The sequence below is a fragment of the Leishmania major genome, chromosome 17 (assembly GCF_000002725.2).
Source record: "Leishmania major strain Friedlin complete genome, chromosome 17".
NCBI classification, from domain to species: Eukaryota; Euglenozoa; class Kinetoplastea; order Trypanosomatida; family Trypanosomatidae; genus Leishmania; species Leishmania major.
Genome location: NC_007258.2, coordinates 198270 through 334024, shown reverse-complemented (window position 1 = coordinate 334024; position 135755 = coordinate 198270). Strand labels below are relative to the sequence as shown.

The following is a 135755-nucleotide window of genomic DNA, read 5'->3' as shown; positions in this document are numbered from 1 at the left end:
GCTTTTCTGTTTCGCTTTTTTTCTGCCTTACCATGAGTTTCTTCCCCATAGGGACCTTCACCCAGGGAGGCGTGCTGCAGTCTCTCACGTCACCAATAACTGCCGTGGTTACTGCGGTGGTGTGCTTTGTGAGCTTTCAGATCGGCATCACCGCGTTTGTATTCCTTTGACCCGCACGCCGAGGAGCGAAGACCGAGCGGGCCTTCTGTTGCTGGGATCAGTGGGACTCTCAGCTACTTAGTGCCTGTCTCGTAGCAAAAAGGGCGGCGCCGTTTTGGAAACAGAGTGCCAATGTTTCACCTACGAGCGGTTTGCGCGAAGGGGTGTCTCTATGGCGCTGGTGGTTGATACAGACCGTGAGCTCTATAATGCGCTGAGGTGGGGTGGTGGTGGTGGGGGCTTTTTTTTCGGACTCTTTTGCTCCACGGCCCCTCAACCCTCATTTACTGCTTCCATTGTTGCTTGCGTACATTATTGAACTCAAGGGACGCGGTATAGTTTTTAGGTACGTGTGACGCTGAGTCACCAGAGGTGCCGTCTGCAGCGCGGCTTTACGGCACGCGGGCGTAGCGAGTGCGGGAAGAAGGCGCTGTGGATGGGCGTCGCAAGGATGCCATCCTTGTGTCGTCTTTCTCTTCTTGCCACTAAATGCCGTTTCTCCCTTGATGCCAATTATCGTCGTTAAAGTCTACTCCGCTATCCTCTTGCTGCTGTTTGATGTCCTCGTCGTGTTTTGCAAATGGGGTACTGTGCACATCCCAGTGTTGAGGGCAAACGCATTTTCAAATCGATTGCCCTCCCTCCGCCTGTCTTGATGATGTCGGCGACACAGCCCACATTGATTCCTGCATACACCTGCCTCTAGAATTGAGAATGGCGTTCAAAACAACGACGAGCGAAAACGATGAAGGCAAGATGCCCGCTGTGGCGTCGATGGACGCGTTCTCGCAGGTGGAGACGGATTATGGCAGCGCGCTTAGCGACTTCTCATGCTTCGTGAAGGAGCTGATCACACCCGTGAAGCTATGCACGGGGAAGGGGGTCCTCGACGTGTTCGGCGTGTGCTTCGACGACGGCACTGCTGTGCTGGAAGACTACCACACAGAGCGGAAGGACACGGACCAGAAGTGGGAGCCGTGGCGGCCAACGAAGGATGGAGGTGCGTTCCGGGGCCAGCGCCAGTTCACGTGCACGACGCTGGTGAAGGCGATGATGGGGAAGCCGTACACGTACATCGAGTACCAGCGCTACGCTCTCTTCAAGCTGAGCGGTGTGCCGACGCTCGCGGTGCAGTTCTCAAGCCAGGTGCCCGGTGTGATGTTTGGTGACGCATTCCGCGTGGAGGCGCTTGTGACCTTCACGCAGGCCGGCAGCGGTGCGTCGGCCGAGGTGACGATGCGTGCGTTCGGGTACGTGCAGTTCCTGAAGAGCGTGTGGGTGAAGGGCCGCATCCTGGCGACCGCGATGAACACGGAGCTGCCCGATGGGTGCAAAAAGCTGGCTGCGATGGTTGCTGCCAAAGTGGCTGGGCGATCAGGTGGGGCTCCCGGATCTGCCGACGTGCCCGCGTCTGATGAGACAGAGATCGAATCAGATAAATGCTCACCACACCTACCTCCTCTGAGGCCGCAGACGACTCTTCAGCGCAGGGTTATGGCTCACGGTACCACAGCTCTGGCTGGCTTAGTTGTCGTGGTGTGTTTGAAGAGCGTCTGGCAGACATTAGTTCTCACAAGGGTGTCGGCATCGGAGCTTTGCGCCGCTGCCCGCGGACGTGAGGCAGACCATCTCGACGTTGTGTGCCAAACGATAGTAGCCGAGTGGAACGGTGTGCTATCTGCAGCGCGGCCGGCGCTGGTAGCTGCCTATCTCCTCCTTATCTCCATCTTCTGCGGAGTCACGTTCAAAGCTGTTGCACTCTCAGAGGCATAGGGAGAGGGGGAGGAAGGCGCCCTCCAGGTGATCGCTTAGGAGCGCTCTCCTGTTTCACACCCCTTGACCCCGACTCATCGCCCCCCGTCAGCAACGGGCGCACCTCGCTTATCTCGGTTTGTGCCTTTCTCTTTACCGCACTTCGCCAGAGGGGAAAAATATATACGAACTCTCTCCCATGTCCGCACGGTATCGAATCCCTGTCCGGACTCTCTGCGCACCGACACATCCACACACCCACAAGCTGCTGCTTCGTTTGACATGTTGTTTCCACCTATTGCGTCTGCCCCTCATTCGATTCGACTGTCATTGCGCGCTTCTCTCTCTGTATCTTGGTGTTGCTCGCTGCTAGCATTAATGCTGCATAGAGATCAACGGGGCTTGACACTCAACAGCATGCTACCAACAGCAGGACATACAAGAAGAAAAAAGAGAAAACAGCAATGTAAACGAAAGCTCAGCTTTTTTTTTTTGCGTGCGTCTAGGGCGGGATGCAGAAGCTGCGACCTTGTTGAGGGCTTGGCGATCGAGTGCCCTAGCTCACGCCGACGTTCCACCTGGAATACGGCAAAAAGGCAACTATGCCTAGCGCGAGGGCTGTACTGAGCTCAGCCAACTCCCTTTGCGCACGTGACTGCAAGCCACATGCAGCCACGACAAAGGAGACGCCTATGTCTGTGGTCTTTTCGAACGAAATCTTTTATTATTGTGTTTACTTGCTGCCTCCTGCCTTTCGCTCCTCACTCTTTTGACACCTCCCCTTTCCTCCACAACGGCGCAGAATACACTCGGGCAACACCCCGGCCTTCCCTGTCTCCTGCTTTTCCTTATACAGCAAACTTGAGCGAGACGAGTGTTGCTACCGACGGAGTTCTTCCTCTGTCCTCTCTTCCCTGGCTCTTCTCCTCCCCATTTCCTGCACATCTTTTGGTGTCACGAACCATAGACCTTGTTCGTCTAACTTTGGCATCGGACTTCACGCGCCGAGCAAGGGGTCTGTACATCTCTGTGTGCGCGTGCAGAGTGTACTTCCTTTCTTGCTATCCTCTTTCACACGCGCAAAGTTAACAAGAAGGAAGGGCTCTTCTTACCCCTCTTTCCGCCCACCTCTCCCTCTTCTTCAGCCACTCTTGTCTTTTGGTTTCGTTCCTTCAACTCTAACTCGATGTGAGCAGAGCTGTATCACGCTGCGATTCCTTGTTCCACACGCACATTCACCTTCATTATTGTATGCTTGTGCGAGCGTGCTCAACGCGTGGGTCTGTGTGTCGCTACTCTTACTCGATTCTTTTGCTTACTTCCGTATTTAGAGCATACCAATCTGTCTGCCGCTGCGACACCGCGCTGTCATCAGGTCAGCCTTTGCCCTGCTTGCCTCTCCTCTCCCTCTGCTGCGTGAAAAGGAGGTAGGGAGCCCGAGCTGCAAACGAAAAACAGGGCGACATCGACTTCATCCTCCTTTTTCGAACTGGCACATCCCTGCCACATCGTTGTCCGCTCTCTCTCCTTTTTTGTTTATGCCACGTAGTGTAAATGCGTCAAGATGGCCGGATGAACAGTCAACTAGAGTGCGCATGGGACGGGGTGAATGAAAAACCCTTGGCGCGCGTGTCACCGCGCGCGCATTGGTCGCGGTCCGGAGAGGAGGAGCAAGCGCGGCGAAGCGGGAGTAGCAGTTATGTCGGCTCGACTTCTCCGCCCACAGCGAGCAGCAGTAGCACTTCCAACAACCGCAGCAGAGAGTCTGCGTTGGCGAAGCACCAAGGATCTGCATCTGGTTCTCAGCCGACCGTCTTTGTACCCCCCTCCACACCCTCGCCGCACTACGGCTTCCGCAGGAACACTGCAAACATAATGGCAGCTGGTCGCCGTGTGTCTCATCGGAGCTTGTCTGTACCGTCTGTCGCTGCTGGTGATTGGGGTACCGCACAGGCAACGTCGTCTGAGAGTGTAGAAGCAGTGCTACCTAGCCCTCACAGCACCAGGCACATAGGCAGCGCCACGGCGAATGGATCGGCGGGCAGGGAGGACAACTGTAGCGGCTACTACGACGGTCTTAATCGCTCGTCTCACATTGTGCGGCGCCGCGCCAACGAGGTTGTGAGTGGTGCAGGGATGAACTCCACAGTTCCTGGAACTCTCCCAGGTAGCCACGGACACTTTAATCAGTACACCGGGGCGTCTGGAGTAGTGTCGGGGAGAAGCGCAGCAGGTGACCGCTACGCGATGCTGCGTGGCTACAATGGCGACCACTTTTTTGAAATGGACGACGCCAAAGGCTCGCCAGCCTTGATGGGCGAAAAAGACCGCCCTGCCACGGAGTTTGATCGACAGACTCGGTATCGCTATCCCGTGCTTTGGCGGGGAGCTAGCAGCCCTTCCGTTCCATCCATTGCCAATGAAAGCAGCTCATTGCGTCACCAGCACCAGCAGCTTTCGCCGCGTTTGCATCTTCACTCCTCACCGCCGGTGCCGTCTTCTGCTGAGGAAATCGCGCGCACCGCTTCGCCGGAGCTGGGAACCCACCGAGATGGGAAAGACAATGGCGAGGAGGCAAAGGGGCGCCGACACTACTCTCGCCATGCCGGAGTCGAGACCTCTCTAGCTGTCGAGTCACCACCTCAAGACTCCGCGGCGTCCTCGCCAGAAACGTTGTCGGCCCAGTTTGCGGGGTTTACAGCGGCACAGCAGCAGCGTTTTGAAAGTCTTCAAGAACGCGGCCCACCAGGACACGAAATCGCGCGGTGGAAAATGTTGGAGCTGATGCGGCACTGGATGAGCATGCCAAGCACTCGAGCCGGCCTCGATGCAGTCATTCGAGACGTGCTCGTGGACGCTGGAATTGCTAAGGCAAAGGAGGCATGGGGTGGCAGCGATGCCTGCACTGCAGCGTCACGCGACAGTGCGTCCTCTCTGCAGCTACAGCAACGTGGTAGCACCAGCCAGCCCGTCGCCACATGCGCCAACCCACCTTCGACGAAGGCGCCGCCGAAGAAAGTGTCCCCCAAGAACAAACTGATTGCCACGAGCGTAGCACTCGAGTCGGACGGTGAGCCTCCCTCATCCACTACTCACGGCGAAGAGGACAAGGGAAAGCAGGAGTTCACCAAGGAAGGTCCGCGGCCTTTGGGTGACGAAGCCCCAGCTCCATCCATTGATCAGGCCACTCCTGCCTCCACTCCGACTCCGCACGCGGTTTCGATTGCATTCTCCTCTCCTGCACTCCCAGTGCGAGGGACTACGTTGCCGCCAGATGAGGCGACCCCTTCGGCGACTGCTGCTAGGGTGCGCTCGACTAGTGCCCGTCGGCGCCGACGCAAAAGCGGAAAGGGCGCCGTTTCTGCACAAGAGAGGCGGGTGCCGCCTGCGGATGGATCGCATTCGCCGACCCCGCAGGATGTCAAAGGGGACACTGACGAATCTGCTGCGTTGCCCGTGGCATCACTGACACCAGAGAAGCATGTAGCACCCCTGACGCCGAGAAGTGGTGTCTCGCTTGGTGCGGCGGCGTCGAGCGAGCGGGCAGATGCCGCGAGCGACGCAAGAGTCTCGCCGCAGCGATACACGGAATCGCCGTCCTTTCATCATTCGTCATCGGAGGAGGCTCTTCCCAACTCTTCCCACAACTCCCCCTCTCCGCGCCAGCGGAGCCGCAGCAACAACAACCCAAGAGCAGCGCCGTCGCGGCGGGTGGCCACATACGAGGAGATACCCCGCTTCTACTTCCCCCTCGGGCGCCCGACTACGCGAGAGATGATGATCAGCGGACCTCTCTCCAGCAAGCACGAGAACCCTCATTTGAAGATTGCCGACGGCGTCTCCATGTCGGCTCCCATGTACGACGGAGGGGAGAGCAGCCGCGTCGGCGCGAACGCGGGGGCGCTCGTTGGAACCAGCAAAGACAGTGTGCTCTTCCCCGAATCGCGACGGGCGCAGAAGGTGGCGCCGATGTCACAGTTGCACGCGCTCGATGATCGGCAGGTGGCGCATTACATTCAGCGCGAGTTTGGTCGTCTTCCTCCCCTTCCTAGACATTCTCAGCGGGTTTGGCTGCTGGGTGGACGTCTGCGCAGCGGTAGCCACAACCACAACAGCTTACCCTTCGCTAAGCAGGAGCTCCTGTACAGGCAGCAGTTTATTCAGTGCGTGCAACGCCTGTGCTCCCAGTGCTTTGGCGTCCCGCGATATTTCGCCTTTCTCGTATTGCGCCTTATACAGTGGGAGATGCACCATGGGAATGCTGACGCGGCAGAGCATCGTAGTCCGCCTCAGACCCGCCACGGCAACGGTCGCCTGGGGTCCTCATCGTCGCTAATGAGTCACACAGCCAACGGCGGCGGCAGTGGTGCGACTGGGCTGCCATCCGTTTTCCTCATCACAGCGCAGCACATGACGTATTTCTACGAGGCCTACCTGAAGAACAAGGACATGGTGAGGCGCATTTTCGACCTGCTGATTCTCTCTTCCCACCTGCCTACCTCGCCAGTAGCAGCGGCGTCGCTGGCGGCTATGAGCGCAGCGGCAGAGGCAAACGACCAGGCTGTGTCGACCCCGGGACCCTCCTTTAGCGTGTTACCCCTGCGGTCCTTCTTGCTACCCAAGGACTTTGTCGCCTACATTAATGTTCTCCTCGCCTATCACCCGGGGCTTGCGTTTCTGCGGCAAACACCTGACTTCCAGACCAAGTACCTCGACACCGTCATCTACCGCATCTTCTACGAGCTCGACCGCTTTGACCGGGGCTGCATTAGTTTTTCGGAGCTGGCTGCGTCGCGGCTGATCGACGCCTTTCGTCAGGTCGATTCTGCTGAGGACATCAACATGGTACTCCTCTTTTTCTCCTACGAGCACTTTTACGTGCTGTACTGCCGCTTCTGGGAGCTAGATGAGGACCGCGACATGCTACTGGCGCCAGAGGACCTCATGCGGTACGCCCCGGAGGATGTTATGAACCCGTGCATTGTGCAGCGCGTCTTTGCTGGAGTCGGGCGGCGGCGCCGCTGCAATGTGCCGCATCGCATCGGCTACGAAGATTTTGTTTGGTTCTGCCTCTCGGAGGAGGATAAGTCCACTCCGCAAGCTATCCGCTACTGGTTTCGCGTTCTTGACCTGGACGGGGATGGGGTGCTTTCTGTCTATGAGCTACGCCAGTTTTACAACGCCACGCGTGACAAGATTGCCCAGTACGTGCAGGAAGGGCTGGTCACTTTCGAGGACGTTGTGTGCCAGGTGTTCGACATGATGCGGTGCTCTGAGTATCGCGGGCTCTTTCTCTCAGACCTCATGCGTGAGCCTGAGGCGGCTGCGGTGGCGCTGAACCTGCTGACGAACGTGGTGAAGTTCTTGCAGTTTGAGCAACGCGACCCGTTCGTAGCGCACGAGGAGCGCTTGCTCGGTGGTTCAGAGCAGTCAGCATGGGACCGCTTTGCCCGTCTAGAGTACGACCGCATGGCGTTGGAGGCAGATGGAGAGGATTGACCACCGTCTCTCCCTTTCTGCATACGACAGAGGTCACCTGTCTGTGAGGCTGTTGGGGATGATGCCGACCCTTGCGTTTTACTGCCACTCCATCGTTTGCTACGGTGTGTCCCCTATCTCACGTTGTTCCGTGGCAGCCTAGTAGGATGCTACACACGCCTCTGCTTCCCCTCCCCCTTTGTTCTCTCTCGTTGTGTCCTCGTTCTCGCCCTCCACTGCGAGCGGGTGCGGACTAGCAGAGTATGCTCGTCTGGCGCTTGTCTAAAACCCACCACCGCATTCCCCTCCCTTTTCTCCGGCTCTTTGTGTGTATGTGTGTGTCTTTGTGTGCGTGTACATGTATTCCCCCTCCCCCAACCCCCCTTCTCTCCACCTCCTCTTGTCATTGCCTTTTCGTGTTGGCGTCGTTGCTGCCACCTCCTCTTCCCCTTCTTCTTTCCCGTTTGAAGCCTGTTCTCCCTTCCTTTCTCTGGTTCGTCTTCTTCCGATCATCCGCTTCTGCACTCATCGACGCACGCATCACACGGTGTTTGGCGCCTTCCATAGAGTTCTGTGGCAATCTGGCACAAGCGCAAAGAGGACCTCCAGATGCGTGCAAACACACACACACACACACATACATACATACATACATACACACATGTACATATATATATATATATATGTATATATGTATGTATATCGGGTGAGGACTGACGCGGAAGCTACTGTACTCCTCTCCATTTCCGCAGCTCAGGAAAAAACACCACAAACCAACAAAAATCGTTGTGTTCTCCTTCTGCACGTTTGTGTGACTTCCTCGAACAACAACAAAAAAAGGGGTTGGGGTTGGGGGGGGGGCGCGGGGGAACGCCAGCAGCGTTACCATTGGTACTCGCGCATACATCAGGGCTTGTTTGCTGCTCTTCTCCTCCTCCTCTCCTTCCTCTGTTTTGCTGTCAGTGCTGTGGCTGCGTCACTCTTGGCCTTTTCCACACCTTTGTTTTTTTTTCGTTCCTGTTCGACGTTCCTTCCCTGATAGCTGGGGTGACCTCCGTGCGCTGCATCGCAGGGTCCAGCACCCCCACTGTGTGAGGAGGCCAGGCAGTCCCTCTATCCCTGCGGAATGCCGGAGCCACTTGCGGCGGTCACAGGGTCGCGCGCCTGCGCTGCAGCGAAGTCGGGGCGTCTCATCGCCACCGATGCCGACGGCCGCACCCTCGACGGCGTGGCGTCGGAGCAACCCGAGGCAGCGAGCACGCCTGCACCACCCATACGACTGACGAGGCGCCAGCGCGACTCGAACACATCCCACCCCGCCATCGCTGCCCACTCGTGGAGGGAGCCTGCGCCGCCGCGGGAGACGCACCACGCGGCCGCCGGCACGATGGGGGAGCGGGTGTGGGGCGGCACGGCGAGGCGGCTGGGTGGGGAGGGCTCGAGGCAGATGCCGTGCTGCGATGCCTGAGCTGGCGCAGTGCTGCGCCGGCGTGTGTCTACGGCTGCCTCGCGCCACGCGATGGGTGGCCTGTGGCGGGGTCGGAGGCTCGAGAGTGGGGTGGGACCTCATGCTCTACGGCCGAATGGACTCGTCGATAGAAAAGGTCAAATGTGCACGTGATGCGAGGGGGTACCAGTGTCTTCGTTTGCGCGTGGTGTCTGCATCTCTCGGAGTCTCTCTCCCTCTCTCCCCTACTTTCAGAGAGTGCGTGTGCGCGCTCGAAGGGGGTACATGAGATTCATAAGGAGGGAGGCAGGGGGAGAGAGGGAGGGCGTTGCAAGCAACAAAAAAGGGGTGAGGAGCTTCAACGACTTACCGGCGAGCAGCTTGCGAAGGCGGAGCATGGAACAAGGCGAAGCAGACAAACAAACAAACAAAAACGATATCACCAAAGCATGCCGCAAGAGCAATCATCCTATGGCTTTTGTGTGCTCTTCCGAGGTCCGTGAGGAGCGTCATCAGTGGCTAGCGTGCGAGAGAGCACGAGCAACAAAGGGCTGGGCTTCTGTACCACAATCAGTTCTTGAAACACGCGCACAGGCCCCTGTCACGCAAATTCTTGTGTGCGCACGTGTGTAAGGATGAGGGCTTAAGGCCACGGATTCCGTGTGCAAGTCCGCCCTCCCCAAGTTCTCGAATGCCTGGAAAATACGCCACAGCCGTGTCTTCACAGTTTAACGCGATCACTTACGTTCTCCCTCGTTCTCACTGTCTCCGTGCCCTTCTTTTTTTCTTCCTTTCTGGTTCTAGAGGCGCACTACCTCAGCACCTCGCGTCGGCTGCTACGATTTTTTTTTTGACGTCAGTCAACGCAGCCACGAGAAGAGCCGGACACGTGTGCATTTCTGTGGCTCCTCTGCTGCGCGACGCGTATCCACGGTGTCGGCCGTTTTGCAAGACTAAAGGAAGCGCTCGTCCGCGCGGCCACACGAATTTTCGGCAGCAACAAAAGAACGAGAGCTCGTGATGCGCTCGGCAAGGTGGATGAGACGCGCGGCCGCGGGCACCGCTTCCGGCGATGCGGCGACGGCGCCGTCCGCCGGCTCTTCCAAGCCAGCGGCAACTACTGCATCCGCATCGGGCATTGATTCGAGTAGGAAAGAAGGCATGGGCGGAGCACCACCGCCGCCGGCCCCACCTGTCAACAGTGCAGGGCGGACGACAGGTTCAACAAAGGCATGGCGCACGCTGACCTTCAGGCTTTGGCAGCTGCACACTGTGAAAGACGGTGAGGCTCGATCGAGCATGCCGACAACGGTGCTCTACCACGGCGATCAACTCGGCCCCCGCCCCCTCGTTATTCTCGACCATAGTGTCGCTCGGTTGGAGCAGTCCGCGACGGCCGTGCTAGATGCGTGTCAGGAGGCCGCGAAGAGATACGAAGCAATGCTCTCTTCGCTTGCATGGGACCACGGCGCCGTCTTCGTTCCACTGCAGGTGTCCATTGGCGAGATCAACGTGATGGAGCAGTCCTGCCGCCACGTCTGTGCCGTGCTGGATGCGATGGACGTGCAGTGGAGTCACGTGCTGGCGCACTCTTACGGTGCTTTGGTGGCAGCTCGCATGGCTGCGTCGACTGCGTATCCGCATCGCATTGGGTCCCTGCTGCTTCTGGACACCCCACTGGTGACGGAACAACTCGTGCGCAACACGAAGCAGCGAGAGGAGATCGCAAAGGCGAAGAAGGACGTCAACGTGCCTCCCGCCGAGCTCTCGTTCGCCATCGAGTCGCTGAGAAGTGCCCTGGAGACAACTCTGCCGTACCCGGCAGCGGTGGATAAGTCTCTCTACGAGGATCACCTCTTCTCCTCAGCCTCTGTCTTTCGGGAAAAGGGCCTGGTGCGAGATGAGCACCGCTACGTGCCCGTGCGGCACCTCGCTCAGGTGCACCACCCTCTTCAGCTGCTTGTGCCGGTAAAACAGCCCATTACAGATGTTGCAATTCATAGGGAGTTCTTTGGCCTGCGAAGGCCGGCCGTCATTAAGACAGCGGATAATCACGAGGATTTGTTCTCCGCGAAGTGCGCAGACGAGGTGGCGGATGTGGTGCGGGCATGGATGCAGCGGTTCGAGCCGGACGTTGTCATGAAGCGGCGCTTCGAGAAGGCCGCGAAGGAGATGGTGCAGCTCATGGGCAGCAGCGCGTCGTTTGGCGAGAAGGGCGGTGGAAACATCGAGAAGTCGGAGAAGAAGGAAAAGAGGAAGGGCAGGCAGTAGGCATACTGTCGTGTATGCGCCTTGGCGAGTTCCGAAGCGTGCCTCTCATTCGAGCAGACACACGTACACACAGAAGCCGATGTGGATACATCTGGGGCGATGATCTACTGACAGGGAATGTTCTCTCGCCCTCCCCCCTCTTCCTCCCTCCCCCTCTCCCTCCCCCTTCCCTCTCTTAACTGGCGCCGCTTCTTGCTGTTTTTGTTGTGTTTTTGTTCTCCCTCTTGTCCGTTTTAGCCATGGCGATGTGGTGGCTGCCGTGTGACCTCGTCGCCAGTGCCCCACGCTGTTGGCGTTGTTCGTGTTTGTTGTGATGGAAGTGATGAACTGCATCGGTGGTTTCGTCACACCCCGTGACGAAGACCCGACAAATAGACGAAAACAAGAAAAGGGTATGGGTGAAGTGGGGCGTCAGAAAGGTAAAGAAGGGGAGATGGCAAGGCGAATACTGTCACGGCTCCAGTCTCCAGCACGGCCATCCGAGGAGCCAGACGGAGATCCGCTGTAGTGGCACCGCTGCCGCTTTATTCGTTTCTTTTTCCGTGTTTCTTTCTCTCCTTCTCTTCTGTCCCCTTGTCCCCTTTTCCTGTTTCGTCTCTCTCGTTGGTCGCTGAAATTGAGCATCGACGTGGTGCGACACCACGCACACACGCACACACACACGCACGCAAAAGTCGGAGTCCCTCTCGAGAAGACGGTGAGGAGTGTGCACAGGGTCATGCCCACCATTGTGATCTCGACAGTGTAGAGGGAGAGAGTGCACAGTCGCACACGTGTTGGATCGGAGATCGGGTGCCGCCAATTCACTGAGCTGCATGAGTCTCCATCGCGCGTGGTGCGCACTTCTGAGGTTTCATGAAGGTAGGTGTATCTTGTATGGGCGCAGGTGCCAATGTCTTTGGACTGTGCAGCAGACTCTTCCTCCGTCTCCATCTCTTCGTCGATACGGAGTGCCACGCTCCTTGACTTGACTTTGCGTCTTCCACAAGAGCATCGCACGCGACTCTCTCTCACTCTCTCTGCCCCTCTCCGCGTTTTGGCGTCTGAGCATCTTTCATCTCTCGTGGCTTTGCAGCACAAGCGCCACAGCTCAATCGAAAAGCTCACGCACCGACCCCTAGACATCCGATGTGGATGCTCGCAGCACCGACACGAGTGGAGATTTCTGTTTTCCGAAATCGTTACCGATGCCTAGCTCTTCCGCCCGCGCTCCCGTTGACTACACGTCCCCCAGCTCGTCTGTCATGACGGTTGCAGATCCTAGTCCGGTTGCCCCAGAACCAACAGCAAACACCCCCGCGGCCGCCTTGGTGACGGCGCCGAGCACAAAGGCAACCGCACGGAGGCACCAGCAAAGCGACGGCGCACCTATTTCGGCCACCGCAAAGCGGGGTGTCGTGCGTCGCACTCCCGGTGGACGGACTATCATGCAGGTACGGCGCGCCGATGCGGCTCGGTCTAGCGAGTTCGCCGAGTACTCCGCCGCCGGTGGCGAGCAGCAGCCGTATTCGATTGCCACCACCGCACGCGCCGCGCGGACAGTGCGCGAATTCGTGGGGAACTCGGTGATGTTAAGCGTAGTGCGCGATCGTGCAGCGGTTATGAAGAGTTACATTAAGAACTCTAACCTTCGACCAGCGTCTGCCGCCACCCCACAACGAGAGCGTGACTGGGCCGATCCAACTGCCCAGTCCTTGGTACGTCGGCGTTGCGAGTTGAGTCTCGGCCCCACCGTCACTTGCTGTGCATCCAAAGAGCATCGTGGCCGTGGCCTCACGCAGATGGAGTTGGCGGCGCGCTCGGCTCGCAACATGCATACTTCTCGCGCAGTAAGCAAGCCTGTGGTGCCGCCTCCGTTCGAGCTGCTCTCAGCCAGTCGTCCCGTGCCGGAGCTGCCCGCAGAGCTAAAGGGGGCGATCACTTCCTACTACTTATCTCGTCTGCGTCAGCTCTCTGTCGCGCATCAGGAGCGCATTGTGCATGCGATTGCCCTCGAGAAGGACCGCAGAACAGTTATCACGTGCCTCAAGCAGCAGGAGCGTGCCTTTGCGCAGCCGGCAGCGCGTTCGCCGTCATCGATTACGCGGGGCTTGGGGAAGGGCAGACCTCAGACAGGGGCAGCGCACCCTGTGCCCAAGAATGTGCCGCGCTCCACCGTGAACGCGAAGAGCCATCGTCGTGTGATGGGGGAGGACCGCGCGTCTCCCTGGAAACGACAGGGCGCGAACGCTGAGGAGCGTCAAGCCATGGATCGCTTCTGCCAGCGCTTTGCGGTGGAGGCGCGCGCTGCCTTCCTTGACAATGCCATGGACGTGTGCATGGCCCGTCGCACTCGCTTCTATCTGGAGCAGCCACCCATTGCAAGCCAGCTCGGCGTCGTGCTACCAGAGGAGCAGCTCACACCGCTCTACATCATGGCGGTTGGCGACCTACTCTACAACATGACGGGGTGGACACACCGCGACTCAGGGAAGTTCTCGCGTGCGGTGGTGGCGATCGTGTGCCGCGGGATCCCGACGGTGATATCGTCGGCTGCAGCGGAGAAAGCGGCGGCGGGGCGGGAGCGACAGCACACGACGCTTGCTGGGATACCTTCTGCTCTGCAGTCCTTCCCCTCTCTTGGCACCGATAGCCTCTTGGCCGACAGCCATCCCACAACAGCAGCAACGGCAACAGCAGGCCTGAAGGACATGAATAAACAACGTGCAGGACGATTGTTGGGCGTGCCTCTGTCGATGCCCGCGGAGGGTACTCGCTGAGGTGTGCAACACGTGCACCGACACCAATGCCCCACCATCCAGTCGGCCTTCTTGCTTTGGCTCCGCTTTTACGTTCCCTGACGACGAGGCACACCTCTCCGTGCGCGGCATCGCAGGGTCCAGCACCCCCACTGTGTGAGGAGGCCAGGCAGTCCCTCTATCCCTGCGGGATGCCGGAGCCACTTGCGGCGGTCACAGGGTCGCGCGCCTGCGCTGCAGCGAAGTCGGGGCGTCTCATCGCCACCGATGCCGACGGCCGCACCCTCGACGGCGTGGCGTCGGAGCAGCCCGAGACAGCGAGCACGCCTGCACCACCCATACGACTGACGACGAGGCGCCAGCGCGACTCGAACACATCCCACCCCGCCATCGCTGCCCACTCGTGGAGGGAGCCTGCGCCGCCGCGGGAGACGCACCACGCGGCCGCCGGCACGATGGGGGAGCGGGTGTGGGGCGGCACGGCGAGGCGGCTGGGTGGGGAGGGCTCGAGGCAGATGCCGTGCTGCGATGCCTGAGCTGGCGCAGTGCTGCGCCGGCGTGTGTCTACGGCTGCCTCGCGCCACGCGATGGGTAGCCTGTGGCAGGGTCGGAGGCTCGAGAGTGGAGTAGGACCTCGTGCTAAGTGGCAAAGACGTGGACTCACGTTTGAAAGCCCCTCGTTGTCGTATATGGTCTGTCTTTGTTTTATGTTCGCTTCTTTTTTTTTTGCTTTGGTGATACTCCAAGGTGACGAGAGAGAGGGAGGGAGGACGGGGTGAGGTGGGACGAAGCCGAAGGGAGAGGAGAGGGGATGCGTTGCCGTGATTGCAGATGCTTTTTTACGTGGCGGTTGCTTTCATGTCTCTCCAGCTTCCTGGAGAGACGCTTTGGGGGTGGGTGGATGCTAGAGCTGCTGCGGGGGGGATGCGGGCTGCCCTTTTGGCGTACTCGCTCCTCTTGTCTGCGCTTCCAGCCCTGCTTGCGGTTCCGCCCGTCTCATCAAGATGTTCCCTCTCCATCGATTTCGCGTCGCGCATCCCTGGTCCTCTTTTCCGCTTCAGGTAGCATTGCTTTATCTGGGTCTTGTGTTCGGCTCCCCTTCTCCGAAACGCTGTTTGCTTTATGTAAACACGTGGTAGGTGGAAACGGTGCTGATATTTGTGCATGCGTACTCGTTGTGTGTGTGTGTGGGGGGAGGGGGAAATGGAAATGATAGCGTGTTCCGGATATACTCACGGAGGAAGCCCAGGCGCATGTGCATAGAATGCACACGTGAGTTTTCCGCGCTCCCTCGCTCCACCTTTGTGTGCGTGCCTTTGCGGTACAGTTGTGGCCGGTGATTTGTTTACGCCGCCCCTCTTTCTTGTTCCATTCTTCTTTTGTGTTTGTGGTCGCGCAGTTCTTCCGCCTCCCTCGCCCTCTCCCTCCCCCTGCTTCCAAGCCCTCATGAACCCTTCTCTACACGGCGTCTCTCTGTCTCTTAGGTTCTTCTCTCTTCTTTTTTCCCGCTCCACTTTACTCCCATTCGCTACCGCCCCTTCTATTGACACGCAAGCGCACACGGTGCACATTTTCTAGTTTTATCTCGGGCGTCTTTCGCTTGTCCTCATACCTGCACCATTTCCGTCTTATTCCTTTTGTTTTGACCGTTCACCTACCCGTCTTAAGCTGCCCCTCCTTTCGCCGGCACACCACTCCCTTGTTGCTCCCTTTTTTCTTGCGTGAAGGGCTATGACAGCCTATCCGTGAGAAGGGCCGCTGTCACAGCAGACGATGACGACACGAGCGCAAGGCGGAAAAGGGGGTGGTGTAAGGCGAGTGTGTAGGAAGCAGAAAATGTGTGTCTACCAAGCGTTCACGACAGCGACAATGCAAGGTAAAGTGATGAAGGAGCATCTATGCAGGCGTAGGATGGAGATCGCCAGCAGCAGCCGGAGTCATCGTCGCTTGTGTGTCTATACGAGTCTCTGACGTACTCACACACACACACACACACACACTAGCGGGGGAGTACTTTGTCTCCTTACCTTTTCTGTTGTACCTCACTTCACTCGTCCGACCTCATTTTTTTAGTTTTGCTGCCCTTCTGCCGTGCTGCCTCTTCCTCGATTCACCATTCTTCTAGGCCCTTTATTATTATTTTTTTTCGTTTTTTTTTTGCTGTTACTCATGTGTGCCGTACGGACGACAACGCCCGTGTTTTGATGTTAATTGTATTCGTATGCAGGTTTCCTTTTCTTGGTGGCTCACGGGGGAGGGTGTAGGGCAGCGGCAGTGCCGTGAGCGGCTAGGTGTCGCTTATCACTGCACAGTCTGACCACTGCCCATCTCTCGATGTTGCCACGGGCATGTGCGCGTGTTTATTTCGTTGTTCTCTACTTGCCTCCACTTCTTCTGGCTTGACGATCTTTGACGGCGACAGCCTTCTCTGTGTTGATATCTCCTGCCACTCTCGGGTCAGTTTCGTTGATCTTCCCGGCACCGACGATGCGGGTGTGCTTTACGGATGGCTCTCTCTCTCTCTCTGTGCTCCTCCGTTCCCTGTCTTCTCTTCCCGTTTTTTTTGCTTTGCTTTTGTTGTGTCCGTCTTCGGTGTCTGCGCCTCAGCGCGGACTTTTCGGAGCGTGTCTTGCGCACCGCTGGCCAAATGCCGTTGTTCTCGTGCGCGTGTGCGTCTGGTGCAAGGCAGTATATGACGAACGGAACGAAGTGCGTTGCACGGACAAGCGTGAAGCAAGCGGAGGTATCGATGGCCAAGGACCCACGTTGCAGATGCCACGAATACAAGAGACGGGGTCCAAAGAACGTGCAGCTTTTTATGATAGTGGTGCGAAGAGGGACTGAGCTGTGGCGTGACTGCCTCAACTCGCTCTTTGCATTTCCTTCTACTTTCGTGCCCTCGAGACTTCTCGCCCTCCACCGGACAAGAGTACGGAGACAGGGGAGCAAGTGCTCGCGGGAGAGGGAGCAGGACACCTGAGGAATACACAAGAACAAATCCACGATGGTGAGAAGGCAGACGACTTTGGAGGGCGAGAGTGCGTGGGAGCGTATCCCCTCGAGCTTATCTTTGCGTGACGGTGCCGTTGTCCTCTTTTTTTCCAAATGTGTCTACTCTCCTTCTCTATGACCATTCTGCAAGACCTTATCTCTCTCTCTGTTTTTGTTTCGTTTCTAGTCGATTGATGCACACACGTACACAGACGCACGTGGAGTGTGCTTGTGCTGACAATGCTGTGCACAGCAACGAACAATCAGAGGGAGGGAAAAAATATGCAACATGCAATATGAAGAGGAAGGGCTTATACAGTACTTCTGCTGCGATGGTGGTGAAGGTGCACGTGACACACACACACACACACAGCGGTAGGTAGTATGCAAAACGCAGTACGCATGCGCTTCTCGCCGTTGCACTCCTTCTTCTCTGCCTCTTTGTTTTATACGTACCGGCCGCACGTGAACCTGGTGTTTACGTCGTCACTTTCTCCCTCCCTCTCTCCCCCTCTCTCTCTCTCGATGTTTGTGCATGGTCATCCTGCTGCTCTCTCCCTTTCTCCTAACCATGTCTTTTTTTCTCGTCTCCATCATTACACCCTCCCTCTTGTACGCGCATCTGCCGCTCCTACATCTATCTCTATACGCGCACACCAATGTATGTATGTATGTGTGTGTGTGTGTGAGCGTATTTGCCGAGGCACGCGTGTTCGCATGTGCGTTATACCCCTGCACGACAGACTCACCACCTTTTCAAGCCTCCACCCTTTCATTCGTCTATCAATTTTGTCAAACTTTCTAGCAAGGTACTTGAAAATAGTACGGTAACTCCCCTACCCTCCCCCTACACACGTACACGCACCACACTTGAGCTATGTCTGCCGCTGACTTCGAGGCCGCCGTGGCGTACGTGCGCTCCCTGCCCAAGGACGGTCCGGTGCAGCTGGACAACGCCGCCAAGCTTCAGTTTTACTCCCTGTACAAGCAGGCGACGGAGGGTGACGTGACGGGCAGCCAGCCGTGGGCCGTGCAGGTCGAGGCTCGCGCCAAGTGGGATGCGTGGAACTCTTGCAAGGGCATGAAGTCGGAGGACGCCAAGGCGGCGTACGTGCAGCGCCTGATCGAGGTCACATCCCAGAAGGGCCACCCGTGGAATCCCGCGTAGGCATTCGAGGGAAGTAAGCAGGGTGGGCGTACACGTGCGCGGCACGCACCAGCCACAGACTGAGGCAGCGCTAAACCGGCACACGTCTCTCTCTTTTGTGTGTGCGCGGTGTCTCTCTATGCATACAGTGTCGCGCATCGAAGTGCGCGTGTGTGCTTTTCGGTGGCGTTAGACGGCGCGGCAGCTCATTCACGACATTAAGGTAGGAGAGAAGCATGAACTGTGCCGAAGAGCAGGAGGAGAGAAAAGGATACAAGGGGTTGGGTGGAGCGGGTGTGTAGAAGTGCCACCGCCGCCTAGGGAAGCTGGAATCGCAGAACGAAGTTAGCGGTTCCTCTGTTGGGGCCTGCACGCGGGTGCGTGAGTCAGAGGCGAGAGAAGGAGGGGAGGGGCACCCGACGACGCACGGACCTGCTTCCGGCGTGTCTATCGGCCACTCCCTGTGCTTGTCTCTTTCTCGTCCAGTACTACGGTGCTTTTCCGTCCTCCTCACCCACACCTACACCCACCATCTCTCTCTTTGCTTACCCAACCGTGTGGACATCTCGCGCGCATTTTGCACCTCGTTCTGCTTCACACCGTGTTGGTGCGCTTGTTGTCGCCTCACCCCCCTCCTCCGCTTCCTTTCTTTCCTCCCTCCTTCCTCTTTTTTTCCTTGTCTGTGGTTTGTACCGTCTATAAGTGATTGGTTGTCTGACCACCTTTTCGCCCATTTTCTTCGGTCTTGTGCCGCTGTTGTGATGGATGTGTTCGCCAACACACATTGAGCGTGCACATCATTGTTGCTCTCTCTTGACGTCACACACACGCTCACACACCGAAAAGCATTGGACTTTTATTAGCTGTGTTTTGCTTCGCCTTTCCCTCAATCCGAGTCCACGTCTTTGCCACGCAGCATGAGGTCCCACCCCACTCTCGAGCCTCCGACCCCGCCACAGGCCACCCATCGCGTGGCGCGAGGCAGCCGTAGACACACGCCGGCGCAGCACTGCGCCAGCTCAGGCATCGCAGCACGGCATCTGCCTCGAGCCCTCCCCACCCAGCCGCCTCGCCGTGCCGCCCCACACCCGCTCCCCCATCGTGCCGGCGGCCGCGTGGTGCGTCTCCCGCGGCAGCGCAGGCTCCCTCCACGAGTGGGCAGCGATGGCGGGGTGGGATGTGTTCGAGTTGCGCTGGCGCCTCGTCAGTCGTATGGGTGGTGCAGGCGTGCTCGCTGCCTCGGGTTGCTCCGACGCCACGCCGTCGAGGGTGCGGCCGTCGGCATCGGTGGCGATGAGACGCCCCGACTTCGCTGCAGCGCAGGCGCGCGACCCTGTGACCGCCGCAAGTGGCTCCGGCATCCCGCAGGGATAGAGGGACTGCCTGGCCTCCTCACACAGTGGGGGTGCTGGACCCTGCGATGCCGCGCACGGAGGTCACCCCAGCTATCAGGGTATGGGGGTGGTTGGGGATAAAAACAACAACAGCGCGTCCACTCCTCTTTCGCCGCTGCGGTCTCCCCCCTGCCGCTGCTCTTCGCAGAGCTGCCAGCCACTTGTGCCAGCTACAAGATAGTAGGCGCGATCCTTCGGGAGGGGTTTTCCTAGTCTTCTACGGACTGCCGTTGACATCGCACATGTGTTCCTCATATTTCCCTTCCTCCTCGCGGTATTCTGCGCGTCTCTTCTTCCCTTTTTCGACCTGTGTTTCGTGTGCGTGAGGGCATACATATCGTAACTACGCTCTACAGCTTGGACGAAGGTGTCTAACATCCTATTACACCGGAGCTCGCTGGAATAGGCGAGCAAGAAGATTCAAGGCATCACACGCAAGTCGGTTGCTCTGCCTCCTCTCATTCGATTTCTTTCTACCACTTTCTTCCGGGTTCCGCTGACGTTCACTTGTCGCACACCGACGTGTGGACATCCCTCCCCCCCACATATATATACACACACGCTCTCACGCCTAAAACCGAAACATGGCCAGCGAAGACATCATTATCTTCCTCGACGCTCTCGAGAACACCGTCAACTTGATCCGCGGTGACGGGTCGGCGAAAAAGACGCTCTTCACCACCGGCTGCGTGTGCCCGGACGGTATCGGACTTGATCTCAGCGCCTACAAGGATTCGAGGAACCCCGATGACATTGTTGCGTGGTGGGGCAACATGGGGGCTATGAAACCGTGCCCGGGGCAGAGCGACGGCGCAGACTGGCACGATGCCGACGGCTTCCTTGTGCGTGCCCCGCTCTTTGGCGGCGATGCGGCGGTGAAGTGGGTGGAGACGACAGCGCCACAGAGCCTCATGCGTGGCACGGCGGCGTTCCAGGCCCCAGGCCACCCTCCACTCATCACCACCATGAAGCAGGTGGCGCTCTCCGGAAACGGACGCGCCGTCTTCTTCTGCGACCGGGAAGGGCACGGTGTGAAGAAGTATAACGTGGACACGAAGGAGGTGGTCCCGCTTTTGTCCTCAGACGTGCTGGCGGCCCTCGCCGACGGGCTCACGGAGGAGGAAGCTCATGCCTCCCTTGTGGAGCCGAACAGCGACGAGGACAAGTGCCGCTTCTGCGTCGGTATTACGCTGGACGAGAAGCACGACCAGATCTTCTTCACTCTGAAGGGGCCGTCCAAGGGTGGCAAGGGCCGCATTCTCGCGGCCCCGTACTACTTCCAGCGCCGTAACTTAACATCCATCACAGCCGCGAACACGTCCACTTCTGAAGGCGTGATCGACCCGAAGACGGTTGTGACGCTGCTCGACGACCTGCCGGAGCCCATCGACCTGCTTCTGGACTCTGAGGAAAACTATCTGTACTGGACAGACCGAGGTGATGACGCGGCGGGCGGCAACTCACTGAACCGTGCTCCCGTCACCTATGACCCCTGTTCTGGGCGACCGCAGCTTGGGGAGAGGGAGCTGCTGATCGGCGGCTTCAACGAGGCGATTGGACTGGGGTGGGCGGCAAACCTTGCGGACTGCATGCGGCTGCCCGACAACAAGGAAATCCTGCGCCAGTACATGTACGTCACGGACATGAGACACCTCTGGCGCTGCGATTTGAAGGCGAGAACGAAGGAGGTGGTCTACAAATGCGGCCCCCGCAACGTGCTGACCGGGGTTGAGGTGCTGCGTTTCCTTTAAGAGGCGACGAGGAGGAGGGACTCTGAGCGAGGGCGTGCAGAGCGGGAGGTGCAGAGAGAATGCTACTCTCCGCGTTTCAGCGTCAGCACGATGTCTCTTTAGTGTCTCGGCAGTTTGCAGGGTCTCTTAGTCCTCTACGTGGGATTAATCTGCCTGTGTCAAGCCTATTGGCAGCTTCTTGATCAATAAAGGGCTCCTCTTCTCTCCGTTTTCCTACGGACGCCTCCCTCCCACCCCTTTCCTCTGTCCATGCCGACCGTTGCGCTGTCCCCGATGCCACTGTCAGAGCCCAACTGCATCATGCAGCAGGTGATGCACCTCCCCCTCATTGCCGTGACGCAACAGTCTTCATGTATCGCACTGCATGCTTATCCTATGAGTACCGTGTGCATGTGTGTATGTGTGTATGTGTGTGTTGGTTGGTTGCAGCGGAGCCAGGTAATGGGGTCGTGCATAGAGGGGCGGAGCTTCTGTCGCAACTGGCCAGCACATATTCCATCAGGAGCGCCTGCTCTTCCTCTAGCCTCTTTCTTCCTCAGCGTGTCCGGTCTCGGTCACGCAGCATGAGGTCCCACCCCACTCTCGAGCCTCCGACCCTGCCACAGGCCACCCATCGCGTGGCGCGAGGCAGCCGTAGACACACGCCGGCGCAGCACTGCGCCAGCTCAGGCATCGCAGCACGGCATCTGCCTCGAGCCCTCCCCACCCAGCCGCCTCGCCGTGCCGCCCCACACCCGCTCCCCCATCGTGCCGGCGGCCGCGTGGTGCGTCTCCCGCGGCGGCGCAGGCTCCCTCCACGAGTGGGCAGCGATGGCGGGGTGGGATGTGTTCGAGTCGCGCTGGCGCCTCGTCGTCAGTCGTATGGGTGGTGCAGGCGTGCTCGCTGTCTCGGGCTGCTCCGACGCCACGCCGTCGAGGGTGCGGCCGTCGGCATCGGTGGCGATGAGACGCCCCGACTTCGCTGCAGCGCAGGCGCGCGACCCTGTGACCGCCGCAAGTGGCTCCGGCATTCCGCAGGGATAGAGGGACTGCCTGGCCTCCTCACACAGTGGGGGTGCTGGACCCTGCGATGCCGCGCACGGAGAGGTGTGCCTCGTCTTCAGGGTTTCTGTGTCCTCGGAAGATAGGGAGCGCAAGCTCTCCAGTTTGAACAGCATGCCAACGCATCCGCTCATACGGAGTGCAAGCGCAGGTGCACAGACAGGCGCCCTCACCGTCACCCAACACCTTGAGAGAAAACGCCGCCCGTGTCGGTTTCAAGTGAATGCCTTCGCACATAAAGTTACGCCCTGCGTGCGCTGCTTTGTCAGCGCTCGCACGATCTCGTTACCTTCATGGACTGGAGCCCTCCGCTGCATACCCTTCCCTCTCTCTATGTGCGGGTCTTTGCGCTCTGACGTAGGGGCTCGCTGAGCCGGGAAGACGCCATTACACCTTGCCCATGCCACAAGCAGGTCCACTCACTCACACACATACACACACACACATGCTGAAGGGACGTATCGCTCGTGGGATCTGTCGCACTCCTCAAGTTGCCCCCTTTTTTCCATTTGCTTTTGAAGTGCACCCCCTTGTCTCTTGTGGTAAACTTATACGGTGTGGCAATGTGACAGAACAAGGAGCCGTACACAGGCATCCACGCATACAGGATCGTGCCTATACACGCACAACGTGTATGTATGTGTGGGCGTGTATGTGAGCTCTCATACTACCCGGTGCACGTCCCCGCCTCACCACCCCCTCATCGCTGTCTGACGTGGTTTAGTTCTTCTCTTTTATTCTCTCATCCTTTTGTTTCTCTATTCCCGTTCACACCCTTCCCCTTCTTCTTCCCCTTCCCCTTTCCCCTCCCCCTCCCTGCTCCCCTTTCTCTTGCCTTATCTTCTTCCTCCTCCTGCACACCCCCGACTCTCTCTTCCCTCTCCCTCTTCTTTCTCTCTCCATGTTTTGGTCGACACAGGGCGCCCCCAGTGCCCCCTCATGCTCTCCGGAACGTATTTGATTGTCATGTATATGTCTGTTGTGTGGGTGCGTCTTCCTCCGTGAACGAGGGGGGGGTCTTCGCCTTCGTTTTTTTTTTTTGTGCGTAAAGCCCTTCCCTTTTTTTCGTTCTCTCGCACTGTTTTCAGCTCTTCTCCCCCCCCCCCCCCCCGCCTTGCTTTTGGCGTGTACTCCCGCGGGTTCGTGTCTGTCTGCATATGAACGTGTGTGTGTGTGTGTGTCTGTGTGTATATTTCCTCTCCTGTATGCTGGTGGTACTCCTGTGACGTCTATGCAGCGTGCACGCTGGAGTAGGTGAGAAGAAATTGATGGGGACGAGGTGGGCTTGGGTGCTTTCGAAGCATCCATGAGGGGGTTGTCGGAGCCTCTCGCGCGTGTCTGCGCCGCACAGTCTCTCACTTCCCTACTTCACAGCGTTGTGAGAGGTGCTGGCACCTCTTCCCTCTTCCCCAAATAACTGTTATACACGCCTACATCGATGCGAGCGCTTCGCTGCGGATAGTTCGGCCATTTAGCTTTATGTGGACAGTAGAACAACACCAGAACGAAGCACGAGCGCCCGATTTGGAGGTGTCTTGCCTACGCGTGTGTGTGTGTGTGTGTGTGTGTGTGTGCGTGTGAGGACCTTCTATGCGTCCCCCCTCCCCCTCCCCGTAGTGGGCCATGTCGCGAGGATAGGCAAGAGACAGCGCGTGCCACGCATTCATGGAAAACGCAAGAACAAACACGGAGGGCAGGCACACCGCACACGTGGCGTTCACGCGAGAAGGGGATGCCGCATGCTCGGGAGAGCCGACAGAGGGGCCTCTTGTGTGGCCCTTTTCGCCTCCAGGGAAAACGCACCACACAGCAGCAGCAAGCAAGCAAAAAAAAAATACGAAGGACGTGGTGCGGGAGAGAGACCGCCGTTGTGAGAGAGCGAAAGGAAGAGGGGCGCAGGGAGAGCCACGAGGCCAACGAAACAAGGCGCAGCGCACGTGTACTGCTGCTTTCCCTCCCTCTCTTGGTGCCTGTTTTCTGTCGGACGCATTAACGGCTGCTGTCGTACGTTCGTCCAAGAGGGCGCACTCACGGATCGCGCCAGCTCGCATGGTGCGCCCGCTTGTGTTGCGTATCAGAAAAGAGAACGGAAGCATGTGCCGCTGCAATCAACAGCCGCCCTGACTCGTTTATGCCGCACATCTTCTGCTTTCACACCTCCTACCTCCTCTCTCACTCCGCTGGGCCCGTGTTCACGACTAAGCGTAGTGTTCATGCGCTGCAGCCTCGCCTACCAACCACCACTGCACCGAAAGTCATCGTTTTTCTTCAGCATCACATATCCCTCTCTCGCTAACGAGCTTCTTCGTAACGCAGTCCCTTCTGCGACGTGTGTGGGTATCTTCATCTGGCCTTCAGAATACCAGAAGAAAATAAAACCGGGGCTGTGCAGTAGGCATGTCTGCCGCTGACTTCGAGGCCGCCGTGGCGTACGTGCGCTCCCTGCCCAAGGACGGTCCGGTGCAGCTGGACAACGCCGCCAAGCTTCAGTTTTACTCCCTGTACAAGCAGGCGACGGAGGGTGACGTGACGGGCAGCCAGCCGTGGGCCGTGCAGGTCGAGGCTCGCGCCAAGTGGGATGCGTGGAACTCTTGCAAGGGCATGAAGTCGGAGGACGCCAAGGCGGCGTACGTGCGGCGTCTCCTGACGCTGCTCAGGTCGCAGGGAATCCAGTGGAAGCCTGGCGCAAGGGTGCAGAGCAGGCTCTGAGTGCCGACATGGCGGAACGGCGAAGGCGACGAGGAACCCCCCAACGAGAGAGAGATGGCGCCAGAGTCGACCCTTGCTGTTCCTTTTCTACGTCTTACTATTTATCGGCCGTTTCCGTTTTTTTTTGGTGGTGTGTGCTCCCTCCTCTCCCGCTCCGCACTCCTGATTTGCTGGCGAGTGAAGGACGGCGCCGTTCTCTCTTCGTTTCGCTGCTCGCCATCATACCTCGAATGGATGGTGGTATTGTTGCTTGCGCATCCCCTCTCTATGTGTGCGGCAGCGCTTGCTGGAGTCACAAGGAGGTGAGTGCGCTCATGTGGCTGAGTGCGCGTGCCTGAGCTTGGGATGACCGTCTCGTCGTGCGCGCTTGCGCTTGTGCGTGTGCTCGTCTCGGAGCTCGTGGCGATTGTGCCTCTCACAGCAAACTTCCACATGTCACAGCAAGCAAGAAGAAAACGCGCGAGGGAGGGCTGAGGCAGTCTTCCGTGTACTCTCTTCCCGGTAGTTTGCCATCCCCACCTGTGTTGACGCTGTGTATGCCCGGTGCTAGACTAGCGCCAGTGCGTTCATCTGTCTGTGTGTACACGGCATCCCATTTTGTGTTACGCACTTGCAGGCACAGGACACGCTTTTATGGACCCACACGGTCTTCCAACGCCTTCCCATCTCTCGCTGTTTCCCTCTAATTCAGTTTTTGCCTGACGTATCTATACCCCCACCCCCACTTGACCCGCCGACGCACACGGCTGCATTCCTTCCTGCACATCGGCTCTCCTCTCGTCTTTTTCTCCATCCGCACTTCGTAACAGCACGTTGCTACTCTTGCGTGCGCGCGCGCCTTCATACTCCCTCGCACATTGCGCTTCACCGTTGCGCGGCGCCCGTTTCCGCACCACGGGAAAACCTCAACGACGAAAAAGGAAGGACATCGACGAGAGCAGGGCGAGCAGTGAGGGCTCCCACACGTGCAGCGTAACCGAGCAGTGCGAATTGCGGGGGCGAGTGGAACAGCGCCGCGCAGGCCGCACACAGAGCACGCGCTGCTGCCGTCTGCGCAGAACGAAATAAGAGCGAGGAAAACACGCACCCTCCACGCCACAGCCAGCGGCGACTATCCACTGGCTGTACTCAACATGCTCGCGACATTCTTTGGGCGGCGGGCAGAGCCGGAGTTTAAGGTGGTGTGCGACCCCGAATCTATCGTGTTCCCAGTCGACTTCGATGCCCCAGACTATCCTTACGAGCAAGCCTTCGAGGAGGCAGACGCGTACGTGCGAAAGCTGCCCACGCGGGGCGTTGTCCCTGTCTCTGACGTGCTGAGGCTGCAGTTCTACTCTCTCTTCAAGCAAGCAACGGAGGGTGACATCAACGAGGACGTGAAGCAGCCGAGCATGCTGCGGGACTGGGAGGGGTACTGGAAGGTGTACGGCTGGCGCAAGTGTCGCGGGATGACCCGTGAGAGGGCGCGTGACTTATACACCGATCTGCTGGACTTACAGATTCGCAAGCACTGCTCCTTTGTGTGGGGGGCCCCATCCGGTGAGGATCGGTGGGCCGCCTTCTACGACGGTGTGAGGATTATCCGGAACCTTCCAAAGGGTGGCTACTACCTCCCCGATTCGCTGCGCGCGCACTTCTACGCTCTCTACAAGCAGGCGCTTGTGGGAAACCTCAGTGACTTCCAGAAGACCCCTGCTGCGTTCTCAGAGAAGTACAAGTGGCTGCGCTCCCGCCCATCGAAGGCCGGTTTTGACCAGATGCGGTACGACGAGTGGGCGGCTCTGAAGGGGATGAGCTGCGAGAAGGCGAAGCGCATGTACTGCAAGGATATTTTCAAGAGCGCCGCCATGTGCGGCTACGTGTGGGCACCGCCGGGGACAGCGGACCACCTCAAGGTGATCGGCGATCAGACTAGCGCCAAAACGCTCAAGAAGCGCACTGATGCTGACGAGCATGCCGAGAGGATTGCAGGGGCAACGCATCTCACGATGGAGGAAGCTATGGACGCCGTCGGCGTGCATCTGTCGATGGTGGAGCGGCTGACGATGCACTCCTTCACGAAGAAGGAGCAGACCGCCGCTGCCAGGACGGCCGAGGAGGCGGCAGGACGGAAGAAGCGGGAGGAAAAGGCGGAGGTGAAGCGCCGAGGCGTCGCGGGCTCTCACGTGGATCTGAACAAGGGCATGGCCTTCGCGAGACCAAAGGCGGAGGAATCGACGGAGGCAACCGTCACGGAGAAAACGGAAGAGACAGAGGCCAAGGAGGATGCTGAGCGGCGTCTGGAGGCGCAGGGCACGGACAAAGACCCTCAGAGCGTGTGCAACCTCTGCGGGAGCTTCGCGAAAGATATCGCCTCCGACGCGGAGGCGCCGGAGAAGGTGAAGGAGAGCGGCGCTGCCGCTGCCGCAGCGAAGGACTGCACAGCTGCCTCGACGTCTCCGGCACCAGTGCCGAAGCTGCAAGCATCCGCAAAGGTGGCAGAAGCATCGAAGATCCTTCCCTCGAAGAGCGAGCCTGTGCTGAAGAAGGAGCCGGCGGTGAAGGGCACCTCTAAGGGCGCCAAATCAAGCCACCAGGCGAAGAACGGCGCTAAGAAGGGCCCTGCTGGAAAAAGAACGAAGGCTAACTAATATCTGAAGCGCAAGTGTTTTAGGGCGTGGTAGGCACGTGACTACCTCTCGCCTCTCGCCCACATGCGAGAAGGGCCAACTACACGCACAGAAGTGGCGCACCCTCCTCCGGATCATCTGTGTTTTTTTTTTCTTCGCTCCCTCCTTTCTCTATTTATGTGTCGCTCTGCGTCCGCATGTTGCTGGCCGGCCCGTCACCCCCCCCCCCCCCCACCTTTTCCCTCCCTCCCTCAGCTGTGTCTGCTACTCATGAGCGCGTGTTCGTTGGTTAGGGTGTCGCCGTGGGGGGGGGGTATTTCATCGGATGTGTGCGTGTGTATATGTGTATATATATATATATATCGATAAATATAGATACGTGTGTGAGTGTGTACCTGTGGCCATCGCTGTCCCCTCGCTCACTCGTCTTGTTAGTGTCGTTGGTGTTTCGCTTGATTAGGTGTCTTTCATTGCGCATGCGTGTCTCCCTCTCTTTTTCCTTCGCGTGTTCCCTGTAACGCGATAATGCCCAGGCGAGAGCGCGCGCGCGCGGTGCGAGGGAGTGAGGGAGGGAGTATGTATATATGTATATGTATATATATATATATGTATATATGTATATATATATATGTGTGTGTGTGTGTGTGTGTGCATGTGTGATATGGTTGCTCGCTCTGTTTTCCCTCTCATGTGCACAGTGGCGGCCGTCGAAGCCGCCTGATCTTCTCAGCTTCTTTACCATGCTCTCTTTCGTTTTTCTGTTTTTTTTTTTTTTATGGTTTGTTGTGTTGCTGTCCAACGCCATTTCATCATTGCCACCGTTATCGCCGACTGGCCACGCCTGCCCGTCGCGCGCGTCCTTCGCTTTTCTCGCTATTCCTCCCTCCCCCTTCTTCCTCTCGATCCCATCATCATGTTCGCACCCTAGCTACTGCTCCCTGTCGCCTCCCCTCCTTCCATAGGCGCATCACTTTTCGCGTGTGTCCATGCGCGCGCGTGCGGGGTGTGGGCATCTGGTGCGCGGCCTGCGCGTTTCTCTTTTCGTTTTTTTTTTCTTTTTCGGTCACCCTCCTTCCCTTTCCTTCCACGCCGACCGTTTCGTGGGTGTTGTGCTCCCCTCCACACAAGGCGTGTGCACATGCGTTGTCTTTGTGCGCCGTGCAAGAACGGAAACAGGAGCGCGGAGAGGGAGGGAAGGAGCTCTAGTGAAGATGAGTGAGTGCATGTGTACCCTCTCCACCACTCTTCGTCGCCCTCTTCTCTGCTCCACGAGTGCGGAGGCTTGAAGTCTCAACCACCGAGGCGCTCATGTTGTCATGCGGGCTTTCCAGCTACATCGTCATGACCCCTCCCCCACGACCTCCCCCCCTCCTCCTCTCTTTCGCCTGCTCTATTCCTTCCGTCTCTAACGTTGGCATTTCGCTTGTTCGTCATCACGTCTCTTAAATTTTGTTTTAGCTGCATTTCTGATTTTGGTGCCGTGTGTCTTCAGAGGACGCATGCGCATCATCGGCACCCGTGTGTGTGTATGCGGGTGGCTCTTTCTTTGCGCCTCACCCCCCCTCGCCTCCCACCGTTCTTCTCGCAGCCGCTTCCTGAGAGGAGGGACGTGGCTTCCACGGCGGTGCGTGTGAGAAGTGGAGGAGGCAGAGAGGGCGAAGAGGGGCGAAGCAGGGGACAAGCTACCCCGACAGCGACTTAGAGGCTCAGCGATACAGCCCACGTGCAGGGCAGCGGGTGCCAAGGAGATGGGAAACACAGGTGTGCAGGCGCGTGCCAGTGCGTTGCGTTGCTGTGGCGGTTCGGCGAAAGAGTCCTGTTTGCTGTGGTGGCGACAGGGAAGTGGCGAGAGACCGTTGTGGGCCAGAGCGCACTCTTGCTCCTCCTCTTCTGCGGAGTGTCCTCTCGCTCGTTATAACTTTTCACCGTTGCCGCACAAGGACGCACACATCTGTGTGTATGTGTGTGTGTGTGGAGAGCGTGAGAGAGGTCGTCACGCACTGTTGGTATGTGTGTCTCACTTCGCCTCTCTCTTCTGTTAGCGCTGTTGTGCGTTCCACTGCTACCTTTGCCTCCTCCGTATCTCTCCCAGCCTTTGGAAGTTGTGCACACACCCTCACCCATATTCATTCTATATATATATATATATATATATATACGTATATATTCATACCTATATATCTATATCTACATGCATGCATGCATTGCCCTCACTCTTGATTTGAGTTCTTCCTCTCGTCGGTGCTGCTTTGCTCTCGTCCGTCAATCATCATCTTGTTTTTTTCCTTTTCGTACCCGAGCGCAACCCCTCTCCCCGCCCGACAGACACCCCTGACCTGGGGGGGTAGCGACAGCCGCATGAGCAGTGCAGCGAAGCTGTCCGTAGGGGAGAGAGGTGCTCGCCAGCCCGCGCCCTCTTCTTTAAGGAGCTCGAGCAAGGCAGGGTCGGAGAGCGCATTCGCCATCAGCCCCGAAACACTGCATGAGCTCATCAGCGATGGAGGACATGGCGCATCAAAACGGCTCGCCGGCATCGGCGGGCTCAAGGGACTCGCCTCGCAGCTCAAGACTGACCTTGCGCATGGCATCGACAACACCGACAAGAAGGCAATGGCGCAGCGTCGCGCGTGGTTCTCCGCTAATGAACTGCCAGAGGCGGAGGAGACGTCGTTCATGGACATGATCTGGGAGTCGCTCGAGGACCGCATGGTTCAGATCCTAATCGTCAGTGCTGTGGTCTCGCTCGTGCTGGGGCTAACAGTGCCGGATCAGGACACGGGGCTTGTGGACTATGCCCATGGCTGGATCGAGGGCACCGCCATCCTGCTCTCCGTCACCATCGTTACTCTCGTCAGCAGCATCAACAACTACCAAAAGGAGCAGAAGTTCAAGGAGCTGAGCAAGGCCACACCGCCGGTGAAGGTGCAGGTGGTCCGCTCCGGCACCACACTGGACATCACGGACAAGGAGCTACTCTCCGGCGACCTGCTCAATGTCGCTGCGGGTGACGTGCTGACAGTAGACGGCCTCGTCCTGCGGAGCACCTCGCTGAAGGTGGACGAGTCTGCTGCGACCGGCGAGAACGACGACGTGGCTAAGTCGGCGCACGGCGACTTTGTGCTCCGCTCAGGCTCGAACGTTACGGAGGGAGAGGGCACGATCCTCGTTATGGGGGTTGGCGTGCACTCGTTTGCGGGACACATCGCAATGCATGTGCGGGAGGCGAAGGAGGAGACACCGCTGCAGCACAAGCTGGAAGAGCTTGCGAACCTCATCGGCTACATGGGCATGGTCGCCGCCGGGCTCATGTTTGTGCTGCTCAGTGGCAAAGAGCTTCTGGACACGGTTGTCTACCGCAAGCACCCGTTCGGCTACAAGAAGTACCTCGACAACTTGATGACGGCGGTGACAATCGTGGTCGTGGCGGTGCCGGAGGGGCTGCCGCTCTCCGTCACCATTGCACTCGCCTACAGCATGAAGCAGATGTTTAAGGAGAACAACCTTGTCCGGCACCTGGCGGCCTGTGAGACCATGGGTGGCGCAACCACAATCTGCACCGACAAGACCGGCACCATAACCCAGAACAACATGTCCGTGACTGACGGCGTGACGGCGTACGGTGTTGCGTATGTGGTGCCCCGCAGGCCGTCCACCTTTGCCGGAGAGGATGAGAAGGGGAGCAGCGGGACACTGGCCCCACTTTCACCGCTGCTGCAGGCGTCCACGTCCATGAACGTGTCTGAGGCTCTCGGCGGCGCGCAGGCCGCTGGTGTGCGCCGGCTTCTCATGGAGTGCATCGTCATGAACACCAAGGCTACCTGGGTCCGGGTGGAGTCGCTCGACGCTAAGCAGGCGACGGTGAGGCTCACTGGCAGCAAAACAGAGCAGGCGCTGCTGAACTTTGTGGATGCGCTGGGCGAAGACCCGATGCAGCTGCGCAGCGAGCGGCTGTCGAGGCTCAATGAGGAGGCAATGCGTACACCGTCGTCTCCGTTCTCGCTGGTGCCGTGGCCTACGGGGCTGGAGGGGACGAGCAGCAACGTCGTAGCCGCCGCAGCGACTTTCACTAAGGATCTCCGTATCTACCCCTTCACCTCGGCGCGCAAGCGGATGGCGACGGCGCTGGTGCTTCGACCGGAGAAGCTGGTACGATACTACGTAAAGGGGGCGAGCGAGCTGATCCTGGCCGCGTGCACACACACGTACGATGCGCAGGGCGAGCGCGTTGGTCTCTCCCACGAAGTGCGCATGCGGCTGGAGGAGGCGATCATGGCCATGGCGCGCCGCCAGCTACGCACGCTCGCCATCGCCTACACAGACTATTCGCTGTCGGCCGACTGCAGCGCCACACCGCAGGGCTCCAGCGACAGCGATGAGGGCGGCGCCGCGCCGTCGTCGCCTTTTCTGGAGGACGATACACAGTTGACGGGGCTGACGTTGGTGGGCATCGTAGGAATTCGCGATCCGGTGCGCCTCGAGGTGCCTGGGGCTGTGGCGCAGTGCCGTCGGGCCGGCGTGGTTGTGCGCATGATCACTGGCGACAACAAAGCCACAGCTGTGAGCATTGCCAAGGAGGTGGGCATCTACGGCAAGGTCTGGTCCGGGCCTGCGGAAGGGGAGCAAGGGCTGGCGCTGGAGGGGCCGCAGTTCCGCGAGCTGGCAAAGAGCGCGCGAAAGCTGAATGCCATTCTGCCCCGTCTGCAGGTCATCTCCCGCGCATCCCCGATGGACAAACACATCCTCGTCTCAGCCTTGATGACGCGCGGCGAGGTGGTGGCGGTCACCGGCGATGGCACCAACGACGCGCCGGCGCTGAAAGGTGCCAACGTTGGGTTCTCCATGAACTCCGGCACGGAGGTTGCAAAGCTCGCTTCCGACGTCGTCATCCTGGACGACAACTTCAGCACCATCGTGACCGCGATGAAGTGGGGTCGCAACGTGCACGACAACATCTGCAAGTTTCTTCAGTTCCAAATGACCGTGAACGTGGCCGCCGTCGTGGTGTCGTTTACTGGCGCGCTGCTGGACCGCAACGGCGATTCCCCGCTGAAGCCGGTGCAGCTCCTGTGGGTGAATCTAATCATGGACACGCTGGCCGCCTTGGCGTTGGCGACGGAGACGCCGTCGGACGAGGTGCTCCTGCGGCCGCCGAAGCCGAAGGCGGCCCCGCTCATCACCCGCCGTATGTGGCTGAATATTGCCGGCCAGTCCCTCTACCAGATTCTCATCCAGCAGTACCTGCTCTTGGGCGGCGCCAACACTTTGGGGCTCGCTGTGCGAGACTCGGAGGAGTTGCACACTCTCATCTTCAACGTCTTTGTTCTGATGCAGCTGAGCAACGAGTTCAACGCCCGCATCCTCGACAACTCCGTGGGCTTCTGGCACAACCTGGGCAATGCTCCGATGTTCATCACTGTTGTCGGGACAATGTTTCTCATTCAAATCGTCAGCGTGCAGTACGGCGGCACCCTCATGCAGTGCGTGCCTCTTCCGCTAGCCTCGTGGGTGACGTCCCTCGCCCTCGGCGTTGTGCCGCTTCTCCTCGGCTTTGTGCTGCGCAGGATCGGCGTTGTCGAGAGGGAGATTCCGCCGCCGCCGCCAGTGGTGGACACGGAGGAGGAGGCGGCACTGCAGCTGGCGTTGAAGCAGCACGTCTGCCCCACGCTTCAGGACACCGCGAGGAAAGTGCGGATGCAACTGCGGGTGCTGAGGGCCTTTCGTACGAATGCTCAGGAACAGAAGGCATCACGGACTCAAAGCAGCTAAGCAGGCGGCGGGGTACCGGCAGTTGCGCGCAAGCACGCACCTCTGTGAGGAGCCGAGTTTTCATGCCCTGCGGCTTCCTTCTGTTGATGAGGAGGGCCTGCCGTGCATGACACGGCGGTCACTCCTTCCACCGCTTCATGCGCCACAGACCTTTGATCTCTCACTGTCTAACGCGGCCTTATATATGTGGCACCGTGTCGTGGCCCCGCAAAACAGAGGCAGGCACGGAGGGCTGCACCAACAGCTCACGCGCTGAAGTGGAGGTGGGGGAGGTGCAGCGTCACGGACCAGGTTGGGCTTTCATTTCTGTGCGGCGCCTCTCCTTACCGCCTTTGTTTCCGTTCGCTATTACTTGCCCGGTGGACCGCTGCTGTGTCCGCAGCGCCTGCGCTGCGGGGCTTTATATGCATTGACTTACCCTCTTGGCGTCGTGTCCTACACACGTAGCAGGTGACATCTGGCAGCGCATTGTGTGTGTGTGTGTGTGTGTGTGTGTGTGTGGCGGGAGGTGCCAGTGCCGGCGCTGCTGGCTCGCCGCGTGCGCCTTTCCTTTTACCTTTTGTTTTTTTTTGGTCGTTGGGGGGGGGGGAGGAGGAGGAGGAGGAGGAGCTGAAGCACAAGGATGAAGTTGATATGCTTGCAGAAATCGGCTACGCCAGAGGTGCCGACGCCGACTGCATGGATGACAGACCCGGCCATCGGTCTCAGACGCCAGGCCAACATCCCTCGAAATAGCGCTACACGCCGCGGCACGCAGCCACCAAAGCTCCTTGGCGGCGGCTGTCCCACACCAGAAAAGCAAGAATGTTGAGCTGGCGAGGCGACAGGGGCACCCTCCTCGCCCCGTTCCGCACCGGCACCTGTCCGCACTTTGGATCCCTGCAGGAGGCGGGGGACTGGCAGCGACTAGGCGGGGTGCAGATGTTGTGCTGCCTGCTGCTCCGCTGGTCTTCGGGGGGGGTGTACTCCCCCCCTCCCGCCAGAGCCTCCGCCCCCGCCTGTGCCTTGTGATGAGGGCGTCTGACCAGGCTTTGTGCCCGGTACGCTACGCGCGGTTGGCGAACTACCCGACGCTCAAAACACACCTGGCTGCACGCGACGGTCGTGCACGCCATGGCCTGATGAAGCGCGTCTCACCCGCGCTGCACGGGCTTCCACCCTCGCGTGTGTATGGCTACCCCTGGCCACCCTTCAGGACGACAGGCTATGAGCTCTTCGTGCGCTGGCACACACTTACGCGCGGGCCCCCTTCGCTGGACGCACCCCGCTTCCGTCAGAGGCCTGCAGATTCAGGAGAGGGTGGAATGCCCTCGTTCCGCCACAGGCTCATAGCAGCGTCCCAACTGTCGGGGCACATGCGTGCAAGCCGTCCAGCCCCCCTCCCCTCCCCCAGGCAACAACATCGTTCTGGAGCAGGGCCCAGGGTCCAATGGTGCGAGCACTGTGCGCACGCACTGTCAAGCACCGCTGTCATGGCGTATCGAATACGAGCAAGGTATCCAGAGGCCAGAAGGAGCACGAATGATAGACAAGAGCGGCACTAGGAGATCCATAACAATGAACCCCACAATGCACGTGTGCAAAAACATGCGGCGTCTCCTACATCCCGACCGGGGTGGGCTGATGGGGCATGGATGCTGGAAGCATGACGAGAACAGCATCGAGTCCTTCAGATTTCCATATGAAGAGCATTCACGCCGTATTATGGGACGCTGCGGCTTGAAGCGGCTCAAGAAGAACAGAGGGTCTCAGCGAACCCTGACCTGAGGCTGGCCAGCTTCCCCCTTGAGCTCATCCAGCATGCGCATAGATCACCCCCTAATACCCGAATAACAGACGTCACCACCACCGTCCCCGAGCAGGCCCCTGGACGCGGTCCGCTTGGATCAAGGCATGCAGCCCACCCGAGTGTCCGTCTGGTGCCGATCGCGCAGCGTGTGTGCCAAGAAGAGGGCGAGCAAGGACAATAATCGCTCGTTAGACACATGGCCGGATTCAGCGGCAGCGAGAGAGAGAAGCCGATGAGCTGCGGTTGTGTGCGTGCGCATATTCGCTTGACCTGATCGTAGTAGAATGGCCGAAAGAAAAAAAAAGTTCATGTAGTCCGCCTTTCCCTCTCTCGCTGTGCGGTTTCCGTGTGCGTGCGCGGTGGCTTGCCTGCGCATCACAGGCTGTGCGTGCCTCTGAACAGTCGCCTCGCCATCACCATCGGAGTCTTACGAACAGACACGTGTATGTGTGTGTCAGAAAAGAGAGCGAGGGAGAGGGGTGGGGTTGGGGGTGGTGTGTGTGTGTGTGTGTGTGTGTGTGTGTGGCTGCCTTGTGCGTTGTGCGGGACCTCTCCCCTCCCTCCTTCTCCTCCGTTGCCTCTCTTATACGTCTTCTTCCTCTCCCCGCGTGGTGCTGTCCATCTTACTCCGTCTCTCTTCTTTTTTGCCCATGCCTCTCGTGCTCTTCGGACGCGGCGCCACGCGACTGCAGTGTGCGCTGCTTCTCTTCTCCTCTCCTCCACCGAATAACGAACGAGAAGAATTGAGTGACAGCCATCCGCATCCGCACAAGGAGAGCGGGAAGCGAGGGCACAGAGGCCGGAGAGGCGGAAGAGAGACACACACACACGTCTCCGGGCGGTGGCCGTTGTCCTCGCCCCGCACTTCTTTTTGCTCCTTGTCTTGTTCCGCATCGCTGGCCGCAGAAACAGCGGCCCCTTCCGGAGTCGCCTCGCCTTTTCCTGCATGGGGTCTCGGGTGTCTTGACTCTCCACCGCATCATTAAGGGAAGGGGGAGTGTGCTTGTGTGCATGCGTGGGAACAGCTGCTCCCAGTACGGGCGACCGCGCGTTGTCAAGCAGGGTGCACTACATTGCACCGTCGTTCCAACAGCAGCGGCAGCAGCACACACGCTCACATCTGCTCTTTTCTCTCGCTGTACTGACTGACCTTCATCGTTTTCCTTCTCCGTTTTCAGAAAGCAGGGGAGGGGGACAGCGCGAGAGAGGCGTCCGCCGTACGTTTCAGACACACGCGCACACGCACGTTGAGGCGATGCATGCTGATTGATCTGATAGAAACAAACAACGATACACTGCCGCGCCGCGACACATTCACTCACCTCCTGTACACAACCCCACTTTGATGGAGCGAAACGGATGCAACCGCGTCCCCACGGTCCCCCTGCCGCGTGTGTGCGTGGCCCTGCGCTGGCGAGAGGCTCGGTCATGGCGGATGGAGGATAAGCAGAGAAGGGACGCGTCTGCAGACGAAACTGGACTGGCGGCGGCCAATTCGGGTGTCATCACAACTGGTCCGGCCACCGGTGGCGCACACACGCATATCGATCCGTCTGCGAATGCTCCTGGCTTGACTTCGAGTGAGGTGCCATCACGACTGTGCGTGCTGCGCCGGCGCTACCTGCCATCGGCTTCATCACTGTCGGAATCGAACGTGCTGCGCCGGAGTCGACACCAGCACTCTCGCGGAGGTGAAGTAGCGCTCGCTGGGGAGGCTGGGAAGGTCGTCGGCTTGGGCATGCGCGATGGCGAGCGTTCTGCCGCCTCCCCCTCTTTGCCATCCGCGTCGGCGTTACCAGCCACGATGGAGGTGGTTGTGCAGACGCCGTTCATTTCTGTCGAAGGGCTTGGTGCTGACGCAGTCGCTGCCGCCAGCGACGATGCGCAGCAACGTCCGATACGGCTGCAACATCATGCCCACGGGCCTGACTCAGCTTGTCTCACCTACACAGACTCATGCCTCACAGCGAGGCTGGCTGACGTGATCGCCGAGGAGCTCTTGCAGGGGCACGCTCTGCAGCAGCACGGAGGCGTGGGCAGCCACAGAATTCGCAGTGCCTCGGCAACAACCGCAGCAGCCACAGCAGAAAATCGTGAAGTGCTGACTTTCACCATGGGGCCGCAGGGCGCGGCCAACTCCTCTTTTCTCTTTGGCGGCACGCTGGGGTGGCCATCGAGGCAGCGACCGCTGTCACCGACGGTATCGCCGTCATCCCAGGCTTGGAGTGGATTGTTCGCCGCCGTGTTGAACCGTCTTTTCGCGCCGGCCAACGCGCCTGCCGACACCCGCGTTGTAGCAGCCATGAGTGTGACGGAGGTGCGCGACGCGGCCCCGCTCCGCCATCCTTCTGTGCTGCAGCGACCGCGATCGACGGTGGACCTGCTCTCTGACACCGTGCTGCGCACCGAGATCGACGAGACGGAGGGGCTGGACGACTCTGTCGATTACCCGTCTGACATACCAGCAGCCTGCTATGTGCGTGTGGAGTCTATTCACGACGCCATGGCGGTGCTCTACGCGGCTCTTTCGTGCTCGGCCGGCTGGCGGCACACTCAACCTCTGGCAGGCGAGGCAGGGCATCCAGAGGCGGATGCGTCATCCTCTTCGCCGACCGCCTTCGCGTTCTTGCAGCCGGCATGCGAGCCGCTGGAGGAGAGGATGTGTCACGTGTGTGTGACCCTCATCGTTTCCTGCGAGCCCCTCAGACCGCTGCAGCACCAGGAGGTGCAACAGCCGCCGCCGTGGACGACGCGGCGTGCGATGGATAATTTCCGTGACGAGGCCGGTCACAAGCGTGGCTCATCCGGTCCTGCCGCACTGCTCTCAGCGGCGTCAGGAGTGCCGGCACCAGTTGGTATCTGGAAGCTGTGGGACGTTGCCGGCCCCAGCGTGTCCTGCGGCTACCGTCCACTGAAGGCCTCTTCTCCAAAGAGCGCAGAGGGTCAAGGAGGCAGATCGGCAGTGGGCTGCACAACGGCGGTCCTGGCAGCAAAAAGACGCGCCGCTCCCGCGCCGTTGCCCACACCGCTTCTGCCGTGGAGCAGCCGATACAGCCTCGCTGCCCTCACGCACACCTGTCTCGCCGAGGTCGGCGCTACCCTGAGCACCTCCGCTTTCTCCGTGTCGAGAGGGTCCGTTGACAGCTTGATTCCTGCTCTGCGCCATGACACTAGCACTTCCCTCCAGATCGCGTCTAGTGCGGTATCGTCGTGCTCCCTGGTCGTGCCCATCTGTGCCGTGGTAGCGGAGGCGACTGCAGATGACGTCAACAGCAAGGTGCTGGCTGCTGCGGCTGGCTGGGCTGCACTTGGGCGAGAGCATCAGCAGGAAAGGCAACAACACCACGAGGGGCGGCCCCGTGTGCGGGGTCTTGATAACGCAGATGCAGCGAGGCGAGTGCTGCACGAGTACGCGGTGCTGTTGAAGGATTTTGTGGCAGAGCGCTATGGCGCAGTCGATGGCGGTGGCACTGCTTCACCGCCCTTTGCTGCAGCGCGATCGCCATCGGCGTCGTTGATGGCTTCGCGGTTGCCGGTCAACAACGATGAAGAGGGGGGCAGTGCGAGGCCGGAAGCGGCGCCCGCTCCACGAGTTTCTCCGATGCAAGCATCACTGTCCACCCGTGTGGCGGTCGACACCTCCCGTGCTGCGACGCCCAGCGAGTGCGGCGTCGCGCTGTGCGTCGGTGCCGCTCCGATGAGGAGTATGTCTATGAACACTGTGGCAGTCGGCACCGACGTGGCGGTGACAGTGCCGCTCAGCATCAATGTGACGAGGGACGCGGAGGACTCTACCGGCTTTAGCCCTCGACCACGAGTGGAGGCGGATGTGCGGTCTAAAAAGCTGGCGGACAACCCACAAGGCGTTCTCCATCAGGCTCGCGCTGATACACGCGCCGTGGGAGCAGTGAGGAACACACCCGAGGCAGCGCTTTCTGCAGCCCCTCCTGCGACTTCGCCAGCCAGCGTGGCTGCCACGTGCGCCACGGCTGCGACACACGCCGAGGAGGCACGGCTGCAGCGCTTCCACTCTCTCTTTGAGTCCGAGTCTTTCGATGTGAGCGAGGAAGCGGAGGCGACTGCGGCCATGGAGGCTGCGAGGCAGGACGAAGCGCCCTCAGGCCTTGACACAAGCAGCGTCATGGCACATAATGGGCATCACAAGGAGCAGACGCCTCTACCGCAGCACACACCACAAGTGAGGGATTCCGGCTCTCCACCTTCTGTGCTTCGAACCGGTCGACACCCAGGTTCCAGGGCACGTATTCGTGAGCCAAGCTCGCTCGAAGGACAGCGAGCGCCCCTGCCGTCAGCGCCGTCACACATCGGCGTCGACTCTGCGGAACATGACTCGATGGCAGACAACGACACCACCGCCGCGTCTCTGTGCCCTCCCCAAGCACTCCTCTACGACACAACTATGACCTCTCAAGGGGAAGGGCCGTGTGCGGCGGAGGTCGTAGCTTCCGCGGCCTGTGACGCTGCATCTCACGCCTGTGAGGACCCCACGCAGACACCAGCGCCTTCCTTGCCGCCTCCCGACGTGGCCCTCGCCACCTTTCTAGGGCCTTACTGTGACGCGTTTGTGCGGCTGTGCGGCGTCATGCGCGCCGACGTGCGGGCGTGGCGCGCGCATGAGGCCGCGACGCTTGACCAGCTGTCTGCCCTAGCCGAGCGTCACACTCGCGATATACAGGAGATCGCGACGCTTCAGCGGCGTCTAGCCACCCATTTTGGCACCGCGGACGCTCTGCCGGGCTCCAGCGGAGCTTCGACACCGGCTGCTGCACGAGGCCGCAGGGCCGACGTTGGTGCTCTTCTTTGTGGTGCGCTCACTGGCGGCGACCCTGACCTTGCCGCGTCCCGCAGCGCGGCCTTCGCGTCCACCAGCACCCTCATCTTCGAGCAGCTCGTGAGATCGGAGGAGAAGGTGGCATGGCTGGAGCGGCAACTCGTGGATTGGCGCCGTCGCGCGCGCGAGGCGTCCGTACTTGACACGAGCAGCACAAACGCGGACGCCGCGCCGCTGATTGCAGGCGAGGGGGATGGCGAGTCGGCGCTGGAACTGTCTTCCTCTCCTCCTGTAGTGGCGTCAAGGGGCTCCGAGACAGTGGGGAGTGTCTTGTCTGGGCCGAGAGAGGACCCGGCGGCCCCGCACATGCGCGAGGCCGAGGCGCTTCTGCGGCGCCTTCTTCAGCGCTGCACTCGCGCCTACGCAGCAGCGCAGCAGTGGGGAGATCGCTGGCACGCGCAGCTGGTGCAGGAGCAGGCGGCCAAGTCCGTGTTACAGGACCGCGTGATGGAGCTGGAGGCAGAGCTGGCTGGGTTGCGCCGCCAGCGCAGCGATACGGCCGCTTCGTCGTATCTTCACCGCCCTCCTGCCACGACGATAGATCAGGCTTCGAGTGGGGCACACGCAAGTGCTGCATCTCGGCCGCCCACAGACTCGCCACCTAGCTGCTTTACTGCATCGCCGTCTCCTCCAGTGGCTGCGCTGGGTTCCCACTCTCCGTATTGTACGCTGGATGGCGTGAATGCGGAGAGCTCCTTGCTGACTGCCGCGCCGGTGAGTCCCATCGGCAGCGACGTCGCCTCGTCGCTTCCGTCATCGTCGGTATCTCGTGGCTTGCAACGTGGGCGTGAAGACATAGTGGACCCTGCAACACTGTGGGATCGCATGAACGCACAGCGGCTAGCCACGCATGGAAGAAACAGTGCAGGTGATCGTGCAGGCACTGACTCCTTCGGCGCTGTCTCAACTCAGCTAGCGGTGCTCCTCTCGCGCGCCGTGCAGGGCGGGGACGCCTGTGCCCCGTCTGCCAGAGCTGATCTCCATGCTGGTACTGCGGCGGCATCATCGACGTCAGTGGCGGCTCCAGCGTCTTTGTTCGAAATTCATGTTGGCGCGTCAAGCACCGTCTCGAGCAGAGGCCCCGACTCGCTCTTCCGCCGTGCCACCGCACGCCCTTCCGCTTCAGCGCCTTTCGTCTTTGCCGGTGATGCTCCAGAGGTGGCGGCGCGCGCCAGCGACCGAGCCAGCGACGTAGAAAGCTGCGAGCTACGGCAACGTCGACCGACGCCATCGCGACCGCAGCACGAGCGGCGTGTAGAGGCGGCAGCGACACCGCCTTCGACAACGCACCGCAGTGCACGCGGAAACGACGAAGGCACGTTCGGTGGTGAAGCGCTGCACCATCATGTCAGCGCTGGAACGGTGAAAATTGGCGGCGGTGCACTGGTGTGTGCAGCATCACACCCGCCACCATCGCAGTGCCACACCACCAGCGCTGGCGAGCTTGAGGTGTACCCCAGCGCTGCACTAGAGGCTTTGGGGAGGGCTGCCACGCAGCTTGAGGCGGAGGCCGTGCGCCTGTGCGGCGCTGCTCACAACGCATCGGGTACCGCACCAGGTAGCCAATGCCACGTAGCGGCGATCGAGCGTAGACAACTCTACGGAGGCGACGAGGTGGCCGTTCGCAGGGACGAAGACATGAGAGCTGTGCATCCCTCCTCGCCCTCTCCTCTCTTTCAGTCTATGGGGCAGCTTCGATCTGCGACGCAGGCCGTGCAGCGCGAGGCTCGCGACGCTGCCGAGCGCGAGAGGGCTTACCTCTCTGCGATACTCTTCTCTTCTACCGCCGCCGGATCGGAATGACATCTAAACACACGCGGAGGTGTGTGCGTGTGTGTGTCTGACTAGAGCGATGGTGGTGCCAAGGCGGAGCGATCACGACCGACCATGACGGAGGCGATGCATGTCAGCAGTGATGAACGACTCTTGTATCTGTGCGTGTGCCCTTCGCCTTGCCAGCGCACGCACTGAGACATGTGCAGGAGCGCCACCACTGCTGCAAACCGGCCATGCGCTATAGCAGGGCCGTTAGGGTGGGTGGGATGCCGCATGGCCAAGGCAAGAGAATGGAAAGCGAGCCGACCCCGACTCTATCGCTGACAAGCGGAGCGGACGCGGGTCGAAGTGGGAGGTAGGAAGGCGGTCAGACTGCATGCGCGGGCATCCCAGCTTTAGGCCAAGGCACTCTCTGTGGTGTCGGGTTGTTCACGCACAGCGCCAAGAATGAAAGCCACAAGCACCTGTGTGCCCTCTTTTGTTTTACTGTCGCATTTGTGCATGCGCCTCACCCGGGACACGCACGCACGCGCACACGCCGCGATATTCGCTGCCGCAGAGCGTTCGCACCTCCCGTGCGCCGGCTACCTTGGCAACCGTCGTGGCTTCTCCTGTCCTTCCCTGCTCCTCATTGTGCTCCACGCCCATGCACAGGGTCTCTTGCCTCCCCTCCCCTCCTTTTCACGAGGCGCAGGTGCGCGAAGGCACACGGCATCATCCCTCCCCTCTCGCCTTTCGCTCTTCCCCCGAAAGTCTCTATGTCTCTCCGCGTCGTGGATGTGTGTGGTCGGGCCACAGGGCGCCTGATCCTTGTCGGCGACATCCACGGCTGTCTCGACCAACTGCGGGAGCTTCTTGTAAAGGTTCACTTCGCCAATGCAGTTGTTCGGCGCTGCCCCACCCTGCTGACGACGTCGTCGTCGTCGGCATCGTCGCTCTCCAGAGCTGGCCCTCTGCCTTCTCGCGGTGGTGCCCCGAGCATGTGCATCCCGGCTGTTCTGAAGCCAGGCCCGTTGGGAGAATCGGCTTCGCCATCAGCCGAGGACGGTGCTGTGGAGGATGTCTGCGTCTTCGTCGGTGACCTTGTGAACAAAGGCCCGGATTCGTACGGCGTCGTGCGGTTCCTGCGCGACATCGGTGCTATTGGTGTACTGGGGAATCACGACGCGGCGCTGCTGCAACTCTCCGAGAAGCTGCGGGCGGATGTTCCGCTGACGGACAAGGAGGCGAGCAGCAGCCTCTACCCACTGGCATTGCACTGCCCCGACGACGTCTTTGCCTTCATGATGTCTGTCCCCCACATTCTGTGTTTCCATGCCTATCGGCTCATCGTTGTCCATGCGGGCATCGATCCGTCAATCCCGCTTGCCGCCCAGAGCGTCGAGGCTGTAACGCGCATGCGTAACCTGGTAAAGGCCAAAAAGTACTGGAGGCAGCCGACCAATGAGGCCACGGGACAGCCAGCGCACGTGGCCCTCTCTGTTTCTGCCGCCTTTGCGACACTGGAGCGGCCTAAACTCGGTGCAAACTGGGGCGTGAAGTGGTCGGAGCTGGCCCGCAAGCTGCACGGCTCTGTGGCCGGCGAGGAGGCGAGCGATAGAAGCAGTGACCGAAGCCGCGGCCGCAGCCGTAGCGGCGGAAGTGGCACCGGCGATGGTGCAGACGACAGCGGAAAGAAGAAGCCAAAGAAGGCAGATGAGGATGTGTCGAAGTGGCGAAGGCGCATTCATCGAGACTACACTGATTTCACGGTCGTGTACGGTCACGACGCCAAGCGACGGCTGCAGGTGTATCCGTACGCCTACGGGCTCGATTCTGGTTGCGTCTACGGTGGCGAGCTGACGGGGTTGGTGTGGCCGAGCACGCTGGTGTCCGTGCCAGGGTGGACGGACCCCTCGCCACCGCGCAAGTCGAAGGTGTGAGGTACACAGGTGAATAAAAGCAATCAGGCAAGAAGACGCCCCCGCCCCCCCCACCCAAGAGAAGGCGCGACACGGGACGGAGGAAGGGGGTGGGGTGGGGCGGGGGCGCGTGAGCGAGAGAGAGGAGAGCAGGCGAAGGCAAGTTTGCATGATGGCGCACGTCTTTCTGTCTGCTCGTCTCTGTGCGCCTTCCTTCCTCTCTCTCTCTCTCTCCCCTTGCGCGTTCGCGTGTCTGTCTTGGGTTTCTGCTCTGTGTGCATGCGTTGGCGCCCGCCCATGTGCGGCAACATTGTAGCCCACACGCCTGCGGGTGTGCGCACCTTCTTTCCCTTTCCACCGCATCAGCGGAAGGGGGGGGGAAGGTGTTCGTAGTGATGGGGCAGAAGGGGCTGATGGATGGCGTATTGTCCCATTCGTTTCTCTCTCTCTCTCTCTGTGTGTGTGTGTGTGTGTGTCTGCTGGTGTTCTCGCTGCATGCGCCGATCCACTGATGCACCGGAGTGACGACGAACGCACGAGATATGGGGGAGGAGGGCGAGAGAGAGAAGAGCATGATTGTGCGCATGCATGTGGGGTTGCTGTTTCTTGCGGTATTCGAGGACCACCACTGCGCAACACTCCTCCCCTTCCAGGCGATGAAGATGTCAGCGGGTGGGAAGGCTGAGCTTTTCCTACGTAGAGAAGAGGAGGACTCGCGCACTGGGGTGCATGTCTGTACAGGAGTCACGCATACATTCTTGCTTGTGCTGCACCATCCTCCTCACGTGTCTTCCTGCTGCTGGTGCTGCCTCTGCCTCGCCATCGGAACTCTTCTCTCTTGCATTCCTTTCCGCCTTCACTCACATTCTTTGCTCTCTTCATTCTCTGACACGCGTAGACACGCTCTCGCCGGTACGTAGCGCGTGGCACACAATCCCATCGTTTCCGCAGTAGGATGGCCTCGTACTGCGAGGTGTGCCAAGGCCTGTACGACATTCCTCACCCGCACTTGCGACTGCAGCGCTCGCCATTGTCGCCGCCGCCGTGGAAGCGCGGTAACCGGAACCCAGTTTGTCCGTCATCATTGCCACCCGAGCGGAGAGGCAGCGGGGGAATCCGCGGTAGCCGCGGCCTGTCGTGGCCTCGCGTCGCAAGCCGCCAGCGCGAAACCCCACACGCGTTGCGGTCGCCTTTCCTGGAGGCCCGGGGCAGCGGTCGCGACTGCGTTGGCCCTTACGTGTGCCCTCGCCAGCAGCGGCGAAGCGCCTCCATGCCAGCAGTGCCTGACTCCTACACCGCCTCGGCCTCACACGCGGCTTCACATTCCTCCCCTTCTCTCGGAAGGCGCGTGTCACCCGGCGCGGATGGCGGCGTGGGGTGCGGCGACGAACAGGACGTCCGCCATCGCTGCTCGACATCCCTTCGACCTCCGATGCCTGCCTTCGCAGCCGCCGGGCGAAGAGGCTCTCCCTTCATAGAGCGGTACTGCGAAGACACCTACTGTAGCCAGCGCCGCGCAGACGGCAACCCGCCCCAGCTGGATTACCTGCGCCGTGGGGCCGGGCATGTCTGCACGTATATGTCTCCTTACGATGACGGCGAAGGCGATGGAGAACGGATCAGTCTGACGCCCGACGGCGGCGACACGGCTTTTACGTCTTCCTCGTTCTCGCCCTGCGCGCCGGCGGATGCGCGTCACCATCGCTGCGCCAGCGCGGGGAGACCGCTGCACGTGTGCCGCGCGTCATCTCTTTTCCCCTGCGACGACCTGGGGCGCGGTGGCGAGCTCGGTAGCCGCATACCACACCACTCTTCCTCGTCGCGTAGCCTTGAGAATGCGACTCGCTATGCCTCTGAACGCGACGCACGGCCGCGATCGCGTCGTGACACCAGTGCTGATCACCCTTCCCGGCGAATATCCCCGGCCGTCGATGGAGGTGATCGTCGCGGTACGCACATGCCGTCGGTGCACAACGACACAGGTTCTGGCGAACCGTCTTCCTCGAAGCGACTGCCGCTGCTGCCGACGGCGGCATCGATGACGCCGGCATCTTCTTTTGCGGGCCTCACCCTCGACGCTGAACAACGTGCTCAGGCATCGGCCAGTTTTGAGGCACCCCTGCACTTCAGCAGACACGGTGATGCGGCGTGGCAGCCTGCGGCCTCGGCTGGTCCACTGCCGTCTCGCGCTCGTGACTCTCTGGCGAACCTCGTCGCCAAGATACGAGCGGAAGTCAGCAAAGACGTGACTTCACGGGCCACAAGAGCGCCCAGCAACGATCCACTTCTCAGCCCCGCGGATGCGAAGCCTTGGGCAACGGCAGAGGATAAGAGACAAAGACACCGCTGTGCAGCGAAGCCGCAGGAGCAGGGCTACGCTCCAGGTGCGACGTCGTACGCGGAGCAGACCTCCGCCGCTCAGGCTACAGCGTCGTCGCTCCTGTCTTCGTCCGCCGTGTCGACGGGAGCAGAGGGGACCGCCGCCTTTCATGTGCTGGCCGCTCGACGGTCATTCAGTGCTGGCGACAACCGCGGCTCGCATGCTTACCGGCCTTCCGCTGCTCCTCCAGCGGCCAGTGGTCAGGCTCGCAGCGCACGGTCGCATCGACGGCGCAGCAGCACTGCAGAATACTGTCACCCGTCCCGGCCGCGGCACTCTGCGTCATTGTCCCTGTCAGCGTGTTCGACCCGGTCATCGTCCTCTTCGGTGCATCTCCGCCACACTGTGAGGAGGGCCGAGGCGGTCCTAGGCCGACTGAGGGGCAGATCACACAGCAATGGCGGCAGTCGTGCGCCATCGCCCGCTGCAAAGACGACGACGAGGGGATTCGTGGGCAACTCGCTCGCTGATGACGCCGCTGCTGCTGGTGCAACAACCGTCCATGGTCGACGGAATACCTCGGCGCACTCTTCTGCACACGGAAAGGACTGCGCAAGGTTGCAGAGTGGCAGGGGACGTCGCCGCCACTCTGCCCCTCCTCTGCCCTCTCGACCTCATACGACACGTGTGCCATCCCGCCGATCTTCTCTTTCAGCTCCCACCGATGCGTTCTCGACGGAGAGTCCAGGCGCGCCCCAGCGAGTGCATCCACCTGATCGGGCTGCAAGGAAGGCGACAAGGGACGTGGGGCAGGCGAGAGATGATGCGTCGGCGGCTATGGAAACGGTGGCTGAGTCACGCCGGGAGCAGGAGATGTGGCGCGCCACGCAGGAGCACCGGATCGAGCGGCTACGCGAAGGTCTGTCGGCGCTATGCACGGCCGTCCGCAAAGACCTTCAGAAGGTGCGTGACGAGGTGGGCCGGGTGCGTGACGAGGTGGGCCGGGTGCGTGCCGCGGGCAATGGTACGGCGGACGACACTCAAAAACGAATGCGTGGGGCATTGGCGACCGCATTGCGGTCCAACTCGCCCGATGAGCGTGCGACGCACGCAAGAAGACGGGAGGTGGACTTTCATCCGAGCTCCGTCGTGGCAGCCGTGACACAGTGCACGCCGGCGGAGCAGCGCCGTCTTGCCATGCTGCTTTTGCCTCACTTTCGACCGCTGCTGGCGGACCTGGTCCAGAGTGAGGTGCAGTGCCAGCTCCGCCAGCACCGCGACGAGCAGCAAGAGGCGCAGCACGAACTTGAGCAGCGCTTGCACACATACGTTGGGGAAGCGGTGGTGTCTCATCAGGGCCGTACACGCGCCAACGAGACCTTAGGCAGTGAAGGCATCGCCACCGCCCCCTTCTGGGCAACCTTCTCTTCGGCGGACGCCTTCGACGCACACCTCCGCTCTGCCACTCGCGCGGTGCTGCTCGAAGAGGACGACCGAAGGTATAGTCTGGCGAACGAGAACGAGCGCCGGCATGAGCGGCGCGTTCAGAAGCTGAAGCAGGGCTGGCAAGAGACGCTGAAAACCGCACAAGCGGAGTGGAAGGCTGAGTGGAAGGCCATTTTGGAGAAGGAGGCGAATGCGTGGACATGCCGTGCCCAGGCATCGCTGCAGCAGCAGGCCGACATGCTTCAGGACATTGTAAAGGCCCTCACACGCGACGTGACACACCTGCAGGAGCAGCAGGAGGCGCTCTCCGCGCGCCTCTCGACCAGTTTGCGACATGAGCGGGAAGTGCGAGTGCAGGAGCAGACGCAGCTCACCGAGCGTGTTGAGCAGCGTGTGCGGCAACTGCTACCGCGTGAGGCCGAGTCGGCCTGCGTGCGATTCCATGCGTTGCGAGAGCAACGGCTCGCAGCTGCAGCTTCACGAGGTACTTTAACCGAACTGACCACTCCCGGGGCATCGCGCCGGAGTGCGACACCCACGACCAGCGCTGCTGCTGCGGCCGCTGCGCCATCATCTGCAGAGGAGCTTCGCTTGTCCATCGTGCAACCGGCCATGGAGCACATGCGGCGTCTGCTCGTGTTGCACCAAGAGATGATCGACGCGACGGTTGAGGCTCGTTGCCGTCGCGCTGAGCACACGGTGGAGGGGAATCGGCACGTGTGGTCGCAGAACGTGGCGGAGCTGCGGTCTAAGCTCTCGGCGCTGCGCGCCGACGTGCGTGGTGCCTTGGGCGAGTTGTGCGAGAACCTCAACGTAGCCTCGCCAGCCCTTTGATATCATATGGAACAGCGGCAGTGCGAGTGGCGCATGCAAGCATGTGTGTGTGTGTGTGCACGCAGGTTTCACCTTTCATAGAATTACGAGCGGGAGGCGAGGTAGGCAGCAGAGGTGGAGGCTGACGGAGGAAGAGGACGGGCAGCGGTTTGGTGAGTGGATGGGCCGCGGAGGAGCTTGGAGGAGGTGTGTGTGTGTGTTGCTGAGGCAGGCATAACGCGCCTGAGAGAGAGAGGTGCGTCTATCCTGGCCGGTGAGGCGGAGGAGGAGCGAGCGACGTGCAAAGGTCACTTCGGGGCCGCGGTACAGGCGACAGGTGATCATACTCTCGTTGTCTCCCCACCCTCTGCTGCCGTTCCTGTCCACACCGCCTTCATGCCCCTCTCCCGCTCTATTCCACAGCAACGCCCACTTCTCATTCTATGGCGCTCTGTCATTGTGCACACGACTGGCCTCTCGTCTCCGTCTGCCGCCCCTGCATCCTCTTCTCCCAGCCTTCCCCCCACCTCTCGGGCTCCCTTTCTCACGATTGTGGATCCCTGTACGCACTCCCTCATCATAGAGCTCGTGGCAACGCTATCACTGTGCGTGAAAGCACACACCCGCATCCACACACATGAACGAAAAATCAGCCAACCCATCACCTGGATGCACTCCAAGCTTGCATCATTCGAGTTGTGTGTGTGTGTGTGTGTGATGTACGCCAACAACGAGGCCACAAGTCACCAGTGGAAGGCCTGTGTCCGCGTACGCGGGTACGCGAGCTGCTACTCTTTCCATCCCCCTTTTTCTCTTCTCTGGTCTCCGCACAGATGAATCGAAGCATCTCTCCGTCACCACGCGAACACCCACACAGCACGCAACCATAAACGCGCTTGCGTGTGCTATCACCCTCAAAGAAGGAGCGCCGTCCAACCCCCGTTGCCGACTCCCCTCTGCATCCATGTCTCTTCGTCTGCTCGCCGGCGCACGCGTGCGCGCACCAGTGCTGATGACGCCGAGAACGGTGCGCCGCCGCGCGAGAAGCGTACGTCGCACTGGCCTCTCACAGCGAGTCCGCTCGCCTTGCCACACCATCCTCCATGCGCCGGTTGCATCAGCCGTCGCCATGCACGTCTCGCCGCTCACGGCGCCGCGTCGGGCGCAGAGCTCGCTGCAGAAGCTGCTGGGTGACCCCAATGACCCGTATCTTGCTGCCCTTCAGCAGTTCGACATCCTTCGTATCGCTGACATTGTCGCGGAGGGCCCTGTCAAGTCTGGCGTGCCCGTCGAATTCCTGCGACGGGCTGCTCGTCGCGTGGACACCGATGGCTTTGCCGCTGCTCGAGCGCAGCTAGCGTCACCCACACCCCTCACGCAGCGTCCCGCACGGTCGTCTGGGGAGGCGGTGCTGCAGTCACTGCACGCGGCTGGGATAATGCATCGGAACGAGACCGAGGCTGTCGCTGCAGCCGAGCTCAAGTCGGCGCAGGCAGCTTACGATGCCCTCCCGCAAGAGGAGAAGACTGCACTGCAGATGGAGCGCGTTGTGTCGCACCTCTTCGACGGTCTCTGCGCGATGAGCGCCGCCATGCGGATGCAGGCGGAGGAGGGCGCCGCCTCCGTCGAGGAACGTGACGCGACTTTCAGCGTCTACGAGCGTATCTTGTCCGCCTACCGGGATGGCATCATCACGGCAGATCGCTGGAGTGCCGACTTTGTGCCGGAACTTGAGGAGCTGCAAGTGATTTGGCAGCACCTCAGCGATCCTCGCGCGATGCCGCTGGAGAAGTAAGTTCAATACATGTGTGTGTGCGCGCGTCTGTGTACGTGTGAGAGAGCTGTATGTTGGAGAGTGTTAAGCACACACTCTCTGCGTGCAAGCGGCGAGCACCTTCTTTTCCTCCTCTTCTCCGGTGAGATGGTAGTCGACTGCTGCATTGCCTTCATCTGGCAACGCTGTCATGTCAACTCGCTCCTCCCAGACGACGGTGGCGCTGGCATGCCAATATTGCGATCAAGTCGTTCAGCGCCACTTATCACAGCACAGAGCAACACGTGGACAGCGGCGGAAACCCAAAGGACCCGCGGTGGCGTACAAGCCGTCAGATGGGGCATAGGGCGATGCACTGACCCTTGCGCACGCACCCCCTGAAAAGGGCAGTGGCAGCGTCACTGTCGTCTGTGCAAGGTGGCCCCGTCGCATTGGGATGGCGTCAGTGGGCGCAAGACAAGAGTCGAACGCGCACCCCAGACTTCAATGCGCTCGCTTTCCCTTTCTCACCCTCGATGTGCTCCCCCGCCGCCCGCCGCATCCCTTTCTCTCCACCCGCGGATGACGAGCCGTGCAAAATCCTCTGTGTCACATACACACACACACATATATATATGTATATATATGTACACACATCAGCTCTCCCCCCCCCCCCACACACACACACACCACGCACAACTCTCTGAAGCAGCGGGAATACACACACACACACACACGAGCCAACAACACCCTTAACATAGCATAAACAAACGACTGCGTCCGTAACGAACACAGCGAGTCTTCTGTTGCGCGCACGCTTGCTGTGTATGTGTGTGCGTGTGTGCTTATCGGCTATCGTTTCGCTTGCTTGCTGTGCCTGCGTGCGCCGCACACGTGTGCCTCTCCGCAGAAAACGAAGAGGGAACCATACCAGCGGCGGAAGAAGGGGAACACAGACGTAGACGCGGCCAGACAAACTGCACCCGTACTCAACCATACAACTAGCGCCGTTATCGTGCTGCTCTTCTTGTACGCACAGGCGCACGCACGGGAGCAGTCTCCATGATGGACGGTCGCCTTGTGCAGACGTCGTGCCGGACGACGCACTTTTCGGCGGTGGAGGCGACGCTGCGGGATTGGCCTGAGGTCGAGGCGGTCGGCTCCTTCCGCGAGAAGAAGAACAACAAGAGGGACATCACGACGGTGTTCGTCACCTTTCGCGACGAGGCGGCGGCGAAGGCGGCCAGGGCGAAGCTCGATGCCATTCCCGGTATCGCTGAGGCGGCCACTGCTTTGTCTGCCTCTCCGGAGCAGGAGAAGGGGGCGGCCAGCAGCAGTCGAAGCAAGCGCTCGCGGACGAAGAAGGGAAACACCGGTAGTGACAAGAAGAGCCTCGCTGCGGAGTTCTTGAACTTTGAGTCGTATGAGGATCAGAAGCAGCGCAAGGTGCACGCGAGGAGGAGGAGTAACGGCGTGCCGGAAGTGGTGGGTGCGGAGACGACGCGTAGGGGCCGCGAAGGGCGTGGAATGAGCCGCGGCAATAACAACAACAGCCGCGGTGCTGGTGGCAACCACCGTGGCATGCGTGGTCGCGGTGGCGCTCATCTGCAGCCGCAGCAGAACTTTCAACAGCCGCAGCAGTACCAGCAGCACCAGCTCCACCCGCCGCTGCCCCCACCGCCGCCGCGCCTACCGCCGTTCGAGGCGAACGTTGCCTTCATTGACAACGTGCCGTTCGGCACCACGAATAGATACCTCATGGAGCACTTCTCCGCCTTCGGCCGCATTCTGGATGTGAACCGTTTCGAGCTGATGGTCATGATCTGCTTTGACAACCCGGAGTCGGTGCAGCAGTGCATCCAGCACATGAACGGCAGCAAGATCCACGACAACGTTATAACAGTGAGCAGTGGCACCATCCGCATCCCCGGCAGCGTCGCAATCCAGATGGGTGTTTAAAGCGGCAAGTGGAGGAGGGGAGAGCGGGCGAGGCTGCGCAGGAGGAGGAACGACGGGACGGACGGACACGCGGACGCGTGAGAGCATCCGCAGTCAGCGTTGATGGAGTAAGGGAGGGACGACAGAAGGGGAACGGATCAGCCGCCACCGTGCTACCATCGCGCATGTCGCAGCTGTTATGGATCAGCGCGAGCGACTCCTGGCATACCTCACGCCCCTCCCCCTTCATATGACCTCCTCCCCAAACACCGTTCAGCGCCGTCACACACACACACACACACACACACACACAGATACACACACATACACATGCATACACCGACAGACCGACAGACACCTGCTAATGGTCACCACCGCCTGCTCTCCTGCGCTGATCCGGCGGTTTTCGTGACGTATGTGTGTGTATATGTATATGTGTGTATATGTGTGTATTATATGTGTATTGTGTCTGCATGTGTATGAATGTGTACGTGTGTGTGTGTGTGTGTGGGTGGGTGGGTGTGCGCACTTCCCTGCGGATGCTGAAGAAGGAAAGGGTGGAGGGGGAGGAGGAGGGGAAAGGGGTGGGCGGGCATGGGCAGAGATGCACAACTTATTCTCCTTCTCCGTGTTGGCGCATGCCCCTCTCCCTCTGCGATTGTGATCTGCCCCTCGTCCTCCCACCACCCCCTACCGAGTGTTGGAAGCGTCCGTCTCTCCGTCTGTCGTTCTCCATCGCTCACCCCTCGCTTGTGTGCGAGTGTATGTGTGTCCGTTGTCCAACACAACGCACAAGTAAAAGAAACGTATAAGTGGGCACTGAGTAACATACGAAGAATCATCGAGAAACGGAACGAATACGGAAACCACAGTGCTGTGCTCCCTTGGCGGGCATATGCGCCCACACACGCATGCGAAGAGGGGGGTTGATGGGAATGGGGTGGTAGTATTCTCTGTGCGCCTGCTTTTAGCACTTGCGTGGCTCTTGCCAGGGCTGTTCAACTCTTGCCTCCCATTTTCTACCGATCACTTCTCCCAGCTCCGCTCGGGGCGTGGTGGTGGTGGAGCGCCCATCGACGGGCAGAGGGAGAGGTTCAGTGGTGTGCGGGTGCCAGCAGTGCGCTTCATTGGTATTTTTGTAGCACCTCCACCTAAGCCCACGCGTATAACCTTGGGAGGACGTTGACGGGTGTCTCTCTGCTTTCACTGCGGACTCCTCCGCGCGCACACAAACACACGCGCTCGCTGATATGATCCACCTCTGCCCCTTCACGCTCCCCTTACCGCTCTCTTACTCTCTCTCACGCAGCCCTCCTCTCTGCGCGCCCTTTCTTGGCTCAGGGCCTTTCACTCACCGCTACCGCCATCACATCACAGGCACGTGCACACCGAGAGGATTCACCGTCCGTGTGCGCCACGGCGGCTAACCGTCTACAGACGAAAGAAGAGGGGTCTGTTGTTTGGGTGATGATTGTTGTGCTGTGGGAGGAGGGGAGCAGCACTCCACTGTATCGGCAGGTTCTCCTAACCCGCGGTGACCATCCGCACGCGTCGACAGACAGGCATGGATAGGCACCGACGAGTCTACAGCAGACACACACACACATATATATATATATATATATATATATATAGGCGCGCACGTACATCCGTACAACGCTGCTTGCGTCTCTCTCTCTCTCTCTCTCGCATCCTTCTCTTTTGCTGTGCGAGCAGGCGCAGGAAAGCACTCGACCAGTGCGTGAAAACGAAGTCGACCACACGAAGCGAACACCCTGCCGTGATGGACTTCGAGGAGGCCTGGCGGGAGGCCATGGGGGAAGAACAGCCGCCGCTGCCGCCGCCGCAGCAGGCACGTGGCGGCCACGATGGCGGCGGTGGGGGCGACGACGCGTATGATGAGTTTAGCGACGAGGATCTTCTGCGGTCTGTCCCCTGCGCGAATGACGCTGCTGTGGCGCCCGTGTTTGGTCCAGTGTTCTCCATGGCACCCGTGGCCACTGCCATGACTTCCGCTGCCACAGCCGTACCAGAGTTCTCCTCGCCGCGTCCTGCAGCTGCTTCGGCCGTTGCGGCGGCCATGCTCTCTCTGCTTCCGTCTTCGGGGTCACAGCGGGGCGCCCTCGAGTTTCCTCCTGTCGGCGTCGCCAGCTTTCTGCTCCGTGGCGACAACGGGCGAGTGCGCTGGGTGACGACCACTGGTGGTGCTGCCGCGTCTGCCGCTCAGAGATCAGGTGTGCGGAAGATCCCACAGACCGTGGGCCACTCGCACCCGCGCGAGGTGGTGGACGTCGAGGCCATGGAAGCAGATGATGACGTTGTCGCCGTGCATGGAGACGATGAGGCGGCAACACTTTGTAGCAGCGGCGCAGCTATGCAGCCGAGGGACGAGGACGACGAGGACGACGCGGACGACGCGGCGCCTTCGTCGATGCACCGTCGGGCGAGCGACCCTGCGGGCTTTCTTCGCGACGGTTTAAGCGCTCGAGCGATGCTGCGTGACATCTACGCTGAAGAGGCGAAGCGGCAGCAGCAGCGAGTGAAGCGGCAGGAGAATACGGAGTGGCAGAGCGTGCAGCGGGCAGCAGCAGGCCGGGATCGTTGCGAACTGGAGGTGCTCGGCGACCGCGACGAGGTACTGGATGATGAGGAGAGAGAGCAGCGCCAATTCATTGAGCCGGCACGTCACTGCCGCGCCGCCACTGCAGGCACTCCTGCGCGCCCTCGGCCACATCACGCCCCTTCCAACGGGGAGCTGTGGGTCACCAAGTACAGCCCCAAGCTGTTCCACGAGGTGCTCAGCGATGAAACCGTTAACCTACGACTCCTGCAGTGGCTCAAGTCTTGGGATGCTTATGTGTTCCCAGATGACGCGCCGCCGGCAGCAAAGGGCGCGCAGGCATCAGCTGCCGGTGCTACAGCCGCGGCTTCACCGCCCGCGGAGCGCATCGCCGTCCTTACCGGACCCCCCGGAGTTGGCAAGACGACACTCGTCCACGTCCTCGCTGCGCATTGCGGCTACGAGGTGATCGAGGTGAACGCGAGTGTTGAGCGGACGGCATCGCGGCTGGAGGCGCTCATCAAGACTGCGGTGGCCGCGGCCGGGCCGGCACCTGGAGGTTGCGTCCGCCGGCTGACGGCGTCGTCCGGTGCTGCTGGGTCGGCGGCGTTCGCTATCGATCACCTTGCCAATCTTGGCGTTGGGAAACGCCACAGCGGTGACGCTTCCGTTGCCGAAGTGGCAGCAGCAGCAGCGCCGTCGTCGCCGCATGCCTCTTCCTCCCTGGTGCAGCACTTGCTCCGTCCCAAGTGCCTTGTCATCGATGAGATGGACGGCATTGCCAACAGCAGTGTGGCCGCGTACCTCATCCAGCAGCAGCTGCATCGGCCGGTATTCTGTCTCTGCAACGACTTTTACGTTCCATCCCTGCGGCCGCTGCGGCAGCACTGCTCCCACGTGTACCACATGCCGCCCATTCGTCCTCAGCGACTACTCTCACGGCTGGAGGAGATCGCGTGGCGAGAGGGGGCGACGATGTTCGACTCGATGGCCCTATCAGAGCTTATCAAGACCAGCGGTGGTGATGTGCGGAGCTGCCTGAATGCGATGCAGCTCATCAGCAGCGCTGTACACCAGCAGCAGCAGCAGCGTCTCGATGCTGGGACTGGCGCGTCCTCCTCTGCCACCGCGGCACCTGCCGTCACGACGCCGTCGCGGCACACCGTCACTGAACTCATTCGACGCATGCAAGGCAAGGACACCCGTGTTGCGCTGCGTGACAGCTGGCAGCTACTCTTCACCCGGCCCGAGCGTAACAAGGCTGTGCAGCTGCTGAAGCAGGAGTGCGGAATAGACTACGAGGCCTTCGTTGAGGCCGCTGCCGCCCAGCACAACCGCAACGTTGTTCCTGTGCGTCGTGCGCTTGAACGAGAGAGGGCAATCGGTGCTCCGACAGGCGGGGGCTACGCCGCGACACGGACGGCCGAGACGAAAGGTGGCGGTGACGCGTCGACGCGTGCAGCGATGGAGCCAGTAGCCACGGGTTTCCGTGTCGATCCCGGTTATCTGTACGCTGCTCAGAAGCTGTCTCGCTGCCCCGACAGCGGCAGCCTGATGGACGGCCTCCAGGAGAATTATCTGAACCGCGCCTACACCGACTACAGCTTTTCCCGCACCAGTGCCACGGCTGATAGCTTCTCGCAGCAGGACGTGGTGGTCGCGGCGGCCTTTCAGCATCCGGAGCTGATGGGGACGGCGGAGCGGCTGTGTCACGTGTCTGCGCTGACGTGCTACGTACACTGCAGCACCGCGGCGCGCGGGAGCCGCATCGAGTTCCCACGCGAGCAGGCGACACTGCGCCGCCTGCAGTCGGAGCTGAAGCATGTTACTCAGCAGTTCCGTGAAGGGTGCCGCCCGCACGCCTCCGCGTTCCTCGGCGATGACGAGGTTGTAAGCACCGATGTGGTGCCTATGCTACTGCGGTGCCTGTTCGACCGATCGCTGCGTCTGCCTGCGCACTCCATCTCCTCTTTCAGTCGACTGCCTCCAGCAGAGCAGCGCCTGCTGCAGGCATCTGTGGCCCGTCACGTCGAGTACGGTCTGGACTACCAGCGGGATCGGCAACACACCCCGTCGTCCGCCACCGCCGCCGCTGGTGCCGCTGGAGCGTCGCTCAGCCCATTCGGCTCGCTGGCCGCGGCGAACGTGGAGGATGAGGTGCCGTGGCGACTGGCTCCGGAGCTAGACAGACTCCTTGCAGGCGTAGTGCGTCCGGTGGAACACGCGCTTGCGGGAAGCGGCGGCGGTGATTATCGCGGCTACTCCTTCTCTTCACGCTCGTCGCACTTCGGTGGGAGCGGTGCCGGTCCGCGTGGCGGCAGCGGCCTCCGCACATCGCCGTCTCCCTTAGGTGCGAAAAGCGACGCTGGCTCTCCGGGCTTTGCAACTAACTCAGGTGGTGGTGGTGGTGGTGGTGGCAGCCGTGAGCTGTCGAGAAGGCCGTCGGTGGCATCCGTGATGATGCCGGTGCGGAACGAGGTGCGGCAGATCCTGTCTGGTGAGATCCGCCAGCATCGCATCATGCAGTCCATGGAGCTCCTGAAGCGTCAGTCGCAGCAGTCGACAACGGACGCGCTCGAACGAGGTGTGAAGCGGCAGCGCGCTCACAGCATTGCCTCCGCCGCCACAGCCTCGTCGAATCCTGTCCACAAAGCCGACTCTACAGTGAAGGGTGATATTCGCGAAGTTGAGCATGCAACGTCGGCAGGCGGCGCAGAGGGGGTGGATGCACCCGTCAACAAGTGGCCCCGAGCAGACGGAACCATGGCCGCGCCAGTAACTGTGACCACAATCACGACGGTGCGGCGCGACTTCTTTGGTCGGCCATTGCCAAGCACCGGCTCTGCAGGGGCAGTGTCAGCATCGACTGGCAGCACCGCGCGCAGTGGCCGTCGTGCTGTTGGCGACCGTCGCAGTGCCAGCGCTACCGCCGCCACGTCACCGTCGTCTCTGGTTTCACCGTCATCTGGGGACGCTGGCAAGTATCGTTTTCCTCGCCCGCACTCTCCTCATCGACCCACTGCGAGCGCCTGCGTGCGCTACGTTTACCAGGATGGCTCGACGAACGCCGTCAAGATGCCGGCGACGTTCGCTGATTTTTAGTGTAGAGGGTGTCGGCCCGAGGAGCGGGTGCATGGGCGACGGTGGTGGCCACCAGGAGTGGTCAGGCGTGTGGCCCGAACGAAAGGAAAAGGACGCCTTCATAGACAGCTACGCGCGCACGTGCACGCATGCGTGTACCGAGCGCGTAAAGATACTTGTGCACGGCGTGAGCTGAGTTGTCCATCGAGGGAAAACGATTAGTCACACCTATAAAAAGGTGGAGAAGGGTGGTGAGAGAGGAAACGACGTCGGAGGATGTATGGCCGCTTGTGTTCCTCCTCTTTTCTTCTTCGCTTCTCTTCGCCCCTGCGCGCAACGATCTCGACCCTTCCCCCCTTTCCCTCTTTTCCTTCCATGCCCTCTTCCATAGAACAAAACGCACCTACCCACAAAAACGTAAGAGGGACCTGCATGACATCATCCTCGTGGCTGTTGTCACTGTCGATGCGCTCAGGCATACGTGAACACGCACAGTACTGCGGATGCTGTTGTCTCTCGCCGCCTGCCCCTCTCCCTTCCAGAGCGGCGAGCTGCAGCTGCAGCTGCACGCCGCCAAGCGAAATGAAAGAAAGTTAAAGAGGCAGAGAGAGAGGGAGGAGGGGGGGGCACAGGGATAGGATGTGGGCAGCCTCCGCCGCTCGTCACTTCAACGGTACGTCTTGATGGTGGGGAGGCACGCGCGGCTGCCAATGCCGCCGTGCTATGGATCATGACGAATACCATCTCGCTATTCGTCATACATGTCTCCCTCCCTCTCTCTTTCTCTGGAACATGCCGTCTTCGTGCATTGCTCTCCGCCATTCGAGTGCGGCTGGCAGGGTGGGAGGTACACGTAGCACCACCACCACTTCCACCACCACTGCCACTGCTTGTTCGTGTTGATGCGCAAGCGATTGTTGGTGCCGCCATACCCATCCACCCACTCGTCGCTGCAAGAGGAAAGGGAAAACCCAGGCAGCAGCGGCGGGGAGAGGCGAGAGAGACGTACGCACACTCTCCTCTCCCCTTTCCTCCGCTCTCTCCACCTCTGCCTCGCGCTCGCACTCGCCTGGTCTTCTTTTTCTGTGTTTACGACCTCTCTCTCTCTCTGTGTGTGTGTGTGTGTGTATGCCTGTCTCTGTCTCTGTCTCTGCCTCATCTGGAGTGGAAGAGGACGCGGCGAGAGTGGGCGGGCGGGGAGAGGGTCAACCAGCCGGCATCGAGGCGCCCATCACCCTTGCATGCACCGCTGCACGGTACGCAGACAGACATAGACAGATAGTGCCACGGGATTCCTAAATAGACTACGTTGCCTACGTACCGAAAGGTAGCGAGACATCTTCCACCCGGCGTGGTGCGACGCGCACGCAGTGACGCTTCCAACGACACCCACGCATGCATAGAGTTATAGAGAGGGGCACCCACGTGGCCGATGGATAACCGACAGACACCGCACTGCACGGTGGAGAAGCAGCACCGGACCTCACCGCGCGCGGCGTCAGCGGAGAACGGCTCCTCGTCACCGACCTACCCGAGTGGACAGGAAAGCCGTACCACACCAGCCACGGGCAGCGGCAGCGGCAGCGGCAGCGGCGCGGCTACTGGAAGCCCTGGCGTCCGCCACGTGACTTCTGCGCGAACTGCCGTCTCTGCTACTGCTGCTGCCTCCACACGCACCCCGCCCCACCAAAGTAGCGGAGCCGTTCTTCATCTCTCCCCTGGCGGCCGCACTCTTGGCTCATTCTTCGACGCGACAGCGCTCGCCTCCCCTGCTTCCGCCTTCACATCGTCGCCGGAGTACGGCAGGGCCATGGCGCATCTGCTGGACAGCGTGGCAAGCCCCTCATCCACGTCACCTTCGCAAACACCAACGCGATCTTCGTCGTCGCTACAGAGCCATAAAGCAGCGCACCCGTCCTCGCGCCAACGCCATCCGCCGCCGCAGCAGCGCTGGTCGTCCTCTGCACAGGTAGCTGCCCACCCAATGCGTCGCGCCAACGTGGAGGAGAGGGTTGGCGGCTCGCCGGAGTGGGACCGCCGCACGCCTACGCGGCAGCAGCAGTCTCACCGCAGCGCTCAGAGGGGCGATCCGCTGCCCGCCTCCCGGAGGGTGCAGCAAGAGCGAGCGACTACCACCGAAGAGGCGGCTGCCACGTACACGTCCCCCATCAGTGTCGACGACGAGGCATCGTCTCGGTTCTCTGCCACCCAGCTGACGGAGATGCGTGAGCGCTACGGCAGCGACTGGGCATCTCCGTCAGAGGTGCTGCAGTTGCGTACACTTTTCCAGGACGTGATGTCGCGCTACGTGCGGGAGGTGCAAGCCTTGAAAGGTGAGTTGGCGAAGGCGCAGGAGGAGTGCACCGCCTACGCGCGGGAGCGGGAGAAAGTGCTGGAGCTGCAGCAGGTCTACCAGGACGGCGTCGCTGCATGTGGAAGGGCGAAAGAACGGGAGGCGCAGTGGGTGGAGGAGCGCGCGCTGCTGCACGTGCAGATGGAAAAGATGATGGTGGAGAATCAGCGGCTGCAGCTCTACATTGCCAAGAAGCAGCAACCTCATACCCACCATATGCCACCGCGCGGCAGCGCAACAGGAAGTCGCGAGCGGGTACGGGCGGCGGTGCAAGCAGTCGCCACTGCCACCGCCGCGACGTCTTCCGCCTCCCCTTCCCCGTCCGCCTCCTGGCCACCTCTGCCGCCCACCGCCACCGCCACGACGACCAACACGACAGCCTACTTGGCCTCACCGCAGCCACTAGATGGTCCAGATACGAAAATCGCCGCCTCTCTTCCCAGTGCGGCTGGGGCCGCCGTCACGGGCACGGTGCACACGGAAGCGACATCGCCGTACACCTTGCCTGCGCCGTCATCGCCTGAAGTGCTGCAGCACAGGGCACCTCAGCGAGGCGGCGGCGTGGCGGCCGAGACAACACTGCCTCCTATGCCCTCGCCCACCTCTCACCAATCTTCGTTCGCAAGGTCCGCTTCACCTATGAGCGCTGCCGGTGCCGCAGGTGCACAGCCACTGCATTCGACACCGCCTCAGCGCACCTTTCCCACTGGTACTGGCGATGACGCCGGCGCCGACCTGCCAGGTGGCGATGGCGACCATGGCGATACACTGCCTCAGCAGCAGCGTGGTCGCTCACGACGGCACCCACGCGGTGGTGCCAACCACGACGAGGAGCCGCACAACTCTTCCCTCATGACCCCTTCGGCTTCCACTAGCGATGACGGCCGACTCGGCGCTGGGAAGGCGGTACGGCTTCCGCGGCAGCAGCGGGTGCGTCTCGACGGTGGTGACGATGAGGTCGACAATACTATCGGAGAAGGCGAGTTCAACCCCTCTTACGCTCGCGGCGTCACGGACCTGTCGTCCACCTCCGGCGGGTCGTCATCGCCCTCGCCCGCTGCGGACATGCGTGCCATGCTCGCTGGCTGTGGCCTGGCGCAGGTCCACGAGCAACGGTCGGGCGGCCACAGCGACGGTGGTGGCCGTCGTGCCGCAGAGCAATGGGGTGGGGAGCCGGTTGCCGAGAGATCTGCTGCTGTGGCCGCTGCGGGGGAGCTGCCCGCCACTGCCACCGCCACCGCTACCACCACTACGACGCCGTCCCTGGGTTCTACCGCAATGATGACAGCGTCCTCGTCACTGAGTCTTCAGTATCTTTACCAGCTCCCACGCACTCCTGCCGAGGCCCTGCAGGAGGAGGTGCAGATGCTCAAGGAGCTTCGGCGGCTTGGGGAGGAGAACCAAGTTCTGAAGGCCCGCCTGGACTACATGCAGATGACGAAGGAAATCTTCACGAACCAATGCGAGCAGCAGCACCTCCGACTCGCCCAGGCGCACGACCAGTCACGGCACAGCGCGGCGCAGTGGGAGCTGTCGTCACGACAGCTGGAGTCAGAGGTGAGACAGTCGGAGGCAAAGTGCGCGGAGTTGCAGGGCGCGCTCGAGGACGTGCTACAGCGAGCCAAGAGGCAACAGGAGCTGAGCCAGGCACGCCTCGTGGAGCTGGAGGCAAGCAGCCGTGCGGCGCTAGTGACCACACGCGACGAGGCCATGGGAAGGGTAGGCGCGCTTCGAAGCTCCCTGCGGGAGATTGCCGCTAGCCTGGCGACCAAGTCTGCCTCCGAAACGTCGCCGGCTGCGGGGCACGAGGTGGCTCAACTGCGAGAGGAGGCAGGGCAGCGCGAGCGCATTGTCGAGAACCTGCGGAGCGAACTGCATGCGCTGCGCGCCGCACACACAGAGCTGCAGGATGACCATAGCGCATTGCAGGCGGAGGCGCAGATGTATCGGACACGCTTGGAGGGTGACCTGGCGAGCTCACGGGAGCTGCTGGCCACTGCACGCAGCGGCCAGCAGTCTGCGGAGTCCCGCATCGACGAGCTGGAGGCGGAGGTCGAGCGGCTGCGCTCGGCTGTCGTGGCGTCTGATGGGTGCATGCATACCATGGAGGAGCGCCTCCGGCTCGCCACCGATGAGCTCGCGTCGCAGCAGGAGCAGCTGGACGAGGCGTCGACATGGCAGGCGCGCGCTCTCAGTGCTGAGAGTGAGCTTGGCACGCAGCGCAGTTACTACGAGAAAGAGATCGCCGTCTACAAGACGGCGGCATGTGCGATGCAGGATCGCCACCACGCAGAGGTGGAGGGCTTATTAAAGCGCTATGAAAAACTGCAAGTACGCCATGAGGCGACGAAGGTGCGCCTGGCTGCAGCGGTGTCGCGATCAGGGGCGGCTGCCGTATTCGCTGCTGCCGGCGGTCAAGCGAAGAGGCGACACTCCCGTCATGCAAAGAGCGAGGACAGGGGCGTGCCAGTCATCTCCGGCAATCCAACCGACGCTGCAAGCCACTCGCCGTCAGCTGCTGTCAAGACGGAGGCTTCTTCGTCCCACTGCGCGACTGCCGCTTACGATTCTCTGCAAGCGCTGCGCACCTCGGGGCAGGTGACGGAGAAGTTGATTCGTTCCCTGAACCGCGCCACCTCGCCCTATCACTGAAGACGAAGAGCGGGAGGCCGACGACAAACAACGGTCCAAACACACAAAAACCCACCCGGAGGGCGCACGCAGCGGTGGGAAGAGAAGGGGTGGGTGGGGTAGCAGCAGCCACAACAGCCGCAAAGTACACATGGGCGTGGCGGAGGGTGGAGGCGGCACAGAAGCTGTAGCGCATCTCTTCTCCTGCCACACACACACGCTCTCTCTCTGACGGCCTTCCTCCCTCCGCCTCTCCGCCATCCTTTCTCTTCGCTTTTATGGTATGTATGAGTGGCACGGCAGCGACACATACACGCGTCATCGTCAGTGAGTCCCTTCCCATCCGTGGTTGTCCCACCCCCGCCTCCGTCGGCTTTTTTGAGTGAGCGAAGAAAACACAAAGTGTGCTTGTGCGTCCGTGTGTTGTCGTCGGTCGACTGCTTCCCAGCCCTCGAAGAGACGACACGCCACACAGACGTGCTCTCGTTGAGCGTCCATGTAGGGAGGGGTTGTACCCGGTCTCGCCCACTCTCTCACCAACACAGACCAACCTGACCACCTTATCCCTCTCTCCCCCTTCTTCGCACCGCCTTCCTTTGCCGTCTTTTCGACCTTTTCCCCTCTCCCTTCTCCCCTCTCCCCTCCCCACCACACACACACACACACACACACACACACAGTGGCGTCAGTGCACACGTGTCAGACGCGGGCGTGCGTGCTGCCAAAGCCCCCACCCCCAACCGCTTTCTACCCACGCGACACTCCACCGTGTGGGGTGTGGGCAGAGCGACAGAACAGCCAAACAAAAGAAAAGGAAGCGTGCGCATTTGTACGCCGGCAGCAACGATCACCCCCCCCCCCCCCCCCCGCCACACACACACACACACCCGGGCGGATATACAGGCACCCACGCCTACGCTGCTGCTGCCGCTCGCTCGCACTCGCGTATCTTTTTTCCCTTTTTCCGTTCGGGCGCGTGCGAGTTCGTCCCGAGTCTGTGTTCCTCCTCTTTTCCCGCAGTTGTCGACACCTGGGCGAGCGGGAGCGGGGGGGGCCACTTGCGCGATCAGCCCCCTCCCATCCCTCTTCTGCTTCACCGCCTTTTGGGCACTGCCTCGGGAGCGTCGCGTCTTTTCTGTGTGGGTCTCGCTCTCTCGCGCGCTCCCCTTCGTGTCAGCCTTTCTTTGCTTTTGGCTGTGCTGGGTGCTGGTGCGCCCGTGCGCTAGGGTGTGTGCGTGCGTGCGTGTGCTTGGTTTCTCTTCCTTTTCTTGCTTCGTCCAGATCACGCCCCACACCGCGCGCACACGTCGCTCAGTCCCTTGCCTTTGACGGTTCACACCGTTCCCCTCTTCTCCTCTTCTCTCTCGCCCCCCCCCCCTGCATATCCATGCCGGTCATCAGTCACCGCGGTGACCACCGTTCCCAGTGATTCGCCCTCCCCCTCTCTTTGATTACCTGCACCGCCGCACCGATGCAGCGTCTCTCTCCAAACACCGTCTCTGTCTGTGCGCGTGCCTGCCTGTCCTTCTTTCTTTCTCGCACGCTCCCCGCCAGTGTTACTGTGAGCAACAAGGGGCCCACCACGGAGTCTCGTTGCAGCGAAGGGGAAGGGAGGCACCACAACTTCGCCGTCCATGGAGGTTGGGAGGCAGCACGAAACTAGCAGAAGAACATAAAATGAATACCGTAAAAGCGATCCTTGCAAGCAACTCCACCCCCTCTTCTCTCTCTCGCCCTTGCCCCCTCCCATTTTTTCATGTGTGTGCTTCCCACGATTACTTGAAGTTGATGCGCCTCTCTGTATACACAACGCACACAGACACGCACACACGCACACAGACACACGCACCCTCCTCTTTTCCTTTCGGGGATTTGTTGGCTGCTGTGTCGGTCTCTGTGTGCCTTGCTGCTGTCACCGAAGAGGACGCCGGTGCGCATAAGTGCCCACATTTGCATGGAACGCGAATACCATTGAGGAGAGTACGCCGACGCAGCAGCGGCAGCAGAGACACGAAAGACGCACGCGCGCAGATATAGAACGTAAAGAAAGGGGAAAAAGGGGGAAGTGTACACGAATCAACCAAACGAACGTAGGCGGTAGCGCTCTTTTCACAACATCCACCTCCTCCCCTTTCCTCCCGCTCCCTCTCCTGACATTCCGCATTCTGCGTCTACTCTTGGTCGGTCTGCTCTTCTTCCGCTCGGCCTTCTCGTTGAGCTCTATCCGTTTTTAACCTTCTCTTCTCTCCATCCCTTGTTTTTGCTGCTGCCCCTCCCTCATAGCACGCACCGCATCAGCCCATCCGTTTTCCATCCATCTGGTGCAACTGCACACGGTGAAACAAAGGGCCGGGCGCGCGGGAGGGCGAGAAGGGGTGTAGCCTTTGTCGATTGCGGCTCGCTGTCTTCCTTTTGAATTGTTGATTCGATAGAAAGCGTGCCATCCTCTCTCTCTCTCTCTGTGTGTGTGTGTGTGTGCGTGTGTGTGTGTGCGTGCCTGCGAGGGCACGTGTGCGCCAGGTCTTTTCTTCCCACTCCCCCACCTCCTTCCCTGCTCTGCTTCCTTCTCCCTTTGTAGAGACGCACTTGCACGCGCGCATTCTGTTTTGTTCCTTGGGCTCTCCTCTTGTATTCGCCGCCCCCCTCTGACCTCCTCCCTCGCCACCATCACGCGACGCCTCCTCGTTGTGCGTGTTGCCCCTCGTTTTGTGAAATCTTCTCCCCGTCTTTGCTTTGTGAGCTCGCTCGCTATCTCTCCCCCCCTCTGCCTCTGCCTCTGCCTCTCGTTTACTGCTGATGTGTGTTGTTATTGCGTGTTTTCGCTTTTTTCGTGTTGTTTGCTCGCTGGTGAACCGCGGGGCTGCGTGAGATTTACTCAGGCGTGGTCGCGTGTCGCCGTCGTTTCCCTCATCTCGGCACCACCTCCACACTCTTTTCCTCCAGCTCCGAAGCATACCATTTTTGTTAATCCGCCTGTTTCGCTAACGTCGCTTGCCTTCTCTGTGTGTCGTGTCGGTGTGTCTGCGGATTTCATCGCTGCCTCGTGTCGCCTCGTGTTGTTGATTGTCTCTTCGCAGTAGGGCCGCTCTTGCCAGCCGTGTGACGGGCAGCCGTCTCACCGGGTCGTCGCGGTCTACAACATCGCCGCATAGAGAGACAGCGCAAGGAAATCAGCCCACTCCGTGCTAATGGGGTGTGCCGACTCGAAGGAGAAGGTGCGTGGGCCCCGTGAGGGCAAGGCTGCCGAGTCGGGAACGCCACGGCACGCGCCAACAACACTGCAGGAGGCGGAAAAAGTATCTTCCGTCGACTTTGCTCCGCACTTATCGCGAATCTGTGTTGAGGAAGACGATGACAGTGTTGGTAGGGCAGCGTTGCCGCCACCTGACGATTTGCATCGTTTCGTTGACGATGTGCTAGAGTTGCCGACCATGAACGTCGCGTCATTGCCTCTGCGACGAGACAGCGACACCGCCACTACAGGCGACGGCACTTCTCTAGCGCCACCTGCGGCTTGTTCCCTCGGCCTGTTCGCGCCAGCGGCATCCACGTCGCCCCAGTTGACGCAGCTTAAGTCCTCAAGAAGGGACGTGGAGGGGGGCGTGCTCACGAGGAAGACATCGGCTACAGACGAGCTGCTTCAGTGCGATAAGGTGGTCATCTTGCGCCCGCCGCCCCTGGATGATGCACTTCCCTCCGGTACTGCGCACAGCACTGCCGCCGTTGCGTACGTCGACTCCTCCTCACTTCCTCCGCAGCACTCGCTCAGCTCGGTGGCGTACACAACCCATTTAGCTGAGCAGCCCTCGTCCGCCTCGTTGCAGAGCGTTAGCGACGCCCACGCGGCAGCATCAAGGGAGCTGGGCAGGGGCGCCAACATCAACGCAAGTGGTTCTGTCCTGACCTGGACACTCGATGACACAGACACGACGCGGACATCCTTCCTGCAGACAGCCGGCTCTACACAGCCGCCGTCGCTGCAGGCGAGTCGCTCGTCGTCGTGCCAGCCTGTGGTTCTACCAGTAGCTCAACAAGCATCGCCATCGCCGTCGCCGTCGCCAGCGACGGTAGCGGAAACTAAAGGAGCGGCGAATGAGCCAGCCCCCGCTACACAGCCACGATCCGTACTCACCGCCGAGGCGCAGCGCAACCTGCAACTGGCAAGCGCAAGTCGCCTCTCCGGCAGTGGTGGCCCTGTGGCACGCCGGTGCCATTCTGCACTCACTTCATTGGCGCGCCGCTCGCCGTGTGCCGAGGTGAAAGCGACTCTGCGAAGCGTGGTCGCCGCGTCGGGGCCAATGGATGCGACGGCCGGAACGCCCGCGCGGCCGAGCTACGAATCTGGCCGCGACGCTGGCGAGTCTCCCCTCGGCGAAGCGAGCGACGGATGCAGGGAGAGCAGGAGCGGAGCCATCCCGACAGCTCGGTTGACACAGCCGCCGCAGGCGGTGGCCGCCGCTCGACAGCACTCTCGTTCCGACTCTTTGCTGCCGTCTACACCAGGGCGGCAGCAGCAGCTTGCCGTGGCGCTGATGCCATCCTTCACGCCGCCTCATGACTCCACGTCTCCGTCTCTGCGCACCCCCGCGCCACAGCAGACATCACCGTGTACCTCGGCACCGGCCGTGTCAGCACCTGTCAACGTCACTGTTTCTGCCATAAGCGACGCACCGGACGACGTGCCACTGCCGCAGCATCTGGACCTTTTCACCGTACTGCCGGCCAGCAACACCGCGAGCGCCGGCACCGCAGGCGGCTACAGCAACTTTGGTGATGGTGATGCCGGAGGGGTGCTCCGTCCGCGCTTGCCCATGCCGAACTCTGCCAACATACGCGGCATCGGCACCCACGCAAACAGCGAGAACCTTTGTGCCGCGTATTCATCGGTGACGACCTCAGGCACCGAGACTCCCACCCAGACACGCACTTCGCGTTTGAACCTCGGAAGCTGGAACACACACCACTTCGCCAGCAGCAGTGGTTGGCTCTCGAGTAGCATGAAAAACACCGATGGCGGCAGCGGTGGCCTCGTTGTTGGCAGTCGCTGGAACGACGGGAGTTGCACCAGCACTCCACCCCCGACAAATTCGGAACTCTTTCGGCAGATACGTCAGTCCACCACGCACGTCAAGTCGATCTTGCGCAAGTCCGGGAGCAGCACAGAGATCGCGTACGGTGCGACGGTCCTGAACGACGGCGATCAGGCAAATAAAAATCGCTCCTGTGTGCTGTTGCCCTCCGTCCATGGTGGCGGGGTCGGCGGCAGAGCCGAGACGACCGCGTGCACCACGCCTCGCATAACAGCCAGCAGCGGCATGGCAGGTGGTGGTAACGGGCGGACTTCGGCGATGTCATCGCCAATAGACGAGCCAGCGCTGCAGATGGACTTCATTGTACTTCGCCACACCACCAGCGATGCGGATCGCGTGAACGGAAGCGCCAAACCCGCCGACGCGTCTCCGTCGCCCACCGGCTCGCGCTCGCGCACGCACCGCGGCTTCCCGACGGGCACCTGGCCGCAGCCCAACCCCGACAATATCAACAGCGTAGCTAACAGCAACGTGTCGGGTGTTTTGGGCACGAGCGTCGAGAACGGCAAGGGTGTCTTCGCAGATGGCGTCCACGGCAGCGGCAACGCAGGCACCGGCAGCACACCCCTCAGCTCAGCGGTACAACGCTCGTTGGCGTTTCCTTGTCAGCTGTCCCGGTCGCCATCCACACCAGGGCACCCCTCGCCGCACCGTACCCAGCAGTGCCGCTCGAGCGGCATGAGGCACGGTGGCGGCGCTAACATTGGCAACACCAGCAATGGAGAGACGCAGGTGCTGCCACCGCCATCGACGGCGACGGAGCTGCCCATCTTGTTTGCACGCGACACCGTCGCCGCGGCAAGGTGCACGTCTGATGAGCCGCCGCCTGAAATTATTCTCGCCTCCCCTTCACCAAAGCGGGTGCGCGTGGTAGTATGATTCACTTGCTCAGCTATGTGCAGCGGTGCCGGTTCAAGGGAGATGAGGTGAGACAGAGAAAAGACAGACAGAGTAGTCGCTGCCACCGTCGGCTTTGGAGGGACTACTAGGCGAGAGGACGCAAGCTGCTTCTTATACCTGTTCTACGTAACGTATCTCTGTGTGCGTGCATGCAAGCACGGCCGCCGCTGCTGCTGCTACCTTCGCCTTGATGACATCGATGACGGACGCCGCCCTTTCGATTTCTATTGCTCTGCGTCGTTGCGTGCGCTTGCGCGAGAGGTGCAGCGCTTCGCCTCCGACTTTCTTCGTCCGCGTCCTACCCTCCTCTTGTGTGGCGGTGGGCGCAAGAAAGGGACATGGAGGGATAGAGACGCCTTGTCACGGCGTTGCTCGGTTGTAACCCCGTACATATATATATATATATATATGTATATATATATGTATGTATATACATGTGTGTACGTGTACGAGCGTGCGGTCGAAACACGCACTCTCGCGTATTCGCTAATATTAAGCGGAGAAGACACCATTGCACTCAGAGATGGGGAGGGAACGCCACGCAGACGACGAGGGATTGCATTTTTTTTTTCTGTGTATGTGGGGGTAGGGAGGGGACGTGTGTCTTCTCCTCTTCCCTTGTTATCTGTGCCCACCGTCTCTCCCTTTCTCTCTTTCTCTCTGGACGAGCGTTCGTGTTGTCGTGCATGAGGCACTTGTGTATACGCCTGCCTACGGCGTGTATGCCGTCCACCTCCATCCTCCCCTCCCTTGCTCGTTTGGTCTCCTCTCCTCTGCGCTTCGCTCCCTCCCCCTCCCTCATGTTTGGATCTCGTGGCACCTTTGAAGACAGCGGCGACGGCGGTGCAGCGCAGTTCTCACGCATGCGCATGCGCGTGTGCGTGAAAGGAGCGAGTGCTTCTCCCTCCATCTATCTATCTCTGTCGTTCTCTCTTGTTCTCCTTCCCGCGAGTGCCGATATCTGTGAAGACGCACCGTCCTGCACAGCGATGCACGACGCGCCGGACACGTGCACCTCCTTCCCCTCCCCCGATGAGGTCAAGCGCAGTCTCCGACTTCTCCAGTCGCCTTTCTTGCGTGTAAACCCCTTGTTTTTCCGCTGCATGGTCATGCGCTGCGGTCGTGGTAACGTCTTCATGTCCGTGTGCACCTCATACGCCTTCGCCGGTGCCCCCTCAAAACCAATAATACTACAGGCTGGGGGGGGGGAGGCGGAAGAGGGGAAGACCGAGGTGAAGAGGAGGACAGCGTTGCTTCCGCCGTCTCTCAGCTATCGCGCTCTCTCCATCACTCTATCTCTTGTGCTCTCTAGCACTTGGCTGTGCGGCCGATGTATGTGTAGCCGTCTTGGGGGAGGGGCTAAGCATCTCTGTACGTGTCTGTGTGTAATGGGAAGAGGCATATCCATGGGGATGTCTGTTCCACTGCTGCACTACGGTACATCTTTGTAGGCGCACGTGTGCGACCCCCTCTCCTCCTCCTCATCAGTGCCACCTTTTCGTTTTCGTGTTACCTCTCAAGGTCCGCTGCATCACTTGCCCGCCTTCGTCTCTCCGTCTCTCCGTCTTTCCCTCGTTTCAGTGCCACTCGATCGGCGCTCGTCGAACGTCAGCGCTCGTCTCCACGTCGCCGCCGCCTCCCGCAACTGACCACGCACGCGAAGAGCCCAAACCATACGGGCATACGAGCCAGGGAAGCGACACTGGCGCTCTCCACTGCCAGCGTGCGGACGTGACGCGCATCTCTTCCCTGGCACCTTCTCCGCCTGCGACTCTCTGCGTATCTGTGCGCCCGTGCCCCTCTTTCGGCTTGCATTCACCTCTTTCCACTGTCGCGCAGGCGTCTTTTCTCTGTCTCCCTCCCCTGCCGCAGCCGTAGGCAGGACAGCTGCTGCCACGTTCTCTTCACCTCACACCGGCCGGCTGCGCACTATTGCGTGGGTCTGTATTCCGTGCCAGGTCGACTGCTCATCACGATGCAGCCCCTGCGCAGTGGCGCACTCGCTTCGCCTCCCCTACATCCCTCACTCACAAGCGCCGCGGCGGCAGAGCAGCTGGATGCGCGACTGCGGCCAGGGAACGAACCAACATCCCGGATCGGTCTACAGTGCGACAGAAAGCGTGTCACAGGGGTTGCTTCCTCTGGTGATGCAGGCGGTGGCGTTGATAGTGACAACGCCCTCATGCCTGCCAGCGTCAGCAGCTTCTGCTGCCCAGCTGCGCCCTCGGCACACAGCGGTGCTGAAGTGGGCACTCACCCGGTCCTGTCGGCCGAAGGGTCGATTCCCTTGCCCCCCGCTGCTCAACCGAAGGAGCCTTTCCTTCCCGATCACCCGCCGCCGCAGCGCCACAGACGGCAATGGACACCGCGTCGCGGATCACTGTGCACCGGCACACCCGCAGGTGGCAACGGTGGCGCGGTGGAGAGTGCTGTGACAACGGTGCGGGACTGGGTGCGCTCTGCCGGGTGCAGTCCGTCGAAGGAGCCTCGCAGCGCGTCCATCTCGCGGAGAGACAGCCTCGCCTCATCTTTCGCCTCCGCTCTGGTGCCACGAGATGGGCTATGGGAGCTGTCGCGTCAGTGGACCACCGGCGCAGACGGCGATGACGGCGAAGAGCGCCAGAGGCACGCGGAGCTTGGTGCAAGGGCGGCAAAGGCTGGTAGCAGCAGCAGCGGCGGGAGCGCTGTGAACAGCGGGCGTGGCTGGGATGGTGTCGAAAGTTGGAGTAGCAGTGAGGCGCAGCTTCAGCGGCCAGAGGGGTTCGAGCTGGCTGGCGCGCCGACAAGCCCTCAGCGGACGCCGTCGTGGCGTCAGCTCCACTCTCACCCAGCGACAACTGCGACCATCACCTCGTCGAACAGCTCTGTTCCCGCCTCTCGTGGCAACGGCGACGGTGCTGCTGCTCCCGCCTGTAGCAGTGCGTACACGTTCTCCGCACGCAGCAGAAGCGGGCACAGCACAGGTACGTCCAGTCTCGCTGGTGGGAGCAGCGCCAGCGCCGCCACTGACTGCGGCACAGCAGCTACTCTACTGTCCGGGTGGGGGCCGAATCGCCGCGGCGGTGACAGTGACGACGGGAGCTACGGAGATCAACCGTCTCTGTCAGGGGTCTCGTCACCGTCCCTCGTCACACCACCGCCGAGCCGTCGCACGTCCGCTCCTGTCACCTCCACTTTGCAAGCCGACACTCGCATGCTTTCGTCGTCGCCTGCCTTGACTGCACGCGAGCTTGCCCAGCTGGGAGAGTGGCGCAGCGTTACAGAGGCTCAACGAAGCGACTTTGTTTCCACAGCGGCTCCCACCGCTCTTTCACCGTTGCTGCAGCGACCCGCACCCGAGCGGACCGGCGGCGGTGGACCGGCGAGTTGGTGCTTAGAAAGCCTATGCTGCGCGTCCTTCAACACTTCGCTGCCAAACGGAGTGTGGAGTGGCCGCAACAGCACCGCGCAGACACCACTGAATTGGGAGCGGGGTGGCGCTGCGGTGGAAACTGGCGGAGCCTACGGCAGCTTCTGTGCATCTCCTGCTTGTTGGAGCACCAGTGAGCTAGACGCGGGCGGCGATGGTGCCCTGCTTGAGTGCCGTAGTGGAGGATGGTGCAGCCGCCTATCTTCTCCGATGTCGGTCTCAATCGCCGACATGAACGGGCCGGCCTGTGCGCGACAGGGAATGCCGCACCGCAGCTCTCTCACTTCCCCGCCGACGTCTCCGTCCTTTGTGCACCGGGTGCAAGGAACGGCCCACGGCTGCGGAAGTGACGGTGATGACGGCACAATGGAGGACATCGAGATGCGACACACGAAACGCAAGTGCACCGAGAGCCCACGCGGGTCCCCATCGGCGACGCCTATGAGCGGGTCCTTTGCAGTCTCCCTCGCCGATGCGCTGGCAGCGGCGCCTACGTGCACGGCGATGTCGCACGAGACGCACTTGTGGCAGCAACAGCAACGCCGCCTGAGGACCGTGTCGCCGTCTGTGGCCCGCCCAGACGAGGAGCCGCTGCCTTGTGACGGCGCGGACACGTACGCCTCGACGCACTACCGCGACCGTAGCACCTTCTCTCCCCCCTCACCCATTCGAACCACGGCGCCATCCATGGTCCCGGTGCATCCTCCACCGCTACTGGATACTCCCATCTCGTCGTCCCTGTTGGCCACCGGTGCGCGAGGGCGGCCGCACGACATGAGCGGCGGCTCCCTACACGTCACCTCTGTCGATGCTGCCGCGCCCGTCTTAGAGACTGCAGATAGCATCGCGGGAGTCGTCGTGGAGGTGGACGCTCAACACGCCGCGTCGCTCTCTAGCTGCGGCTCCGGCGGCAGCGGCGAGGAGCCTGAGGTAGACACGTTCTCGCTGGAGCGGGCGCAGGCAGCGATGGAGGATGCAGACGCCGAGGCTGCGAGCGCACTGCGTGCACGCCAGCATCGCCTCTACCTCCTCTCCACCTCCCAGTTCGCCCAGGACTTCGAGCGGTACGGCGGCCACGTCGATCCGGTGCAACTTGAGCTGGAGGCGGAGGCGGAACGCGAGGAGGAGGACGAGCAGGAGCGGAGGCGGGAAGGTCTTGCTAGGCGCTCTGCAGCGTTGGAGGGGTTTCCAGGGGCCTCATGCGAGATCTCTGCAGGACCGCGAGGTGGCAGAGCGACACGGCTGCGATGGGAGAAAGATGACGGCCCCCGCTCACGACAGAACGGAATCGCAGCGAACGAGGAAGGCGAGGTGTCGTCGGCCCCGACAGCTGCGCGCATTCCTCACCTCCCCAGTCCGCACCCTCCTCGTCCCTCCTCCTCGACTGTGTCTTACTCCACCCCGTCTGCGCACCCGGCGGCTCCCGTGGCGTCGGGTCGGGTGTGCAGCGAGGAAAGCCTTGCCACACCGTCGCGCCGCGGTGCGTGTGTCTCGGCCACAGCTGCCCATGTGCGATGGAGCGAGCCGGAGGAGAGCGAGGATGGACACTCACCGGGCTCCGTAGCCACAACGACGGGCTCGCGGTCGCGCCAGGACGTGTCGCCACCAGTTCGGGAGCGCAGTATGGCCCCAGCAGAGCTTCAGAAAGAGCGTGAGGGCTACTAGACGATGGAGCACTGCAGTTGTGTAGGCCAAAGCTGGGCGTGTGTGCCCCTTGCGGCTCTGCGGCGTCACACAGAGAAGGCGCCCCCACCCTTCTCCGCTCGCTTGATGGTATCTGCTTCCTTCTCTGCTCGTTGAGCGGCCCTTGCTAGCTCTCTGCGCTCTTTCTGTTGCGGTGGCAGCGGTAATGGTGAGGCTTCGCTCCCGGCTTCGACTCTCCCTGCGCGCGTGTGCATCTCCCAACCGCCACTTCCTGCCTTTGCCCGCCCACCGCGAGTGCCCGCAAAGGGCTCCGCCACGCATCTCGCCTTTGCTCTCTCTTCCCCTTATCCTAGTCGATCTGTGCACCACCTCCCCCCCCCCCCCCCCCCCGCCTCCTCGATACCCACGGCGGCTGTCGTTACAAAGCCCTGATCGTACCACTTGTACTTGCCCATTTTTCTCTCGTTTCGTGGTTGTCGGCTCCTTCACGCGCCGTCACGACTCTTGTACACTCCCTTCTGTTGCCTTCCCTTCCTCGCTGTCCCTTTCAGGCACACAAGAAATGGCCTCTCGTCAGCCTTTACGCACCGCAGCTCCTGCCTCCTCTTCTCCCTTCCCCACCACCGTTGGAGATGCGGGCGGTGGAGAGCGATGTGCGTCCTTGACGTCACCGATCGAGTCACGCACACACGCTGCTCGAGCGACGCGGTCAAGGCAGAAGTCATCGGCCTCTGTCCATGGCAGAGAAGCGGTGAAGCCCTGAGCACACGTGCCTGTCTCCCTCTTTCTCTCTCTGTGAGTGTGTGTCTGTCCCTTCGTCTTTCAGGCGTGCACCCCCTCCCTTTCCTTCCTCCCGTATGCGCTTCGCTGGTGCACATCTCCCACCACCGCCTCATCATCTGTTTCGCTCCGTCGTGCTTCACCTTACCGACTCATCCACAACTGGCACATTTTTCGCTCTTGGGGGCGCTCTCGCACAACGCACGCTCGAGGCGAATCAACCTGAGGCCCGCCACAGCGAACAGGTGCACCTGCGCAACGAGACTGCGCCCCCCTCGCAAGCCGCAACAACACCAGCGACAACGACTCTTTCCGCTTCGCCACACAGTCTCCGTTTCTTTTGTTTTTTTCTCTTCTTGCGCTGCTCCTTCCCAATCCACTGCGGTGCCCCCCCCCCTCCCCCCAAGCAGAGACGCAGCGGCACGGACACACACTTCGCTTGTCGCGCATCTTCTCCCTTCACCGTCATCTTCCCCTCTTTTGCGGGACCCCCCGTGCGAGGACGAGACGATCGCGAGCAAACCGAGATAAGCGCCCGTTTCTCGTCGGGTGTGCGTGCATGCGTACCACAGTGCCCTACTCCACCGTCCTCGTCCTCTCCTGAAGCACTCGTCGTGACCACGGCCTCGTCTCCCGCACCTCTCTTCTCTAGAATTGTTCACCACCACCACCACCTTACCACGGCGCCGCTGTAGCGACCAAAAAGTGACCACGACAGCGCGAAGCGATTCTCTTGCTCTGCAGCGTTCTATCACCGCGGGTGTGCTTGCGTCCACCTGCCGCTGCTCCTTGTGCTGCGCCCTTGTGTACCCCTCGCTGGCTTTCCGTCTTCGGCTGTCTGTGCGTTCCCTTCTTAGTGTTTCCGTTGTCGCCCTTTCGAAGCGCTGGTGGGCAAGGAAGGTGGTGGACCTCTCTCTCTTTCTCTGTGTGACTGCCCGCGTCTTGTGACCCGCTCCGCTCTTGTGCTTTCTCCGGCTCGCAACACGAAGAGCAGCGAGGAGGAGGCGGAGGCGACGCGCTTGCACACGCAGACGCAAAGCCAGAGACTGAGAGCGACCCGATCCCGCCCCCGCCCAGCCCCCACACGAACACGCGCTTGCCCCCCTTTCGAAGCACTTCGGTGGCGCCGCTCCCTCTTTGCGTGACCTCCAGCGCCTTTTGCGGGCCTTCGCGAAGGCGGAGCAGTAACGCACAGACCGACTGCCCTTCTAGATCACAACCTCTTCTACATCGCTGTATTCTTGTCATCTCCCTCGTGCCACATCCCACCAGCACCAGCACCTCCACTTTTGCAGCGCGCGCCGGCATCAAGGAGGCGCCTACTTCTCCTTCGCAACCCAGGCCGCTTCTCGTTTCCTTCTGTGAAAGACGAGCAGGTAGGAGAGAGAGATCTTGAGCAGTAACCCTCCTCCCTCTCTCCCCCAGCACACCGGCGACAGCATCTCGCTCGGCGCCACGACAGATCGCCCCTTGGCTGCAGAGATTGGGCCTCGCCAGCACCCGCAACGATACCCGTATATATTCAACCGGCAATGCCGGCATCCGAGACACCGCTGCTGGGCAAGGAGGCCGCCTCGCCGCCGCCGCGTCCGCCGCCGCGCAGCTGTATGAGCGAAGGTAACCACCGCCATGACAAGAGTTCCGCGGGCGATTCCCAGCGCACAACCACCCCAGACGGCCGTCCGGCCACGCCGGAGCGGATGCTGGAGCTGCACAGCGCGGATGCCGTTACACCGAAGCGCATCGCATCCCGAAGCCACCAAAATGATGAGGCACTTGCCACTTTCGGCCACTCAGAGGCGGACAGGGACGCCGACGGCGGTGCTGAGGAGGCACGCGCTGCCACCAACTTCGACCACAAAGCCACGCTCGCCATGGCGCAGCTGCCCAATGCTACCAACATGACACTGTCGCCCAGCGTGCTTCAACCGGAAGCAACAGAGGGACTGGTGACCATGGCGGCTGCCAAGTCACCGCGAGGACGGGACAACTGTGCCGGAGGCGACGAATTGTGGGACCGTGATCCGAGCAACAGCTTGGGGGTCGCTAAGGCAGCAGCTGAGGCAACGCGCACCGCCACCCACGCCGACCTCGACGGCGCCATCCAAGTTGAGACCGCCGCTGCGGCTGACGAGAAGGAAGAAGAGAGTGAAGACGAGGATGAGGACGGCCTCTTCCAGGAGACGGTGCTGTTCATAAACAACTTCCACTCGCTCAGCAGCATGCGTTGCACGCCAGCGAAGACTCCTCAGCAGCCGAGTCAGGAAACGATCGTCGGCTCGGCCATTCAGACGCCGCACATGCCTCGCTCGCTGGAGGTGACACCTGTGAAGAAGCTGCCGACAGGTCGCGAGATGCCGGGGGAGAGCGACGCCGCTGGTCACCTGAATCAGGCGGAAGCGGGCGCGGCTTCTTCTGGCAGCAGAAGGTTCCCGACTGCAGACACGACGGCCTCGGCGTGCTGCACGGTTTGTGTGTCACCAGCCACGACAGTGAACACGCACGTGCCGGCGGCGCCTGCCTCTCCGCTCCCTACCCCACAGCAGTGGTGCTGCCCCGATACTTGCGCGTCAACCTTTGCAGCCGCCGCCACCACCACAGCACCAACCACCCCGGCGGCAAGCGAGTACTTCTTCATTGACAACCACGATGGCACTGCCTACCTCTCCGACGCCTCGCTGCAGCTGGACGGCAGCTACGTTCTCGGCCAAACCATCTTGCTGGCTCGGAGCAGCGCCACGTCGGAGGCTTCACCGATATCTGCGGCGCGCCGCAACGCCGCCGGCGCTGAGTCCCCGGTGGTGAGGCTGCAGTTTGATGCAGACCTGCCGCAGCAGCGCGCCAAGCTCACGCACCGCCCACTTCGCAGCGCGCGTCTTACCGAGGTACTCTCGGCATCTATGGCAGCGCCTTTCTCCCCAAACTCGCCGGTCCCGCACCCGATCCAGAGCGGTGCTGCATCTCCAGTGTCTCCAAGCATCGCTCGCGTGCTCTGCCGCTCTGCCGCTCCGTCGCGCGACAACTCGAGCCGCCCGGTGGCGTCCGCGGCTGCATGCCGTCTGCTTTCGAGCAACTTCGGCGACAGCTTCTGCTTTGACCAGACGCTGCTGGTGCCGCTAAATGAGAGCGTCGACGCGGGCCGCTCCGCTGTCATCGCGGATGCTTTTTTGGTGACCGATCGGAGCTACCGCAGCAGCGCCCCGGCGCGATGGGAGGCGTGCGCCTCGCCCACGGTGGTGACACCGGCGCTCTCATCGGCCGCCGTGTCATTCAGAACGTTCCAGGCAGGGACAGAGCGTCGTGAGCGCGGCGTGCCACGACTCTCACCATCCTGCCCCGCCGCCTCGTTTTCCGTCTCGCATGCCTCTCCGGTGCCTGATACGCCCAACGCAGCAGAGCAGCTTGCCTCTCAGCAGGCCCGTGCGACTCGCGAGAAACGAACTCTACGTTCAGATCAGGATGTCATCTACCTTATCCCTTCCGACGCCGTCACGGAGACGATAACGCCGGATGACATCACAAGTCAGGGGTGGATCCCAGTGCAGACCGTGGGCGTCCTACCCTCTGCCGCGGCTACCACCGCCACTGCCGCTGGCGACGATGGCCGTTCCCGCTCGTGCATTGTTGGCGGTGGTGCCGAGTCACCGCTCCCCAAGAATCCCTCCACCACTACCGCTGCTGCGAGAATGAGCTCGCAAGGTGCTTGCGCCGACGAGTTTGAGCGTGAACAGAGCCTCTCGCGCTGTTTATACGACGGTCACGGCGGTGGTGCCCTGCCGATCTTCAGCCCGGCGTCCACGCTGTCTGCCTCGACGCTGGAGTGCATCAATCGTCGGCTGACCTATTCCATCTCGAGGTGGGCCAGCGCTCATCAGCATTTCGACACTGCCTCCCAGTCCGACGCCGACGGGGTTAGCGGCGTCAACCTTGCCGGCAGCATGGCGTTGCCCCTCCCCACACCGCATTGCCTCGCTGGGCATCCCAACGAGCGGCACCACAGCAACACCGGCGGCAGCATCCAGAGAGAAGCAAGCTCGCTCTGCTGGGGCAACGAAAAGGCCTTCAGCGGCAGTTTCAGTGCTTTTGCGGCTGAGCAGACCAGCGACAGCCGCTCCCCTGTGCCGGTGCCGCCCAAGTTGTCGGAGACGCCGCAGCGTGAGCAGAGCCCGTCTCGTTGCGCGGCTGTCTCCATCCCCATCGCACCGTTACAACAAGGTCGCCCTGTCGGGGCAGCAGGCGCAGAGGAGGACGACACCGGCGATACAGCCTACGTCGACTGGAGCTCTTTGCTGACGAGCATGAGATATCAGCGCCCGTCTACCGTTGAGGCGGCAACAAGCGAGTCGCATGCGAACGAAGGCTCCCTGAGTATCCCGCTGACATCGTCGGTCAGTGCGATTCTCGGGACGGGGGCGCTGCCGCCCGCCTCCGGGGGACGGTATGCGGGGGGCGCAGCGACTGGCGCCGTTGCTTCGCATCATGCCATACAGCAGGCGCCGCAGCATCTGCGTGCCCCGCACCCTCGCCGTATGTCCGCCACAAGATTCTCTTACGGCACTGCCTCTTCCTCCGTCTCCGTGCAGGCCTTTGGTGAGCACAGTCAGCGGATGCCGACGGGGGCGGTGCTGCCCTTCTCGAGCGCCGCTGGCGCCGCCGGCAACAGCAGCTTCCGCACGACCTACTGCTGCAACCGCCCCAGCACTACCAGCACGGAGACGGCCTCGCTCAACCCCGGCTTCGGTGGAGGCGATGGTCCTGGCTCGAGCAGCGTCAGCGCGGCGGGACTGCCGCTCTCACGCGGTGCGCTGCCCCACCATCATCCACACCACCAGCACCGCTACTCGCAACAGCGTGCTGGTATGATCCGCATACACAGCACCGGCAGCTTGCTGGCAGAGAGGTTCACGGCGGAGGCTGCGGCGATGAGTGTCAGCGGCACGGCCCCCCGCTTGGGAGCGGTAAGCCGCAACAACGTTCTGCATCGCAACAGCTACGCCAGCCCACACCAGCAACAGTACCTTCGCTGGACAGAGGCCACGGCGCTAGCTGGGGCCGTGCCAGCAACGGTCAGCGGTCGTCGTGCCGCTGCGACTGCAGGGTTCCTGGTGCCGGACACTTCCGTGTTCCTGCCCTGGGCCCCGCTCACCATCACACCGGAGGGCTCTGTCAACCTGGGCGGAAGTGAAGCGACTGGCCGTCGCGGCGTCGCCGCTGCGATGACTGGTGTGCCTGCGCCCCATGTGCCGATGACACTGATGCCGTTCACCAGCTCCGCAGAGACGAGCACGGCGACGACGACGAACAGCACCACGTGCGACGCGGTGAGCACGCGAGAGGTGGCGCACCAGTTCGCCGACGACCTCACCCGCGGCGACACGGTGCTCTCCCCCGCGACGCTGCGAACGCTGAACACGGCCGTGGCGGCTGCGATGGAGATGACTGTGAACCAGCTTCAGGCATCTCTGTACGCTGCATCGACGGCGACAGAGCCGGAGCCCGTGCCGCTGGCGCCGAACGCGGATGCGACAACACCAGCGGTGCCCTCCTCTCCTCACGCATTCAAGCAAGACGACGAGGCTCACAAGGAAAATTATGCAGTGCGTTCCCGGATAAGCTGCAACCCCGCCAGCGCTGCTGTCGCCGCTGGCAGTGCGCAGAGATCGAGGTCCGCCAGCGGAACGAGACCGCTCGGATGTCGGGAAGGCTCGGCGACGAACATCGCCGTGCGACTGTCCAGCAAGGCACGCTCGCCCTCTAACCCGGCACAACCAGGGGGCGCTCCTCTTCTTGGTCAGCAGTTACCGCAGTAGAGGCATCCAACGTTGGCCAGATGCTGAGGAGGCAGGTACGCCACAAGTTTCCTCATCTTAGAACTTGTGGACACAGACGTGCGAATCTGCTTGTCTGTCGGGCGGAGGTGACCGTTTTCGTGTGTGCTTGCGCAGCCCCCTGTGGGAGGGAGGGGGGGGGGGCTGCGGCTGCACTGCCTGTGTTGCTGTTGTTTATTATCTCCTTTTCTCTCGCTTGGCTACATCTAGACTTCTTTCTCGCTTGCCCTCTCTTCTTGTGTTCGCTTCCCTGCCCTTGCGACGCTCTGTTGTTTCTGATGCGCCAGTTACAGCGACACGAGGGCGCCCCCACGTGCAGAGGCAGAGAAAGACTCGCGCATGAAGGGACATACAGACCGCGCAGGCTCCCCTCCCTTCCTCCTTTATATATATATATAGGGTTACTCTTGAAAAGGCTCTTGTTAGTGTACCTGTCATCCCTCCCCTCTCCTGCCTACCCTGCCTCCTCTGCGTTCCCGGCCTCCTCCTCCGCGCCCTTCATCACCCTCTCTCTCTCTCTCTCTCTCTCGCTGGCGTGTCCTATCGCACGCGCCACGGCACACCATCACCACGACAGCGAGAGGGAGAGATGAAGGACGAGCGAGCACACACGCACAGAGAGAGGATGATGAAAGAGAAAGGTATACCCATAATATAAACCGCCTGCTTATTCTCTCCCCCTCCTTGTACCCTTCCTCCTACTCCTCTCTGTCTGCGTGTGTACGTGTGTGTGTGTGTATGTGCATCCACTCCCCACCCCCTTGTCAGATCATTTTTACTGTCCTCTCACCGTTCTCTCTCGTTATTTGTGTTGCTTGCCTTTCGCTGATCGAATCCATTGTTTTATATGCTCTTGTACCTCCCCCATCCCCTCCCCTCTCCCCCACTCTACCCGGCCACCTTTAGGCACTAGAAAATAACACATCGTACCCATCTCCGTGTACCCTACATTCACGCTACTGTCTAGATTTATCTATCTATATATCTATATATATATATATTGTATGTGTATCCGGCCACTCATGGATGGTGCCTTCTCCATATGTGGGTGCTTGCGTCTGCGCACCTCCTCGTCGGGGCCTCCCCCCCCCCGCTCAGGCAAGAGTCCGAGGGGCGACAGACATCGAGCATACAAAACAGGCGCGTCGAATGTAGAAACAAACATGGCGGCCGGAAGGAAAGGTAAGCGACCTCAGCGTCACGCCAGGCACAGCCAAGCGCATGCGTGTGCTGGGGCCTGTGCGCATGCTATAGGTCGCATGGTGTGGTGAGTAGAGGTTTGTCTACGGGCTCCGCTCCCTCTGTCTCCCCACCTTTGCGTGTGTGCCGTCCCAGCTAGTGGCAGGGATGGCGAGAGAGGGAGAGGGGGGTGCCTGGAGTGAAGCCCGGCCCCTCACCACCACCACCTCTCGCCATCCCTACCAACAGCGCGATCTCTCTCGCTCTCTCTCAATCTCTCTCACTGCTGCTGCTGCTGCTGCTTGTGCGCGCTCTTTCACCTTATTGTGCGCATGCGCAACTCGACCAGTCTGTGCGTCGAACTCTACGAGGCCGGGCCAACGCTCTGCCACAGGAATAATCAAGCAAAAGGAGGCAACACAACGGTGTATATATATATATATATATACACATCGAAAGGCTCAGCCGACGCACCTCGAAAACACGCGAAAAAACGAAGCTTCTGCACACACTCGCCGCCACCAACCCCGCACCACGGCACTACTGCGTTTATTCAAGCGATTTCCTGTTGCCAGAACGACGGCACATCCCCGTCTCTTCGGTGCTCACAGTACGCACGCAGACACGGCAGCCCAAACATCGACACGGTTATGCTGTTGCGAAGCACCGTTGGGAGCGACTTGTACCGAGGCGGCCCCTTTCACCAACTGCTCTGCACACAAGACACCGGCACGAATTTCCTGCGCAAGCTCGTCTCTCTGAGGTCTCTCTTCCCCTCCCACCTGCCAGATGCGCCGCGAGCGCCAGAACTCGACGAAGGTTGCGCCTGCCGTCTCCTCGTCACCGCGAGCGCCGCACACGTTGGGAGTTTCTACCAAGAAGCGTGCAAAACAAGGCACGACATCCGCCACGGCCGGGGCCGCGACAGCGGCAGCGGCACTCGAGAGCACTACAGGAAAAGGATGCAGCACCGCCCTCTCCACACACGTGACAGACAAGAGGCCAAGAAAGGCTTGCTCAGTGACCCCCGGGCTAAAGGGTGAGCCCGTCTCGCCCCAGTCGGACGCGTCACGTAGGGCAGCCAATACCGCACCTGTGCACGCGCTGTCGTCAGCAACACTGTCCACCTCGTCCTCATATCTGCTGCCGCCTGCCGTGAACGGGGTGGGTGCGAAGCGTCGCACCTCAAGCGTCGCCACCGCATGCTCGACCGCGACGGCCCCCTTACTCCCTGCTTCCAGTCCACGGGGCACGCGCTCCGCTGGTGCCTCTTCCTCAGCACTGACAGCAAAGAGCAAGTCAGTATTGTGTACGGCTGGGGCAGCGTCCGGCAAAAGCGTTTCTGCAGGCCGTGGCAGCCGCACCGCGCCCACCACGAAGCGGAGCGGCAAACGCGGCAGTGTCGGGCTTCTCCTCCCTGTTGTGCACAATGACAAGGATGTCGCCGTCGTGGCTGTCAAGGGTCGCTGCAGCGATGGCGGCGGGAGGCCTGAAGAGAGTACGCCATTCTTGAAGTCAGCCACCACCCCAGCTGTCGCTCTCGCTGCTCCTATTGCCTCCCTCCGTGGGAATCGCGGCGGCAGCCTCACAGCTGCGGTCACAGACGAGCTTCCGCCTCTGTGCTCGCCGTCCTGGATGCCGCTGCACAAGACGCGGATCAACACAGACTCACAGCGCTCACCCCCACCCGCCCCTGCGAACCACATCAGGACGCCTGTAGGTAGCGCGTCGTCGCAGTCCTTAGCCATATCTCCCCTCTCGACCAAGCTGGTCGAGATACCTTCGCCGGAGCGGAAGTCGAATAGTGGAGTCGTCACCGGCGTCAGCATCAGTGACGGCGGTGCCATCTGGGACCGGCGGGCACAGTGCCGAGCGCCGACGGGCCCCCCGCATAGCATCACTGCGGAGCGCCGAAACGAAGCCGGAGACGGCGCGGTGGTGGCGAAGGGGGGGAAGGCAAGCAGCTCACCCAGCAAGGCTACTGCCGGACGCGTTGGGAGCCAGGGAAGTGATGAAGGGGGCGATGAGACCTCGAGCGGAGACGAGGAGGGCGAAGAAGAAGATAGCGATGAGGAAGACGACGAGGGCGAAGAAGGTGGCTACTACGACGGCGCCACGTCCGACCAGGAGGAGGACGACGACGTAGACACCGGCGACAGCACCGCTGATGACGAGGAAGACGAAGACGATGCTTCGACGTCAGCCTCATCTTCCTCCTCGGGCTCTTCGACGGCGCCGGTAGAGATCGGCAGCAGGAGGTCGCGGAGGACGAAGCGAAGTGGCAAGAAGTCGACGCAGAGCTCTCTCAAGGCCGCGACGAACACGGCCGTGCCGTCATCGGCTTCAAGCGCTGCGCAGTGGCGCGGTGGGTCCGGGCCGGCAGCGCAGCCGATTCGCACGAAGGTGTCGAGAGAGGGGGACGTGAACGTAAAGGTCATCTTTGCCGATCGCTCCCGTCACTGCTTCCGCCGCTATGTCAAGGAGGTGATGACGCGCTTCGGCTTCCGGAAGGCGACCGACTTCGACATGTACTGCATTGACCAGTATGGCGACCGCGTCGACATCGATACGGAGGAGGACTTTGAACAGCTGCTTGACGCCTTAACGGAGGCCATGGGGGTGGTAGGCAGGGATAGTCTCGTGGGCTCCCCAGACACGCACGCCTCTCCTCCGCCGCCGTCCCTGGGGCTGTTCCCCCACCTGCACGGCGCGAACCAAAGCACGGGTAGCTGTGGGATTCCCGCGGCGGGTGATGGGCTCAGCATCAGTGGCCATGCCAGCGAGCGCGCCATGAGCTTCAGCGCAAGCCAGAACCACACGTCCTCCTTCTATGCCGCCAAATCTTTCTCCTTATCCCCTCGACTGGACGCGACGATCGCGTCGTCTATCAGTGCTGGCAGCCTGGTGGAAGATGACGGCAAGAGCAGCGTCAGCGTGCTGCGGCTTTATGTGCGCTATTCGAACGCCTACTACACCGAGCACCGCCGAGAGTTTGAGCAGCAGATGAATCATAGCCTGCTCTACACGCAGGGCATTTTGAATAGCGGTGGCAGCGGTGCCCATCCGCCGCCGCCGCCGCCGCCGCAGCTTTCACTCGGGTCGCCTTCGAGCAAGTGGAGGCTTCAAACGGATCAGCTTCCAAGCGGCCATGTCTCGCCAGGGGCGGTAGGCTCTCCCCTCGCGCGAAATATGCTCACGTTCACTACCTGCAGCGTTGGCAGCGGAGGCGGAGATGGCGGCGCCACTTCGAGTCACAACGAGTTCAACGCTGTTCATGGCAAGTCTTCCGATTGGGCGGCTGCCTCGGCGGACAGCATGTCGATGCAGTTCAACGAGACACTAAGCAGCAACCTTGCCAAGACGCTCCGGCTTGATGAGGCCGAGCCGCTAGACTGGCGGCGTATGAGCGTGCTTGGCAAGGGCTCCTTCGGCACGGTGTACGAGGGCATCACCCAAGATGGGAAGATGCTGGCGGTTAAGGTGCAGGAGCTGTCCCTCGACGACGGCGACGACGCAGAGGCGGTGAAGGCGGTAAAGGCGGAGATCAATCTCATGAGTTCGCTGAAGCACAAGAATATTGTCACCTACTACGGGTGCCAGACGCGCGTGCTGCCGACAGGCAACCAGCAGATGGAGGTGTTCCTCGAACTATGCCACGGCGGCAGTCTCGCTTCCCTGCGGCGGAAGTTCGTAAAGGCCAAGGAGCCGTTCAGCATCTCGCTCGTGCGCTCATACACGCGGCAGGTCCTGGAGGGGTTGGCCTACCTGCACGCCCAGAACGTTGTGCACCGCGACATCAAGAGTGACAACGTGCTCATATCGGCAATGGGCGAGGCGAAGCTCGCGGATTTTGGGTGCAGCAAGCGGCTAGGGCCGGCGACGCTGCAGGGCATGCCGGGTACACTGCCTCCAGGTGCAGCGCCGGCAGCGGCGGCACCAAGCCCACAGGAGGCGGCGGCAGCACGTGCCGCCATGCATCAGACAGTGGTGGGCTCGCCCTTCTTCATGGCGCCTGAGGTGCTGCGAGAGGACGGCAGCTACACTGGCGCAGCGGACATCTGGTCTGTAGGCTGCTTGGTGCTGGAGCTGCTCGGTCGAGAGCCGTGGGATATCACCGGCAAGAACATCTTTCAAATTATGTTCCGCGTTAGTAAGGAGAAGGGGATGCCGACTGGGGTACCAAAGAAGTGCCCAGCGATTCTTCTCGACTTCTTCGAGCGATGCTTCCAGCGGGACGCCAAGCGGCGGGCCACCGCGGTGGAGCTTCTGGCGCATGAGTGGCTGACGTGCCCCGACAAGGCGCTCGAGGAGGTGCCGCCGTCACCGCTATCGCAGAAGGAGTCGCCGGCGGAGTGACGGAGAAAGAGGTGCGAGGGGGTGCGACGTGCTTGTCAGTTTGATTGTGTGATCGGATATGCGCGCCTCTCCTTCCACCTGCCTCCGTGGTCTGGTGGATCGGCAGGAGGAGTGTGGAGCCGAACGCCCAGCTTCTTTGTTCTGATTATTTCTTCGTGTGCTCGCGGTAGCACCGCCGCTAGCCCCTCCCTCTTCTTCTTTCGCTCTTGTTCTCTGTGTGGGTGCACCTGCACGCGGGAAGCGCGTCCCTTGCAGCACAATGGTTGCATCGTTTTCTACTGCGCTCACCCCTTCCGGTCTCCCGGCTCCGCTTGCGCGTCTTTCCGCCGCGGCGACTCACACAGCAGCACTGTGCTGTTTCACCGCACACTCCCTCTCCCAAAGTTGTGAGGAGAAATGTGGGACTCATGTGATGAAGGAGAGAGGAGGGACAAACACATGTACAGTACCACCGCACTTACCTTGATCGATAACACGAAGACACGCACACACACGCACACACACGCACACACACACACACACACACACACACACACACACACACACACACACGCATGCATACACGCAGCCACCTGGACGCCTTCTCGCATGTGCTCGCGTCTTCTTTCGCTCTCTCTCTCTCTCACTCTCTTCGCATGTTTTCGCATCCTTATTGATGCGGCCACCAGTCCCATGCTTTGACGAACCTTTTCTGTTTGTTTCTATGCAACGTGTCGCCATGTGCGTGCTCTCTTCGTGTGCATCGCCCTTCCCTCCCTCCCCTCCCTCCCCTCCCTTCCCTCTCCCCCTCCCTCTCTCTCATTACCGCCGACGTGCGGTGTCGATGCAGCCCTCTTGCGTTGTGTCGATCGGGGGGTCTGATGATGCCGATGCGGCGAGAGAGGGAGGGGGAGGCGACAAAACGATGGATGGGAGGTGGTGGCGAATGGCTCGCGAAGGAGAGGGAACTAGCCAACCCCCCTTTCTCTTCCGAGGACACGAGATGCACATATACCGCCGTTGACACAGGCACCCGGGTCTGTTCCTTTTCTCATCTCCAACTCCCCCTCCCTCCTCACCTTGTGTGTGAGAGAGGGGAGGCGAGTGACACGACGTATTCGTGCGTATTGAGGCACCTTCGAGCAACGAAGCGCGCTATGAAGAGAAAGCGAATGCGTGGCACTCACATGCACGTCTTCCTCTTGCCTTCCAGCCATCCCCCTCCCCTCCCCCTGGTGCCGTGGAAGCGTACTTCATCGGTGCACTTCGTGCATGGCCACCTCTCGGCTACCGCCGCTGCTGCTGGATGACTGTCAGCATTCGTATCCTCATTGTCCAGTTCACGGACGGACGGGCAGCGACGAGAATGGACAACCAATGTGGCTGCAAGGAGCTGCCCACGACATGTGTGCATCTCACTCTGTCTCTTGGTTGCTCCCTGTCGCCACCCTCCCCTCCCCCGCGTGTGACTTCATCCTCTTTCTTCTCTCCCGTGCATCTTCTTCTGGCCCCGCTCTTCTCCATCGGCGCTGCTCTGCGACTCGCACCACACCGTCGCACACGCATACCACCAACTGCACACCTTCACTGGATGTTTACACACATACACATGCATACATATATATATATATATGTGTGTGTGTATGTGTGTTTATGGGGCGACCATCACTGCAGAAACAAATTCGCTACTCTTTTCGCCTTTACTGCTTTCCTTCGCCCATCCCTTTTTTTTTGTTTGTTTGTTTGTCTCTCGAGAGTCGCAACCAGCAACAAGAGGCGCCTCCCCCGCTCCCTCTCGCTCCCCCCACGACGTCTCCGTCGCCTGCACCCCGTCGCGGCATTTTCTGCTCTCTTGGCTCATTTTCTGGACCCCGCTCCTCCTCTCCCTCCGCTTGCTTGCTTGCCCTCACGCGTTCACGCACGCACACGATACCCCCTTCCTCCATTTTGTGCCTTGTCCCTTGTGTGTGCGTGTGTGTGTCGCGTCGTGCCGTGTCTCTCTCTCTCTCTGCATCCATCTCTGCCCTATCCCCTATATCTTGGGCCTCTCTCGGGCTTGGCTGCGTAGGCATCACTATCATTAACATCACTAAGAGAAGACCGGAGGGATAAGGGTGGTGGTGGTGGTGGCGGGGGGGGCGGCGACACCGGTCATCGACACGCACTTGCCTGGTTTCCTTTTTTCTCTCCCTCTGGCCCCCCTTTTCAGGACCGTCGATTTGCACTGCTGCTTCTCCGTGCGCTTGCGTGTGCGTGGGTCTCTCCCCCGCCTTGGTGACGCGCGATAGCCCCCACACCCCCTTTCCTCCCCCCTCTCTCTCTCTCTCGCGCGCGCGCGCGCCTTTTCGATCTCCTCGCACACGAACGATTGCCCGCTGTGGCAGCGACAACATCCTCCGCGAATGCGGCCAAAAATGGAGCCGCGTGGCGTTGCCGTGTCCACACCGATGATGGTGTGCGACGCCTTCGCGACGGACCGCTTCAAAGGCAACCCGGCCGCTGTCTGCCTTGTGCCGACCTCCGTGTACTGTATGGAGTGGTCTGCCGTAAGCAGCCTCGAGGCCAGCTTGGGCCGCGGTGAGCCGGAGTCGCCGGAGAGAAAGATGACGGAAAAGGACCGCCAGGCGGCGGCCGAGAAGTACTCGGTAGAGCGCAACATCAAGATGGGCCGCGCGTTCCAGCAGGTGGCGAAGGAGATGAACTTATCAGAGACCGCCTTCGTCTACCGCCTGCCCGCCTCGCGCATCCGCACTATTCATGAGCAGATCATGCACAAGTGTAAAGAGTTCGAAAACGAGTACGAGGAGAAGGTGAAGCACGACAACGAGGAGCGCCGCCGCATGAGCGCCGCTGTTACGGAAGACGAAGAGGCATCGGGGCTTCCGGCTCCGGATCGGCAGCAGGTATCGGCAATGCACACTATAGAAAGCAGCCAAAGCCCGACGCACTCGGCGAAGCATCTGGGCAACATGGCATGGCCGCTCTCGCCTGGTCTGTTGCCTAGCTCCAGCTTCTCCATGGCGAACTCCGGTTTGAGCTTCCTCTACACCCGCGCCTCCAACTCCATGATGACCAGCAGCGAGACGGGCCGCCGTCCGCGCCGCATGCATACGCAGTGGTTTGGCCTGCGCTGGTTCACGCCGATAAAGGAGGTGCCTCTGTGCGGCCACGCCACCTTCGCGGCGGCGCACGCCATCTTCGAGATCTCGCGGCTCGTCCAGTCGGAAAGCACACGCCACCTCGTGTCGCATATCCCAATGGAGTTCTTTGTGCCTTCGCAGACCGATGTCATCTGCTTTGTGACGGAGTCCGGTATCATCAGCGTGCGCCGCAAGTCCGACTCCATCGCCAGAGCCAGTAGCTTCATGCTGCAGAGCTACACCTGCTCGCCCGACACGTACGAGGTGCACTTTCCCATGACGGAGGCGCTGTCGATCAAGAAACAGGTGCCGCAGGTGCTCTTCAGAGATGTGGCGGCGGCGCTCGGGCTGGCGTACGGCGCCGAGTGCATTGAAGACATTGCTTACTCCAAGTTGACTGGCTACTACGTGGCGCGTCTGTCCACGCCGCACAACGTGCTGGAGTGTCGGCCCGACTGGGAGGCGCTTCGCCGTGCCTTTAGCTCGACCGACTTCATGGACGCCCTCAAGGAGCAGTCGGCTGTGATGGGCCCCATCAAGGGCCTCGGTGTGACGGCTCAGAACGAGGGCCACATTATGGTAGGGCCGGCCGCCAACGCCCACGTTGTCTCGCGCTTCTTCGCGCCGTGGATGGGCGTGGATGAGGACCCGGTGACGGGCTCGCTGCACACCGCCATCTTGCCGTACTGGCTGCGCTTTCTGCAGAAGGGCTGCTTCAAGGTTGGCGACCACATGCACTTCTACCAAGCCAGCAAGCGCGGCGGCTCTGTGACAGGTATCGTCATTGGGCGAAAAGCAGAGCGCGTGGCGCTGATCGGGCCTGTCGTTACCTTCATGCGCGGCAGCTGCACCTTCGAGGTGGAAGAGGAGCACTAGGGCGTGGCAGGCACACACGCCGATGCGTACATGCACGTCTAAACACATCTATCTATCTATCTATATATATACACGCACACACACGCACCCCTCCTTTGCTCTCTTCACCACATCAGAAGCCGCCCCGGCACTGCGCCATCCGGTGTAAGGGGCGTGAACGCCTTGCGGGCAACTCTTTTTCCGCTCCTGATGTACTTTGATTTGTGCCGGTTTCCTTTTTGGTTGTCTCTGCCCTCCCCCTCCCCCTCCCTCCTCCTGCCGCATGCCACTCACGCATGAGGCTGCCCTCAAGGAAGCTCCGCCTCCGAATATGCCACGCCTGGGAAGACCCCTCGTTCTCTTCGTCATGGCGTCGTCCGCATCTGGCGAAGTGCAAAGGCCCGTGCCAGTGTGTGTGTGTGTGTGAGAGAGAGAGAGGAGACGTGTATATACGTGAGCACGGGCCCACGCACCGAGATAGCGGCAGAGACGCCTATGCCACATTCCTCGCAGTGTCTCTCGCTCATCTCGCACGACATCGCGCAGCAACCCTATCAAGGCAATGCGGTGTGTGTGTGTGTGGGGTGGTGGTGGGAGGCTGGAGTAACAGGGCCGCATTGGATTTCTAAAGAGTTTCGTGCGGCTTCTCTCCGTGGTGCGTCTTCCTCTGCTTTAGTATGTTCGCTGCTGTGCATGCTGTGGATGCCCGCAGCGTGCTGTGTGCCTCGCTCACTCCCTTTCCGTCTCTCACGACAAACCACACCAAACCCCGCCACATCATTCGTACCTCATCTCCGCCGCTCCTTCCCTTGTTATCGTGTGCTGTCGTGTCCTTCATCGCCGCCACCGTCGCCGCTTCCTGCCCCATGGCAACGAAGGCAGCGGGGCGGGGAGAAGAACGCGAGCGACGTGGACTACGATGGCGGCGGCCGGAGGAAGAGTTGTCCCCCTCATCGCGTGAACTGCACAAAGAAGAGAAAACCAAGCAAGCAACCAAGAGCTGCACACTGCGGTCGGTGAGGCGTGGGGCTTCCCTGCGCGAGCGATGGGGTGGGTGGGTGTCACAGGTTGAGAGAAAGGGGCACAGAGAAGGCGAAAACAGTGGAGCGTATGCGGAGGAGAGGCCGCAGAGGGGCGCTGACACGGACATCAACGAGGGGGGGGGGCGACAGGCGGCGACTCTGTGCGCTTGGGAGTAATGTAAGACGGAGCAGAGCGAGGGGGCAGGTAACAGCCTTGGTCGGCGCGCGCGGAGAGAGAGACAACCGGATGCTCTGCCACACGTTTGGGCAGCCACCGCGATGCCCCGCCCTCCCCGCAAAATTTTGCCCTTGGCCGAAGCTATGAAGGATCGAACGTGCCGACGACGACGAGGCGGTATGCGTGAGGGACGATGAGGGGGCCGGAGAGAATGCCGTGGCAAAACAAAAACAGAAGACAACGAATGCGGGACGCTGCATGAGCGGAGCAGAGCGAGAGAGTGAGGGAGATCAACGAGGTAGTGGGGAGAAAACGAGAGAGAGAGGGTGGGGTGGGGGGCAGAATGAGCGCATTGCGTGGGAGGGAGCGGCTCCGTCATGCGCCCTTGTCGTGTTCGCTCGCTCATTTTCTTAGCTTTTGACGGCTGCTAATGCGTTGTGCTGCTGCTCCTGCTGCTATTATTATGTGTGTGTTCATTATCGCATGCGCGTTTGTGGCATGTGCGCGTACGTCGTTGACACGCTCGCCAGATGCCCCCCCCCCCCCCCACACACACACACACAGACGCAGACGCAGGCGTGTAATCTCTCGCGCTCGCTCGTTCTTTTCATTTCGCCTTCTTTCGCGGTTTTGTCTGTAACGTTTGTGATGCGAACTCCCGCTCTTTTCTCTCTCGCTCCCGTCGCCGCCCCTCTCCCCTCCCCCTCCCCCTCGGCCGTCGCCTTCCGCCTGCACCGGTGACTTCCCTCACCTGGCCTCTCAGCTGCTTGTCTTCCTCTCTTTCTCTCTCTCTCTCTCTCTTTTTCCCATTGTGGGGTGTTCGCTCCTGCGCTGCGTATTGCTTTGTAGACTACCCCCCTCTTTTCTTTGTGGTGTTGTTGTCGCCGCCGAGGCGTGCGTGCGCTGCGAGTCATTTTCCATGAGCATTCGCTTTCCTTTTCCACTGATCGTTCGCCGTGCTCGAGCCTTTGTTGGTTTGCCCCACCACTCATCTCCCCCCCCCCACATACATACACTCACACTCACAAACTCGAGCTTCACCGGAGAGAGCCGACGTGTGTGTGTGTGTGTGGAGGGGAGATGAGTGGTGGTGTCGTCCAGCACAAAGCACAGACCAAGGGAGCGCTGTCGCAGCGCTGTTATTTTGTTTTCGCTTGCCTGCTTTCGTTCCGAAGTGTCCGTCAGCGAATGCGTGCGTGTCTGTCTGTCTGAGTCTGTGTGTGTGCGTGTGTGTGTGTGTGTGCCGCCTATACGCAAAATCGCCACCGCCTGCCCACCGCCTGCCTTCTCCTCCGACTCGTTCGACCCCTCCCCATGCCCCCTCTCCCCAATGCGAAGGATGCACACAGACGCGTTCTTCAGCAGGTCTTTGGCGTCGTCCGCGCACACACGCGCGTGTCCCCACCCACTCGATGGGGAAGTGCATTGCTGCTTTCGCTTTCTGTCTCGCGGAGCGGCGAGCCCCGCTTCCCTCCTCCGTTGCCGCTCCCGGAGCACTCAAAAAAATTGTTTTCTGTCGAACTGTACACAGTCGCTCTCCTTCCATCGTCCATGTGGTCTTTGCTTCCTGCTGCTGCCGATGTCTGTCTGTGTGTCTCTGTGTGAGTGAGTTTGAGACGGACGTGGCTTGTTTGTGGGTCTCTGCGTGTGTGTGTGTGCACGTGCACCCAAAGGTGCCTTGCTCGCTCGCCCTCTCGCACCCCCACACCCCCACACCCCCACCTCTCTCTCTCTCTATCTTTTCGTTCATGCTGTTGTTTGCTTTGTGCCACTTCCGTCCTTTCTCTGTGTCTGTGCCTGTGCCTGTGAGGAGCAGCTTTCTGTCTCCCCGCCCGTCTGCTCATCAGGCTTATGCTTCATCTCTACTGCCGCGTGCACGCTCCCTCCCTCCCTCCCTCACTTCCTCACTTCATTGATTTCTTATCTTCCAACGTTCAACACCAAACAATAACAACGAAAGAAAGATGCTACCGATGCTGAGGGGGGGGGCCAACGTCAGCGATGACCGGCACATGCTCGTTGCTCGTGTGCGAGGACATGTGTGCCTCCTTGCTTCTGTGACCCTTGTGCGTGCCATGCGTTGTTTTGGGCGTTGGGGCTCGCAGTCATTGACGGTGGCCTCTCCCTGGTCGCACACGCTTGTATGCGTGTGCACCTTTAGGGGGGGGTGCGTGCGTGAGAGAAAGGGACCGTGAAGACAACGTGGACGTGGAGCGGGTAGGTGATGTGTGAGAGAGGAAGGCGAAAGAGGGAGACTGCGCTGTATATACGTTTTTGGTGAGCGGGCGGCCGGTGAAGATGACGTGGGCGGAGGAAGGGAGAGGATAGGACGGCGGCCGCATGCTGAAGACACGCAGGTTCGAGGATGTGCTTTCTTATGTTAAGCGTGTGAACCTCTTTGATCTCTCTCCCTCTCTCACGGCCCTTGATGTGCAACCCGCAAGAGAAGCTCTCTCGCACACGTAACCCTTCTTCCTCCTCGCCCCTCCCACACGCGCACACACACGTCCCTCAGCTCGACATCACCCCACCAACGATTTCTTCTTCACTCCTTCTCTCTCTTTTAATTTGTTGCTTCTCTGGTGGGCACTGCACACATCCGCTCACAAGGCGCGCACATAATGAGGCATGCCTACGTACTTTGAAGACATACAAGCTGATGTCGGACGTCTCCTCTCGTTGCGCTCACTCTCACCGTCATCCTGAGAACTATCACCATCATCACCACCACCATCCTCCTCCTCCTTCTCCTCCCCATCTCGTATACTCCGCTTGCGCATGCTTCTGCATGACTGCCGCGTAGGCGCGTTCGAGTTTATGCGAAACATCAGGCCAGGCAAAACACATAGCTATCTGCGCGCACACGCACACACACACATACACACACACACACACAGATACACACACAGATACACAGATACATACATACACACATACACACAGATACATACACACACACACACACACACATACATACACACACAGATACACACAGATGCATGCATACACACGAATGGGGCGTGAGCAGTGCTGCTCAAGGCACCTGCCGAGCTCATCACACGAGACACAGCGACGTGGAAAAAGTAGACGCGCTTTTCTTCGGTTGGCGTGCTCGCCTGCGCGCATCCGCCGTGCACGTGCGCCCTTCTTCGCTGCTCTCTCCCACCGCCACGCATCAGTGCACATCTCAAGAATCCGATGACGCACTTGTGCGCTCATCGTTATCACAAGTACTTCCGCCGATGCCCCCCTTCGCTCTTCCTCCTACACTTCATGCTCGCTTTCAGTATTTTTCCCGCCTCGCACGCTTGCTCTCTTCATTGTCCAGCCAACCAGTAGGCGAGAGGGACAACGCTGGTGAGCAGGGGGGCATCATGTGGCGTTCAAGTAGGCCCCATCACGCACACACCGCATAGCAGCGGAGGCGAAGAGCACACAGAGAAGGGAGAAGGCAGCGGAATGCACGTGTGCGTACGGACAAACTAACTTTGAAGGCGGGGATGTGGTGACAGACTGCAGCTGCTCCTCAGAGACGGCAGTGGCCATCGACAGCGCGGCAGGAGCGTGAAGGATTCGTGTAAGTGCGAGGGGCTGTGAAACCGTCTGCATCGAAGGGGTGAGAGTGCAAGAGTCGCGTAGGAGCTGTCCTTCCGTCGGCATGCTTGCGTCTCTCTCCCTCTCCTGCGCCTTTACATCGACACCCTCAACTTGCCACGTGCCTTGCTTCCCTGCCATATAACCCTATCCCTCTTTATCGTCACTTGCACCGCCGCTCCGTCCACCACCTAAATCACCGTCCACCCGCTGCCCGGATTCGACGAGTTCGTGCGGACAGCGCAGGCAACGCAGATGGAACGGGGCTTTCGCGCCTGCTGCTGCCCTCCTTTGTGTGGACTACACATGTGCGCAGTCACTTATTCGTTGGTGCGCGTGTGTGATCGTGCATTGGTATGATGGCGCTGGTTTACGCGTGGCTGCCCATGGAGTGCTCCTCTGCTTTTCTTTCTCTGAACCCTCCCCCCATGACGACGTGGTGAAATGGTGAGGTGAGGTGAGCAGGGGAGGGAAGGGGCCACACCGCCTCAGTGCGCGGCCTCACAGGGTCCGGCGCACACCCCCCTCTCTCTCTCTTTCTCTCTTTGTGGGAGAAAACCAGGCGGCCCGCCCCTGCCCTATCCCCAGCCAAGCGCCGAGCCGCTCCTCTGGTGGCCACAGGGCCAGGCACCGACGACGCGCGGGGGTCCGAGCGATGCACGGCGACTGATGCCGGCGGTCAGGTCGTGGATGGCGCGGCGTCTGGGCGACCTGCGACCGCGAGCACGCTTGTGCTGCCGACATGACAAGCCGAGTGCCAGCGTGGCTCGAAGGCATCTGTCACCCGACCCTCGCTGCGCGCTGGTGGAGGGAGCCTGCGCCACCGCGAGGGGGGTGCGCCAGGGGCGGTGGCCGGCATGACGGGGGGGGGCGGCTGTGAGGCGGCCTGCGGAGTGGGGTGTGGGTAGAGTCCGATGCCGAGGCCGTGCTCTCAGATGGCGGAGCCGGCGCATTGCTGTACCGGCGTGTGTCTAGGGCTGCGTCGCGCCACGCGCCAGGGGGGGGGAGGGCCTGTGGCATTACCGGGGAGGCTCGAGGGCGGAGGTGGACCTCGCGTTGTCTGGCAGAGGAGTGGACAACTCACATGGGAATAGGCGAAAGACGACAGAAATGCGACTGCTGCTCTCCGTGCTCTTTTTACGTGCCGCTCGTCGACTCTGTGGACGACGGCGCCTAACCTCACCAACGCTTGCGAAGGGGGAGTGCCGTGCGTGTCTTGTGCTACGCGTTGGGGGTGTGCGTCCGGCCACCCGCGGCAACCCTTGCCTCATGCAACTCACCTACCACTTCCTTTCGCACGACCCTCGCCTTTCTATTCGCATGCACGCGCGCAGGAACGCGTGGACGCGCTCCGTTATCACCGCCACCGCCATCCTCACACGAGGTTAAGTCAAACGCCCTTGATAACAGATAGTAGCAACAGGGAAAAGAAAATAACAGACAGAGCTGGAGAGAGACGAACGACAGAGAAGAAGGGAGAGAGTCAGCGACAGCGGCACCATCGCCAGAGACCGCGGGAATCGAGACGTGCACGCAGGCAGAGGGTCCACGCCTCTGTCTCTGTCTCTGTCTCTGTCTCTCCCTCGCCCTTCCCTTTGGGTCTTGTGCGGCTTGCGTCTACGCGGACGGATTTACCGTCCTCCGCTCTCTTCCGCACTTGACCACCAGCGCTGCTGGTTAGAGGGCGGCCAAATAGAGGCCATAAGAGGCGGCGAGGGTGGTGGGGGGACACCGAAGCCTTCCCTGCTCGCGTGGTATTTCGTTTGTGGTTTCGCCGTGGCTTCGCGCACGCTCGAATTGGCGGTGTGGCCCGGCGGTAACGGACAAGCGTCGAAGGGTGCCACGTAAAGGTGAAGAGCCCCCCTTCCCTACTACGCCTCCACGCACTTACGTACGCCTTAGATCGTCATCATCTCCCTCTCTCTGCGCGTGCCTGTACACATCGATCCACCCACCCCTCCTTCATCCATCCTGTCCGCCGTTTTCCGACGCTCCTCGCTGCGCGCACCAGTCAGAGGCGTTCTGTTAGCGTTGTGTTGTGTTGGTGCTGTTTCTTCGAAGTTTGTTGCACGGCATCGCCTTCTGTCGCTGACCGCATCCGGCCGTCTCTCCGCGTCTGTGTCTGCGCACACGCGCAACCACGTACAGGCCGTTGTTCGCTCTCATCGTGCTTCTCCTTCCCTAACCTTCCCGGATCTTGCTCCTTAGCATGCTTGCAGTGCACTCCTCAAGAGGTGGCGGCGTTGCGGTGCGGCACCGACGTTGTGTGCCAACACTGCTCCTCGGCCTCTTGATATATGTGTACTTGAGCAGTGGCAGTATCAGCAGTAGGTGGGGGCCTCTCCCAGCGCACGCCGCCGCTCCTCAGCGGCCCTCCTCGCAGATTCGCAGCACCCAGAGTAGCGATGGCGCTAGCCACGTGTACGCAAGTCTGCAGGAGTTGAACGAACTGGTGCTCGGCGCGCCGCACACATTTGCAGCGGTGACCAGCAATCGCCGCGATGTGGCCGTGACCGTGCCGACCGACGAGGAGGTCGCTGCGGCTGTGCAGCACGCACGCGATGAGGGCCGCCGCGCAGGCCTCTCTGCACAGGCCCAATATGCAGCGTCAGTCGGTGAAGGCATCACAGATGTAGCGAGCGCTGAAGCGACGGCGTCCATGTGTGCGACGGACTTTACGTGCCCCCGCTCGTCCGTGGCGTGGGCCAGCGGCTCCTTTACAGTTGGAGAGCTGCTCACGCCGCACAGTCTCTCACTGCCGGTTGGTCTGACGCTGAAGCTCAGCCTGTGCTGCCAGTACAGGTTCGATGGCACGCTTCTGCGGAGCGCGGAGCTGTACGACATTTTTCTGCAAGAGCTGCTGCGGGCCTCGCCGTTCCAAGTACTAAGCGCAGCCGAGAAGCGGGAGCTGTTCCCGCAGGCGCTGATCTTTGCTGTCGACACTTGGGGCCGCCGGCGCGTGTACAACACCAGCTACGTCCTGACAGACGCGGATGTGGCAGAGCACAACGATGGCGACGGGGACGTGCTGGTACTGACTACAGGCGCTCTCTCCCCAGCGGCGCTGCTCAAGCTGATAACATCTTCCCCATCGCTCTCTGCTGCTCGAAGGAGTGGATTAGGCTCCAACCACAAGACGTCCGCGGCTGATCCGGCGATTGCAGCACGGACCGGCGCTCGCGCTGCTCCCACACGCGGAAAGGTGGAAGAGGAGGGTAGCGAACCGGTGGACACGGCATTGCAAGCGGCGGACACCGACATGCAGCTTCACATTACGAGCCGCGTGCTCAAGTGCAAGTGCCCGCACATTCTGACCGTAATGCCGCCCCTGCACATGCAGCGAGATGCGCTGCCACCGATCAACATTGTAGGACTCGGCTCTCACTGCGGCGTTCCAACATCGTCGAACAACACCGACGGCGCCGATGCGCGCCAGTCGACACGGCCGCCGTTTTCTGCGTCGCAGCACATTCGCAGAGTCTGTGGCGCGGACGGCACTGTTGCCTTCGCCGTTTCCTTCGAGGTCAACCCGCCAGTGCCGCCCACCTCGCTGGTAACTTGGACGGTGCGCAGCGTAGTCGCGAAGGCCGAGGAGGCCGGCAGCGCCGCCCCACGGGGGGATCGGTCTTGGACTGATGGACATCATAGCGGCAGCAATAGCAGCGGTCCCAGCACTTCCCCCACATACAGTCCGCTCATTTTGCGGCATTCACGGTTGTTGCCAGTACCACACTACTCTGCTAGCAGCACTGGGGGCGACATCGGGCCTTCCGCGGTATCGACCCCAACAGACAGCTGCCTTCTACACAGCTCTGCTTCTAGTCCGTTCTTTGCTGTCGAGGCGAACGTGCGCTACGAAGTCTCCGTGCGCATCTCACGCCAGCCGCTCGCTCCAGCTCTTCTCGCCCGCGGGGCCAGAGCTTCGGGCGGAGATCAGGGACAGGGTGAGTCTGCGGTGGGTTTCAGCGCTGCTGAGACGGCCTCCTGGCCATCTGCCGCCACTGCGTCGGCTGAGCGCGTGGCGCATGGCCATTTCGTCCTTCGGCTGCCGTTGAACCGCACATGGGCGCTGCCGTCTGTCCACCCTGCGCCACACTTCGGGTTTCGACGCTCCATGCGACTGACGAACCGCACGATGGCACGTACTGCCGTGATGGCCGCCCTCGACCCGTACTACTCACTACACTCCGCCTCCCCCACGCCATCGTTGGAGTCTGCCGGTAGCACGAGCGCTGAGGCGAGCGGTGCTGGCTGGTTCGGTGGGGCTGGACACCGCTCGGTCGGTGGTGGCAGCAGCGACGCTGTGCTCGGCCGCCGGCGGCCCTTGGCCTACTACGGCTACTGGGAGAACGCACCATTGCGCGATCAGCCGCTGCCACAGCATCCCACTCGCGTGCTGGCCAATCCGTACACGAAAACGTCCGCGCCAGCTCGGAAAGCTGACGCCACAGACGGGGACGGCGAGGCCGGCAGCACATCGGTGCCTCTCTTCCTCGGCCGCAACCTTGTCGCCTACCTTGTGCGCGATGTCGATGATGTCTGCGACCCTGTCGTCCTGGAGAGGCGCGAACTGTGGGCGGTTCAGGCCCACATCACCACCTCTGGGCCAACGACGGCGTGCGGAGAGCATCAGGACGTGTCGGCGCTGATTCTGCGGCAACTGCTCCTGCGAATGCGAGTGGAGCCGAAGCTGGAGGTTACCGTGCCGAATACGACGTGGCTCGCCGACGCACGGCGGCTTGCGGGAGCAGCGCGCGAGGGGTCCTACCGCTGCGAGGCACGCAGCAGCCCGCCAGCTACGTCGATGACAGCCGAGGACACGGGCGCCGCCTCGCTGGCCCTGTGTGTCGCGGTCCCCGATGCGCAACGGGACGCCAGCGAGGTGCATGCCTCTGTGCGCATGAGTCATCGCGGCGTGTACGAGGTGGTGTGGGTGGCGCGAGTTGCCGTGCGCGAGGAGCGGCTGATCCGTACGGCCAACCTGGACCCACTCTACACCAGAGTCATCCCAGTGACCGCGAGTGCCGAGGCGACAGCCTCTGGACTGTTCATTGTGGAGGTGTATTCTCGCCCGCTGCTGGTGGTACGACGTCTGGCGAGCTACCCGCGCGTGGTCGCCGTGGAGCTGCCTATGCATGCACGTCGCTGGGTGGTGTCGGCTCCACGTGCCCTTGCAGACCCAACATCGCCGCTCGCAGCCTCTTCAACGTCTCCCGCAGCTCCGCAGCAGCGCCAAAGCGCTCCCCGTGGCGGCGGCAGCAGCGGCGCAGACGTTTTGAGCGACAACGCACCCACCGGCTACTGGCGCTCGCGCCCCCCGCTGCGCGTCCTGTCGGTGGATGAGCAGCTCACAGCGGAGCTGGACACGAACAGTGTGCCCAACGTGCAGCGCATGCTGCCAAACGGCACCCTCGAGTTTGTCGCGCAGGACACTGGCGAAGCACTGTCGCTGACCGTCGTCATCGACGGAGCGGTGCGCTCCCTTCACTACACGTCGCAGTGCCCGGACACGCACGTCGAGTACCAGATCTACGTGATTGCCCTCCCACTCCCGCCAATTGTGCCGGCGTTCGCGCCCATCTACATGGAGGAGGGGTGCGTGCTGCTCGTGGCACCGCGTGAGGTGCGTAAGGATGAGGTAGCGGAGTGGCGCGTGCCACCGTGCATGTCGGCGCGGCACCCGCCATACTTGGTACAGCGCACTATCTCGGTTGAGGAGCAGGAGGAGACGCAAATCATCACGACCGCCGTGGATGGTGGGAATCCGCTGGCCCTGACGACTGCGGCTGCCGCATCTAGACCTGTGACGGCGTTGATGGCGTGCGGCGTGGAGGCGTATCACCACTGTGATGTTGTGTGGTCTGTGCGTAACCTCGTCGCGACAGTGGAGAAAACATACTCGCTGCGGCGATGCCAGCGGCCACCAGACGTCGTCTTTCACGAAAAAGACCGTCACCAGCGCATCTCGTACCCGCATGCTGAAGTGTTTGCGCTGCCCTCGCTGACTGAGGTCGCCCACACTCGCGTCAACGCCTCCGTCCTGGTGTCTCTAGGTGCCGCATCTGCGTCGACGGACGCGACTGAGGTCGTCAGTCACCACCGCCGCCATCGCCGTGTAATACCTGTTGCCGGCTTTGCAGCCGACATTGGGTACTCCTTCAACTACACAGGTCAGCAGAACTACTTCGAGATGGTCTTGCGCCCTGTGAAGGATGCGGTTGCTCACCAGCTCTGGAACACGCAGCACGATTACATGGCGGGCGATGACGGGGCAATGGTGTTGCGCAGGCGAACCGGCATGCGCATGCGGCAGGAACAGGAACACACGCCGATGGGCGGTGTTGGCACCGAGGAGCTGGGTGTCGACGCCGCGACAGGCGACAACGAGACTGTAGAGGCCGAGGGCGCGTTCTCGGGTGAGTACCACGCGAACAAGGCGTCCGAATCACGTAAGGCATCAACGTCGCCGGCAGAGCGTGCTGCCGCGCTGGCGGAGCAGCAAGCACGCCGCCGTCGCCGCCGCCAGCTCGATGAGCAGCTCGACACCAAGCTGGAAGAGACATACACACTTCTGCACGAGGCAGAGGCGCGCCGGCTGAGAGTCGCGGGGGTGGGCAACGCATCGTTGTTCTTGATGGACTACGTCGTGCGGAGCTCGCCTGCGCGGTTGAGCGCCGAAGTAGAGGCTGAGAAGCATGAGTTTGTGCGCCGTGGCATGTGCGTGGAGAAGCCGGGCTCCGCTGCCGTTCTCGCTGTCAACCCCCGCGGCCTCGTCCGCGAGGACGAGCGCTACGGCACGGTGTTGCCGCCACCGCCGCCCCCTGCTGTAGCTGTCTTGCCCTTCTGTGCCCCGCAGTACACGTTCGCCCGCTACCCGGAGCTGTTTTCCTTGTACGGTTACGAATTCACGTGGGCGTGCCCTGACGCGGCGGTCATGACGGTCGAGAAGCACCACCCCACGTACTCGGTGCTTTACCACACTCCGGAGCGCTACGGCAGGGCCGCAGCGGCGCCGCCGGCGACTGCCAGCGAGTCGCTCTGCCAGCTGACTGTCGCTAACCACGTCACACACACCGAGCAGCGTGACTGGTTTCTAGTAAAGCGTGTGTATCCGAGTCCGCTGCCGGCCACGGCCCTTGTCGTGCTCAGTCACAACGCAGCCGGCTCGCTGCAGGTGGTGCCGCCGCCGCTGTCGTCGGCGACGCCCAAGTCTCGGCCGAGCCGCACTAGCAGCAGTGCCGGTACATCGAGTAGCAGCGACACGGCACAGCAGCAGGCCGCCGCTGCACCGCCTGCCATAATCACCATGGAAAAGCTTTACACTGCACCTATCAACACGTATCCCTTCGCCAGGGCGCGGCACATTGTCGGCAAGAGCGCCGTCCTGCACGTGGACGCCCCATCAGACCCGGCCATGGCGCGGTGGGCTGTGACGAGCGTCGTCCCGGCCGCTTCCACCACCGTCGGATCGCAGCTGCTCATGGACAACGTCGAGTTTCAACCGCTGCCCCGTCACCCGGCCGCCGTGGCCCGCGGCAGAGGCGGCTCGACGGCTCTCATCAAGGGACTGCATACGCCAGGGCTCTACACGATCACGCACTCTCTGCCGGATCCCGAGAACCCGAACGTGTGCCCGCCGGTGGCTCTTACGGAGATGCTCGACGTGTTCCACGCGCAGGTGGTGGAGAAGGAGCTGTATGTGTGCGGTGACACCGCGGCACTACAGGCTGTGCCCATCCCGCGCGAGGTCGCACATGAGTTTGTTGGCCAGTGGGAGGTGGTGTCGCTGGCGACGGACGAGAACACGGTTTGGACGGCGGACGCGAACTTTACGGGAATCTGTTTTGATCGCGGCACGCAGGCGGAGACGCTAGTGCATGGCCTGCCGTTCGGCGTCGTGACACTGCGTTGGGCCATCTACCGGCTTCTCCCGTTATCCACGGATGCCGCCTTCCCACCGCCGTCTTTGACTGCCTCGGGCAAGTACGTGAGCGGCGTTGGTACGAGTCAGCGCGCTGCGTCAGCGGCATCAGAGGTGCAGCATCGCGTTCTCGTCGACCACGACACAGTGGAGGTGTTTGTTCTGACAGAGAATTTGCCTTCGCGTCGCCTCGTGACTCTGGCTGATCGCGCGACGATCCTGACGACGTCCTCGACGCAAAACTGGCGCTTGGAAGCGGGGATGGCGGGCCCCGGTGCGACTGCGGCTGTGGATGGTGCGACACAGGCGCGCATGAGCGTGCACAGCATTCACAGCTACAGCAACGGCGAAGCAGCGGCCTTTTTTTCCCCGTCCGACGGCTCTACCGCCGATGGCGCCGCGCATGCGGCGTTCCACACCTACTTCGGTCTGCATCCGCGCCCTGGTGGTGGGGTGCTCGTGCTGGAACAGCTCCCTGTCGGCACGCTGTACCTCTACTATGACCTTGTGCCGTCTCGCAGCATCTTTGGTCGGATGGAGGGGCATACGTGCACGTTGAAGGGTCACTACGAGGTGGAGCGCGTCTCCGCCTACCTGACCGCGACAACTTCCATGGACCACGAGTGCGACGGCTACACCGGCAAGGGGCGCATCACGCTGTGCTTGCACACCGAGGGAGCACCGGCAACGGAAAGTGACGGGTTGAAAGGGAACTCGCGTACACCCCCTCGGTCGCCTCCGCAGTCGAAGCGGCAGTCACAGTCGTCTCGCGAAGACGTGCAGTTTTGGCAGAGCCAGGTGCGCCTTATCGACCCTGCGACGCTGGAGGACACCGTCAAGCGCGGTGCGCGCGAGGTGGAGCGGCTCAGCGGCGAGCGGTGCGCGACGCCGTGGTGGGTTTCACCGACGACACGGTGGTTCAACCCATCCTACACCTCAGTGAATACTGCCTCCTTGCCAGGTCGGTGCATATCATTCACGGTCCAGGCAGGCCGTCACTTGTCACCGCGCGAGGTGTCGCAGCCGCTGTTCGTGGCAGTGCCGCGGCCTTCTTCGCCGCCCACACCGACGTTGGCGGTAGCCTCAGGCATGTACGCGGATCGGGCGGGAGACGGCAGTGCTGCAGGTGGTGCAATGCATACCACTGGCGTGTGCCCCTTTCACGGCAACTTCATCTCGACCCGCATCATCGATGGCGCGCCGGGCGCTGAGGCGGGTGTGACCGCTGGCACTAGCGCCGCACGCGGGAGGGAGAAGGGGAGTGGGCACGACGGTGCCGACGCTGCGACATCGCGATTTGGCCTCTCGCAGCTGTTTCAGCTGGGGCTGCCTCACACCTTGGGTGACGCGGCGTTGGCCTTTGCCTCTACATTGCTGGGCCGTGATGGCAGTGCGGGGGGAGACGACGGCGGCGACGAGGGTGGCGTCTGGGGTATTCGCTATCTGCCGGTGCTCCAGCCTGCGACACTGCGGCGCGCCAACACGACGATGCGACCGATGGTCGGGTTGCGCGGGGTGCAGGACGACGTGACGTACGAGGTGAATATTAGCGGCCGAACCGCGACCTTCGGCAGGTCGGCGCAGGACTCAGCGGAGCAGGCATCAGAGGCCACAGTGCTGCTGCGGCTTGACCTTAGCCACCCGAGGCAACTTGGGGGCTTTATCGTCTCTGCGTCTGCGGCGACGGAGCTGAATGCGACGTGGAGGCCAGCGATGGCGACCGTGTCCGGTGAAGGAGCGCATGACGCCAGCCAAGGTGAGGCCGACACGCCTTCCAGCAGCAGCAGACCTGCGCCGGCGACGGGGAGTCCGCAGCACAGCTTGCTCTACAAGTGTGTAGAAGGCACCGTGCGCGGTGCCGACGTGCTGCAGTACTGGACCGAGACAAACCGCCCCGACGGCCGCGTCGATCGCACGGCGCAGGAATGGCTGGACTACGCCTTCGCCGTGCGCAACGCCACTGTGCCATGCGACGTGCTCTTTGGCTCGCTGGATCACCTCATCTCCGAGGCGCACGGAGACGGCTCCTCAGCACCAGCATCGGCTTCTCCATCTGCTAGCGGCGACTGGTACTCGAAGCGCGCGCGAAGAGGGCGACAACGCATTGCACTGCCCCAAGGGGCGTTGCCTTTACACCAGCAGCAGCAGTACATATCACTTGCCGAAATGGAGCGACAGGTGGAGCGCATTCGCCGCCAGTGGAAGTGGACCGCCGACGGCATCGACGTCACTGGGCTGCCGGCCGATCTGCAGCACGCCTTGAGCCACCGCCGTGTGACGTCGACGCAGCTGCGCGCGATCGAGGCGGCGAGGAAGGCGCGGCAGGAGGCTGAGGAGGCTGCACTAGCAGAGGAGACGCGTCAGCAGCAGCTGCACCAGCGTGAGCTGCAGAACGCACCGTCGCGCATGTCACCGGCGGAGCGGCTCGAGAACGCACTTCGGGCCTACCAAGGTGTCGCGCAGGGAAGCGAGGTGGCGGTGCTGCGGATGCGTCTGCCACGCAAGGGGTCCTTCGCCGTTCCTTATGACATCTTCCTACGAACGGCACTGCACAAGGATGTCCTATGCGGCACCGCCATCGATCCGCCGCCTGTCATCACTGATCCGACATCTCAGCCGACTGTGACGAACCCGCACTCGCTCGTGCCGCTCGGCCGTGTGGAGGTGCGCGACATGGCACCGGTGCTGTCGGTGCACCCGCCGGTGGTGAAGCAATGCGAGGTGGAGGGCGGCATGCCGGTGCTGACCTTCGAGCTTACGGGGGCCAACTTTGCCCGGGCCGCTTTTGCGGCCGACGCGGTGAAGCTGGAGGAGATCCCGAATCCTGCCTTGGCAAAGGCAGAGCATGGTGCGCCGAATCACCCCGATGTAGGGCTCACCGCGTGCATCGAGCAGATGCAGCGAGGCGTGAAGGCCGCGGTGGAAGCTGGCTCTCGCAAGCGGCTGTATCTGCAGCTGCGCACGTGTCCGACCTTTAAGATGCTGACCCTAGAGGAGTACAACGAGCACCAGGACAGCGAAGCACTGCTGCGGCGTCTGCAGCTTCCACGCTACTTGCGCGTGACCGTGCGTGATGCGATTTACCCTGACGGCTTTCTGGCGCCGTCATCGCAAACGGCGAGCAGCGGCGCGTCAAACGCGTCGGCGTGGCGGTGGATGCCCGGGCGCGAGCTGCCCACGAGTGTGACAGCCACCTCCACCGACGCGAGTTTTGTTGTGGAGGTCCGCCCAACGTTGGCGCGGCTGCACCTGCGCTCTTCTGCTGATATGACGCCGCCGGGCGCCGCCGCCGAAGGCAGATCCGGCAGCGGGCGCCGCAGGCACGAGAGCGGCAGGTGGTGGGGTGGCGGTGGCAGCACCGCCGGATCATCGAAACCCGACCCTGCGACGACGGCGGCGGCGACCGAGATGGCGCAGCTGACTGGGCCGTCCTTCGACCCGACCCCGTCTCGCCCGCTCCTGTTGTGTGAGGCGGACCTCCGACGCTATGGCTTCCAGCTCGGCATCGAGCTTATCGGCGATACATGGGCACCGACAGTCGGCGAGGACGGCCCCAGTGCCGGCTCGTATGCGAGAGCTGCCGCCGATGACGGCACCATCGTCTTCGGCGATCACCAGCGACAGGCAGACTTGCCGCGACAGCGCGCCCCACCGAACGTGGCGCTTATTAACAGTTTCAGCGTTGTGGAGCATCACAGCCTCGACAGCAGCCATCACCTGTACATGAAGGGGGGTGGGGTGTACCGATCGCACTTCATCAACTACCTCTTCTCGGAGCTGCTCAGCGACCCAGCCGTCCTGCAGGGACATCGTTTTGTGTACCGCTACAACGACACTTTTGCCGGCATTACGATACCACCACTCTCTGCCAACCCCGCAGCGGCGACCTCGCGTCGAGGCCATCGTGATGGTGGTTGGCTCAGCGGACGTTCGCGTGACGCGGGGGCTGCGGAGGCTGAGGAATACAGCGACCTGCACGCTACGCAGGTGCGGCGAAGTTCATCAGAGCATCGACCGACCCGCGGTGGCGCCGGTGACGCGACGGGGACGGCGACCGGCAGTGGCAAGGCGACCGCCGCACCGTTTTCGAGCGCCTTCCCCGCCGTTCGGCAGTTCTGCAAGGTCGAGGAGATCCTCTTTGCCGTCCCCGGCATCGCCACGGAGTGCAGCGGGTGTCTACTGGCCGACACCACCTTTTATGTGGCGGGCGATCTGACGGGCATGTGGACTGCATCGCCTCGTTCCGGTACTGCTTCTGCTGCTACGGGCACGATATCCGCACTGGTGTCGGCGGCTAGCGCCACAACCAGCGGCACACCTGCGAGCGAGGCGACCATGGAACTTTTCAGCTGGACCGGCGAAGCCTACACCCGTCCGCTCATTCTACCCTGGGACAGCGCCACGCGTGTGCCGCGACGCTGGCAGTTCGACTGGCTCTGCCCCGCCGCCGCTCACCGTGCGCTTGAGCACCTCGCCTTGCAGCTCACGGGCAGCAGCGACGGTGCAGCGCTCTCCATCGTCATGGATGTCATTCTGTATCGCGTTCGCGGCGTCGATGGTGAGGCACTGCCGGCGGCGCAGCGACCGATGGTATTGCTTTCGAGTACCCCAGCTGATCTGTCAGATGTGCTGTGGCAGAACCACGTGCACACTCGCCGTGTCGGCGCCAGCGCTGGGCAGACGACGCTCGCTGCTCCGCTTGTCCTCAGCGTGAACCAGACAGCTGTAGATGCCGCTTACACGCAGCTCGCCGATGACACGCTGCGACGCCGCCGACATGCCCAGACGACGCTCGAGTACCACCGAGACGACTACTACGCTGCTGGACAGCTGGTCGTGAATGCATCCGTGTTCTTGAAGGTGTGCACAAACGAGTCAAGCGAGGTTGGCGACGGCGCAGCGTCGTGCATGGTCGTCTCCATCACCGATGCTCTGCTGACAGTGGAGGCGCCAAGAGTGGCCATGCCGCCTGCCTCGTGGACGCGACGGCTGTTCGGACGCGGTGGCGAGGGCATCGGCGCTGGCAGCAGGGCAAGGGATGCACCCCGCGCAGCTGCGCTGTCACCGGTGTCGCCTACGGTGCTGCTCTACCACATCTGTATGGCCTTCCTCGTGCATGAGCTCCTGCCGTTGCTCGGCATCGTTGTCGTCGTGGCGCCGCCGGGCACTGCTTCCGCTCTGTCGGACTCCCTCCTGGAAGATCAGCGCCGCGCGCACGTGGCCTTCACCATCATGGCTTTCCTGTCCTTTCTCTTTGTGTACGCGTACGGGCCGACGACGGCGTGGCTGGGGCTCTCAATGGCGGTGTGGTGTCTCTCTCTGTACTACAGCCGCCGTGCTGAGCTTGTTTTGGTGTTCATCGCCTCGGTCGTCTACACGCATTACCTCATGTGAACGGAGGACGGGGAAGGGCGGACGAGGGAAGGGGTGGAGTGTCGAGGCAGCGACGAGGACGACGGATGTGCCTGTGCGTGCGTTTCTCTCGTGCGTGTGTGCCGATGCGTGCCCTATGAGAGGTGCGTGGATAGATGGCACGTATTGTTCCGACGTAATGGCCAGTGATTTGGATGCACGCTTAACTTCCAGGCCTATAAGCAGCTCGTCTCTCTCGCTCTCTCCCTGGTGCTCGGACAGAGAGCGAGAGAGTACACAAGGACAGACTAAAGGTGTGGACAGTGACAAGGAACGCGTGGTACGCAGAAGGGGCGTGCGCTTGTGCCGGCGTGTGTGCAAGTGCGCTGCCATGCACACGCGCGTCATCGTCTCTGCGCTCTCCCGAGGCGCTGATACCGTCTCTCGGTTGCCATCACCATCGTCGAGGCGAAGAGATGGGGTGGTGGGGGTGGTGGTGGTGGTGGCTCGGCAACGGGGTGCGCGCCGCATCTAGGACATGCTTGCCGCTCCCCTCGCTGCGGCAGAAGGCCGCCGCCATCGCTTCCCATCTCTCTCAAGGTCTCGCTTGCGGCCCTCTAGCGCTGCCCCCTCCCTCATTCCCCACTGCTGGCAGGCGGGAGTGAGGGGGCGGCCATGGTCAGAGTCGTCGTGATAGCGACACCATTTCTGCGCGTCTCCTCCATGCATGGGTCTTCCGTCGCTCGTCTCACCAACATCACCTTCCCTGGTCTGACCTTGTCGGTCTTTGCTCTTCAACGGCGCATCCTTCTGTGTGCACCACCCCCACTCAACAACATCGATGCACACGCGCACACACCCACGCGTTGCAGTCTCCCCCCCCTCCCTGTGCGCGTGTGTGCATTTGTTTTGTTGGGGGTTTCGACTGCCTCTACACCTTTGATGCCACTCCGAGCTACCGCGGCGTCGACGTTGGCTTCAGCGCTTCTCCACCGCGGGGGATGCGCACCGCGGCCGGTGGCGGCGGGTGTCACCGCCAGCCTTGCCACTCGCTGCTGCTGCTCACCTCCATCGGCTGCTCTATCTTCGTCATACCAGTCAACATCTTCGCTTGCGCTGCTGCGTGCAGCGACGCTGTGCGCGCCCACCACAGGCAGCTCTTCTGCCTGGGCGACAGCTCGCCGCTGGCAGTCTATCGGTGGCCCAGGCTACGGCACCGTCCCCGCCGACATCGACTCGCCACGCGGCGCAGCAAAGCCTATGGAAGAGGACCTTCATCGCGAGCAGCGTCGCCGCACGTACGTGCACGCGGCAACGGCTGAGGACGCGAACAAGGAAGCCGTCAGCACCCACGTAAGCGGGTACAACCCATGGGAGGTGCTGGGCCTGAAGCCGGGTGCGTCGACGCAGACGATCCGCCTGCGCTACCACGAGCTCATGAAGCAGGTTCACCCGGACATGGCGGCCGACGGTGCCGGCGACATCCCACGCCTCAACCAAATTAACAAGGCATACGAGCTGATCACGAAGAGCCCGACGCTGGACCGGCGCTACCGCAACCTCGTCTCCGACACGCAGTACTTCTACTACAAGTTCCTACCCGAGTGGATGGCGCGCAACGTGGACGAGATGCCGCGGTACTGGAGTTGGGTTAAGTGGCGTACCCCGAGCAGCTTCCACATTTTCCTGCTGCTCTGCGGCTTCTACGTGCTCGGCCGCTTCTACGCCGCCTTCCCGATGCTGACGAGCATCTTCTTCGTCTCCGTGGCGCTGGATGTGCTGTTACACACGATGCTAGCCCCGGCGGCGCTGTGCATGCTGTTTCTCTACTCGATCATGGCGTACCGGAGCTACGATATGGCGTGGCTGACCAGCCCGAAGGGCTTCCTGCGTCGTGAGTTGGGCTATTAATTTCATGAATGGCCTGGCGGAGCGCTCGTGCACAGTCGCTTGTGCCCTGCACGCGTCGTGTGCGGGCTGATGGTGGTGCTGAGGCGGTGGCGGTGGTGCCTCGTTTGATGCCTTCGCTCTTGGTGGGGTGCCCTCGCGGAGGGTGGAGGGGTGAGGGAGGGTGGTGCCGACAGAGGGCGCAGGGATGCGCCCGTGTGCGCTTGGATAGTGCACGAGAGGGCGGATGGGGTGCGTGAGGGGTGGGTTCGCTTTGCAGAGCGAATGCAGGTAGCACCTTCCGCCCTCCCTCCGGGGGCGGGGCGGAGGGGGCTCAGCTCAGCAGCCACGCGCGCCTTCCCTTCGCATGTCCTTGTTTGCTGCACCTCCATTTGCGTGGTGCAGTTTTCTTGCTGTTTTCTCCCGGCCGCCACTCGGTTAGCTTGCGTGTGTATGCGTGATTTTAAGGCGATGATACTTAAATCGAGTGGGCAGTCACAGAGGGCGTAGAGAGAAAAAGAGGGAAAGTGAATATGTTGGAAGGGGGGCGGGGGCGCAGCGCGGACCTGTGCATCCCTCCGTCCGGCTACGTGCGGGGTGCCTCGCCCTTCCGTGCAAGTTGAGATATCTCCCTCCTTCTCCCATCTATCTCCTTGTTTCCCTGAGTGTGTGCTTGTGTGTGTGGCTGTCGGCGTAGCGGTCTCGTGCGCTCACAAACTCCGGTTGACTCCGTCAACATCGATGAAGAGGGCATCGACAGGCAGCGAGTGAACGTCACACGAAGGGAGGGAGGTGAGGGGAGGTGAAGACAGCACACAATTACGAGGCAACGGCGGCGAAGCAGAAGCATGCCTGCGTCTGTATGTATGCTTTGTTCAGCAACGCGGTCGGGTGCCTTCTATAAATCGTACTTGTACGTAGCTAGGGGCTTGCGCCTGCCTCTCTCTGGCGCACTTGCGCTTCACCTTCTTCCACCTCATGTTAAGAGCCCCTTCTCCATGCTATGCTCTGCTCATCATTCATGTTATCCCTCTCTTGGCTCGCGTTTTAGCATCCACCACTGTCTGTATTGACGTTCCATCTATCTGCATCTCTCTCTCTCTCTCTCTGTCTCTGTCGCTCTCACGGAAATGCATCCCATCACTGCCTATGCCACCATCATCAACCCTTCCACTTTCCTGTAGCGACTAAGGTGCTGTTTTACGCATTCGTGCGTGCGCACCAGGCAGGCACATCTATCTGTCTTCTGCTTTATGGACACGCAGTGCAGGTCCCTGCTTCTTTTCGTCAGCTTCATCACTCCGCTCTGTGTCTATTTTGTGTTGCTTTACCAATCTGATCACTGTACCCATCTGGATGCCTGACAACAGCCCCCCACCCCTCCCTCTCGCCCTCCCCTCGCCTACTCTCGTTGAAGCTCTTTCCGCAGGCACGGCTCTCCTTGACTCGCACGGTGACACTCGTAGTGCAGCTTGAAGAACTATATCGACGCTCATGTTCGCAGATTACAGCGATGCTGTTGGCGATGCCGACGCTCCCTCACTCATCTACCTGAGCGAGCCTCTGCCGTTCTCAGTCAAGCAGCTGGGACTCTCCCACGCCGCCTCTCCCCTCAACGCCGCAGCGGCAACACCGGCGGCGGCGCCGTCTGCATCGCCGTCGTTTCGCGTGCGTGCGATGCACCTCGACGACGTCGCTGAGGACGTCATCCTCGTCTGCGAGGACAGCATCACCCTATGTGTGCCGTTAACTTGGAGCGCTGCTGCAGCGGCTCCAGCTAGCTTGGAAAGATCGTCAAAGTCGGAGAAAGACAAGATCGAGGCTGCTCATGGCTACGCCGCTTGTTTAGCCCAAGATGCAGCATCGACTACTGCGATGCACCATCGAAACTGCTCGCCGCATGCGCGTGGTGCACTTCTCTGCTTGCCTTCTCGCCACGCCCCGCCAGCACCACATTCTTCCACGCACACTGCCAGTGCCGAAGCGGCTGCGGCGTGCCTACGCATGGCGAATCCTTCACAGGTGTGGACGGCCCCTCTCTCTGCCTCCTGCTGCACCACAGGATCCACCAGCGGGCTCTGCCTACCGCGGCGTCTGCCCATGCCGCACGAGGAGCTCCGTCGCTCGGCGTCGGTGCTGATGGCTGTGCCGCTACCGCCACCAGCGGCACTGTCGTCGCCTGCTTCTTCGACCGGCCGCAGCGAGACACCAGGGCTGACATCGGGGCCGTTGGCTGTCTCTGGTTATGGTACACTCACCGCGCCTCCGCCGGTCATGGCAGTCTACATCATGGAGTGCCCCGTGCTGCATGAAGGTGTGGACTGCATAGCGGCATCGGCTGTTCCGCTCGCTCGTCCACTCGCGAAGGTTGTATGCTCCCCCAACACGCTGCGCTTCCGCGAAGCGTGGTACCCGATGCAGTTCTTCTGCTGGTGCGACCGCAGTAGGGCTCCGGCTGCTGCCTCGGCGACGACGACAGCGGCAGCGTACGTTGACCACCACCTCCTCTGCGTCTCCTCGATTGCTGTCGACCTTGTACAGGTGCGCTGCCGGGTCAGCCCCGCACTCGCATCTCAGCCGCCTCAGCCCCCGCAAGCGTCCACGAAGCCCTCACCTCTGCTCTTGTTTGGGGGTGGTGGCACACAGGAGGACGGGCACATCCCGCTTGCCTCTCCGGTGAATGCGGCGACAGTGGCTTCAATGACCTCTTCATCATCCATGGCGTCTTCTGCTACCACCGGCGGCGTGTGCGATGGGGCCGCGCTGGTGTCCATAAGCGTGCTGCAGCGCTACGTCACACGCTCGGACTGGTGCACCTACGATGCACGAAGCCGTGTGCTGCTGAGCCTTAACCACGCTCGCCCGTCGGTGGTGAAGCCGATCAAGGTGTATGTGGGGCGAAGGGCGTCTTCGGTGGACCGCGAACCGAGAGCAAAGTCTAGCAGGGCAACTGATGCAAGTTCTGTGCGACTGGAGCTGCGCACGTTGACTGAGTTGACATTACCAGAGAGCCCCTGCGCTACTCTCCATATGCACTGCGGCGCGGGACACGGCACTGCCGCTGGCGCTGCGGCCGTTTCGTTGTCGGAGCTGCCGCTGCCGCTTCTCCGGTGCCCGCACGTGTCGCACCAGCTCTCCTCGGTGCTGGGCGTGCTGACGATCTACGGGCAATCTTTCGTATACCACGTGTCCTCCGGCCGCAGCACCATCGGGGGCCAACAGGATCCGGTGATGGACTTGTACATGCACGTCCCCTCCAGAGAGCACGGGTGCCAGCCCTTGTCCGGTGTGTCGCAGACGGGGAGGGCACTGAGTAGCGGAGTTGCCTGTGCTGGCGCGTCAGCGTCGGCTGCTGAAGCAGCGCATAGCGACTCACTCTTGAGTCGGCTTACGGCGGCGGCGTCGTTCGCCGCGGCCTCTGCGCCGCCGCCCAAGTTGTGTAGCGGCGTGTTTGTTCATGCTGCACGGCTGTCCTTGACTGCGGTGATCTCGTGTGCGTCTCACGACTCTCAAGCGTCTGTGCAAGACCCGCGGTCGGGTGCCGTAGGGGCTCACGTGCTTGCCGCGCCGTTGCCGCAGCTGCCGGGCTCAGTCCCCTTCTGCGTACAGGTGGTGGACAACCTCATCGTGATTCACTCTCCAGACACGGCACGGTCGGCCGTGTACGATCTGGCAGACTGCGGCAGCAGCAGCGTGTCTCGTATGAGTGCCGCTACCGCTTCTCGCAACGCAAGGAAGAGCATGCCGGCGCGGAGCTATGTGTGGAAGGCGGTGACCTCAGGCACCCTTGGCGCGGGGGTGCGGGCGCGTAAGCCTGCCGCTGCTTCAGCGCACTATTCTTCTGAGCCGGCTCCTTCGTTGGGAGCTGGAGGGGGTGCGACTTCGGGCTCACAGGGGATGGCAAGCAGCGGTTTTGGTCGCTCCCAGCTCTCTCGGCCGCACCACCACAGCGGCAGCAGCATCACTGGCGACGTCGACGACGCCTCTGCATCAACGTCGTGCACACCGCTGCTACTGTCACCAACAACGTCCCATCCGCCAGCTGCCACCTCTAGCGTCGCGCAGGCCGCCGCCGCCGCCGAGTCACTCGCGGCTGAGCACCAGCGCCAGCGCGACCGCTCGCGCCGTAGGAAAGTGACATGGCAGCACCGAGCTCCATCGGCCGGCTTTACATCTATGCTGTCCGTGTTGAGCAGCGCAATGCTAGCGATGACCGCGTTGGATCCTACCACCGACGCTGCCGCTGCTTCACCTGCCGTGCCGTTGATGTACCCGCTGTACTGCTGCGGTGCTGTTGCAGCGGTGGAGGGTTGTGAAGAGGGAGATGCAGGCGGCGGCGGAGGTGCACCGAGGGACAGTGAGCCGGTCGTCTACAGCGACTATCAGTGGCTGGCGGGCCTGCGGCTACCCCTGGTGATGAAGGCGTCGGACGGAACGCTGCGCGTGTGCCGTGTAGACGCTGCGCGGGTGGCGGCGTGGCGTCTGCTTGTGGGCTCAAGCCACGAGAGCGACCGCGCCGGCCAGGATCCTTGCCCGCCGCAGCAGGAGCAGGGCCTGGATGTAAACACCTGGAATGGTGAAGCAGCGGCTGGGTTTGTCCGCACCTATGTGAGCTTCCTGTGTCGGCGCCATCAGGTGTTTTCGGCTCGCTCGGCCAACGGCCGCAGCACCAGCAGCGTGCACGCTCTTGTCGGCCTTCTAGCTGAGCTCACCGTCCAGGCGGTGGGGTTGGAGGGCGATGACGGCGACGGCAACGGTGCTGGAGTGTCCCAGACGGGCCCAGCTGAGTACTCAAAGGTGGATGCGTTGCGACATTTTCTGTGGATGGCCACAGCATCGACACCGGACGTCGGAGGCGAGCAGTTGTACACTCTATGGACGTGCATGCTGGAGAACCTCACACTCGAAACCGCGTTTTCTGCCCGCTGCGTCGCGGTGGAGCGAGAGCGCTCTTTGGCCCTCGCAGGAGGGGTCGGCGGCGCCGATGCTGCGCGTGCAGCCAGCTCTGAGGCATCTGGTGAGCTCCTCATCAGCTCTGCTGAGCTGCAGCAGCTCATTTTACAGAAGGTGTTTGATCCTACTTGGGCAGCCATTCAGTCCTCTTTGCTGTGCCACCCCCAGCAGCAGCAGCAGCAGCAACAGCCGCAGAGGCGGCGCCAACTCGAGGGTCTCCTCTGCGATTATGTGCGGCTCCTGCACAGCGCCGCCATTCCAGTGGAGCCGCCACTTCAGCACTTGCTTCTCGAGATGGTTCTTAGCGACGTGGGAGACATTCCAGCGAGCCCGTTTATGTCTTCTCGATCGCCATCTGTCTGCAGCGCTGCACGTCGTGTCCAGGAGCTGCTGCGACAAGGGGTACTGGAGCGAAACGAGGCCACGGCGCGCTGGCTGCTGGATTGGTGGGGCGCATCTCAGGAGGTAAGAGCATCGATGCGGCGCATCGACACAGCTGATACGAGTGCGCGTCGTTTCAACGCGGGCGAGCCCTCAGCGAAGTGCCGCGCTGAGCCGTCGGGTGCAGTGGCCTCTGCTCCCACATCCCCGGCCGCGGCGACGCCAACGGCACAGCAATGCGACGATGTGTCGTTCTCTCCCTTCTGCCCCGCTGAAGACGCGGAGGAGACGGAGATTCTCTTCGGGGAGGCGGTGCGTCTTCTTGAGGCGCACGGCTTCTTACTGGAGGTCGCGGAGGCGTACAGCTGTCGCTCCCACTTCACCGCTGCGGCAGCGGTGTTGCAGCGTGTTCCAGAGCAGAGCAAGCTCGCTGAGGTGCCCGTGGTTGCACCATCGCCGGTGCTGTCGCACCATCGGCGAACACGCGTGCTGTCGTGGGACTCCCTAGTCCTCTCCGTGCTGGATGGCGCGTGGCGGTGTGTGTGTTGTGCGGAGGAGGCGCTCTTCTCCAACGCAGGCGGTGCCCTCGTCGCATCCCAGCACCAGGTTACCGCATTGGATTTCGCCTCGAACCCACTGAAGTCTTGGCGAACGCGCTCGCTGGAGCGACAAGTTCAAGCCGCGCATCGTGTGTACATCACCGTGGCAAGGAGACTGCTGGTAAAGCCGACGGCCAGCGCGTTGCCGCCTTCGTCAGCAAGCAAGGCAGCGCATCCCAGCCAGGGCTCCCTCGCTGCGACCACTTCGCCTGATGTCGACGGTCGTTTCCACGTGCACGCGATACACTACGAGCGGCTGCTTCGCCAGATGGAGCAGGGCTGGCACGAGCTAAAGCAGCGCGGCGGAGCATGACGGAGGCGGATGGGTGTCACGGCAGCTGTGCCTCCGTGGGTGTTGTTGCCCGTGTGGTGCTCCTCGACTTTGCACATCCTTCCACTGACGCATCAACACGTACCCGCGAAGAAATGGGGGGGGGGAAGACATGGAGAGCCGAACAGGAAGAGCCTCACCGCGTCGCCACGTGCGCTGAGTCGGCAGTGATAGACAGAAAACACAGGGTTTGGGGGGCGGAGGGGAGATCAAGTCTCGCTGAGGCGCGTGGTGGTGGTGGTGTGTTGTAGCCCTCACTCCGCTCTCTTGCACCCGCTTCGCCTGGCATCGACGCCCCAACTAGGTACATGCATCGCCCTCTCTTCTCCCATACACGAACATGGCGCTGACATGTGCGACGGGCATGCGTGACGCTGAAGTATAGTCCTCTCCGTTTTAGGGGGGAGGGGGCGGGATGGGACCGACCGCACTGGCGCGCTTATTTTCGAAGTCCTCTCTGCGTACCTGCTCGCGCCCTCCTTCACCCCCACCTCTCTCCCTTACGTGGCCGAGTCCCCAATCCGCGGTGGCAAGCGGCGCCCAGCTGTGTCCGACAAGGCCGGCTGGAACCCGGCTTTTCAGTATGTGGCCGCCGTGCCCGGCTCTTCGAGTGCGGTGTGCGTGCCAGAGCGCACTCTCCCCGCACGGTGACCCGCAGAGGTGCTGCGGAATGTTCGATATATGAAGGGTAAACCCGTCCCCATCGACCCCCAACGATTCTACTGTGGCTGGGAGGTGGGCATTGCTATGCCGCAGTTTGTCGGCGGCTTCGGCTCGAAGTTCTGCGCGGCCGATGAGAACGAATACCTGCCAGACGAGGAGGTCAACATGCATGTCCGGTGGTAAGCGCTCTGCTACGTGCTCCTGCGATTTTGGACCTCTTTGGTGAGGCCTACGGTAGGGCTGCGGAGGAGGCGCCGCCGTCTATCGAAGTCCAAGGGGGAGAGGGGTTGCAGCCGCAACACAGCGGCGTGTGTGCCTCCATCGGGTGCTTCGCCCTTGTCGTTGTGGCCGTCTCGCGCTGCCTTCTTGTCTCTCTCTTTCTCCCTTTTCTCGTGGTGGGAGGGAAGGGTCACGGGGCCGCGCTCTTTCACCGTCCGCGGCCTGCTGCTCGTCGCTCTTCTCCTTTGCCGCGTCCACGCTCAGTGCTGCCGTCGTCTTGACTATGCCCGGTGCGGCGCGCGTGCTGCGAGAAGGTTGCAAGGGCAGAGACGGCTCTCCAGATGTGCGCTCTCGGGCACACACACACACACACACACACACGTACCTCCCTGTATCTATATAGGCACGCACCCGTTTTGAAGGCGAATAGAAGCCAACACTGCGCGGGCATTGACATGGGTGCTCGAGTACACTGCAGCGCGACTGCCCCTTTTCAGGCACGTTCTCCCAGCCGCGCGCATTCCTTGCAGGATGGACGTGGGGCTGGGCCTTTGTGTGACATGTGTGCGTACTCCTCCTCCCCCCTTCTCCGCGCACGGACGTCTTCGCTTCGACGCGGTTGATGGGATAGAAGGGTCTGTAAAGTAAAAGGACAGAGGCACAGACAGACCCCACACGCACACATGGACGTGCTGAGCCGCAGTCACACGCCTCCCGAGTAGAGGGAGGTCTGCTCTCCCCCTTTCCTCGGGCTATCCTGCTGTCTTCATCTCTCTTCTCCATTCTTCTTGTCGACTGTGGCGGATACATGCGCCTCGCACTCCTTGAGCATACACACACACACACGCACACCAAAGCACTCGTGCCCACGCACTCTTTTTACCCTCTTCGTGGCGACTGCCTCTGGCACACATCTGCTTTGCATCACGGGTTGAGGTCGCCCTTGTCCAGCGAAAAAAGGTTCAGTGACCACTCTGTGTGCATGTGGGTTTGTCCTCGAGTGCGTCTGCGGTCTCTCTCTTTCCCCTCCCCTCCGCTGTGTTCTCCCCCTCCCCCTCCATACTCATGCAGCTTCACACAACCACGCCCCGTGTGCATCTTGTCGGCTAGCTGGGTCTCATTCATCGACTACTGCTGTTGGTGTCCTGTCCGCATCGCACCCTTTCCCATCTTTTCGGCCTCTCTCTTTCGAGCTGGATCTGGCAGTGGTGTCTGGGCGTGCGTGCGTGCGTGCGTGTCTGTCTGTGACTTTCTTGGTCTCGGTACACCGAGGAAGGCTGAGCGTTGCGCGCACCTCCCCCCTCCCCCCCCCGGCCCAGCATACGTCATTCTCCACACACCACCGTACTCACCATGTCCCTCAGCGGCAGGAAGACGGAGGAGACCGCGGTGACCGACAGCGGCAAGTCGCCGTTGTGGCGGCAAACAAAGACTGCAACAGCAGTACCACCACCGATGGCTGCGGCTGCGGCTGCCGCCGGCGTCACCGGCTCGTCGTACCCTACGGCGGCGCCCGTCCCGGCAGCGGGCGGTGCCTTGACCACCTGCAGCGCGGCACAGCTCGCGGAGGAGTATCAAAAATTGCTGGATGTGGTCGGCACCCCGAACTACGAGACGATCCAGCGCCTTTTTTCAGGCGACGCCACTCCCCCGGCCAGCACCATCCCCATGATCCAGGTTTCCTTCGAACTCTTCGAGGCCGTGCAGAACCGCTTTGCCGCCACGAAGCAGGTGCTGGAGCGTACCAAGGCTGACCTTCTTACCCGCAACCAGCATTACTCCCTCCTCCACCAAGATATGCTGCGGCTCAAGGATGAGTACGCAGTGCTCCAGAAGCGGAACAAAGAGGCGGAAGAGCGAAACACGCAGCTGCACCAGCAGCGGGCGAAGCTGGAGGTGACCGTGGAGCAGCTTGGGCGGGAGGTGGGCCAGGGCCGCACAGCACTGGACACACTGCGCGGCAAGCTTCTGCACAGGGAGGAAGAGCTGCAACTCAGTCAGAGCCGCGTCGCCGAGAGCCTTGTCACCCTCTCACAGAAGGAGGCTGTCATTGGCACGCTGAGGCGCGAGCTGGGCAAGTGTGGGCACATCCGCTACGGGCCCGCGGCTGGGCAAAGGGATGGCTTGCGCGAAGGCGAGGGGGACGGGCTGCAGGATGGTGGCGACGGCGCAAACTCGCATGCGTACACAGCGGACATGCTTGGCCGCATCGCCGCCGACGTTGAGGGGCGCTCACAGGAGGCGCGTATGAAGCTGAACATGGCGGACCTCGAGGGCCGCTTGTCGCGCCTCAGCGAGGAAAAGGACTCTGTTCTTGCGCAGCACTCGCAGTACCGGCAGCACGTGCAGCTTGCCTTGCAGACCTATGAGGCGGAGGCGATGTTGCGCGAGGACACCCTGGCGCGACACGCATGCGTGTATACCCCATACTTCGTCGGCGCACAGGAGGAGCTCTACGCCAAACTGGTCAACCTCCAGACCGGGGAGGATCTGGCGACGGATCAGCGAGGCGACGATGACGAAATGGGCGTGGCTGCCAGGGCTGAGGCGCCACCACCGCTGCAGTCCTTTGGCGCCCTCACCTTCGAGATCCGCCGCACGATTGACCGCCTGTCGCGGACGCACATCGATGATGCCAGTCGGCAGCAGCAGGAGCTGTCCCTTTGCGTTGACGCGCAGTGCGTGCTGCTGCAAGCGAGCGCTAAGCTCGTCGGGTTCCTCAGCGCGATGGAGGAAGAGGTGCTGAGACGCCGCTTGACGCTGCCGGAGGTGCGCGAGGAGTGGCACAAGGCCAGGGTACCAGAATTTGCACAAGGCATCGCGCAGTCGCTTCAGGAGGGCGCGAGTCGTTTCGGCAGAGGCCTGGTCGGCCTGCTTCAGCAGGAGAACAGCTTCGTAGAAGAGTTGCAGCAGGCGAGGGCACTCCAACAGCAGCAACAGCGTGTGTCCATAGCAGGCAAGGACATCTCTGCTGCGGCGGCCGCTGCGTCGGCGGCCGGTGGCAAAGGCCAGCGGCTGCAGCGTACAAGCCTACCTGGTGGTACACCGTTGCGGCACCGTTCTGACTCAGCTCTGGCTTCCAGATTAGGAGGCGACGGCTCATATTCTTCGATGCAGCGGTCAGGGGAGGCGGAGTGGCGAAAAGGATCTCTCATGGGTGCTGGCACGGCCAGGGTGCCGCCCGCCTCGGCGTCCACGGGGGATGGGCATGGAGGCAGCAAGGCGGAGGGGGAGCAGGTGACGGCATCTACTACGGCGAACAGGTCGTCTGTCACGTCCGGCGCGCAGAGGCCGCTGACATCTGCAGAGTCCTCCTTGGTTGGACCGGCAGACGGTGCCGCAGGGCATGCTGCTGCGCCCACTTCGCGACGCACGAAGATCGGAGGCTCTTTCGACACGTCTGAGGCCCACGAGGGTAGTGCCACTGGTGCCGCTGACATGATAGCGTCGCCAGAGAGCCAATGGCAGTCCACACCCAACGCGCAGACTCGCGGCGGCACCACTGATGGGAAGGATGCTGCAGCGAGTGCAGGTCAGTCTATGCAATATACCCCAACTTCTCTCGCTACTCCGCCTGCTGTCATCCCTGCTACCACATCAAACACGGATCAGCGTAACGGTGCGAGTAACTGCGCAGCAGTGGCCGAACAGGTGGCGGGCGGATTGGCTGCGCTGCCTCTCATGCCCAGCGTGGTAGTGTGCCCACACTGTGCGCATGATGTGCTTGTCCGCGCTTCCGCTGGTGCGTCGCTGCCAATGCCTGGGGATGGCAGCGACGGAGGCGGTGCACGGGGCTTACTTTCAGTGCCCGACACCGCTGCCCGCGCATCACTCGAAACTAGCAATAACACGTCCTCGGCATTGGCCTCACCTGCAGGTGTTCGTGCAGTGCTTCGTACCAAGTCAAGTGAATGGGACCGTGCGGCGCCGGGTAGCGGAGCGGCTGAGACCACTGATACGCAGCGCGATGGCACTCGGCTCACCAGCTCATCCACCGCGGTCACCAAGTCGAAGAATAAGAAGAAGCCCGGCAGCACTAGCGGCAAGACCGGGGCGAGCAGCAAGAGACCCAAGAAGGAACCTTTCACTGGAAGCCGCGGCGCCTCCTCGTCACCGGCATCGTCCCGGACAAATTCCGCAGGCCACTCCCGGACGCACGGTGCCAGGACTTGGAGCAAGCGCTCGATGTCTGTGAGCACATCGCGCGTACTCACGCGTGATGAGCAGAGGATCGGCATGAACAGTCCCAGCATTTACATTGCTTCGAACACCTCTCAGGCAGTCTTGCACTCGTGTCGCTCGGAGGACAACGATGGCGCCACATTGTCGGCGGCCGCTGGCGTCTCTGCCGCTGAGCTTGCATTGGCATTGTCTGATTGCCAAGACCGCCTCGCACACACGACGCAGGAGCTGCAGGACATGCAGTTGGCGAATGTCGCGCTGCAGGCCCAACTGGTCGCTGCCCTTGCCGCTGCGGCGGCCACCGCACCAGCACTGGGGCCGTCGATGCCTGCTGACCTCGACAATACCGCAGAGCCTAACAGCAGCGCAGGTGCTACGGGCCCCGTTGCAGGGTCGGCGGCGACACAGAAGGCGGCCGGAGGTCACCAGGCGACGCCGAACTTGCCGGTATCCCCGGGCAAGAAGGTGCATGAACACGGCAAGCCGACGACGACGATCCTCCAGACAGCATCAAACAGTCCCCACTCGGGTCCCGGCGCCGCCGAGGAAGCTGTGCGTGCGTCCGGCGAGGTTGTGGAGATCGACCAGGTTGCCACCTCCGTCGACCGCAAGCCGCACTACCGCAGCGGCTCTGCTTCACCGACGACGCAACACCAATCCATGCATGCGGGTGCGCACAGGGGTGGGGCTGCGAACCGTGACGGCGTCGCCAGAGCCTCCACTGCTGGTGCACCGTCTGGCGGCAAAGACGGCCTCACTGACGAGAGCGGCGGCGCTGTCCCGAATCACTACACACACAGCTTGCCATCAACGGCATCCTCACCAGCATCCACCTCCTTCCCAGGTCTTTACAGCGGCACTGCGCGCCCCGTCGCTCACACGGTCGAGGTACCGGGCACCACTGACAGCACTTTGATGCTCGGTATCGCTGCAGCCAGAGCATCTCAGTCGACGACAGCGTTGCAGCAGTCCTCCAGCACCGCTGCAAGGGCGAAGCGCGACCCCACTGCGAATGCGGAGGCGATGGACGGCGGTGCAGAGCAGAGCCGCGGCGGCAACACAGCCGGCGGGGCCACTTCCATTCACAACAGCAACACCAACGCATTTCGCCACGAACGGCCATCGCCGCTCGTGTCACCTCCGCCGCAGGGTCACTACGCAAAGCGTGCCAATGGCGGTCTCGCGGCCGCGTCCGCTACGCAGTCGCAGCACGGGAACACATCGACACTGGTACCGGTGTGGGGTTCCGCGTGTCTGCCCGTGCTGAACCGTCGCCCTCATGCACTGACAGGGGCCACAGCCTCGAGCACAGACGCGACCGGCTCTGCCGCCCTGCACCGCGCCATCGCCTCTGCGGTATCCATTCCTCACAAGACGCAGACACTGGGGCTGGTGATCACCAACTCGCGCGTCACCGGCGCCGCTGCAATGCAGCCGGAAAAGGTCGAACCTGGAGGGTATACGGTCAGCGCCACCAAAGACAAGGGCGGCAGTCACGCAAACAGCGTCGGAGACCACACTGTCGCCTTCAAGTTGCCCTCCGCGTCACCGCACTCACTCACGAGAAGATTTCGCAAGTGTGCCTTGCCATCACTGCCACCACTCTCCTCCTCGCAGGTGCCGTTGCAGCAGCACCTGTGGTGCACCCACGCGTCGTCTTCTAAAAGCGGGCGCCTGCCGACTTCGAGCACCAGAGGCTCTTCTCCTGTGCCCATGTCGGCTCTACCCACTGCCGTGGAGGCTGGAGCCGAATGTTCGCACCAGACCCTCGCCACCGTCGCCGCTACTACTTCTGCTCCTGCATCCTGGCGCTCTGTGTTGGGGTCGAACATTGTCTCCTCGAGCCTGCCCAGCGTCTCTCCCTCGACGATGCCGCAGCAGTCGGTGTCCGCGTGGACGTCCAGTCCTATCTCGCCCGCGGTCGCTACCTCCATCGCTGCTACAATCAATATTGGGAGCGATGGGTCGGCGCAGCTGTCTACGAACCCCACTTACCCGCCTGCGGCGGCAACGGCGCTGAACAAGCATCAGCAACGTAAGATCGCCTATCAGCAGCTGCGCCTCTGCTTCAGTCAAGGCGCCTCGCCGCTGTACAGTGGCCGCGGCGGCGCTCAGCAGCCGTCTGCGGCGGTGGGGGCCGGGAGTTATGTTCAGGTTGCCGGGTGGCCGCGCGGCGGCACGTGGTACGCGAAACGCAACACTGGCACTAGAGGCAGACTGCGCCAAGTGATGGCAAGACTGGTGCGCGGCACTTGGGTGCGTGGTCACTTGTACGAGGCACCCATCTTCGCTTCACCTGCCAGCGTGCCGCTGAGTGACACAAAAACGGCCTTCTGCCTCATTGTGGGAGGGCACGGTGTCCACTCCCACTTTAGTTCTCCCTGTACCGCCTCGGGACATCCGGCGGCGCGCACATGGCAGGATGCGTCGGCTCAGTCGCTACCGTGCGCTAGCGGCGCCCCAATCCCACAGGCGCTCACGTACTTGGCAACACCGGCTGAGACACAGCGCCAGTGGTCGTCGAAGAGGTTCGGGCGGAGCAATCATGGCCCCTTCGCCCTCCCCGCATCAAGCGCAGCGGACACGACGGCGCGTCGTTCGTGTCAGCGCAAGCTTCGAACGTGGCAACAGCAGAAACGGTGGCACATCCGTCAGTCGCGCGACGCTGCCGCCGCCGGGAAGCTTGGCCGCGTTTCGTGTGCATCCGCCACGGAACGGGTGGCGGGCTCGGCAGAAGGCTTAAACATGCAGCAGCTGCCACTCACGCTTGCCCAGCGGCGTGCTGCGCACCTGTCCCAGTTCCAGTTTGCCGCCCCCTCTGCGACTGCCATTCAGCCGGTCCTCTCTACGCGGCAACTGGCAGCCTCCGACTTTGTGTCGTCTTTTGTGCACACACGCAAGCAGCGCCGCAACGCTTGCCCAGCGCTGCACCTCGCAAAGCGAGACCCAATGCAGCGGGCCGTGAAGCGCACAGTGTACACAGTGAGCGCTGCCAGTTCTCGGTCAAGCCTGTCCGATGTTTTAACTAGTACTCTTCCAGAAGAGGTGCTCACGCCGCTGCTGCCGTCCTATCACTAGCAGTAGATGCCTCAGCGGCACCCGGACATCCTCCACAGGTGCAGGCGCCGCGGGTCATCACGGGGAGGCGGAGAGCACGGGCGAGGCTTGGGCGGTGCCGCGGTGAGTGCACTCTGACGCAGACGTTTTGAACACCGCACTTCTCCTTTCTCGATGACTTTATGGTGCCTCTCCTGAAGCACACATCTGTGGGGGAAGGGGTGCACGTGTGTCTGCACCTCTGCGTGCGCCTCCCTCTTGACGTGCACTAGCTACGCGCGTCGCGTTCGTCGATCATGACGGGTTCGATCTCCCCATTTTTTTTTCTTCCGCTGTTCGCGTGTGCTGTTCCATGCCTCTCTCCTTTTTACGTTCCCGGTTCAACCGTCGACCTTTGCTCTTTCATCTTCTTTGGCGCACGCTCCTGCAGCTTCGCTTGCATTCTCAGCTTCAGCCTCCCGCACCCTCCATCCTCCTGGTACCCGCTGCACACGCCGACTCTCTGCCTTTTCTCCCCCTCCTCCCCCTTTCCCTTCACCTCCTTGCGTCTCCTTCTCGCCTCGTATGTTTCGCTTGGAGAGAACGTGCGTCTTTGATGTACAGCGAACACAGGCATGTCGTTGGGGATGTCGTGCCGACTCGTTCTGTTTCTATTTCTCGCTCTTGGCGCCCGCCGTTGTCCGTTTGTTTTTTTCTCTTGTTTTCGCGCCACGGGCGTCAAGCGGCCTGCGCTCTCGCTAGCTCTTCTCCTCTGCCGATATATGTACATCATCGTCTGCCACGTTGCTGCGTGCGCGCATACGTCCTTCGTGCACGTCGCCACTGCTGCTGCGATGGCTGCTAGACTTTGTCATCTCTGGAACACACAGCCTCCTCACGGGCGCATGCTTGTCTTTGGTGTTTTCCGGAACAGTGCAACGCACTCGCGCTAACGGTATGACACTCCCCTCGCACCTGTCTGCAGAGCACTGCACCCACACCCTTCCCATGCCCAGAAGACACCACATGCCAACGTTGTTTGGATGGCGATAAAGGTGCTGAGTTGGTGGCTGGGGGGGGAGATGGCCGTGCTGCTTCGGCCCCACCGCGCCCCTTGTCTGCCCTGCCACCCGCACACGCGTTTGCGCGCAGCACAGACAAAGATGAGCGAGAGGCGCACAAACAACGCGGCGCACGTCATTTTATTGTTCTCGTGCGTGCACGCGGTGACGCTGAGCCGACTCTTGACTCACCGACGCGGGCGTGACAGGAGAAGACCCGGCCGCGTTTTCGGAAAACTGCCGTGCGACACTCCCACGAACCTCCGCACATGGCCCCTTTCCGCGCAACACCGCGACACTTGCTGGCTGGCCGGTCGGCTTCTCCCCCTCGCTTCCCATGTTATCCATTCCATCTGCTTCCCTTCCATGCCGACCCCCTCACTGCTTCCCTCCACAGAGAGAGAGAGAGAGGGACGCATTCGCGGACTACTGCGGGCGCCTCCTCGTCGCCCAGTTCTTTTTCTGCGATTTCTTGCACGCTAGTGTTCGCGTCGGCCTTGAGCGCTTCTCACTTCGCCACTCACCCGCTCGTTGCGTCTAAGCAGGCGGCATCAGCCCATTTCCCTGCTCCATACCTCAAGGTTCGTTGGTCAAGAGAGAAGGTTCCTGTCAAACCAGAACGCACACACACACACACACACATACATACACATATACCCGTAAGCAGACACACGCTCGCGCCCGGTGCAGCCACCTGCGCCGCCATAGAAGAACACTTAGCCGCAGCTCGCGTCTTTCGTGGTGAGCAGCGCCGTCATTGCGTACAGAAGGAACGAACAAGGCAGAGGACAACGCGCGCCAGAAGACGCACTGACGGCGAGATTGTTCGATAAGAGCTCCAGACGTGAGCGCGCAACAAGGACCCTCCCCCCATCTCCATCCGTCTTTGTGTGGCTTCCTCCTCACTCTTGTATCACGGTACCACCGCCACAGTCACATGATGAGTCGCCTTCCACACTTTCGCAGTGACTCGGACTTCCACCGAGACGAGGAAAGCTCGCAGAGCATGTCGCAGGTGCGAGCCAGACCTGCCATCCGTCTCGACACGTCGCTTTCCTTCATCAGTACGACAAGCATTCGGGCAGGCACCGCGAGCGGGCCAGCCAGCCCGCTGCTTGGCGCACTCGGCGGCGACAGTATCAATGACGTCTGCAGCAGCGCTGCCGCCGTCTCCTCCCCGACGCCGTTTCACATGCGCGATGTAAATGTAGAGGCGTCTGGACAGTACTGTCTCCAGTCCCTCAAGGCGAGCCACAGCCGCGCTGTGTCGGACTCGCGCTCTGCTCACTCATCTTCGCGGCTCTACTCGCAGCAGCAGCAGCAGCCGTCGCAGCACCAACATTGCCCTCTTTCTCTCTCTCTTTCGTCGTGCTCGCCGTCGGTGAGGACGGACTACGACGCCCACAGTCGGCCTCGACGCGGCGGGCAAGCGCGCTGTCTCGCGTCTGAGGCGGAAGGCGATAAGCTGGAAGTCCTGGAGTCGGAGGCCACAGTGATGATACGGCCCTCAGATCCAAGGCCGTACGGCACTGACGCAGACGACGAGCCTGGGGTGCGCGGCCAGTGTGTGATGAGCTCGACGGTGTCGCCGGCGCCTCGCCGTGCTGTGACGCTGCCCAGCAACTTCGAAGATGGGCTGAGCATGCCTCTCAGCGAGGGTGCCGAGCAGCATGACGAGGAGTCGTCGCGGGGCCGGGGCAGCAAGTGTGCCGCGCGTGCTGACGGCTGTGGGGGGCTGAACCTCGACCACGGCGCACAAGGGGACGACCAGGAGGACGATGCAGAGAGCATGTCAAGCGCCACCCCACCGCCGCGGCGTGCTTTCATGCTCTCTCGCCGGTACAGCAGTGCGGACGTGGAGAGCGACGCGGAGCCACCGCGGTCTGCTGCCGAAGAGGCGGAGAGGCGCACGCCCACGCGAATGCCGTACGTGGATTTCGCTGCGGACGCACCACGAGGGAGCACCATCCTCGTCGTGGACAACGGAGACGAGGACGAGGAGTCTGCCTTTACGGATGGCCGGCCAACCGCCGCAGTGATCGCACGCGCAAATGCGCACCCGCCCGCTGTCGCTCATGCGCCGCTTGCCGAGGGGCCCGCGGTGTCCCCCACGCTACCGGACGGTCGTCTTGTCAAGGGCGTCGTGGTGGAGGCAGAAAAGGATGCGCAGCACCGCGCCCCGCTTACCCCCCTCCGTGCGACTGCAGCCGAGAGAGAGTCGGTGAGCAGCCACAGTCGAAGTCTGAGTAGTGCCGGCAGCAGCAGGATGATGAGCCCGCTTCCCCGGCCTGCGCCACACGTGGCTCAGACTACAGCGACATCGACGAGGTCTTCGCCGGCACATGTGCGAGGGACCGTGCGCGCGGTCTGTGACGATACCGGAGGCGCGACAGAGCAGCAGCAGCAGCGGGCCGGCACGAAGACGGTTCTGGCGAACAAGGCCGCGAACGCGCCTGTGAACACGACGACGACCACCGCCACGACTGCCGCCAACACTCAGCCTGCGAGCAGCACGCTGGAGTCTGAGCTGCAAGCGACGCCGATGATACCAGCGCAGCTGGACGCAGCGGCGGCTCTCCCAGCTGCTGCAGACGGCGGTCCGGCGAGTGTGACACCTCTCAACTCCTTCATGGCGCTGAACAGCATCTCCGGCCCGTCGTTGTCGGCGACAACAACGGCGATGAGTTCGCTGTGGCTTGTCAGCGGCTCGACGCCTACCCCGCTCCGCCGACTCCGCGACCGCGATAGGGAGGTGTCTGCAACGCTACACACGCAAGAGGGAGAGGCAGAGGAGACGAGCAAGGGCAGTGACACCGCCCGAACTCAGACGGAGCGTGCGCTAAAGCTGGCAGACGAAGCCGACGCCTCTGCAGTGACGGCACCAGAAGCGGGAGTCGAATTGCACGGGAGCACCCATCGGTACTCCGCTCCCGCCGACACTTCTGCGGAAGTGGAGCAGCTGATCGCCTCAGCAGAGGGCGCGCATCACCACTGCAGCTCCTCAGCTCCCCGACACACCGCTACAGACTCCGCCGCGAGCCCCGCGGTCTCAGCGCCGTCTTTTTCACCGGAGCCGGCGCGCCCACAGGCTGACGCGTACTGCCTGTCGTCGCCGCCTCTCGCAGCCGGCTCTGCCGCCTCCGCCTCCGTCCAGCTGAACTTCCTCTCGGCCAAAGACGACGCGGTGACGCCTGTCGACCTGCGGCCACTGCCTGCCTCTGAGGCGGCGACCACGCAGTATCGGTACAGCACGGCTACACCCCCGCCTTTCACCACCGCCGGTACTCTCCGCAGGCCCTCGGAGACTGCGCCGTCGATGTCCTCGCCGTCTTCGGCCGAGTCGGCGCGTGTCAGCGAGGAGGTGAAGGAGCTGGTGAGGCGCGCGCAAGCCGAGGTGTGCCGGACACGGGAGAGTCTTTTTTCTGCCCTGCGGGACTACCGTGCCAGCTTCCACTTCTCGGAAACGTCGCCGACTGCAAAGAATACACTCTCGGCCACCGCGCCGACGCCTGCTGCGCAGTTGACTGCGACGGTTTCGACCACCGCGTGCGCATCGCTGAGCGTCTCACCCATGCTGACGCGCAGTCTCCCACTTTCCACTGTCACAGTGGCCGCAGCGGAGCCGTCTACGTCTCCATCGGCTGCGCTGAAAACAGCCTCTGTGCTTACAACGCGTACGTCGGGGGAGTGGCGATCTGCCGCTATTGCTCTGCGGCCACAGCTGAGGGCCGCTGCGGACGCCATCCTGCGATGCCTGCAGGGCTACGACGCGAGGGATCACGGCGTCCTGCCCATGGAGACGGTCGTGCGTGTCACGTACTTCGTCATTACGCGACGGCAGATGCCACCCGCGACTTGGTCGCTACGAACGGCAGAGGGCGCCTTGGCTGCCACACCGATGCGGGCCTCCATGGTCGCGTCGGGTGGTGGTGCGGCGACTCGCTCCGATAGTGCGCACCTTCCGTCTCACAATGCTGAGGGCCGCCGCGCGGTACTGCTATCGGGGACGCCGCTTGGCCGTCAGCTGAGCAGCAGCGAGGCCGGTGAGCCTCGTCACCGAGTCGCGACAGCGTCACACAAGCTCTTCGAGACACCGCGCCAGCAGCGCCTGTCCCTCGATGCACACGGTACGACGACGCGTGTCGGGGGGAGCGGCTCGCTCTTCTTGTCCTCGCACCTGATCGGCGTAACGCGGCCTCGGGACTGCAGCAAGTCTGACGCAGATGCGGATGACGAAGACAAGACGGCGAAGCCGGAGTGCTGCGGCCGTCCGGCAACGTGCATCTCCCCCAGCCGGACGCTAGAGCATGTTATGATGCTGCAGCAACGCCGCGCCGAGGAAGAGCTGTACATGCAGTTCTACTTCACCGTGCTGGAGGCGTTCAAGCAAGTGTTTGGCGAGCGGTACGCTTGGCGCCACCTAGGGGCCACCAATGCCAGCCGCCATGACTGCGCCATCAACGTCGCCCAGCCGGCGCAGAAGCGGCGAAGGACAAGTAATGCGGCGCCGCCAGAATGCAGTGATCTCTGCGGCCACACGCACGTGACCGCAACCGAGGCAGATGCGGAGCAGACTCAGCTGGAGGTGGTGAACGAGTTCAATGACGTGGCAGGGCCGCTGGAAACGCTATTTCCACGACTTCGCCAGCAGTACGCGCTCCTTCAGCGGGAGAGGCGCGACTCCGCTGCTGCGGCACCGAAGTCGATCGTGGCGAGCACAGACAGTTCACTGATGGTTGCCCGGACAGCTTCCGAGTCCGCGCGCACGGAGGCGGCTGCGGCTGCAGCGGGCCTCGCCCGTCGCCCTCCTCCGCTGGATGTTCTCGTGTACTACCGCAAGTTTATAGAAAGCCTAAGGGAGCTCTGAGCAGGCATCGGAGAGAGAAAGAGAGAGAGGGGTGGGGGGTGGGGCAGAAGCCGACATGGCCTGTGCACGTGCACGCTTAGGCTCGAGAGAGAGTGGTCAGGGAGGGGGAGGGAGGCGTGGGCGTGCGTCTTTCCTCGTTTTTTTTTGTCTTTGGGCGTGCGTCGGGAGTACTTCCTCCTCCCTTAACAGGCTGTGTCGCGCTTTGTGTGCCGGCAGTCTGCTTGTGTGCCACGATCTACTCTGTGCTGGTGCGTATCGGTTTCGCGGGTGCGCCCTCTCCAGAGAAGTACGCCGGGTGAGGACGCGGGTGGAGACACGGACACCGTCTTTCATGCGTTGTTTTCTACACGCTGCCTCATCCTGGACGTGAAGGATGTGGAGGAGGGAAAAACAGGGGCGTGTGCATCCGCCGGCGGCCCGGGCACCTTAGGGGTATGCATGCCCCTGCTTGTCCCTCCTTATCTGCTTGGTTGATGTATTTACCCCCACCCTGTACTCGTGTCCGTGTCGTTTTCGTTGGGCACTCTTCTGAGTTCTTGATCGGCTTGGGTTATAGAGGTTATGGTTACCGTGCCTCCTCCTCCAACCCCTCCCTTTGCCCTCTCCGACTCTGGCGTCTCCTTGTGTTTAGACAACGCGCTCATGTGGTCTGTCTGCTTGCCTCATCACCTCACCTTCATCGCTCCTTCGCGTGATTTCATCGCCTCCTCGGAGCTGGGCGCGTCGGGAGGGGTGCGCCGAAGGGTTAGGCTGGCAGGGAGGAGGGTGTGCCGGCAGGAGGCGCCTATAACATGGCGCGCATTGGTATTTCCGAACGTAGATCTCTGCCCCCTTCTTACACACCCGCACCAGCGCATATGCAGATAATGTGAGAGCGATGCTTGCTTGCGCCTGTGTGATGAGACACCACTCTTCTGACATGCGATGCGCAGCCGTGTTGGCGCACGCACATCGCACGCGACGGTGTCTTCGCATATGTGGTCCCTGTGATTGTGGGCTACTAGATGTTGATCAGTTAGCACGGAGGCTATTCTGTGTTTTTCTTTTTTTTTTCGCTCTGCGTGGGCAAACTTCGTGTGTGTGTGGGAAGGAATGAGCGTGACCGTACACTCACCCCGGCCTCTCTTCCCCATCTTCCTTCATCCGCGCGGCTGCGGTGGCACTCCCCTCTGCCTCTTCCTGTCCGAGACAACCAAGAAGGCGCAGAGGCACACACGCCAGCTGCTACACGAATCCAGATGCGCGTGTGCATGCATCAGTGAGCAATGCGTTCCACGAATAGAGGTAACCCCCACATGAACCTTCTCAACAACGCCTGAGCGAAATGGCGGCTGCGCGCCGCTACCAAGGAGAATGATGGCGATGCGACTAGCGCAGCCCTTTCCTATCTCGCTCTGCATCGCTGCCATCGCGTGTGGTGAGCGCTCGTGCATGCCTTCGCTTGGGGATGCCTGTGCGCGCACGCTAAAGCATCCACGTGCGCACATCGCCAGTCATCCAGGCTCGCGTATGCGAGGGCGAGGGAAGGACACGGAGGCTGACGATCACATGCCGGATAGTTACAGTGCTCCGCCCCCTCCTCAGCCACCGATGCAGCTCTTCCGACTCCACACGCTCCCTTACCTCCTCCCTCGACATGATGAACACGTGTCTCTCTCCCTCTACACATACACACGCACACACATACCCTTAGAAGCCAGCGCATCATTACCTCTAGTGGTCAGATGACGGCACAAACACCCTGAGAGTGTGACCCTCCCTGCCTCTTCCCTGCACTACGCATACACGCCTGCCCAGATAGCCGCTCCCGCGCACACACGCACATCCACGCACATCCACGCACACCCACGCACATACACGCAGATAGATGCATATGTGTATGCGTGTGTCTATATACAGGTATACATTGTAGATCTATGCGTGCGTGTATATCGCCTCCACTGTGCTCCCTATTTCCGTTTTTTTATTGTTGTGATTTGCGGTTTCTCTTTGTGCTCACTCGATTGCCATCGCTGCCGAGCGTATGCGTGCGTGCGTGCGTGCGCCCCTCCCGCCTTCTCCCTCCCTCTGTGAGTCGTCGAGGTCTACAATGCTGAACTGCCAGGGTAACCCCTCCCTCAGTGGCGCTGCCAGTGCTGCTGTGGGTGGTGCATCGGGGGCTTCGCGTAGCACCTTCAACGCCGCGCACATCAAGGTCGAGTTCAACCAGTACTGGTACTCCAGGAACACGGTCCACCACCTTGTGCGCGAGGTGTGCCATCACGCCACCGCCTGCGCCTTCTTGTCCACCCCGTCGCTCTTCTTTGCACTGGACGAGCGCCGCGGCAATGAGACGGCCGAGGACGAGGCACGGATGACGCAGCTTCGGCGCTGCAGTCGCGTGTTCGAGTACGACGCCCAGTGGGCCAGCGACCCGTGCTACGTGCACTACGACTTTCACCAGCCGGACCAGGTGCCGATTCAGTACATGGCTGCCTTCGACTACGTCGTCGCCGACCCGCCATTCATCACGGCGGACGTGTGGGCGCATTACGCGACGACGGCGAAGCTGCTGCTCAAGGAGGGCGGCAAGCTGCTCTTCACGACGGTGCTGGAGAATCACACAATGCTGGAGAACCTGCTCGATCGCCCGCTCTTCATTGCCGCCTTCTACCCCCTTGTGGAGCACCTAACGTACCAGTACGTGTGCTTCCTCTCGTACGAGCCCACCTGTCTCGCGCAGCCGAACACGGAGCTGCCCGAGGCGGACGCGAAGATGGTGGCAGCCGTCCGCGTGGCAAACGACCTGCGCTCTTCGGAGAGGGAGTTCGCGCTGCAGATGGCGCAGCGCAAGCGTGAGGGCGAGGAGCGGCTGCCCACTGCCGCCTTTGAGCGCGACAACGAGCTCGCGCAAAATCCGGAGGCGAGGCAGCGCGCAGAGGCGGAGCGAAACGCCGTGAACTGGGACACGATCCCGATCGAGAAGATGGAGTGGGGGCACATCCCGGAAGGGCTCACCATGTACCCGGAGGGCAACGTGCCACCGACCGCGGTGCAGCAGAGGGCTGTGTCTGGCACCAGCGACGATCCGGCGGCGGCGGCACCGGTAACCGCTGAGAGCTTTGGGCTCGAGTACGACGCGTGTCGGCGCCTTCGCGCGAACCTGGACGCCTTCAAGAGCTCCATTGATGCAATGCAGCGCCACATGGACGCGCAGATGAAGCTGCGTCACCAGCGGGTGAAGCTGAGCAAAGAGTTGACTGCGCTGAAGGAGGCATCCAAGCATCATGACGACACCGCGGAACACGACGCGTCTGCCGTCACCCCGGCCGCCGCGGGCTTTTCTGCCTCTGCAATCGAAGCACAAGTCGCCGAGGCAACGAACGCCATTGCAATGAATGAGCGGGAGCGGGCCGAGCGGCTGGATGAAATGGAGCTGCTGGCGCGGCAGATTGAAAAAGGAGAGGCGGAGCTGGCGGCGCTCGCGCTGCAGCAGCCGTCCTCCGCCTCTCCTGCCACCGACATGGCAGCTGCTGGTGACGCGGATACCAACGCGGCCGGTGCAAGCGGCCAGCAGTCCCCATCCGCCGCCACCCCGTATTATGCCCCCTATGCGGCGGCCATGACGGAGTGCATTCAGGCGTATCGCTCGGTTGAGGCAAAGAAGGTGCCGCTGCAGGAGCTCGCCGCGGATGCGACGCGTCGCTTCAAGTTTCCTGTCTTTGCGCGCATGAAGGAGTTGTTGCAGCGGATGAAGGAGCTGAAGCAGCAGCGGTGACGCCACATTTGCTCGCGTATGTCGGCGTGTGCGCGGTGCGCTGCTGCGCAGCTGCAGAGGCGCGCATACCTTTCCTCGGGCTCCTTGTCGACCACACCGAAGGTGCACCGCTCCTCTCCCACCCCCACAATGTCATTCGTAACCATCTCTCTCTCTCGCGCGCGTGTGTGTGTGTGCCATAAAGACAAAGAGGCGTTAAAGCAACTGTGAAGAGCTGTACACGCGTGGGTGAGCACGTCGCTGTCTCTCTCTCTCTTTCTCTTCATGCACTGCGTGTGACGCGCACGGCTCGCCGCGCAGAGATACGCCGACAAGCTCATGCACAGACAAGAACGAGCAGAAAAACGGAACTCGCTGACAGCAGGCACGGATTTTTTTTCGTGCGAGAGGCAAGACTGCAAAGCTGACATGAAACCCCTTCTCTGCCCCCCCGCCCCCCTTTCTCCCCCCCTTCACCCCTCATCCTTCTCTCCCATCACGCTTGCAACCGTGTCCTTCCAGCTTCTGCAACAAGAGATCGTAACGCATCCTTCCTTTTCTCTCTCTCTCACTCGCTTCGTGTTTTCATTTCGCTCATCACAGATCGGCCCCCTCCCTCCACACACACACACACACACACACACTCCAACAACCCCTCGCATACCACTGCACTCTCCCTTGTCTTTCTGTGCTCTCACCGCTTCCCCCCCCCCCCCCCATCTTCTCCTTCGTCGTCTCGCGCTTACCTCCTCCTTCGCGGCTGTTGTGTAGGGCGTTGGCGCACCGCATTCTGCCCCTCCCCCTCCCCCTCCCCCCCCTAGCCGCACACACATATTTTCTTTTTCGCTCGGTTGACCATCCACTCAGCAGGAGCGGCATTATCGTGAGCTCGCATCGTCCGCAGAAGCCGCACGGCCTCCAGACCCCTCCTCCCGTGTCTTTCACCTCTTTCTTTCCCATCCTCGTCGACACCTTCTGCGTGTTCGAGTCGACGGGGACGACAGCGCAGCAGCATCACGGATCCCCGCTACCACTTGCCTTTACCCCTTTTCCTTTCGTTTCGCGGGCACGCTGCTTGCGAGCCCGATCCCCTCTCCCACATCAAGCCTCTTCAATCGATAACCAAACTTTTTTACAGCAGCTGCGGCGCTAAAATCAGTGGAAGGATGTACGCTCTCGAAATCTCGACCACCTCGCCGTGCCGGTCGGCACCATACTACTCCCTGGTGATTCGTAAACCGTACATTCTCGGCCAGTGCGCGGCGGCCGATATCAGCCTAGCATACGAGGGTATCTCGGACGAGCACGTGTCCGTGACGGTCCTGCATGAAAAAGAGGCGGCCCGGGAGGTGGAGGCAGCCGCACGCACAGTGCCAGCAGATGAGCACGACAGCGACGTCGCGGCCAATGACGCGCTGGAGGAGCAGCACAGCGGGGTCTCTGATGCGCCCGCCGAAGCTGGCGGTGAAGGTTGCAGGCTGGTAGTGCGTGTGACGGCCCTACCCACAAAGGGCGACGCTGAAGTACGCCTTGGTGAGACGACCCTGAACTCGGGCGACTCGGCGATCGCTCACGACGGCGACATGCTATATCTTGGTGATGGCATCTGCGGCACTTTTCGCTACCGCCCGCTGATGGTCGGTATGGAGCGTAGTGCGTACCCCGAGGACTACATGAATGACCTGCACCGCATGTTCGGCCAACTAGGTGCGACTCTTGTGGATGTGCCGATACCCTCGCACGAGGCGCCGGCGATTCCTATTGGGCAGCTGTACTGTGCTGCCGAGCTCAACGACAGCTCCAACTGCTTGGCTGCCCTTTCCTACGGCTACTCCATTGTGCAGCCAACATACGTGTTCGAGTGGTTCGCGGCGGTGGCGAAGAACGCGGCGGCGCCGCTCAGCACGCTGCCGGCCCCGTCGCGCTTCGAGGTGCCGGTGCGCTGCACGACTCACCCCACCTCCACCACATACCTCCGCCCTGAGTCGGACACCTGCCCGTTCTCCCTCTTTCCCATCCCGTCCACCGCCATGACCAACCGCTCGCGCGCTGACTTGTTTGCCGACCGCGTCTTTTTCTTCTTCACGGACGCTTCCGCGATGCGCTACTGGCGCGCGGTCGAGTGCTGCGGCGGTGCCGTCTACGGC

The 135755-nt window shown here is 61.5% G+C and overlaps 29 protein-coding genes across 29 annotated transcripts in view; all 29 read left to right on the top strand.

The window, feature by feature from the left end:
• LMJF_17_0730 (conserved hypothetical protein) overlaps positions 1-170 on the top strand; it is a gene marked incomplete at both ends in the record, with an annotated part of 1977 nt that extends 1807 nt beyond the window's left edge. The window contains one exon of the mRNA XM_001682271.1: positions 1-170. This exon is cut by the window's left edge and continues 1807 nt beyond it. Within this exon, the coding sequence (XP_001682323.1) occupies positions 1-170 (170 nt within the window).
• A 703-nt stretch (positions 171-873) lies between these two features.
• Positions 874-1932, top strand: LMJF_17_0740 (conserved hypothetical protein; the record flags this gene model as incomplete). Its single annotated transcript, XM_001682270.1, has 1 exon — positions 874-1932. One exon carries the CDS (start codon positions 874-876, stop codon positions 1930-1932), a length of 1059 nt encoding a protein of 352 aa, XP_001682322.1.
• A 2226-nt stretch (positions 1933-4158) lies between these two features.
• Positions 4159-7410, top strand: LMJF_17_0750 (conserved hypothetical protein; the record flags this gene model as incomplete). The annotated part of the gene is made up of 1 exon (XM_001682269.1): positions 4159-7410. One exon carries the CDS (start codon positions 4159-4161, stop codon positions 7408-7410), a length of 3252 nt encoding a protein of 1083 aa, XP_001682321.1.
• A 2725-nt stretch (positions 7411-10135) lies between these two features.
• LMJF_17_0760 (conserved hypothetical protein) lies at positions 10136-11107 on the top strand (the record flags this gene model as incomplete). Its single annotated transcript, XM_001682268.1, has 1 exon — positions 10136-11107. One exon carries the CDS (start codon positions 10136-10138, stop codon positions 11105-11107), a length of 972 nt encoding a protein of 323 aa, XP_001682320.1.
• A 1427-nt stretch (positions 11108-12534) lies between these two features.
• On the top strand, positions 12535-13866 carry LMJF_17_0770 (conserved hypothetical protein; the record flags this gene model as incomplete). The annotated part of the gene is made up of 1 exon (XM_001682267.1): positions 12535-13866. The coding sequence occupies one exon, from the start codon at positions 12535-12537 to the stop codon at positions 13864-13866; it is 1332 nt and encodes a 443-aa protein (XP_001682319.1).
• A 3847-nt stretch (positions 13867-17713) lies between these two features.
• On the top strand, positions 17714-18004 carry LMJF_17_0780 (conserved hypothetical protein; the record flags this gene model as incomplete). Its single annotated transcript, XM_001682266.1, has 1 exon — positions 17714-18004. The coding sequence occupies one exon, from the start codon at positions 17714-17716 to the stop codon at positions 18002-18004; it is 291 nt and encodes a 96-aa protein (XP_001682318.1).
• Positions 18005-19961: 1957 nt separating this feature from the next.
• On the top strand, positions 19962-21128 carry LMJF_17_0630 (hypothetical protein; the record flags this gene model as incomplete). The annotated part of the gene is made up of 1 exon (XM_001682265.1): positions 19962-21128. The coding sequence occupies one exon, from the start codon at positions 19962-19964 to the stop codon at positions 21126-21128; it is 1167 nt and encodes a 388-aa protein (XP_001682317.1).
• Positions 21129-24566: 3438 nt separating this feature from the next.
• LMJF_17_0620 (conserved hypothetical protein) lies at positions 24567-24878 on the top strand (the record flags this gene model as incomplete). Its single annotated transcript, XM_001682264.1, has 1 exon — positions 24567-24878. The coding sequence occupies one exon, from the start codon at positions 24567-24569 to the stop codon at positions 24876-24878; it is 312 nt and encodes a 103-aa protein (XP_001682316.1).
• Positions 24879-26011: 1133 nt separating this feature from the next.
• LMJF_17_0610 (hypothetical protein) lies at positions 26012-27508 on the top strand (the record flags this gene model as incomplete). Its single annotated transcript, XM_001682263.1, has 1 exon — positions 26012-27508. One exon carries the CDS (start codon positions 26012-26014, stop codon positions 27506-27508), a length of 1497 nt encoding a protein of 498 aa, XP_001682315.1.
• Positions 27509-30097: 2589 nt separating this feature from the next.
• On the top strand, positions 30098-33253 carry LMJF_17_0600 (putative P-type ATPase; the record flags this gene model as incomplete). The annotated part of the gene is made up of 1 exon (XM_001682262.1): positions 30098-33253. One exon carries the CDS (start codon positions 30098-30100, stop codon positions 33251-33253), a length of 3156 nt encoding a protein of 1051 aa, XP_001682314.1.
• A 3527-nt stretch (positions 33254-36780) lies between these two features.
• LMJF_17_0590 (conserved hypothetical protein) lies at positions 36781-41697 on the top strand (the record flags this gene model as incomplete). The annotated part of the gene is made up of 1 exon (XM_001682261.1): positions 36781-41697. The coding sequence occupies one exon, from the start codon at positions 36781-36783 to the stop codon at positions 41695-41697; it is 4917 nt and encodes a 1638-aa protein (XP_001682313.1).
• Positions 41698-42650: 953 nt separating this feature from the next.
• On the top strand, positions 42651-43592 carry LMJF_17_0580 (bis(5'-nucleosyl)-tetraphosphatase,symmetrical-like protein; the record flags this gene model as incomplete). The annotated part of the gene is made up of 1 exon (XM_001682260.1): positions 42651-43592. One exon carries the CDS (start codon positions 42651-42653, stop codon positions 43590-43592), a length of 942 nt encoding a protein of 313 aa, XP_001682312.1.
• A 934-nt stretch (positions 43593-44526) lies between these two features.
• Positions 44527-48171, top strand: LMJF_17_0570 (conserved hypothetical protein; the record flags this gene model as incomplete). Its single annotated transcript, XM_001682259.1, has 1 exon — positions 44527-48171. The coding sequence occupies one exon, from the start codon at positions 44527-44529 to the stop codon at positions 48169-48171; it is 3645 nt and encodes a 1214-aa protein (XP_001682311.1).
• A 1108-nt stretch (positions 48172-49279) lies between these two features.
• LMJF_17_0560 (conserved hypothetical protein) lies at positions 49280-49945 on the top strand (the record flags this gene model as incomplete). The annotated part of the gene is made up of 1 exon (XM_001682258.1): positions 49280-49945. The coding sequence occupies one exon, from the start codon at positions 49280-49282 to the stop codon at positions 49943-49945; it is 666 nt and encodes a 221-aa protein (XP_001682310.1).
• A 1020-nt stretch (positions 49946-50965) lies between these two features.
• On the top strand, positions 50966-51862 carry LMJF_17_0550 (putative RNA-binding protein; the record flags this gene model as incomplete). Its single annotated transcript, XM_001682257.1, has 1 exon — positions 50966-51862. One exon carries the CDS (start codon positions 50966-50968, stop codon positions 51860-51862), a length of 897 nt encoding a protein of 298 aa, XP_001682309.1.
• A 1762-nt stretch (positions 51863-53624) lies between these two features.
• Positions 53625-57503, top strand: LMJF_17_0540 (conserved hypothetical protein; the record flags this gene model as incomplete). Its single annotated transcript, XM_001682256.1, has 1 exon — positions 53625-57503. One exon carries the CDS (start codon positions 53625-53627, stop codon positions 57501-57503), a length of 3879 nt encoding a protein of 1292 aa, XP_001682308.1.
• A 1789-nt stretch (positions 57504-59292) lies between these two features.
• On the top strand, positions 59293-62487 carry LMJF_17_0530 (conserved hypothetical protein; the record flags this gene model as incomplete). The annotated part of the gene is made up of 1 exon (XM_001682255.1): positions 59293-62487. One exon carries the CDS (start codon positions 59293-59295, stop codon positions 62485-62487), a length of 3195 nt encoding a protein of 1064 aa, XP_001682307.1.
• Positions 62488-65897: 3410 nt separating this feature from the next.
• LMJF_17_0520 (hypothetical protein) lies at positions 65898-68435 on the top strand (the record flags this gene model as incomplete). The annotated part of the gene is made up of 1 exon (XM_001682254.1): positions 65898-68435. One exon carries the CDS (start codon positions 65898-65900, stop codon positions 68433-68435), a length of 2538 nt encoding a protein of 845 aa, XP_001682306.1.
• A 1996-nt stretch (positions 68436-70431) lies between these two features.
• On the top strand, positions 70432-73530 carry LMJF_17_0510 (hypothetical protein; the record flags this gene model as incomplete). The annotated part of the gene is made up of 1 exon (XM_001682253.1): positions 70432-73530. The coding sequence occupies one exon, from the start codon at positions 70432-70434 to the stop codon at positions 73528-73530; it is 3099 nt and encodes a 1032-aa protein (XP_001682305.1).
• A 2291-nt stretch (positions 73531-75821) lies between these two features.
• On the top strand, positions 75822-80099 carry LMJF_17_0500 (hypothetical protein; the record flags this gene model as incomplete). The annotated part of the gene is made up of 1 exon (XM_001682252.1): positions 75822-80099. The coding sequence occupies one exon, from the start codon at positions 75822-75824 to the stop codon at positions 80097-80099; it is 4278 nt and encodes a 1425-aa protein (XP_001682304.1).
• A 2832-nt stretch (positions 80100-82931) lies between these two features.
• LMJF_17_0490 (putative protein kinase) lies at positions 82932-85652 on the top strand (the record flags this gene model as incomplete). The annotated part of the gene is made up of 1 exon (XM_001682251.1): positions 82932-85652. One exon carries the CDS (start codon positions 82932-82934, stop codon positions 85650-85652), a length of 2721 nt encoding a protein of 906 aa, XP_001682303.1.
• Positions 85653-88033: 2381 nt separating this feature from the next.
• On the top strand, positions 88034-89647 carry LMJF_17_0480 (hypothetical protein; the record flags this gene model as incomplete). The annotated part of the gene is made up of 1 exon (XM_001682250.1): positions 88034-89647. One exon carries the CDS (start codon positions 88034-88036, stop codon positions 89645-89647), a length of 1614 nt encoding a protein of 537 aa, XP_001682302.1.
• Positions 89648-97079: 7432 nt separating this feature from the next.
• LMJF_17_0470 (conserved hypothetical protein) lies at positions 97080-107735 on the top strand (the record flags this gene model as incomplete). Its single annotated transcript, XM_001682249.2, has 1 exon — positions 97080-107735. The coding sequence occupies one exon, from the start codon at positions 97080-97082 to the stop codon at positions 107733-107735; it is 10656 nt and encodes a 3551-aa protein (XP_001682301.1).
• A 1218-nt stretch (positions 107736-108953) lies between these two features.
• Positions 108954-109604, top strand: LMJF_17_0460 (conserved hypothetical protein; the record flags this gene model as incomplete). The annotated part of the gene is made up of 1 exon (XM_001682248.1): positions 108954-109604. One exon carries the CDS (start codon positions 108954-108956, stop codon positions 109602-109604), a length of 651 nt encoding a protein of 216 aa, XP_001682300.1.
• Positions 109605-111074: 1470 nt separating this feature from the next.
• On the top strand, positions 111075-115826 carry LMJF_17_0450 (conserved hypothetical protein; the record flags this gene model as incomplete). Its single annotated transcript, XM_001682247.1, has 1 exon — positions 111075-115826. The coding sequence occupies one exon, from the start codon at positions 111075-111077 to the stop codon at positions 115824-115826; it is 4752 nt and encodes a 1583-aa protein (XP_001682299.1).
• Positions 115827-118181: 2355 nt separating this feature from the next.
• LMJF_17_0440 (conserved hypothetical protein) lies at positions 118182-123986 on the top strand (the record flags this gene model as incomplete). Its single annotated transcript, XM_001682246.1, has 1 exon — positions 118182-123986. One exon carries the CDS (start codon positions 118182-118184, stop codon positions 123984-123986), a length of 5805 nt encoding a protein of 1934 aa, XP_001682298.1.
• Positions 123987-125942: 1956 nt separating this feature from the next.
• LMJF_17_0430 (conserved hypothetical protein) lies at positions 125943-129872 on the top strand (the record flags this gene model as incomplete). The annotated part of the gene is made up of 1 exon (XM_001682245.1): positions 125943-129872. One exon carries the CDS (start codon positions 125943-125945, stop codon positions 129870-129872), a length of 3930 nt encoding a protein of 1309 aa, XP_001682297.1.
• A 2089-nt stretch (positions 129873-131961) lies between these two features.
• Positions 131962-133629, top strand: LMJF_17_0420 (conserved hypothetical protein; the record flags this gene model as incomplete). Its single annotated transcript, XM_001682244.1, has 1 exon — positions 131962-133629. The coding sequence occupies one exon, from the start codon at positions 131962-131964 to the stop codon at positions 133627-133629; it is 1668 nt and encodes a 555-aa protein (XP_001682296.1).
• Positions 133630-134774: 1145 nt separating this feature from the next.
• Positions 134775-135755, top strand: part of LMJF_17_0410 (conserved hypothetical protein) — a gene marked incomplete at both ends in the record, with an annotated part of 3189 nt that continues 2208 nt past the window's right edge. The window contains one exon of the mRNA XM_001682243.1: positions 134775-135755. This exon is cut by the window's right edge and continues 2208 nt beyond it. Within this exon, the coding sequence (XP_001682295.1) occupies positions 134775-135755 (981 nt within the window).